The sequence below is a fragment of the Bufo gargarizans genome, chromosome 8, assembly GCF_014858855.1.
Source record: "Bufo gargarizans isolate SCDJY-AF-19 chromosome 8, ASM1485885v1, whole genome shotgun sequence".
Taxonomy (NCBI): domain Eukaryota; kingdom Metazoa; phylum Chordata; class Amphibia; order Anura; family Bufonidae; genus Bufo; species Bufo gargarizans.
The window spans coordinates 186,585,133-186,721,055 of record NC_058087.1 but is presented as its reverse complement, the minus strand read 5'-3'; the positions used below and the strand labels follow the sequence as shown (position 1 = coordinate 186,721,055).

Genomic DNA, 135,923 nt, shown 5'->3' with positions numbered 1-135,923 from the left:
CCACACAGTAGGCTTAGATACAGCAGCTCAGCAGACAGGATCACACACAATAGGCTTAGATACAGCAGCTCAGCAGACAGTATCCTACATAGTAGGCTTAGATACAGCAGCTCAGCAGACAGTATCCTACATAGTAGGCTTAGATACAGCAGCTCAGCAGACAGTATCCTACATAGTAGGCTTAGATACAGCAGCTCAGCAGACAGTATCCTACATAGTAGGCTTAGATACAGCAGCTCAGCAGACAGGATCCCACATAGTAGGCTTAGATACAGCAGCTCAGCAGACAGTATCCCACATAGTAGGCTTAGATACAGCAGCTCAGCAGACAGTATCCCACACAGTAGGCTTAGATACAACAGCTCAGCAGACAGGATCCCACACAGTAGGCTTAGATACAGCAGCTCAGCAGACAGTGTCCCACACAGTAGGCTTAGATACAGCAGCTCAGCAGACAGGATAACACATAGTAGGCTTAGATACAGCAGCTCAGCAGACAGTATCCTACATAGTAGGCTTAGATACAGCAGCTCTGCAGACAGTATCCTACATAGTAGGCTTAGATACAGCAGCTCAGCAGACAGGATCCCACATAGTAGGCTTAGATACAGCAGCTCAGCAGACAGTATCCCACATAGTAGGCTTAGATACAGCAGCTCAGCAGACAGGATCCCACATAGTAGGCTTAGATACAGCAGCTCAGCAGACAGGATCCCACACAGTAGGCTTAGATACAGCAGCTCAGCAGACAGGATCCCACACAGTAGGCTTAGATACAGCAGCTCAGCAGACAGGATCACACACAATAGGCTTAGATACAGCAGCTCAGCAGACCGTATACCACACAGTAGGCTTAGATACAGCAGCTCAGCAGACAGGATCACACACAATAGGCTTAGATACAGCAGCTCAGCAGACAGTATCCTACATAGTAGGCTTAGATACAGCAGCTCAGCAGACAGTATCCTACATAGTAGGCTTAGATACAGCAGCTCAGCAGACAGTATCCTACATAGTAGGCTTAGATACAGCAGCTCAGCAGACAGGATCCCACATAGTAGGCTTAGATACAGCAGCTCAGCAGACAGTATCCCACATAGTAGGCTTAGATACAGCAGCTCAGCAGACAGTATCCCACACAGTAGGCTTAGATACAGCAGCTCAGCAGACAGGATCCCACACAGTAGGCTTAGATACAGCAGCTCAGCAGACAGTGTCCCACACAGTAGGCTTAGATACAGCAGCTCAGCAGACAGGATAACACATAGTAGGCTTAGATACAGCAGCTCAGCAGACAGTATCCTACATAGTAGGCTTAGATACAGCAGCTCTGCAGACAGTATCCTACATAGTAGGCTTAGATACAGCAGCTCAGCAGACAGGATCCCACATAGTAGGCTTAGATACAGCAGCTCAGCAGACAGGATCCCACATAGTAGGCTTAGATACAGCAGCTCAGCAGACAGGATAACACATAGTAGGCTTAGATACAGCAGCTCAGCAGACAGGATCCCACATAGTAGGCTTAGATACAGCAGCTCAGCAGACAGGATCCCACACAGTAGGCTTAGATACAGCAGCTCAGCAGACAGGATCCCACATAGTAGGCTTAGATACAGCAGCTCAGCAGACAGGATCCCACATAGTAGGCTTAGATACAGCAGCTCAGCAGACAGGATCCCACACAGTAGGCTTAGATACAGCAGCTCAGCAGACAGGATCCCACATAGTAGGCTTAGATACAGCAGCTCAGCAGACAGGATCCCACATAGTAGGCTTAGGAGCACATCCTTATTTTCCTGTCACCTCCATGCGTTCAGTTTCATGTCTCCAGTCACACCCAGAGCTGCACAATTCCTACAGGCTGAACTCCCATGATGCATGGCTCGCTGGAAATATTTCTTTATATGTCAAAATATAGAAGGCAAAAATAAATAAATAAAAGTCATTATCGCGATTGTGGAAAGTTTCTGGCACCTGACCGAGTCTCTGGAACAATTCTCTCACTGTTTTCAGCTTTTGCTGAGAAAAAAACAAAAAACATGATAAGATCTGAACTGGGTCAAATCAGAAAAGCATGTGATCTAAAAGCATCTGAACGAAGCGTAAAAAACCCCAACCCCCCCCCCCCCCCAATACTGGATCTACTGGTGACCTGGACAGATCTCCTCCACTGTGTGCCACCGATGACAATGCCTGTACTCTGCTGCCACCTGCTGGACAAAACATAGAATACAACCTGCCCTTAAAATGGCCCTGTGACCTAAATAAAAGGGGAGTTTTTTTTATTGCAATGAAAGTTTGGGGAGCTCCTCTGACTCCCTAATAATAATAATAATAATATATATTTTTTTTTTAGTAAATGCTTTCTTTGACACCTTGCACATTACTAGTGACAGCGCCACACAGAGGCGTGTATTGATGCCTACAAATCATGGCTCTGCCCTGTCACATGCAGCCCTGTCCTCACTGCCATCACGATGAGCAGCCAGGTTACTGCCTCCCATAGGATCAGCGCATCTCTCTCCTGAAATACTATGTGCTGCTGTGAAACAAGGTGCATGGTCTTTCGTTGCTGAAGAAAAGGATACATCTGCCCCAGAGGAAGAATTTGTTTTTACGTACGCGCCATACACGCCAAATGATTCATGCCGTATTTTGTACACAGCTACCTGCCCTGTTTCAGCTGCCTTCAGTAACATAAACGTGAGATACCGGCACGTCATCCGCCCACGAACATCTCCTATAATAGATCTCGTGCTGGAAATGCGTATCAGAAACCGTCCAAAGTCGTGTTACACGCAAAGTACAAGTGCGGCGTGTGGAAGATACGAGAAATAAACTTCACCACCTGGTGGTGAAATGTACAAAAGCATCTTATATCCAGGTGTGGATGTGATCATGGATTGCATGAAAAGAGGGTGGAATGGCTGATCACAGGGAGCAAGACTGTTGGAGCAGCAGCTGCTGTGCGCCGCTGTTCTCCTGCTTACCGCCGCGGTTCTGGGCGCCGTGTTCAGCGGTGATCTGCGGCCGGTGCTTCCCATTTCACCGCTGCAGTCTGGGGCTCTGTCTGTGTAGGTGCTGTTGTTCTGGGATCCGCTCCACAGTTTCCTCTCAGCCCCGGCCTCAGCATGCTTGCTGTCTGTTTCCTGCAGCATTTCCTTAAGGCTAGGTCTACACAACGACATTTTGTCGCACCAATGTCACGCGACAATTTTTATAATGATAGTCTATGGTGTTGCGAAAGATCCATTCGAGATGGATTTTTCTGCGACTGTCGCGTTGCAGTCCCAGCATGTCGCATTGCGACACCATAGACTATCATTATAAAAATTGTCGCGCTACATTGGTGCGACAAATGTTGCAGTGTAGTTGTGCCCTTTCTGTCGCGCGATGCAGGTCGTCGTGTAGACCGTCCTAGCCTAAGGGCCGGCAGTGTTACTCCCTGGGCTTTGTGGCTTAGGTCATGTGACCTCGCTGACCAATCCTAGCCCTCCTGCGCATATATAAGTGGCTCAGCCCCTTCCCAGATGCCTCAGTGTCAAGGTCCTTGTGTCCTGCTTCCCGGCTGATCCCTGCCTGCTTGCCTTGACTCTTCTGTTGCTGATCCGGATTGCCTGACCTGCACCTGTGCCGCCTGCCCTGACCTATTACCCGTCTGACTTCGCTCCTGCCTCATCCTTCGGTCCTGCACTGTTGCTCCTGGTAACGACCCGCCTGCTGACAACGCCTGTACTTCCGGATCCGCCTGGACCAGCTGCCTCGTGTGCCTATCCTCCTCAAGAGGTAGCGACCTGGTGTTCCCCTCGGTAAAGTCTATCCCCACCAGCAGGGGTACTGTGAAGAATTGAGGGGTTCACTTAGACAATGCCCTTAGAGGAGGTGGCACAGTGCGTTCTTCACACCCGCTGATTTGTGACAACTGTATTCTCCTGTCCTACAGTCGTCCTCTCCCCTGAAATGGCTGATAACAGGGGGCAATAGACTATATTCTCCTGTCCTACAGTCATCCTCTCCCCTGAAATGGCCGATAACAGGGGGCAATAGACTGTATTCTCCTGTCCTACAGTCATCCTCTCCCCTGAAATGGCTGATAACAGGGAGCAATAGACTGTGTTCAACTGAATAACCAATAGAGGGAAGAAAGACTGAAGGATTAGTTTACTTTTAAAATAATTGTACCCAATTTTCTCTTTTATTGCGGTCGTTCTCTTCGAGGGATCAGAGGTTTGTTTTTCTGATATATGGCCCTAAATCTAGAAATTTCCTTCCAGCAGAATAAGATTTTGCCCATCAGTCACCACTAGGGGGAGCTCACTGCATAGAGATTTATACAGCTCCTACTGAAGTCAATACCAGCTCAATCTTTGTGGCACTCCCTCTAGTGGTGGCTGCAGGCAGCCAGAATTTCATCAGTCTACTGTATGTGGGAGGTTGTTGAAGTTGGCTTTTTTTAGGCTCTGTTCACATCTGCATTGGAGGCTCTGTCCCAGCCGGGACTAAAACAGAATGCAGGGCAGGGCAGGGCATCCCACTCCGTGACCCAAATTCATTTAACCCTTTGTTACTTGAAATTGGCAAAACGCGTTACTTTTGATGCCAGTTTTTATGCCCACGTTGAGCCCGAACTCAATCGATATATGACATCCGTACCTTTGAGTGAGCAATGTTGGATCGGTGCGCCAAAGTTATTTAACCCTTTAAAAACACCAATTTATTTAAGTACAAAGCGATTGCCCGCTGTGATGCCAGCTTTTATTCCCAGAACCGCTTTGGACCAGGTTAGAGCTGACTGAATTTGATATGTGACTTTCCTATCTGTGTCCCTGCAATGTTAGACGAGAGGCATCAAGTCGTTTAACCCATTAAATCACCCTCTTGGATGCCAATTGTGATTGCCATTTTGGTGCCAGTTATTTCTGTTTTCAGGTGGTTTAAACTGTATTCGCGTTCAGGGCGTGTCACGGCAATGTCATTTACTACTAACACAAGTTCTTCTCAAAAAAATGATATAAAAAAAAAAAGATGCGAATAAAAAACTGCAACAGGTAACAATGCAAATGTGTGGTGCAATACTCAATGTGGCCACAAGGTGTCAGAGCCACCGTAGAAGAATATGATGTACAGGAAGAGGCTAATTATACAGGGAGGAAGTTGGCCGCCGGAGGCTGGGATTTGGCGGGGTAATCACTTTTCGAGCGTCCCAGATAATAAACGTGTCCACTGACGGCGCTTGACGTTGTCCCTACAGTCAGCCATTTTGGAGACTATGGAGAACTGCCTCACCCAGCTGCATACAGGACTCTTCTCTGCTCTCCTCGTGGGCCGCCCCTTGAAATAGGAGCCCCCTCATTGACCCTCGGACTTCCCACCTTGCACCCTTTCCCGTTAGTACAATATATTTGGTGGGTTGTCAGTGACAAGTGGTGGGTGACCCCTGGGGCCCCTAAATTGCACTCTATTACCGGGGCCCCTGATAGCAGCATGTCACCCCAGGAATGAAGATTGGGGTGCACCCTGGAATGTCTTTCTTTTAGGGTTGTCATGCTTTTCTATGAAGGACACCACCCGGGCGGTATTTACAGCGACATTCCTGCTCAGATCTCGGTGATAATGTTTAACAGCGTCCGGCTTTTTATCTACCCAAGGACTCTTTAGTCCTTTCCTAAAAGAATGCCTGGCTGTCGCCTCGCCCTCCACACACTCAGACGTGCCCCATGCCCGTCTGCCCCCACCCACATAACGTGGCGAAGAGCTGTAAAAAGCCTATAAATCCTGCAGCAGTGTTCATATAACCTTATTATGGACTAATTATATCGGCGTCTGGGGCGGCCACTAATACAGCCATCAATAAGGGGGGGCGTCACAGTATAAAGGGCGTGCCATTCAGGGGTCTGGGACAGCTGAGTGATGACCCCCTGAGGATGCCCCCCACCTCCGGAGACAATTTAAAGAGACACACGCCACAAAAGTCATCAGAGCAAAGCATTTTAATGTCGCAATGACAAACACATCCGGGAAATTCCTTCCATCCGGAATCTGGTGGTGTCCAACGCTGAGCGGTCCGAAGATTATAAGGTTTAATACACTGTCCAATAATCCAGAATATCCAGTAATCCGCCCCCTCGATAAGGCCTGTGGGTGCCGGATTAAGAGGAATTTGACCAAATTTATATATTTTTTTTAAAATGTTTTTGTTTTTTAACATGTTTTCTGCCACAAAAATCGACTGGTATACAGATAATATGCTTCAGGTAAATACTATTGTTTGATCGGGTATGCTGCCCCGCGTATGCCCGCGTTCCTACACTACAATGCCCATTATTGTGGACAAACATACAAAAAAAAAATCTTATATTTAAAAAAAATAATAATTGTATAAAGCCTTAAAGTAATGCAAATCTCTGTTCCTCAACATGCCTTTGTGCTGTGAGTAGGGCTAATATTTTGTGGGTTTCAGTGGGTTAAATCTGACCAACGTGCTTTTAAATGGGTTGTCCAAGCTTAGGAAAAGATGGCCGCTTTCACCCAGATACAGCGCCGCAGGTGTTGTCTGGGATTGCAGTTTAGCGCCATTCACTGCAATACCACGCCCAACCTGAGGATAGGTGTGGCGCTGTTATTTGGAAGAAAGCAGCCATGTTTTTCTGACCCTGGACAACCCCTTTAAAGTTTTAGGAAGCGCATGAATATTACATTTCTACATTTACTGTACCCACAAGCTAATGTATAAAGACAGCTCTGTGTACAGATGTAGCAGAGCTGAGTTTAGGACCTCTATAATGTGTATGGTATAGTATGATGATGTGATTGTGTCATAGAGCAACATACAGGGGCAGGAAGAAGCCCGTCTTTGTTGCCCACAGCAGCCAATCACAGCACAGCTTTCATTTCCCAAGAGCAGAGTATGAAATGAAAGCTGCGCTGTGATTGGTTGCTATGGGGAACAAAGGCAGTTCTGCTTTCAGTTTCATAAATCCCTTATGTTCGTATCTGTGGGCCCTCAAGAGTCGGGGCCCAGCCTGGGACAACAACCTCTATTGTTCCAATGATTTCTATGGTTCTGTGTGTCCACCTTCACACATGATCTTATTAGCGTCTGTCGTCTTCCCCGCCCTTAGACTAGGATGTCCATGTTCTTAGGTCTCTCTGGAGTCTAGGCTTGGACCGTAAAGAAAACCATCCTGCAGGAATACGCCAAGTCCACAACGTACGCCAAAAAGTTAATGCAGGTCAGGACCGTGATGCCAATTCCATTGTCCCGTGCACTCCCGTTTAAAGCTATCTTGAAAAAATACAGCGGCCATATAACCACCACGGTGAGGTACATCGCCACCGCCAAAATGTTGAAACCAATGAGGACCTTCTCAATATTTACAGGCAACATCGCCAAGAGGCGACCAATGGTGAGCAAAATGATGAGCGCCGTGATGATGAAGCAGATGGAGTAGACCGCCACGGACCACTGGAGCCCAGGATACGGGTAAATTCCCGGAAGAAGGGAGAAGATGATGCAGGCCACGTAGGTCTCAAAGACCTTCAAGAGTCCCGGCACGGTGGACAGAAATCCACTTATCTCCCCAGGTTTTGCACGCGTAAGGCCCACCTCAATGGCATAAGCAAAGAAACACAGGATAGACATGGCAGTGGCGGCCCCGCGACAAGCGCAGTTGTGTCCACTGCACACGCCCTGTAGGAAGACTGAAGGATACATGATGGAGGTGGTGAAGAGCATCAATGAGGCCAACATGGAGAAAGCAGAGGTGAAGTCCTCCCAAGATATGGGGATGGCGTTGTAGAATCCAGTCAACTCCAGAACAACTATTAAGATGGTCATGATGAAGGCCAAGATCCACGTAAACATACTCCAAGCACCATATTGGTTATGGTATGCGTCTACACTGGCCACCAAACTGAATGCCGTGCAGGAAAGAAAGATCTGGAAGAAACGTATGATGATCAGTGGAGATATCAGGTTGCGGAAATTCATCCTGGAGACAGGTGGAGCAATCCGTGGAAATGTAGGATTGATTTGAAGGGATAGTTCTTGGAGGATGTGGTTCTAGGCACAGTCCTTAGAGATGGAGAGTGTGCTTCTAGAGATAGTCCTTGGAGATGGAAGATGTGGTTCCAGGGACAGTCCCTGGAGATGGAAGATGTGGTTCTTGGAAAAGTACTTGGAGATGGAAGATGTGGTAATGGGAAAAGTACTTGGAGATGGAAGATGTGGTTCTGGGAAAACTTGGAGATAGAGGATGTGGTTGTAGAGGCAGTGCTTGGAGATGCTAGATCTAGATTTAAGGAAAGTCCTGGAGGAGGTTGTGGTTGAAGGAACTATAGGTGGAGATGGAGAATGTGGTTCTAAAGATAGTCCTTGGAGATGGAGGTTGTGGCTGAAGGAACTATTGTAGAAGTTGATGTAGAGACAGTCGGTGAAGATGGAGGAGGCAGTTGATTCGTTCAGTAATCCTGCAGAAGCTTCTCCATCGACCGGTGGTACCTAAAGAAATCGTAGACCTGTATCAACTATTCAAAACCAAAACTGAATCCTTAGGAGGGACCCATCACCTACACACAGGACGGGGGAGGGCGCAGTACGTTTTGCTCTCTCTTGTGCCGATAGGACGGTCGTGTATTTTGTGGGTCACTTTGTTGCATGGCATTGTGGGAGATGCACTCAGACTGCAGAGGAGCACGCTCTGGACGGTCACAGCAGAGGGCACTAGTGAGATGCCAGGTACTGCAGGCCTATGCCAGAGCTGCCAGTGGCTTCCTGGTGCCCCACCCTTGCTGCGGTTGACTCACATTTCACGCCCCCTCTGCCGCTCTGCATTTGGCCGGGACACTTTGCATTTTTTTTGGAGTCTTATTTGCCCAGGAGGCCACTTCACTGTAGGTACAGAGATAAGTCTGGTGCCCGCTCCTCACCCTGACATTCTGTCCATTTATTTCTGCAGATATGACCATTGGCGCAATATCTGCTCGTTAACCCTTTCTGAGTTTTTTTTATTTTTATACTATGCAGCTCTTAAAAGGGGAACTCCAACTTTTTAGGCGTTAGAGCCCCGAATATGCCCGGCTCTCCCCTTAGTAACAGCAGCCAATGGGTGACTACTTTGGTTCTCGCTTATTTATGGGGAATGGGGTATTCGGACATGAATAGCAGATTTTATTTCAGTTTTAATGATTTAAAGGGTAGGGGGTCTATAGTTTCTAGACATTTGAATGGGTATCATATCTGACCACCTGTGACCCCTCCAGCTATCCCGGCGGGGTCCCTCCCTCAGCCGAGAGGCCACAGCTAGGAGGAGTTTGAATGGAGTGGTGGTCGAATATGTGCCCTGCAACTCTATTCAGCAAACTTACAGGAGGCTAAAATGGAGGTGTTGCCCATAGTAACCAATCAGATTACAGCTTCTATTTTTCAGAGATCGATTTGAAAATGAAAGCAGCAAGCTGATTGGTTGCCATGAGCAGCTCCCCTCCCCGATCACTGATCTCTAGGGGGATTGATTGGTCACGTCTGCTCTGTATGTATTGACGGGTGTCATGTACCCACCCTAGCAGAGCAGGCATGACCAATCGATCCAGCAGATCACAGGTGAACTTGGACCCCTAGACCTGATGTAACGAAACAAAATGACCACGAGCGGCCGCGAAGGGCCCAGGCTGAGGCGGCTCTCACCTGCGGCACTGGGTGGGTGGCCCCGCGGGTTAATCCTGGGCATTGCTCGCTGGACCTCGCCGCGTGGTTCTGAGACGTTCCCCGGGCGGCGGCCGCGCTGTCTGTGACCGCCCTCTGGAGCTACAGGTGATACTTTGTATTCCAGCATCACACCCAGCTCGCCCCGGACGCTCCCCTCCCCCACGGCACACCAAACCTGAAGAATTCCTCTGATCACATTCCTCCAGTAACTCTCCAGTCACATCCAGAGCTGCAGATACAAATGGTCTACTACTCCACTCACATCCAGAGCTGCAGTCACAAATGGTCTACTACTCCAGTCACATCCACAGCTGCAGTCACAAATGGTCTACTACTCCAGTCACATCCACAGCTGCAGTCACAAGTGGTCTACTACTCCAGGCACAAATTGTCTACTACTCCAGTCACATCCAGAGCTGCAGATACGAATGGTCTACTACTCCAGTCACATCCGGAGCTGCAGTCACAAATGGTCTACTACTCCAGTCACATCCAGAGCTGCAGATACAAATGGTCTACTACTCCAGTCACATCCACAGCTGCAGTCACAAGTGGTCTACTACTCCAGTCACATCCACAGCTGCAGGCACAAATTGTCTACTACTCCAGTCACATCCAGAGCTGCAGTCACAAATGGTCTACTACTCCAGTCACATCCAGAGCTGCAGTCACAAATGGTCTACTACTCCAGTCACATCCAGAGCTGCAGATACAAATGGTCTACTACTCCAGTCACATCCACAGCTGCAGACACAAATGGTCTACTACTCCAGTCACATCCAGAGGTGCAGTCACAAATGGTCTACTACTCCAGTCACATCCAGAGCTGCAGACACAAATGGTCTACTACTCCAGTCACATCCAGAGCTGCAGACACAAATGGTCTACTACTCCAGTCACATCCAGAGCTGCATTCATTCACCTATTGTCTAATACTACAGCCACAAATTGTCTAATACTCCAGTCACATCCGGAGCTGCAGCCACAAGTTGTCTACTACTCCAGTCACATCCACAGCTGCAGTCAGAAATGGTCTACTATGCCAGTCACATCTAGAGCTGCAGCAACAAATTGACTATTACTCCAGTCACATCCACAGCTGCAGTCACAAATTGTCTACTACTCCAGTCACATCCAGAGCTGCAGCAACAAATTGACTATTACTCCAGTCACATCCACAGCTGCAGTCACAAATTGTCTACTACTCCAGTCACATCCAGAGCTGCAGCAACAAATTGTCTACTACTCCAGTCACATCCACAGCTGCAGTCTCAAATTGCCTACTACTCCAGTCACATCCAGAGCTGCAGTCACAAATGGTCTACTACTCCAGTCACATCCAGAGCTGCAGTCACAAATGGTCTACTACTCCAGTCACATCCAGAGCTGCAGACACAAATGGTCTACTACTCCAGTCACATCCAGAGCTGCAGACACAAATGGTCTACTACTCCAGTCACATCCAGAGCTGCATTCATTCACCTATTGTCTAATACTACAGCCACAAATTGTCTAATACTCCAGTCACATCCGGAGCTGCAGCCACAAGTTGTCTACTACTCCAGTCACATCCACAGCTGCAGTCAGAAATGGTCTACTATGCCAGTCACATCTAGAGCTGCAGCAACAAATTGACTATTACTCCAGTCACATCCACAGCTGCAGTCACAAATTGTCTACTACTCCAGTCACATCCAGAGCTGCAGCAACAAATTGTCTACTACTCCAGTCACATCCACAGCTGCAGTCACAAATGGTCTATTGCGCCAGTCACATCCAGAGCTGCAGTCACAAATGGTCTACTACTACTCCAGTCACACCCACAGCTGCAGCCACAAATTGTCCACTACTCCAGTCACATTCAAAGCTGCAGCAACAAATTGTCTACTACTCCAGTCACATGCAGAGCTGCATTCATCATTTGTCTAATACTCCAGTCATAGCCAGAGCTATGTCAGCACAGGGGAGTCTAGATGAGGGTCTGGCGGACCCCCGGGCTCAGGCCGGTCTGCTCCTCGCTTTCAGTTTTCTGCTCCACCTGAGAGGCATTCAAGATAAATGATGAGCAAAACAAACAACTCAACACAGCGGCCGTGGCGGAGCGTCCTGTAACAGGAGGAACTGGATGGACAGATGTTACCAACAGAGACCAAATATACACACATGACAGGATTAGATACACGGCTCAGCAGACAGTATCACACAGGATAGGATTAGATACACAGCTCAGCAGACAGTATCACACAGGATAGGATTAGATACACAGCTCAGCAGACAGTACTACACAGGATAGGATTAGATACACAGCTCAGCAGACTGTATCACACAGGATAGGATTAGATACACAGCTCAGCAGACAGTATCACACATGATAGGATTAGATACACAGCTCAGCAGACAGTATCACACATGATAGGATTAGATACACAGCTCAGCAGACAGTATCACACAGGATAGGATTAGATACACAGCTCATCAGACAGTATCACACAGGATAGGATTAGATACACAGCTCAGCAGACAGTATCACACAGGATAGGATTAGATACACGGCTCAGCAGACAGTACCACACAGGAGAGGATTAGATACACGGCTCCGCAGACAGTATCACACAGGATAGGATTAGATACACAGCTCAGCAGACAGTATCACACAGGATAGGATTAGATACACAGCTCAGCAGGCAGTATCACACAGGAGAGGATTAGATACACAGCTCAGCAGACAGTATCACAGGATAGGATTAGATACACAGCTCAGCAGACAGTATCACACAGGACAGGATTAGATACACGGCTCAGCAGACAGTATCACACAGGATAGGATTAGATACACAGCTCAGCAGACTGTATCACACAGGATAGGATTAGATACACAGCTCCGCAGACAGTATTACACAGGACAGGATTAGATACACAGCTCAGCAGACAGTACCACACAGGAGAGGATTAGATACACAGCTCAGCAGGCAGTATCACACAGGATAGGATTAGATACACAGCTCGGCAGGCAGTATCACACAGGATAGGATTAGATACACGGCTCCGCAGACAGTATCACACAGGACAGGATTAGATACACAGCTCAGCAGACAGTACCACACAGGAGAGGATTAGATACACAGCTCAGCAGGCAGTATCACACAGGATAGGATTAGATACACAGCTCGGCAGGCAGTATCACACAGGATAGGATTAGATACACGGCTCCGCAGACAGTATCACACAGGATAGGATTAGATACACAGCTCAGCAGACAGTATCACACAGGATAGGATTAGATACACAGCTCAGCAGACAGTATCACACAGGATAGGATTAGATACACAGCTCAGCAGACAGTATCACACAGGAGAGGATTAGATACACGGCTCAGCAGACAGTATCACACAGGAGAGGATTAGATACACAGCTCAGCAGACAGTATCACACAGGATAGGATTAGATACACAGCTCAGCAGACAGTATCACACAGGATAGGATTAGATACACGGCTCCGCAGACAGTATCACACAGGACAGGATTAGATACACAGCTCAGCAGACAGTATTACACAGGAGAGGATTAGATACACGGCTCAGCAGACAGTATCACACAGGATAGCATTAGATACACAGCTCAGCAGACAGTATTACACAGGACAGGATTAGATACACAGCTCAGCAGACTGTATCACACAGGAGAGGATTAGATACACAGCTCCGCAGACAGTATTACACAGGACAGGATTAGATACACCGCTCAGCAGACAGTATCACACAGGAGAGGATTAGATACACAGCTCAGCAGACAGTACCACACATGATAGGATTAGATACACCGCTCAGCAGGCAGTATCACACAGGATAGCATTAGATACACAGCTCAGCAGACAGTATTACACAGGATAGGATTAGATACACGGCTCAGCAGACTGTATCACACAGGATAGCATTAGATACACAGCTCAGCAGACTGTATCACACATGATAGGTTTAGATACACAGCTCAGCAGACAGTATTACACAGGACAGGATTAGATACACAGCTCAGCAGACAGTATCACACAGGATTAGATACACGGCTCCGCAGACAGTATTACACAGGACAGGATTAGATACACAGCTCAGCAGACAGTATCACACAGGAGAGGATTAGATACAGCAGTGTATCTGGCCGGGTGCGGTCCGGAGGTATTTTGCGGTACATTCTGGGGATTTCTCGTCACATAATATGAGGGTCGCTTCCTCCATGTCTGTAATACTGGGGGGGAAGGACATTGGGACATTGCACCAGAGGATCAGAGTCGATGATCACTGCGACCCGGAACATTCTGGAAACCATCGAGGGGGTCTCTCTTCAGGAAGACGTGTATAATGGGCTCCCCGCTTAATACCCCTACTGCCCCAGTACAGGTAATGAAACTATTTGGACATTCATGTGTTAATGAGCCAGTGTTGTAAATAGAGCAGTAACGAGGTCTGTCCGCAGCTAGCCTACTTGCTGATGGTTTCCATATATATATATTTTTTGCAGGCAGTGATATGCAGGTGCCTTCGGACAATAGGCCCGTAACTCATTATTGTCCGGGACCCACCCCTTACCCTGCGTGTATCACCAAGGACGAGCTCAGCTCTGCTACATCATCCTCCAGTTACTAAAACTGCGTGGGTTTTCTTTTTTGCAGCATTTTCACGTTACGGTTAAGATGGCGGCCATCCGTCGTGTCCCCTCCCCCGCGATCTCCATGATTTCTGACCACTCCGCTATCCTATGAGATGAACGTACCGCCAGGGTCCTGTGCGGTCAGCTGACCATAGTCACGGCCGGTTCAATCCCTGACTGTTTTCTATATCTCTGCTTGCTGTCAATGAAGGAGAATATTCTTCTTTATACCTGGGGGACCCAATCCTGACCTAGTGCTTCTCACAGCTGAGGGTTTGTCACAGGTGAAGTCGGTCTAGAAAATCCTCTGTCAGGCTATAAGGCCTCATGCACACAAACACATTTGTTTTCCGTGTCCGTTCCGTTTTTTTCTTTGTGGCCCGTACTCAGAACCATTCACTTCAATGAGTCTGCAAAAAAAAAAAAAAGAAAAAATACGGAAATGACTCCGTGTGCATTCCGTATCCGTATGTCCTGCAAAAAAATTGATGTCCTATTCTTGTGTTTTGCGGTATTGTTACGATGGATCCGCAAAAAAAAAAAAAAGGATGTCACATAGATGTCATGCGGATTTTTTGCGCACTGAAAAATACATACAGTTGTGTGCATGAGCCTTTAACCTAACCAGGCCTGGTCCTGCCCAAACAACTGAGGGTTTGTTACAATGTGTCAGTGCAGATTAACCCTTGTGAGACACGGCAGCTGAATGTTTTGGCCCCGTTTGTAGTTTTTGGGGCTCATGATGTGCGAGCAGGACTAGGATGTGGCCACGAACCTCCCCTGTCTGGCCGGAGCCTGCTGCACCAGTCCTCCTTACCTTCCTAGTGACTGAATAGAATTCTAAAATGATGGTGAAGACTGACACACAGGCAGAAAACTAGCCGCTGTGAGGCAGGAGGACTGAATCTCGGTCCGTGTACCATCAGCATCACTAACGATCCTGAGCCTGTGCCCCCTCCCCCCAATCGCACCTCCTCAGATGAAGGTGAATTTGGAGAGCTTGCGCAGGTGGAGCGTTCCTCTGAAGCACATGAGTCCTTATCTCATCAGTCGCCTCCTTTATGGCAGCTGCAGGGCGGGGAATGGACCTTTGCACGATGTCGCCGGCATTTATGGAAGCGCCATCCCCACCGCTGGTGAGGTCACCTGACACGGTGCAGGGTGATCAGGCGGCGTGGTACTACAAGTTCCAGCATGTCTTGCTCTCCTTGTGTCATTGGAATGATAGGAGACCTATGTGTATATGGAGAGGGGAGGGAGGGGGCATTAGGTGGAAACGTAGGCCCCATTGATGGCGGCACATAGGCCAGATCACTTGTATGGACTGTTTCTACAATTTTCCTGCACTGGCCCCAGAGCCCTGCTCCTTCCTGGATCATGAATAGAATTCCAGAATGACAGTGAAGACTGACACAGGGAAATGAAAAGGATCAGGTGCAATTCTGTAAGGTAATGGATCTCTACAGGTCGTCTCAGGAAGCCAGGAGCAGCGGCGTGGTGGCGGCACATCGGCTAGAAGTTCCAGCGTCGGGATCGCCCCACCCCGAGCGCTTGCACAATGGCTCTGTGTAATCCTGTTAACTATTCCCCTGCCTGAGCACAGCACCAAAGTGGGATCTGGGAAAGCTGGGTGACAACCAATATGGCCACTGACGTCATGACCCAGCTTGAAACTACAGGTAGTCACCGACCACTCCCAAAAAAAGTTCTGCCCAAAACTTTCTCAACTTCTTCAATAGAGTCATCACAGCTGAGAATGGTGTGGTAGTCACCGCCATCTGGTGGGTGAAACCTGAACTGCACTGAAATAAAGCTCCAATTGCCATGCCTCTGGAGGTAAACAAGATTATATCTATTCACTGACAGCAAACAGAGATGGTGGGGGGGAAACACAAATAAACATTTTTTTCCTCCTTTTTTTACTACACTTTTTCCTTTAAAAAATGCCAGGACGTCGGGGAACGCACTCAGCGTACACCAGAGTGCATGCTCCAAATACCTGTCACATCAAGGAAGGAGGAGCGGAATCACATGTTCACATGAAGAAAGTGTAACACCCATCATAACTGCTCCAACTACAACTCTCATCATAAATCTGACCACACAGGATACTGTTGTATGACCACACGATCAAGTGACTGAAGCGGCTGCACATACAGGGAACCAGGGAGGGAAGCCGATAAATCACTGCAGATATATATTCCTGTACATAGGGGGCAGTATTATAGTAGTTATATTCTTGTACATAGGAGCAGTATTATAGTAGTTATATTCCTGTACATAGGAGGCAGTATTATAGTAGTTATATTCTTGTACATAGGAGCAGTATTATAGTAGTTATATTCTTGTACATAGGAGCAGTATTATAGTAGTTATATTCCTGTACATAGGAGCAGTATTATAGTAGTTATATTCTTGTACATAGGAGCAGTATTATAGTAGTTATATTCTTGTACATAGGAGCAGTATTATAGTAGTTATATTCTTGTATATAGGAGCAGTATTATAGTAGGTATATTCTTGTACATAGGAGCAGTATTATAGTAGTTATATCCCTTTACATAGGAGCAGTATTATAGTAGTTATATTCTTGTACATAGGAGCAGTATTATAGTAGTTATATTCTTGTACATAGGAGGCAGTATTATAGTAGTTATATTCTTGTACATAGGAGCAGTATTATAGTAGTTATATTCCTGTACATAGGAGCAGTATTATAGTAGGTATATTCTTGTACATAGGAGGCAGTATTATAGTAGTTATATTCTTGTACATAGGAGCAGTATTTTAGTAGTTATATTCCTGTACATAGGAGCAGTATTATAGTAGTTATATTCTTGTACATAGGAGGCAGTATTATAGTAGTTATATTCTTGTACATAGGGGGTAGTATTATAGTAGTTATATTCTTGCACATAGGAGGCAGTATTATAGTAGTTATATTCTTGTACATAGGAGGCAGTATTATAGTAGTTATGTTCTTGTACATAGGGGGCAGTATTATAGTAGTTATATTCTTGTACATAGGAGCAGTATTATAGTAGTTATATTCTTGTACATAGGAGCAGTATTATAGTAGTTATATTATTGTACATAGGAGCAGTATTATAGTAGTTATATTCTTGTACATAGGAGCAGTATTATAGTAGTTATATTCTTGTACATAGGAGGCAGTATTATAGTAGTTATATTCTTGTACATAGGAGGCAGTATTATAGTAGTTATATTCTTGTACATAGGAAGCAGTATTATAGTAGTTATATTCTTGTACATAGGAGCAGTATTATAGTAGTTATATCCTTGTACATAGGAGCAGTATTATAGTAGTTATATTCTTGTACATAGGATCAGTATTATAGTAGTTATAATCTTGTACATAGGAGCAGTATTATAGTAGTTATATTCTTGTACATAGGATCAGTATTATAGTAGTTATATCCTTGTACATAGGAGCAGTATTATAGTAGTTATATTCTTGTACATAGGAGCAGTATTATAGTAGTTATAATCTTGTACATAGGAGCAGTATTATAGTAGTTATATTCTTGTACATAGGAGCAGTATTATAGTAGTTATAATCTTGTACATAGGAGCAGTATTATAGTAGTTATATTCTTGTACATAGGAGCGGTATTATAGTAGTTATATTCTTGTACATAGGAGGAGTATTATAGTAGTTATATTCCTGTACATAGGGGGCAGTATTATAGTAGTTATATCCTTGTACATAGGAGCAGTATTATAGTAGTTATATTCTTGTACATAGGAGCAGTATTATAGTAGTTATAATCTTGTACATAGGAGCAGTATTATAGTAGTTATATTCTTGTACATAGGAGCAGTATTATAGTAGTTATAATCTTGTACATAGGAGCAGTATTATAGTAGTTATATTCTTGTACATAGGAGCAGTATTATAGTAGTTATATTCTTGTACATAGGAGCAGTATTATAGTAGTTATATTCTTGTACATAGGAGCAGTATTATAGTAGTTATATTCCTGTACATAGGAGCAGTATTATAGTAGTCATATTCTTGTACATAGAAGCAGTATTATAGCAGTTATATTCTTGTACATAGAAGCAGTATTATAGTAGTTATATTCTTGTACATAGGAGCAGTTATATAGCAGTTATATTCTTGTACATAGGAGGCAGTATTATAGTAGTTATATCCCTGTACATAGGAGCAGTATTATAGTAGTTATATTCTTGTACATAGGAGGCAGTATTATAGTAGTTATATTCTTGTACATAGGAGCAGTATTATAGTAGTTTTACTCTTGTACAGAGTAGTAGTAGTATTATAGTAATTATTGTCTTGTATGTAGGGGTCAGTATATTTCCCAGTCATACATACATTATGGCGAGACGTAATTTCTGGTCTGAACTCATTTTTATTTATGGAGAATCTCAGACTCGGGGAACAGTTATAGAAAATAATAGCTGATAAGATATGGACCCGATTTTGTTTTACATAGAAAACAGACAAGATGAAAGATTCTTATATTGTAAATAAATTGTTAAAAAAAATCTGGAGAAAAAAAACTTCTGTGACATAACATTATATATAAATGTGTATTTCTCTTTCTTTCACTTTACATTCTGGTATCTCTATAGAAGAATCTCTCCACCGTCTCGTTGTCGCTCGGCCCGGGGGGCACCGTACAGACCTCGCCCCCTCCTGGTTGCTGACAGTCTTGGTCCTTTATATAGAAACATATACAAATCATCTTAGGAAAATAGAAATGTCGCAGGTCACGCGCCAGGCCGTCTCCTTAAACTGTATTTTTGGTCGATTCTTCAGTTGTATATTGCTGCTGTTGTCAAGGCTCATTCAATGGGCACAAACTGGTATAATTACGCGTGTACATTCCGCCCACGGGGGACAAATATGCTCGGGACATGGCGGCTTCAGTCAATTATACCCCACTGGTAATGAACTGGTGTACCTGTCATACAAACTGGATGTATTGATGTACCTGTCACACAAACTGGATGTATTGAATGTTTGCCAGAGAGGTGGCGTACCTTGGCATGGGTAGCATTCCTAGACCTAATTTGGGGTGTTGCTTTAATACCCCAGAACCAATAAATTGATATGAAGACATTCAACTTGGCCTTGGTTCCATAAAATGGAGTTTAGAACAGAACTTCAGACACCATCGATGGTCCTCTACTTGGCAAAACACCATTATGGTGTCCACCAGATCTAAAACTTGGATGTTATTTCAAGAATCTTGGGTTATCAGACATCGAGGCACTCATGTGGCAGTCAACCAGTTTGGGTTAGTGGACCTTTCGTACCCACTGGTTTGGACTGACAGATGGTTGACAAGTGGCTTTACGAGTCATTGATGTTGACCATCACCAAGGTGTGGTGTGGCACGGGCAGTGACTGGCATCTCCGGCACAGATGTCAATGAGTTGTGGTGTGCCTGGGAGACGTCCGGCACAGTGTACAAGTGGTTGTGACATAGGTCGGCAGTGTTGGCGTACATCGGAGGTTGACGTGGTGAGTCCACCATTTTATTGGCTGTCTCTGTGGTGAAGTGAGACCGGCGGTGAGCCGATATGTCCTTTAGACAGGCACTATTTTGGAGGCGTTGCCCGTGACTCATAAGCCGGAAGGCTCCTTCAGCTGTGACGGAGTGCCGTTCATCTTCTCGTTCAGCCGGCTGACCCGATAGGACTCGTAGTGGATGTTGTGGGTTATGTCCTTCAGGTCCTGAAGGTTGGATCTATGGGAGAAGGTCAAAACATTACAGCACTCCATCTTATTAACAATCTACCTAAAGGACACCTACTTCTAGGTTAAGATGTGGGCCCAAAGCCCGAGGCTGCACTACTGATACGTATACTCATTCTGACATCAGTTTTCACATATATATTCAGTCTACTTAGGATGTAGTTAGTGATTTTTAATCCACTAAGCTCTACTAGGATGTTGGTCCTGGCTGGGTAGGTTAAAGGGGTTTTCCATTCTAAGTCATCAGCATCTGATTGGTGGGGGTCCGACTCTCAGAACCCGCGACGATCAGCGTTTGAAGAGGCTGCAATGCTGTGGTGAGTGCTCATAGCATACCAAGGACAGTGCCATACATTGTATAGTGGCTGCACTTGGTATTGCAGCCCAGGTCCATTCACTTGAATAAGACTGACCTGCACATAGGCCGTGAGGTAACCGGCTTAGAAAGAGGCTGTGGCACTTATGGGAGCACCGTGGCCTCTCCAAACAGGAGTCGGACCCTCAATTACCTGTCCTGAGGATAGGCCATCCATATCAAATTCCCTTTAACCCTTGACATACCACTCCTATACTATAGAGATGGTGGTGAATACTGTAGCCTCGCTGTCGGCCATGTTTTCTGCTTTTTACCTCTAGGACACTCGGCTCCTGTTTCGTCCACATCATTTTTTAATAAATTCAGAAAAAATAATAAAAAATTTTTTTCCTTTCTTTTTAGCTCACCTGATCAGCAAATCTCTCAGATCGGCGAATTCACAGTGCGAGGTGTTCTCCACTGCAATGAAGAGACAGAAATGTTACCTGTGGGGTGCAGGACGCTCGGGGAGTCCGGCTAGGCATGTATTCACATTCCAGTGCGATCTATAGGACTACAACTTCAAAGGATCTCCCACCTTTACATGACAAATGACCCCCTCCCCCCATAATAAAAGCCCTTTTGTGGGCGTTCCTCCTGACACAGCTGCTCTATGGGGCTCTTCTAAATCCTCCCGGCTGATCCCTCCCCCCCCCCCCCCATGAACAATGGAGGGCGGCCGGGGTCCTGGCCGTAAATGAATGCCGCCCCTCCTCTCATTATTAGAAGTAAGGAATTAATCTGGTAATGAGTTAAAGAAAAAGTTTTCGGGTTTTGACCTTCAGATGACTTTTGTGTTACTCATTCGCACATGTGAAATGGAACAGGGAAGAATTAAAATGTCACTGCGCCAAGTTTAAAGCGCCTCCCCTTATGAGTACCGGCCCTTTAAGATGGCTGTCGACATTCACATTAGGTCAGACTCCCGTGGGTGATGAATGCTTTTGGCTGGAATATCCCTTTAATCAGACATGGTTCCTCTCCGTCTCTGGATTATGAGGATTTCCGGATTATCGGATGCCAGATTACAGGAACGTCCCCATGTCGACTGCTTATGAATGGTAATCTCTATTGGTTTGGCTCTGGGGTTTTATTCAGGGAGATGTCTCCCCCCAGCACTGCGTGCTCATGTCAGGCGGCAGCTGGAAAGCCTCCATCATCGCTTGCTCTCTTCATGACCTGCCTGCACACATCCCCCTGTGATGGAGAACAGATGCAGCAGGCAGCCACCAGAGAGGGGGAGCGGGATGGACTATGGGGGGGGGGGATCAGGCATCGGCAGCCATTAATCCATAGGTGTGAGGAGGAAAGAAGCAGCTTCCATATTGAATGTGCGCTGAGCTACTATCATACTGGTCATACTGGTGATACTGGTGCCTGGAGAACATGATTATTTAACATCAGATTAGCTGTGGAATGAACGGGGAGGAGGAAGATTGACAGGGTGTCTTAGGACGCCTCACCTTCTATGATGCCCCACTTGGTCTTTCGTCCTAGGATCCTCCTGCCGTTGACCTGATGTTCCTCGTCCGTCCCTACCACGGCAAAAGGTATCTTCTCCTGCCAGAGCGAAATGCAGATCCAATTATATTACATAGTAGGCTGGGGTTATGTTACAGTGTATCAGTGCAGATAACCGCTATCAGCCCAGCAGAGAGATTTTCATAGGACTGACTACACTGATACTTTGAAACAAACTCTCAACTATGTAAAAAAAAAAAATTAAAGGATGTTTCTATTTACTGACAGCAAGCAGAGAGTGGCTATGAAGAGCTCTCTCCCTGTTCAGGCTCTGCTATAAGTCACTGTATAGGCATACGCCTGGGTGCACCACCAATGAGGCCAGGTGAGGCAGCACCAGGTTGGGGAAAGAGAGGGGCAGCCGAAGGGCCATGGAAGGGGTAAGGTTTAGGAATTGGCCGTTTCAGTTTTTGCCTCAGGCAGCAGAAAGGCTAGGTGCACCCCTGGGCATAGCCTCCCTTGTATACCGATAAATGGTGTATCCATACCCGTATTTTGCTGTTTAGTAAAGCCTCTGTGGGGTCTTCGTCCAGCTCTGGTTGGGGGTACACACTGATTCCATGGGTCTGCAGGTCCTTCCTTATCTGTAGGAGACATGTAATAGCGTTAAGGGGGCCCCTTCTTCTCACTTATAAGCCGCAGGTCATTGCTGTACAGCCAGGTGGCAGCACAGTTCAATCCACCCTGATGGACCCATACCTCAGGAGATATCTTCTATCCATTAGGCTATATTAGTGGAGGAGAAGACATATAGACTGCAGGTTCCCCACACTGGGCGCATACGGTAAGTATCCGGGTCATTCTGCATCTGACACTTACCCTCTGTTTGAACTCTTCCCTCTCTTCCAATGTGAGTGTGTCCGCTTTCGCAATGATGGGAACTACATTCACGATACGGCCTAGGCGTTTCATGAATTCGAGGTCCAGCGGTCTCAGCCTGAAGATGGGAGCAATGTAATTGAGGGAATGTTCTTAAAGTGATAATATTACCATTCTCAGAAATCAGACTGACTGTACAGTTCTTGATACTGACTGAAACAGAGTACCTGCCATTTATGGGAAACTCTGCAGTCTATAGTTATTACATGTCAAAGGACAAAGTTTTGACTGCAATGGAACCCACACCTGGGGGCGCTGTTGCATTAATGTCTATGTAAAGTAGAGCTTTTTAATGTGCTGGTGAAAAGCGGTACTGCAGGTGAGAAAATCGAGATTATATTTCCCAGTGGGATTGATGACATGGCTGACAATCAGGGATGTACCACGTCCCGTTCTGTGACTTCATGAGGTCCTAGGTACAGCCTGCCCTTCTTTTACTCTATAATATTGCTCACCAGTGGCCTGTGGGGGGGATGAAGTAGATGCAGCTGTGAATACGTGAGTCTGGAATTCTGCGTTTCCGGTTGACCAGGATCTCCTCTCTCAGGTATTTCTCATATTGCTCATGGATGTATTTAATAATTGGTTCCCAGCTAGAACATTATAGGAAATAAAAATACAATGAGATAAATGCACATCTAATACCGGTTAAGATTCAGATCCTGGTTTACAACAATTACACTGAACAAAAATATAAACACAACACTTTCGGTTTTGCTCCCATTTTGCATGAGCTGAACTCAAAGATCTGAAACATTTTCTACAGACACAGAAGACCCATTACTCTCAAATATTGTTCACAAATCTGTCTAAATCCATGTTAGTGAGCGCTTCTCCTTTGCCCAGATAATCCATCCCACCTCACAGTGGTGGCATATCCAGGCGCTGATTAGACAGCATGAATATTGCACAGGTGTGCCTTAGACTGCCCCCAATAAAAGGCCACTCTGAAATGTGCAGTCTGATCACACAGCACAATGCCACAGATGTCGCAACGTTTGAGGGAGCGTGCAATTGGCGTGCTGACTGCAGGAATGTCTACCAGAGCTGTTGCCCGTGCAATGAATGTTCATTTCTCTACCATAAGCCGTCTCCAAAGGCGTTTCAGAGAATTTGGCAGTACATCCAACCGGCCTCACAACCGCAGACCACATGTAACCACACCAGCCTAGGACCTCCACATCCAGCATGTTCACCTCCATGATCGTCTGAGACCAGCCACCCGGCAGCTGCAGCAACAGTCGGTTCGCATAACCAAAGAATTTCTGCACAAACTGTCAGAAACCGTCTCAGGGAAGCTCATCTGCTCGTCGTCCTCATCGGGGTCTGGACCTGACTGCAGTTCGTCGACGTCACCGACCTGAGTGGGAAAATGCTCACATTCGATGGCGTCTGGCACGTTGGAGAGGCGTTCTGTTCACGGATGAGCCCTGGTTTTCACTGTTCAGGGCAGATGGCAGACAGCGTGTGTGGCGTCGTGTGGGTGAGCGGTGTGCTGACGTCAACGTTGTGGATGGAGTGGCCCAAGGTGGCGGTGGGGTTATGCTATGGGCAGGTGTATGTTATGGACAACGAACACAGGGGCATTTTAGTGATGGCATTTTAAATGCACAGAGATACCGTGACGAGATCCTGAGGCCATTGTTGTGCCGTTCATCCACGACCATCGCCTCATGTTGCAGCAGGATAATGCACGGCCCCATATTGCAAGGATCTGTACACAATTCCTGGAGGCTGAAAACATCCCAGTCCTTGCACGGTCAGCATACTCACCGGACATGTCACCCACTGAGCATGTTTGGGATGCTCTGGATCGGCGTATACGACAGCGTGTTTCAGTTCCTGCCAATATTCTGCAACTTCGCAGCTATTGAAGAGGAGTGGACCACCATTCCACAGGCCACAATCAACAACCTGATCAACTCTATACCACGGAGATGTGAGGCAAATGGTGGCCACACCAGATACAGACTGGTTTTCTGACTCTCCCCAGTAAGGCAAAACTGTGCACATTTCAGAGTGGACTTTTATTGTGGGCAGTCTAAGGCACACCTGTGCAATTTTCATGCTGTCTAATCAGCACCTTGATATGTCACACCTGTGAGGTGGGATGAATTATCTCGGCAAAGGAGAAGCGCTCACTAACACAGATTTAGACAGATTTGTGAACAATATTTGAGAGTAATGGGTCTTTTGTGTATGTAGAAAATGTTTCAGATCTTTGAGTTCAGCTCATGCAAAATGGGAGCAAAACCGAAAGTGTTGCGTTTATATTTTTGATCAGTGTAGATGCATCGAGAACCATGTCTCTTAATACCTTATATCTAAAACATAGCTAACAAAGAACAAAAAAGTTCCAGACCTTTGTAGAGACCAGACCATAATAAAGTCCCTTGTTATAAATAGACTAGATCAAGATACAGGGTCAATAGCTTTTAGATAGATCTAGAACCCAAGCATCATCACTGTTACTCAAGGGTTACTCAAGACAGATCTGAGACACAGAATAACCCTTCTAGGTCAATTTACAAGCAATATAACAGTAATCCTAAAGTAAAAAATGATCATGAAGAGTAGAGAACAGGTCCCATGTAGATTTGGAACCCAGACTAATTTGCTCTAGTGCCCTAACTGCCAATCCAGAACATGTGACCTATCTTTTAACATAGTGCTAGAGCAGGTTATAGGAATCTAAGGGTAAACTGTCCTCCTGATGTTGGGGTTTACAACAGTTTTTAGTTTTTTTTAGGTACCTAAAGATTCAAGGATTGTTCTAGAGCTCTGAGTAGACGAAAAAAAAGGTGATGTCTAGAACCCTTGGGATAGTAGTAGTCATGGATTACATAGTTTATGGTTTTGCACTAGTCTCATATTATATTTGACAAAAAAATAGTAGATATAGAACCTATGGTTTGTGTGGGTCTTGATGGATCTAGAACAGAATGCCGTAATGTTAACCTTACAGTAGATGTCTAGAACACAGGCTTTAAGAGTCCTAGATGAATCTAGAACAGGCTCCAGTAACATCAGTCTCAGAGACTATTCTAAAGCTGTAGGTTGAACATTAATCCCAAAGTATATGAACATATTGTTCTAGAGTAGATGGAAAGTTCATCATACAGTACAGTATGTTATCCATGACTAATCTAGAACAAGCTATAATGACATCAGTCTCCCTGCAGCTGTAGGACCCAGGACATGCTGATTCCCGATGTGTTTAGAGTAGACATATCTAGAACAGTCTACAGTATTGTGTTTACCAGTTTTGATTGTTAATCTGATCTCCAAATCCTGGCGTGTCGATCACCGTGAGCCTCATTTCCATCCCTCTCTCCTCGATCACTGCAGGTGGACAAAGTAAAGATGGTCAATAGGATGTCTAATCTCTGAACGCTCAACCCTGTTCTATCACATCTCCATGAGGTTCCAGATCTGTATGTCCAGCACCTGATTAAAGAAGACACCTCACCTTGACTGACGGCTTTCATTTCCAAAGTTTTAGGAATCCCGGCCCCGGGAGCTTTGCGGATCACTTTTGACTTGAACAAAGTATTCACAAGTGTGGATTTGCCCAAACCGCTCTGACCTACAAACAACATGGAGAACATAAAGAGCAGCTCCGCTGATATACGGGACGGGGGGGGGGGGGGGGGGGACGACATTCTCCAAAGTATGCCCTGAAAGTTTTGACCATGATGCTTTGTGACAAAGTTCTACAGGGGTCTTGGGCAAGGAGAGCTTCTATCTCCTCCACTAGTGAGTGAGGGAATGGAAATGCGTTACATGACAGATTCTTCTCCATTCACAGCCAAAGATGGATTCAGAATTCCTAAGAGCAGAGAATTGTGGGAGCTTTGGGGGCAGTCACACAGACAGAGCTGCCAGGGGTGGAGCCAACGCCGCTGTCTGTTTCCATCAGAATTGTGAAAGCAGCCTTGGATGTGAATGGAGAAAAAAAAGCAATAGATGACTAAAATCTGTGGAGAATCAGTAAAGTATTTGAGAAGTTGAACTTTTTCTGTAGATTATAGCAAGTGAAGTCATGGTGGAGTTATCCGAAGACATGGCCCGTTTTATAGAAACTGGGGCCCTGCTTGTCAAAGTAGACGCCTTTACCACTACTTCCTTTTTTCTAGTCATTTCAGACCATAAAATACCACCATATAGTGTCAAAATAAAGCTACATATACATCCAGTATAGTACCGCCATATAGCACCCAAATGATATGCAATATATGAAAAAACGAATATAAAGAGACCACATAATACCATCATATAATGCGAAGACAACCTATATAATACTGCCATATAGTGGACAAATTATATGTGCAGAGGCTGTGGGCTGCTTGCCGGTTAGGCCTTTCGTCAACTGATCGTAGGGAACATGCACCCTCATCATCACTGGGGTACTTAAGGCACCTTCCCCTGTAGGAAGTTGCCTGAGCAACTGGTTCCTGCGAAAGTATGCTGTATTCATTTGTCTGCCTGTGTACCGACCACTGCCTGTTTACTTGACTCTGGCCCTCTACTGCCTTACCTGACCTGTGTCTGACCTCCGCATTGATCCGTTGCTGGCTGCTTTGACCTTGGATTGTTTATCTTGTACTCTGCGCCTTCCCTGACCTCTGGCCTGTCCCTGACTATGGTTCTACAACTGGTCCTGCCCATAGAGTTCCATCATGTTGTGTGAACTGGGGCCTGTCGCTCATTGCATGATGATGTGAAGCTAAGTGCTGATCACCATGATGAACACCACCATAGCATCCAATCCATTACACCTGTTGTCTTTCTAGTCAGTACACACTGGTAAAAAAAAGTGAAAGTTACTGGATGCAGATGGCAGCGTCTCCACTTTCCCTGAGCTGTGCTCTACATAACTGTGTGGCGGTATGTTGTGTAAGCGGTATAGAGATGTGGATAATGATGACTCAAAGGAAAGGAGTTCACACCATCCAGTTTTTGGATTTGTAGTGAAAGGCTGCACTCAATTAAGGTTTGAGTTTATATAGCAGGTCAGTCTCTGGATGATGATGTCATAATGAGGGCAGCGATGTCACACAGCCCATGTAGAAGGTAAGTCTGTGACTGGATGATGATGTCATAACAAGGGCAGTGAGGTCACACAGCCCATGTAGCAGGTAAGTCTGTGACTGGATGATGATGTCATAACGAGGGCAGTGAGGTCACACAGCCCATGTAGAAGGTAAGTCTGTGACTGGATGATGATGTCATAACGAGGGCAGTGAGGTCATACAGCCCATGTAGCAGGATCAGTACAGGATAAGTAATGTGTGTACACAGTGACTCAGTTCATTACTAGAGATAGATGGTGATGTCATAATGAGGGCAGTGAGGTCACACAGCCCATGTAGCAGGTAAGTCTGTGATTGGATGGTGATGTCATAATGAGGGCAGTGAGGTCACACAGCCCATGTAGAAGGTAAGTCTGTGACTGGATGATGATGTCATAACAAGGGCAGCGAGGTCACACAGCCCATGTAGCAGGTAAGTCTGTGACTGGATGATGATGTCATAATGAGGGCAGTGAGGTCACACAGCCCATGTAGAAGGTAAGTCTGTGACTGGATGATGATGTCATAACGAGGGCAGTGAGGTCACACAGCCCATGTAGCAGGTAAGTCTGTGACTGGATGATGATGTCATAATGAGGGCAGTGAGGTCACACAGCCCATGTAGAAGGTAAGTCTGTGACTGGATGATGATGTCATAACGAGGGCAGTGAGGTCACACAGCCCATGTACCAGGTAAGTCTGTGACTGGATGATGATGTCATAACGAGGGCAGTGAGGTCACACAGCCCATGTAGCAGGTAAGTCTGTGACTGGATGATGATGTCATAACGAGGGCAGTGAGGTCACACAGCCCATGTAGCAGGTAAGTCTGTGATTGGATGGTGATGTCATAATGAGGGCAGTGAGGTCACACAATCCACATGGCAGGTCAGAAGAAGTGAAATAAAAAGGGATTCGTGAGGCGCTGCACTGGATACTGAATAATGTATTAAAAATAATAAATTAAAAAAAATATATAAAAAAGATCCAAGGATAAAAACAGACAACACAAACCACTGCATTTCTCAGGTATAACATTCTCAGTTATAAATACTGGTGATCCGGAAATGCGGTCCTAAGTTTTACGTGCTATACCCTGGTATTCATGCCACCAAAATAGTATATATATTATTTGTAATATAAATTATTTAGTATCCAGTGCAACTTCCCACGAATCTCTTTTATTTCATTCTTCACATATAAAGTCTACCACTCCTTTGGATGGTCTGGCGGGAGGGGGCAGCAGCCTGGTCCCCTCTGGTGGTTTTGTCTTCTTCCGGTGTTGTGCCACCGGAAGGAACTGAGTATATGGGTGTGGGCTATTATACATCTGAGGTGTTACACTACGGGGTGCCACATATCGTATTTTCACAGATATGTAGCAGGTCAGTCTGTGAATGGATGGTGATGTCATAATGAGGGCAGCGAGGTCACAGAGTCTATGTAGCAGGTCAGCCTATGAATGGATGATGATGTCATAATAAGGGCAGTGACATCACACCATTTATGTAGCCGGTCAGTGTGTGAATGGATGATTATATTATAATGAGGGCAGTGAGGTCACAGGGTCTATGTAGTAGAATAGTCTGTGGATGGCAGTCAGCGCAGTGATGTCACACAGATGATGCAGCAGGTTAGTCTGTGACTGGATAAGGATCTTATAAGAGCAGTGAGGTCATACAGTCTCTGTAACAGCTTAGCCTTTAGATGATGATGTCATCATTAGAGCAGTGAGGACACACAGTCTCTGTAACAGCTTAGTCATTAGATAATGATGTAATCATTAGAGCAGTGAGGTCACACAGTCTATATTAGCAGGTTAGTCTGTGATTGGATGATGATGTCATCATTAGAGCAGTGAGGGTCACACAGTCCATATAAGCAGGTTAGTCTGTGATTGGATGATGATGTCATCATTAGATCAATGAGGTGACACAGTGTATGCAGCAGGTTAATCAATGGATGATGATGTCATCATTAGAGCAGTGAGGTCACACAGTCTATATTATCAGTTTAGTCTGTGATTGATGATGTCATCATTAGAAGAGTGATACCATTCTAGAACAATCAAATATGCCGTCACCCTAATCTTCACTGATAGTAACATAATGCTCAATGGTTAAATTTTGGAATAAAAAAAATGGTGTCTCTAAGAGAGAAGCAGAACATGAGAAGAGAGGCAGTGAGCGCTCGCCCGTCCTCATGTCTCTACTCACCCACCACCATGATGTTAAACTCAAAGCCGTATTTCATGGCCTTGCGCTTCATCTGGTCCAGCACGGAGTCGATGCCTACGTAGCCGAAGGGCTCCCGGCCCAGATCCTCGCACATCTTAGCGTCTTCTGCTGGTCTGACCAGGCTCGGCTCCTCCATCCTGCTGCTGCCGCTGCTCGTAGGCTCTGATCCGGGGCTGTAATCTGAACGTATAGCAAAGAGGAAGACGCCGTTAGGAGAAAACCATCAGCAGGAAAAGGAGAAATGGTGAAGACGTCTTGGTGTGATTTAACCCCTTACTTATTGCAGCCAAACCAACAGCACAAATGAAAATGAGAACAGAAATCAAAGAACTGAAGGCAGACCCAAACCATTAACCCATCCAGTGCCATGGAGGCCAGATCAATTTTTGGATATTAAGAGGAATTTTTTTAATTTATTTTTTAAATGAAGAGCTTGACTTTCTTTACATATTGTAATTTGTTAGTGATTGAAGAAGCACAAAGGACAATGAGAACAGTTGCACATGATAACACCCATCATCCAAAAATGAATTATCCTGTACTGATCCTGAGTTACATCCTGTATTATACTCCAGAGCTGTGCTCACTATTCTGCTGGTGTAGTCACTGTGTACATACATTACTTATCCTGTACTGATCCTGAGTTACATCCTGTATTATACTCCAGAGCTGCACTCACTATTCTGCTGGTGTAGTCACTGTGTACATACATTACTTATCCTGTACTGATCCTGAGTTACATCCTGTATTATACTCCAGAGCTGCACTCACTATTCTGCTGGTGCAGTCACTGTGTACATACATTACATTACTTATCCTGTACTGATCCTGAGTTACATCCTGTATTATACTCCAGAGCTGCACTCACTATTCTGCTGGTGCAGTCACTGTGTACATACATTACTTATCCTGTACTGATCCTGAGTTACATCCTGTATTATACTCCAGAGCTGCACTCACTATTCTGCAGGTGCAGTCACTGTGTACATACATTACATTACTTATCTTGTACTGATCCTGAGTTACATCCTGTATTATACTCCAGAGCTGCACTCACTATTCTGCAGGTGCAGTCACTGTGTACATACATTACTTATCCTGTACTGATCCTGAGTTACATCCTGTATTATACTCCAGAGCTGCACTCACTATTCTGCTGGTGCAGTCACTGTGTACATACATTACTTATCCTGTACTGATCCTGAGTTACATCCTGTATTATACTCCAGAGCTGCACTCACTATTCTGCTGGTGGAGTCACTGTGTACATACATTACATTACTTATCCTGTACTGATCCCGAGTTACATCCTGTATTATACTCCAGAGCTGCACTCGCTATTCTGCTGGTGGAGTCACTGTGTACATACATTACTTATCCTGTACTGATCCTCAGTTACATCCTGTATGATACTCCAGAGCTGCACTCACTATTCTGCTGGTGCAGTCACTGTGTACATACATTACTTATCCTGTACTGATCCTGAGTTACATCCTGTATTATACTCCAGAGCTGCACTCACTATTCTGCTGGTGGAGTCACTGTGTACATACATTACATTACTTATCCTGTACTGATCCTGAGTTACATCCTGTATTATACTCCAGAGCTGCACTCACTATTCTGCTGGTGGAGTCACTGTGTACATACATTACATTACTTATCCTGTACTGATCCTGAGTTACATCCTGTATTATACTCCAGAGCTGCACTCGCCATTCTGCTGGTGCAGTCGCTGTGTACATACATTACTTATCCTGTACTGATCCTCAGTTACATCCTGTATGATACTCCAGAGCTGCACTCACTATTCTGCATATACATTACATTAAATATCCTGGACTATAAAATGAAGAAGACACCTTATAATCCAGTATACATGGGGTCTTGCTGAGGTTTTTGTCCCTCTTATGTCTGGAGGTAACGAGGGAGTGACAGATAACATCCTGCTGAGTATCAATTCTTCATACCTGTTGCTAATGTCTCAGTCATGAATTTTACATAACACTGTGACACGGCTACAAGACGTCTCGGCTTATAGGGAAAGGTCGCTGTGGAACACAGTCCAACTACTGTCCCTAGAGTCACCCCATAGGTCCACATGGCTGGGGCTCTACGTGGGTTCTACCTGTGCCTCTGAATACAAATGGTCCTGCTGCTGTTCTACAGAGCTGAACATCCTATATGCAGGCACTGGATCCAGATGGAGAAAACTTCACAAACCAATGGATGCCGTTACCTTAAATGACCCCACCATTCCTCAAATTCACCAGTTTGGTGGCCCAGTCCACCCTTTGCAATCTGGACCCTTCTATACTCTGTCTATGGAGTGCACATGGTGGACAATGATGGAAATGTAGTACCAGTGGGCGGATCTTTAGACTTGACTGGTTAAGATGTTGGTCAGTGAGGTAACCAGCTCCCTCTCCTGCGCGTTTCGTCCCCTGCCATGTAAGTCTGCTTCTCTACAGCATGGTCTGGATGTGGTGCACCGCCTCCAGGCGCGCAGCACATTGCACAGTGGTGGATATTATGCGAACTGACGATTTACCGTGCTCAATTAACCCCTTCTGTCCCCCAGTGGATGCTACTGGTGTCCCCCAGAATGCATCCCGTACCAAACACACACACCTACCTCTTTTCTAATCGCTCTGAGAAATAGGGGAGCCCGCCAGACTCCTCTTCAGCAGCATGAAGACCCCAGAATCTCCCGCAGCCGTCTCCCAGGAATTGGAAATATCCAGGATTTTTTTTAAGTTTTGTTCCCGCAGTGGAAGGGGATGCGGGGTGGCTGTACCTTATGGAAGGCAAACCGGTCTCTCTCTGCCTCTCATCCCCTCTCTATAGAAGCCCCCCCACTGGGATGAGACAACAAAGACCCTGCGTTATAGGCACACGTGACTGGAATGGCAAATAATAACCCTTTAAGAGCCAATGAGGTTTGTGAGGCTCAGCAGCAGGTGCCCTCCCCTCACAGGGACCCCACTCGCTGCCACAACTTCCCAATTAACGGCCGGAGAATCAGCTCCAATTATATAAATGGGAAGTAATGGCCTGAGAGCTGCAGACGGTGACGCCACTTCAGACGGGTGTATCTGGATAAAATCTGCAGATATCTACAATGCTACACATATTAACATTGTATCCGTATTGTATCCGTATTGTATCTGTGCTGTATCCGTATTGTATCTGTATTGTATCTGTGCTGTATCCGTATTGTATCTGTATTGTATCTGTGCTGTATCCGTATTGTATCCGCATTGTATCTGTGCTGTATCCGTATTGTATCTGTATTGTATCTGTGCTGTATCCGTATTGTATCTGTATTGTATCTGTGCTGTATCCGTATTGTATCTGTGCTGTATCCGTATTGTATCTGTATTGTATCTGTGCTGTATCCGCATTGTATCTGTGCTGTATCCGTATTGTATCTGTATTGTATCTGTGCTGTATCCGTATTGTATCCGCATTGTATCTGTGCTGTATCCGTATTGTATCTGTATTGTATCTGTGCTGTATCCGTATTGTATCTGTGCTGTATCCGTATTGTATCTGTATTGTATCTGTGCTGTATCCGTATTGTATCTGTGCTGTATCCGTATTGTATCTGTATTGTATCTGTGCTGTATCCGTATTGTATCCGCATTGTATCTGTGCTGTATCCGTATTGTATCTGTATTGACTCCTAGTGTTTCAGTTGCATATTAGCCAGTTACTTTTCTTTTGTACATGAACCCTATGGATTTGTAAAGAGCTGCGGAATATGGTGGTGCTATATAAATTTTATTATTATTTATTATTATTATTGTATGTGTATCATGTCTTTATTATATCCACATTCTATCCAGGGCTGTGCAGTAATCTACATACAGGGACAAGTGTAAGGAAATTCTTCTGTAAATTTCCAAGTCTTTGTGTTTCACTTCCTAATTGTTTTCAAGATCTCTGCTTGCCTTGGGAGAATGGGAAAATTTTTGTTTGTAAGACCTTAGTCTTCTCATAGCTCAGGGTTTGTTACAATGTATCAGCCTTCACAATGAAGAAAAATTTTCTCCCCGTCTATTTCACTTTCCATGGCTTTCATTAGGAATCCGCGCCAAAGTTCAGTTTTCTTACGTGTGGATTTGAAAACGACATTGAGGTAAGAAAAGAATTGACAAGTCGATTCGTGGGCAGCCACACGTGGGTTAGGGTACGTTCACATGGAATTTTTTGTGTACCAAAAAAAAAAAAACTGATGTGGAATCCGCTTTGGATGCAGTATTTATCCCTACCTGTTTTTTTTATCCTGTCTATTTCACTAGGGAGTATGGATGTGAGTTTGACGCGGAGTCAGCACCGTGAATGAACACGCCACTTCTTAGTTCCATGGCTCTCAAAACAGCAAGCGAAAAAAAAAAAAGTTTTTCCGTTTAATTCACGCAGAGATGATTTGCGAGTCTTTTTGGTGCGGTTTTTGGGTGTGAAATCCAAGATGAAAGATCTCTGTGGGAACACACTTTTTTAGCTTGTAAATCCGCGGCAGAAATCAGCTGTCTGAACGCGCCCTAAGAGAGAACATCTCTCTCCCGTCCTGATAGTTTGGTACAATGTATCAGTGCATGTAAAATGTCTAAGATAGAGGCTTGTCTGGATACAACTGTAACAAACCCTCAGCTGTGGGCACAGTGATACCACCCATACATGACCACCCAGCTTTCCCAGATACAGATATCCGGGCTGAATGGACAGAAAAGGACGACATATTGTTACTGGGGGATCCGTTATAGAGGCAATATCCTAAGTGCATGGCAGGGACTGGGCAGTAAGTGACCCCCCACTGTGCCCACTTACCTAGCAGCCCTCGTGGAGCAGGGAGTAGAGGAGCAGGGAAGACAATGAACTTCGCACCCTCTTTATGTCACATGACAGTTATTACCTATATGATATTAGGCGTTAACCCTTGAGCTCCCCCAGTGCTGCTCAGGCCTCCTTGCAGGGAGCGGGCAGGGGGCTCTGTGTGTCTGATCCCTGCCAGCTGTGATTGAAGACGCATTTAAACACACAGTGACGTCCTATCCCGGCAACCCCTGATCATGGAGAATGGAGGCTATTCAGAGACAGCAAAACAAAGGAGCGAGCGGGGTCTGAAGCCGGGGGCCCAAATCCCAGGACAATGGGGGGAATCCTAACAGAAGGCAAACTGGGAAACAGAAGAAAGGGGGCAGCGGGGGAGACTGGGAGATTACAGGGCTGCTGAGCGGATGTATCTAAGCCTATAGTGTGTGATACCACTCATCATGTAGTGTTACCAAGATTCATTATAAAATAATCTCCACTGCTGTATCTAAGCATATCATGGATGATACTGTCTGCTGAGCCATGTATCTAAGCCCATCATACATAATACTGTCTACTAGGTCATGTATCTAAGCCTGTCAAGTGTGATACTGTCTGCTGAGCCATGTATCTAAGCCTATCATACATAATACTGTGCACTAGGTCATGTATCTAAGCCTGTCAAGTGTGATACTGTCTGCTGAGCCATGTATCTAAGCCTATCATACATAATACCGTCTACTAGGTCATGTATCTAAGCCTGTCAAGTGTGATAGTGTCTGCTGAGCCATGTATCTAAGCCTATCATACATAATACCGTCTACTAGGTCATGTATCTAAGCCTATCAAACAAAATACTGTCTACTAGGTCATGTATCTAAGCCTGTCAAGTGTGATACTATCTGCTGAGCCATGTATCTAAGCCTATCATACATAATACCGTCTACTAGGTCATGTATCTAAGCCTGTCAAGTGTGATACTATCTGCTCAGCCATGTATCTAAGCCTATCATACATAATACTGTGCACTAGGTCATGTATCTAAGCCTGTCAAGTGTGATACTGTCTGCTCAGCCATGTATCTAAGCCTATCATACATAATACTGTCTACTAGGTCATGTATCTAAGCCTGTCAAGTGTGATACTGTCTGCTGAGCCATGTATCTAAGCCTATCATACATAATACTGTCTACTAGGTCATGTATCTAAGCCTGTCAAGTGTGATACTGTCTGCTGAGCCATGTATCTAAGCCTATCATGTGTGATACTGTCTGCTGAGCCATGTATCTAATCCTATCCTGTGTGATACTGTCTGCTGAGCCATGTATCTAATCCTATCCTGTGTGATACTGTCTGCTGAGCCATGTATCTAATCCTATCCTGTGTGATACTGTCTGCTGAGCCGTGTATCTATCCCTATCATGTGTGGTACTGTCTCTTGAACTGCTCCTAAGCCTATTGTGTGATACTGTCTGCTGAGCTGTGGATCTAATCCTATCATTTTCAGAAACTACTGTGTGGTACTCCAAGACAATACCATGATACAAGATAGGTTTAGATACATGGCTAAGCAGACAGTATCACACATAACAGGCTTATAGATACATGGTTCAGCAGGCAGTATCACACATGATAGGCTTAGATACACTGGCTCAGCAGACAGTATGAAACACGACAGGCTTAGATACTTGGTTCAACAGACAGTATTACACATGACGGGCTTAGATACATTGGTTCAGCCTGATAGGCTTAGATACATGACCCAGCTGCCTGCTCTGGCTGTGGGATGTCGGTTCTTGCTTTCTCCTTCTTCGCCGCTCTCTCTTTATCTGACTTGTAGCTTTCTGTTTTCCCGCTCGCTGCCGTCGTATCTACAGAACTGCAAATTTCCCAGAAATAGTCGCAGTTTCATCTGCAACCAAGAGGCTCTGCCATGTTCCCTACACCTAGAGCTGCTGTGAGGATGTCAGTGACACTTCATGCGGCGCGGCTGACACCTCCGCTCATCAGCTGCACAAAGGAACATCTGCCTAAAATCAGTCCCGGGGTCCCTCCCAGGTTACTGTGCATCAGTCATAAAAGTAAAGAGAAAAGCTGGATGACAACCACCATGACCACCATTACAGCACCCACAAGGGTTGCCACCCAGCATTCCCTGTCTCTACAGTGACTCAGGAGTCTGGAAAAGCTGGGTGCCGGCATGTGTGGAGGTAGTGGCTGATAACACGGGGCAATAGACTGCAATCCCCTGCCTCAGTCTATCCGGATGATAACAGGGGGCAATAGACTGCAATCCCCTGCCTCAGTCTATCCGGATGATAACAGGGAGTAATAGACTGCAATCCCCTGCCCCAGCCTATCCGGATGATAACAGGGGGCAATAGACTGCAATCCTCTGCCCCAGCCTATCCGGATGATAACAGGAGGCAATAGACTGCAATCCCCTGCCCCAGCCTATCCGGATGATAACAGGGGGCAATAGACTGCAATCCCCTGCCTCAGTCTATCCGGATGATAACACGGGGCAATAGACTGCAATCCCCTGCCCCAGCCTATCCGGATGATAACAGAGAGTAATAGACTGCAATCCCCTGCCCCAGCCTATCCGGATGATAACAGGGGGCAATAGACTGCAATCCCCTGCCCCAGCCTATCCGGATGATAACAGGGGGCAATAGACTGCAATCCCCTGCCCAGCCTATCCGGATGATAACAGGGGGCAATAGACTGCAATCCCCTGCCCCAGCCTATCCGGATGATAACAGGGAGTAATAGACTGCAATCCCCTGCCCAGCCTATCCGGATGATAACAGGGGGCAATAGACTGCAATCCCCTGCCCAACCTATCCGGATGATAACAGGGGGCAATAGACTGCAATCCCCTGCCCCAGCCTATCCGGATGATAACAGGGGGCAATAGACTGCAATCCCCTGCCCAGCCTATCCGGATGATAACAGGGAGTAATAGACTGCAATCCCCTGCCCCAGCCTATCCGGATGATAACAGGAGGCAATAGACTGCAATCCCCTGCCCAGCCTATCCGGATGATAACAGGGGGCAATAGACTGCAATCCCCTGCCCCAGCCTAGCCGGATGATAACAGGGGGCAATAGACTGCAATCCCCTGCCCCAGCCTATCCGGATGATAACAGGGGGCAGTAGACTGCAATCCCCTGCCCAGCCTATCCGGATGATAACAGGGAGTAATAGACTGCAATCCCCTGCCCCAGCCTATCCGGATGATAACAGGAGGCAATAGACTGCAATCCCCTGCCCAGCCTATCCGGATGATAACAGGGGGCAATAGACTGCAATCCCCTGCCCCAGCCTATCCGGATGATAACAGGGGGCAATAGACTGCAATCCCCTGCCCCAGCCTATCCGGATGATAACAGGGGGCAGTAGACTGCAATCCCCTGCCCCAGCCTATCCGGATGATAACAGGGGGCAATAGACTGCAATCCCCTGCCCCAGCTTATCCGGATGATAACAGGAGGCAATAGACTGCAATCCTCTGCCCAGCCTATCCGGATGATAACAGGGGGCAATAGACTGCAATCCCCTGCCCCAGCCTATCCGGATGATAACAGGGGGCAATAGACTGCAATCCCCTGCCCAGCCTATCCGGATGATAACAGGGGGCAATAGACTGCAATCCCCTGCCCCAGCCTATCCGGATGATAACAGGAGGCAATAGACTGCAATCCCCTGCCCAGCCTATCCGGATGATAACAGGGGGCAATAGACTGCAATCCCCTGCCCCAGCCTATCCGGATGATAACAGGGGGCAGTAGACTGCAATCCCCTGCCCAGCCTATCCGGATGATAACAGGAGGCAATAGACTGCAATCCCCTGCCCCAGCCTATCCGGATGATAACAGGGGGCAATAGACTGCAATCCCCTGCCCAGCCTATCCGGATGATAACAGGGGGCAATAGACTGCAATCCCCTGCCCCAGCCTATCCGGATGATAACAGGGGGCAATAGACTGCAATCCCCTGCCCAGCCTATCCGGATGATAACAGGGGGCAGTAGACTGCAATCCCCTGCCCCAGCCTATCCGGATGATAACAGGGAGTAATAGACTGCAATCCCCTGCCCCAGCCTATCCGGATGATAACAGGGGGCAATAGACTGCAATCCCCTGCCCCAGCCTATCCGGATGATAACAGAGGGCAATAGACTGCAATCCCCTGCCCAGCCTATCCGGATGATAACAGGGGGCAATAGACTGCAATCCCCTGCCCCAGCCTATCCGGATGATAACAGGGAGTAATAGACTGCAATCCCCTGCCCCAGCCTATCCGGATGATAACAGGAGGCAATAGACTGCAATCCCCTGCCCCAGCCTATCCGGATGATAACAGGAGGCAATAGACTGCAATCCCCTGCCCCAGCCTATCCGGATGATAACAGAGGGCAATAGACTGCAATCCCCTGCCCAGCCTATCCGGATGATAACAGGGGGCAGTAGACTGCAATCCCCTGCCCAGCCTATCCGGATGATAACAGGGGGCAATAGACTGCAATCCCCTGCCCAGCCTATCCGGATGATAACAGGGGGCAATAGACTGCAATCCCCTGCCCAGCCTATCCGGATGATAACAGGGGGCGATAGACTGCAATCCCCTGCCCCAGCCTATCCGGATGATAACAGGGGGCAATAGATGAGGTCCCTACTCAGAATGTGCTCAGCCCTGCATCTGCCACCTCTGCGGGTGGGCGAGGCACGAGGTGTGAGGCTCATCGTCACCTCTCCTAGGAGCAGATGTCTTCTCTATTTTTGTGTCTTGTGGTCATGTAGAACATCACCGGATCCCATCAATATTCAGACAGCCCCCCAACACCGGCAGGGGGCGTCACAAGGACCTCACAGGGGGTTTACTGGAGATACGGTCTGCCGATCCATGTATCTAATCCTATCATGTGTGATACTGTCTGCTGAGCTGTGTATCTAATCCTGTCATGTGTGATACTGTCTGCTGAGCTGTGTATCTAATCCTGTCATGTGTGATACTGTCTGCTGAGCTGTGTATCTAATCCTGTCATGTGTAATACTGTCTGCTCAGCTGTGTATCTAATCCTGTCATGTGTGATACTGTCTGCTGAGCTGTGTATCTAATCCTATCCTGTGTGATACTGTCTGCTGAGCTGTGTATCTAATCCTGTCATGTGTGATACTGTCTGCTGAGCTGTGTATCTAATCCTCTCCTGTGTGATACTGTCTGCTGAGCTGTGTATCTAATCCTCTCCTGTGTGATACTGTCTGCTGATCTGTGTATCCAATCCTATCATGTGTGATACTGTCTGCTGAGATGTGTATCTAATCCTATCAGTGTGATACTGTCTGCAGAGCTGTGTATCTAATCCTATCATGTGTGATACTGTGTGCTGAGCTGTGTATCTAATCCTCTCCTGTGTGATACTGTCTGCTGATCTGTGTATCCAATCCTATCCTGTGTGATACTGTCTGCTGAGCTGTGTATCTAATCCTATCATGTGTGATACTGTCTGCTGAGCTGTGTATCTAATCCCATCACGCTCTGAATCTTGATTACGCTGCAGGTACTGTAATGTCCAGCAGAGGGAGCTGTTTCCCCATGTTATGCTCATCTACTTCAATGTGTCAGCTGGAAAGAGATACTTAGGGGACACACCCAAATGAAGCGGCTTCTAGTAGTGGGGGCTTCCACTTGGGGGGGAAGGGGAGGCCCAAATTAGTTTTGCAAATTTCTAACAAACTTTATTTTCTCATTCTTCACCATTTTAAACATTACTGTCAGCGAACAGAGACATCCTTGTTTATAGCCAGAAGCTGAACAAACCTAATACTTCTCACAGCTGAGGGTTTGCTACAAATGTATAGTTTCTAGACAGTTTTCTGTGAGCTACACAAGTCAGCAGAACCAATCTATCCCCTGTCCTTATAATTTGTTACAATGTATCAGCGCTGGTGAGATGTCATGTACTTAACTCTTTGCACAGGCTTAATACAATTCTTATAGAAGTATTAGACCAGGAAGAATGTTCCCGTTCACTGACAGCAAGCAGGAGTTTTGTCTATGGTAAGGAACTGATGCACAAGGCATATTAGACGGGGCAGTGTATCCCCAGCTGGGGTGTGCAGTGGTCCCATAAAGAGATGGGGATGCAGCGCCACCTGCTGGAAATGCCGGGTAATGCAGCTTTAGATAAAATCATTTGTGCTGTTGCCCGTAGCAACCAACGCAACGATTTTAAAATGTCAGTGGGCCTATGATGGACATATAGAGGTAAGGCCTAAGGGCAAGGACGGCCAACCTGCGGCCCTCCAGCTCTTGTAAAACTACAACTCCCACCATTCCCTGCTGTAGACTGATATCTATAGGCATGATGGGAGTTGTAGTTTTGCAACAGCTGGGGAGCCGCATGTTGGCCATCCCTGCCTAAGGCCATGCTGCCAAGATGGAGGTGGAAACTGGCGACATTGGCGCAGTCTTTAAATTTGATTATTAATGCCCCAGAACTACATGGCCATTAACAATAGAAAACTGCACCAATTCGCATTAAAATCACACGTCGGCTCGCTTTTTGGACGCAATGCACTCTGTAAAGTTCTGCGGTGGTGCTGTCCTTGGTATGGTCGGCTGGCATCGGGGTCATGCGATCTCCAGCGGCCGCCATGTGTTTAGCTGGGCCCGGCAGCCATGACGCTCAGTGATGAGGACCAGGGCTCCATACATTAAACACTGCGCAGTATTGTTATTTTACTACAATACTCCCTGCGATGCCAGATGGCGGCCATGTTTAAAAGTGTCTGACAGGAAAATATACAGCGAGGGCGCGGGCAGGAGGGGCGAGTGGAGACAAGGCCTCTTTATATCAGACTCTTCTCAGCCTCCGTTCCCACAGGCGTGAGCAAACACAGCTCCTCCATGACAAAGGCCCCGTCCTGTCTGCTGCCGCACTATCCAGACACCTCACCGCCATCGCTGGATAATGCCTCGTCCACAATGTCCTGTGTGAATGGGTGACGCTGAGGTAAACATGGCTGCCCTGAGGTGACCTACATCATGTGTGGACGCAGTGGTGTCAGAAATTGGCGCACACGGGGTTAATTAAATGTGTAAAAAATAAAATAAAATAAAACATGTTAGGAACAAAATATGTACCCCTATAAGTGACTCAACCATAGGTACCCCCATAAGTGCCTCAGCTATGTGTACCCCCATAAGTGCCTCAGCTATGTGTACCCCATAAGTGCATCATCCATCTGTACCCCCATAAGTGCCTCAGCCGCATGTACCCCCATAAGTGCCTCAACCGTAGGTACCCCTATAAGTGCCTCAGCTATAGGTACCCCTATAAGTGCATCATTCGTATGTACCCAATAAGTGCTTTAGCCATATGTACTCCTATAAGTGCCTCAGCTGTGTGTACCCTCATAAGTGCCTCAGCCATAGGTTCCCCCATAAGTGCCTAAGCTGTGTGTACCCCCATAAATGCCTCACCCATATGTACCCCCATAACTGTATCAGCCGCAGGTACACCTATAAATGCCTCAGCTGTGTGTACCCCAATAAGTGCCTCAGCCATAGGTGCCCCTATAAATGTCTCAGCTGTAGGTACCCCCATAAGTGCCCCAGCAGTAGGTACCCCATAAGTGCCTCAGCTGTAGGTACCCCCATAAATGCCTCAGCCTCATGTACCCCCATAAGTGCCTCAGCCGTAGGTTCCCCCATAAGTACCTTACCCGTATGTACCCCCATAACTGCGTCAGTTGCAGGTACCCCCATAAGTGCCTCTTCCATAGTTACGCCCATTACTCAGCTATAAGGACCACATCACTGTATAACCAGGCTGACGGGAAAGCTGGGTGACCCTGTTGGAGCTGTAATGGCGGCTGTATGTGTAGTCACCCTCTGGGAGTAATGACCGCCACTTCTGCTTAGTCACACGGTGAAACCCCCCGAACTGCCGCACAGATCTCTACATTGGCAGATTTTCCATTCAGGAGTCTGGGAAAGCTGGGTGAGTCTCGCATGGAAGGATAAACGGCAGCCATATTGATTGTGCAGAGAAAAGAGACAAGGATGAATTCAAGCTGCGAACCCCGCAGGCGCGGACAAATCCTTGTAAGGTCTCTTTAAGAAGCGCAGCTCCGGAGGCACGGAGACGTGGTGTAGACGACCCGCTCAGACAATCCGCGCCTTCCGCAGGGAATCCTCGCCTTACAGCCATGACATAAGCCAGAAGCTTAGTGACACTTCAGACACCGGGGCGTCCGAGGGCGTCAGAAGAAGGGGAAATGCTCCCATTAACCCCTAATTGTCTGGGCCCGGCCCTGCAGAGATTTTATACAGAGACCCACAGTCTGCACTCCATACAGCGTCCGCCATGATGACGGCAGAATATCTATGCGCCATTTTTGAACAATCAGACGGTCTCAGCAGATGTTGTGGGTTTGCATCCTGGTGCACGCATACGACCGCCTGAACGCCAACAATATATGCTAAAATAAATGGTAGTATGTAGAAAAATGGTGCAAACTTTGTAAATGTGAGGAGAAAAACTGCCAAAAATGGCGACCAGAGCTTTATCAAGATGGCACCGGTGGACAATAATGAGTGCAACGCATTTTGAGTCCTCTCCCTCCTCACCTTTCAGTATGATCACCTTTGTACGTCTTCTTATGGCGGATGTTGAGGAGACTAGACTAAGATGGCCGCCACGTCACAGAGCTGAGTGAATGGAGCAGTTGCTGTAGCAACCAATCAGATTCCAGCTCTCATATTTCAAAGGTGCTGTGGGAAATAAAAGCAGCGACCTGATTGGTTGCCCTCAGATCTCCCTGGGCGCCATCCATGGCGGGTTTAGTAGGATCCCGTCTGATGTGGGGTCCGGTGACCATGATGTCAGGTTCTCGGGTGCAGAAGGACCTGTCCATACGTCCACATTTCCTCACAACCTGATGACGCCATTACCCTGACCTGACAATTAGCAGCTATTACAGGCGGGCAGCTGCCTCCTCGGAATTATTACCCAGATGTCGCCCATCTGTTCTGGCGGCCCATGACCTTGACCCTCGTCTTGTCCCGTCGAGGTCTCTAGAGTTTGGGGTCACTTTAATGTCCGCCCTGAACAGCGTCTGGTGCCTCCGATGGGAGTGGACGGGAAAGTCACCTGGGATGACGCCATTTACAAACAGAGTGATAACGGGCTTAGTCCAGGCCGCTGTCACATACGTGATGTCTACACGGCAGGAGGCCTCAGGACACGGGATGCGGTGCACACGTGTGGCTGAACACACGGTACCTATGGCTGCACGATATTGAAGATAATACCTCATCTTTACCCACAATATCGGACGTCCAACCGCCATGGGAGAGGTTTCCGCTGCATGTGGATACCGAGGGACGTCATCATACCGACTGTCCCGTCCACCATCATCTCATCTCCTACAAATCATCTCCATTAGGCCTCTTGCACACAAACGTTTTTTTTTCCCGTTTCCGTTCCGTTTTTTGCGTTCCGTATACGGAACCATTCATTTCAATGGATCCTCCAAAAAAACGGGAGGTACTCCGTATGCCTCCCGTTTCCGTATTCATGTCCTATTATTGTCCGCATAGCGGACAAGGATAGTACTGTTCTATTAGGGGCCAGCTGTTCCATTCCGCAAAAAACAGAATGCACACAGACGTTATCCGTATTTTTTGCGGATCTGTTTTTTGCGGACCGCAAAGTACCGAAAAAGCCATATGGTCGTGTGAAAGAGGCCTTACACAACACGGCCAGCCTGATTGACGCGTATATCGAAGGCTACTTTCACACTTGCGACAGGCAATCTGCATGCAAACGGACAGCATTTGTAGACGGATCAGTTTCTATTTGTTTTCACATTTTTACCGGTTTGCGAAGGAGGGATCCGGCACTAATACATTTCAATGTAAATCAATGCCGGATCCGGCATTCCGGCAACTGATCCGGAATTTTGGACGGAGATAATACCGTAGCATGCTGCGGTATTTCCTCCGTCCAAAACTCAGTTCAGTGACTGAACTGATGACATCCTGAAGCATCCTGAACGGATTTCTCTCCATTCAGAATGCATGGGGATATAACTGATCAGTTCATTTCCGGTATTGAGCCCCAAGGACAGAACAGTGCCGGAAAAGAAAAACGCTAGTGTGAAAATACCCTAATCCTATCATGAGTGATATTGTCTGCTGAGCTGTGTATCTAATCCTGTCATAAGTGATACTGTCTGCTGAGCTGTGTATCTAATCCTCTCCTGTGTGATACTGTCTGCTGAGCTGTGTATCTAATCCTACGGTGTGATACTGTCTGCTGAGCTGTGTATCTAATCCTCTCCTGTGTGATACTGTCTGCAGAGCTGTGTATCTAATCCTATGGCGTGATACTGTCTGCTGAGCTGTATATCTAATCCTTTCATATGTGATACAGTCTGTTGAGCTGTGTATCTAATCCTAACATATGTGATACTGTCTGCTGAGCTGTGTATCTAATCCTATCCTGTGTGATACTGTCTGCAGAGCTGTGTATCTAATCCTATCCTGTGTGATACTGTCTGCTGAGCTGTGTATCTAATCCTATCCTGTGTGATACTGACTGCTGAGCTGTGTATCTAATCCTATCATGTGTGATACTGTCTGCTGAGCTGTGTATCTAATCCTATCCTGTGTGATACTGTCTGCTGAGCTGTGTATCTAATCCTATCCTGTGTGTTACTGTCTGCTGAGCTGTGTATCTAATCCTCTCCTGTGTGATACTGCCTGCTGAGCTGTGTATCTAATCCTCTCCTGTGTGATACTGTCTGCTGAGCTGTGTATCTAATCCTATCATGTGTGATACTGTCTGCTGAGCTGTGTATCTAATCCTATCATGAGTGATACTGACTGCTGAGCTGTGTATCTAATCCTATCCTGTGTGATACTGTCTGCTGAGCTGTGTATCTAATCCTATCCTGTGTGATACTGTCTGCTGAGCGATGTATCTAATCCTATCCTGTGTGATACTGTCTGCTGAGCCGTGTATCTAATCCTACGGTGTGATACTGCCTGCTGTGCTGTGTATCTAATCCTCTCCTGTGTGATACTGTCTGCTGAGCTGTGTATCTAATCCTATTGTGTGATACTGTCTGATGATTTTACAAGTTTTGGGGATTTTCCTTGAAAAGGGTTAATGACCAGCGGGGAGGACGTTCCATTCTCCACATGGGGGGGTCTGATGTCATCGGAGCGTTCCACTTTGCCTATCATCTGATTTCTGATGGCTCTCTCACCACTTCCAGATGTTCTCCTGACTCACTCTCTTGGCCCTTCTCCCAAAAGCAGTTAAATACGTGAGGGGCTGGAGCCTCCTCCTAATCCCGAATACAGTCCATGGAGCGCACACGATGGTCCACATTATGTCACCTTCCAGGCTCGGTGCAGGTCCCATTTCCAGCACCAGGTGGCAGCATGTCCTCAGGATCTCAGCACACAATGGTTGTCGGGGGTGTCAGGTATTGTGAAAGGAGCTGCTATATGAGGGGTCCACCGTGCACCAAGTGGTTAATGGATTCCTCCGTAGATCCCTCTTCTTCTGGATATGGCATTTTCCATCCTATGCAGGGCCTACCCTATACATCTGCGCAGCACTACTGCTCCCATCATTTCTGGCTTCGGAAAAATTCTCTTAGTCCAAATTTTGATTGCCTGTAACATATGCGCTATAGATATAATCCAGGATCATCCGCCATGTCTGCAGCTTCCTGACAATTTGCAGCGAATGCACTTTCTGACCAAAGCCTGTTTTACAATTTTTTCTTGCTGTCAGTGAATTAAAACCTGGGGGCTTTCAGCTTTGCCCTGCTTACACAGCTGCAGTTTGTTTCAATGTATCTGAGCACGTAAGAGGGCGCTATTTCTACCGCTGCAGGGGGTCAGCGACCTTCGGAGCTCCTGCTGTTGGCGAACTACAACTCCCAGCATGCTCCATTCCTTTCTGTGAGGGTTCTAAGAACAGCTGGAGTGCCGGAGGTTGCTGACCCAGGTGTTTTTAAAGCCATAGCTCGCGGTTTTCACCCCGCCATTGACAGATGTAATACAATACGCTCCGCTTTCATCCACCGGACCGGCTCGCAGCTTCGATCGTTCCCACGGCGGGTGACAGCCCCAGGTGAACGCGCTCGCCTCCTATAGATTTTGTGTCACTCATTAGTTGAGTCGCTGAGGTTTTCCCAGTGAGCGGCTTAATCTTCTATGGATCATGGGTGTGAACGCCCCGTCCGGGCTCCCCGGGGTGCAGATCTCCGCGAGGCCATGCCCCACCTCCAGGGGTAATTAGCTCCATTAGGTGGATGTGACGGTGCTAAGTGACAAATAAAGCCGGGAGATTGGTTTGTAAGACCTGTAAAATCTATTTACTTTAGGAGGGTGAATGATGGGAGAGTTTACTTACAGCAGAATGAGGGGATGATGGGAGTGCTAACTCTGAGGAGAAGCACAGACGTCCCCGGGGACGAGAACCAGCGAAAGAGTGTGAATGCGATGGAAAATACGTAGATGTACGGATGTGTATATACTGCAAACTGGGCCTGGAGGCTGTATCTGCACCGGATGTATCTAAGCCTGTCATCATGTGTGATACTGTCTGATGAGCTGTGTATCTAATCCTATCCTGTGTGATACTGTCTGCTGAGCTGTGTATCTAATCCTATCCTGTGTGATACTGTCTGCTGAGCTGTGTATCTAATCCTATCCTGTGTGATACTGTCTGCTGAGCCGTGTATCTAATCCTATCCTGTGTGATACTGTTTGCAGAGCTGTGTATCTAATCCTATCATGTGTGATACTGTCTGCTGAGCTGTGTATCTAATCCTATCATATGTGATACTGTCTGCTGAGCTGTGTATCTAATCCTATCCTGTGTGATACTGTCTGCAGAGCTGTGTATCTAATCCTATCATATGTGATACTGTCTGCTGAGCTGTGTATCTAATCCTATCCTGTGTGGTACTGTCTGCTGAGCTGTGTATCTAATCCTATCCTGTGTGATACTGCCTGCTGAGCTGTGTATCTAATCCTATCCTGTGTGATACTGTCTGCAGAGCTGTGTATCTAATCCTATCCTGTGTGATACTGCCTGCTGAGCTGTGTATCTAATCCTATCATGAGTGATACTGTCTGCAGAGCGATGTATCTAATCTTATCATGTGTGATACTATCTGCAGAGCTGTGTATCTAATCCTATCCTGTGTGATACTGTCTGCTGAGCTGTGTATCTAATCCTATCCTGTGTGATACTGCCTGCTGAGCTGTGTATCTAATCCTATCATGAGTGATACTGTCTGCAGAGCGATGTATCTAATCTTATCATGTGTGATACTATCTGCAGAGCTGTGTATCTAATCCTATCCTGTGTGATACTGTCTGCTGAGCTGTGTATCTAATCCTATCATGTGTGATACTGTCTGCTGAACTGTGTATCTAATCCTATCCTGTGTGATACTGTCTGCTGAGCTGTGTATCTAATCCTCTCCTGTGTGATACTGTCTGCTGAGCCGTGTATCTAATCCTCTCCTGTGTGATACTGTCCGCTGAGCTGTGTATCTAATCCTATCATGTGTGATACTGTCTGCTGAGCTGTGTATCTAATCCTCTCCTGTGTGATACTGTCTGCTGAGCTGTGTATCTAATCCTATCCTGTGTGATACTGTCTGCAGAGTGATATATCTAATCCTCTCCTGTGTGATACTGCCTGCTGAGCTGTGTATCTAATCCTATCCTGTGTGATACTGTCTGCTGAGCTGTGTATCTAATTCTATGTGATACTGTCTACTTAGACATATATCTAAACCTATAATGTGGTACTACGTACTGTGTATCTAAGGCCTCATGCACACGACCGTTTTTTTTTAAGGTCCGCAAAAACGGGGTCCGTAGGTCCGTGATCCGTGACCGTTTTTTCGTCCGTGGGGCTTCCTTGATTTTTGGAGGATCCACGGACATGAAAAATGAAAAAAAAATCGAAGTCAAATTTGCCATTGAAATGATAGGAAAAAACGGACACGGATCATGGACAAGGATCACGGACGCGGATGACAATCTTGTGTGCATCCGTGTTTTTTCACGGACCCATTGACTTGAATGGGTCCGTGAACCGTTGGCCGTGAAAAAAATAGGACAGGTCATATTTTTTTCACGGCCAGGAAAAACGGATCACGGATGCGGCTGCCAAACGGTGCATTTTCCGATTTTTTCCACTGACCCATTGAAAGTCAATGGGTCCGCAAAAAAAAACGGAAAACGGCACAACGGCCACGGATGCACACAACGGTCGTGTGCGGGAGGCCTAAACCTGTTTTGTGTGATCATTTTAGCTGGGTCCTGTATCTAAGCCTATCATGTGTGGTACAGTCTGTTGAGTTTGTGTATCTAAGCCTATCATGTGTGACAGAATACCGAGCTGGTGTATCATGTTGAGTCTGTCTTCTGAGATCCTGTATCTAAACCTACCACGCGGGATACTTTTGCTCGGCCAATGTAGCTAAACCTATAATGTGTGATACTGTCAGCGAGATGTCGTATCTAAGCCTAAAAGGTACGCTGTGCGCTTATGATGGCAGAGGTGTGATACTGTAAGCTGACCTGTGTATCTAAGCCTACAATACATGATTAAGGCTGCTGAGTTGGTGAATCTAAGCCCATCATGTGTGACACTGTCTACTGAGTCATGTATCTAAGCCTATCATGTTTGATACATGATCTGTGTATTTAAGACTGTGGCGTGTCTGCAGAGAAATTAGGGGTTATTTACTAATGCAAAACTGACAGAATTCGTATTGCAACTTTTTAACGCCTGTGTCGCACTCCACGTTTTTATGCCGACCTCGCCACTTGGGAGCTTGTCCCCCCCTGCATATTCTCTTGCCTTTAGGCCTCATGCACACAACTGTTTTTCGGGTCTGCATCGAGCCGCAGTTTTTGCGGCTTGGGTGCGGACCCATTCACTTCAAAGGGGCTGCAAAAGATGCGGACAGCACTCCGTGTGCTGTCCGCGTCCGTTGCTCCGTTCCAAGGCCCATGCAAAAAAAATATAACATGTCCTATTCTTGTCCGTTTTGCAGACAAGAATAGGCATGTCTACAATGGGCCGCCCATTCCGTTCTGCAAATTGCGGAAAGCACACGGGCGGCTTCCATGCACACAACAGTTGTTTTTCTCTGCGCCCATTCCGTTTTTTTGGGCTGATCGGATGGTTACCCATGCATTTCTATGGAGCTGTTAAAATTGCGGTGTAGTCAACCATTTCTTTTCTGCCCCCGCGTTTCCCGTCCGCAAAAAAAGTATTGCATGTCCTATTCTTGTCCGCAATAAACGTTTTGAGGACCCATTGAAGTCAATGAATCCGCAAAAAAATTTGGATGACCAACGGAAGCCATCCGTATGTCATCTGCATCCGTTCTTTTTTGCGGATGGTTGCTGGGAAACCTTTATAAATAAAATTTCAAGAATTACAGCCTTCAGGTTTTTTTGGCGCCCGGTAACACACACGGTAACACAACCTACAAAATTTGCGGACAAACGGAACGGATGTGGATGTAAAAAAAACAGGAACACGGATCCGCTATTTGCGGACCGCAAAAAACAACTGTCGTGTGCATGTAGCCTTAGGCCTCATGCACACGAATGTATTTTGTTTCCGTGTCGTTCCGTTTTTTTTGCGTATAGGATTCGGACCTATTCATTTCAATAGCACACCGTGTGCTGTCCGCATCAGTATGTCCATTCCGTAGCCCCGCAAAAAAAAATATAACATGTCCTATTCTTGTCCGTTTTAGGCATTGTTACAATGGATCCGCAAAAAACGGATGGCATACGGATGTCATCCGTTTCTTTTTGCGGACCGCAAAACACATACGGTCGTGTGCAGGAGGCCTTAGTGTAAAAGATGGTGAAAATTGACTCCACTTCACCTGTAAAAGGCTGATCTTTGTGAATGACCCCCACTGTGCTTAATCTTATGAGATCCTGTCTGCTGAGCCGCTGTATCTAATCCTCTCATGTGTGATAGTCTGTGAAACCCAATACTACAATCCCCATCATCTGCTTCTGATCCATCCATTTACGCGGTGGCAGACGGCGCTCTGTGTATAAATCTGCGGCTTTGTTACTGTATAAAATATCGCCCTGCGCTGTCAGCGTAAATCTTCCTCCTATAGGGAGAGGACATGATGGATGGCGGTGGAAGCTGCCGCCATGATCCCTGCAGCCAGCTGCTGACGTCTAAACGAGCATCAACCTCAATAAATCGCCCCGAACATCTCCCATCATTCTCTGCGGCCGCCATACGGCCATCTTTATTCCTAATCTTGGGATCGTCCCATACGTAGCATTCCTCCGGGAGGCCGCTCGCATCCCACCGCACGCCGTCTCCTCATTATCTAACCTCATCGCTCGGCGCCCGTCTTTCGCCACGTGACGTGATCGGCTGTCACTCTCACTCTTCCTCCAAGTCGTGCGCTCTCACTTTCCTCTGGCTGTCTCTCATCTGTCTGACCCTGCTTGTACCGCTGTCATCCCCACAAATGGTCTCTTATCCCCCGGGGTGCGAGGGTTAGCGCTCATGGCGGCTGTCAGCGCAGACTTCTAGGTATTTTCAAATTAACAAGTCATTGACTGACATGCTTCTGTCAGCGAGCTCCGCAGAGGAAAATGGATGGACATGTAAAGTGCCTGGAATCCGGCCCGCCATCGCCCTCCGTACTGTAATCATGGAGCCTGCACCTGTTTCTACATGTACGGCTGGAAATACCTAGAGCCGCCAAGCCGCATTCTTCCAAGACCGTGTGCGAGGAGCAGATGAAGTCTGACGGGGTAGAAGTTGGCGACCGGTACCGGGAACATACATGGACACCTAAGAAACCCAGGCGTGATAGAAAAATGGAATAACTTCTGAGGTGCCTCCTTCTAAACATCGCTTAAATCCAAAGTCGCACAATGAAGGACTCAAGGTTTATAGAGTTATAATCCACGACTTCTACTAGGCCCTCACTAGCCAGAACATTGTGATGATGCCTGCGCCTCGCCATCTGTGGTTAAAGACCATGCCAGGGTAGAAAAAAGCATAAAAGGAATAAATTTAATCATTGCTAAATGAGAGAGAGGATAGAATATCCTACCATCAAACAGCCTCCTGGGCTCAGCCTCACTCGCCACTAGGGGGCGCCTCATAGAAAGACAACCACTAGTTCTAATGCTCACCATCCTGCTTAATAAAGATGACATTTACATCATTATAGCAGGAATCAGCTGCTCGCAGGACATTCCTCCTGCACAAAGTGGGGTTTATGTTTAGAAATTGCCCTGAAAAACTAATTATAAAAATAATACCATGTATATCCCATGTATACAAGAGTATAATTACTATAATACTGCTCCTATGTACAAAAATATAACTACTATAATATTTATCCTATATACAAGAATATAACTACTGTAATACTTCTCCTATGTACAAGAATATAACTACTATAATACTGCCTCCTATGTACAAGAATATAACTACTATAATACTGCTCCTATGTACAAGGATATAACTACTATAATACTGCCTCCTATGTACAAGAATATAACTACTATAATACTGCCTCCTATGTACAAGAATATAACTACTATAATACTGCCTCCTATGTACAAGAATATAACTACTATAATACTGCCTCCTATGTACAAGAATATAACTACTATAATACTGCTCCTATGTACAAGGATATAACTACTATAATACTGCTCCTATGTACAAGGATATAACTACTATAATACTGCCTCCTATGTACAAGAATATAACTACTATAATACTGCTCCTATGTACAATAATATAACTGCTATAATACTGCTCATGTGTACAAGAATATAGCTACTATAATACTGCCCCTATGTACAAGAATATAACTACTATAATACTGCTCCTATGTACAAGAATATAACTACTATAATACTGCTCATGTGTACAAGAATATAGCTACTATAATACTGCCCCTATGTACAAGAATATAACTACTATAATACTGCTCCTATGTACAAGAATATAACTACTATAATACTGCTCCTATGTACAAGAATATAACTACTATAATACTGCTCCTATGTACAAGAATATAACTACTATAATACTGCCTCCTATGTACAAGAATATAACTACTATAATACTGCCTCCTATGTACAAGAATATAACTACTATAATACTGCTCCTATGTACAAGGATATAACTACTATAATACTGCTCCTATGTACAAGGATATAACTACTATAATACTGCCTCCTATGTACAAGAATATAACTACTATAATACTGCTCCTATGTACAAGAATATAACTACTATAATACTGCTCATGTGTACAAGAATATAGCTACTATAATACTGCCCCTATGTACAAGAATATAACTACTATAATACTGCTCCTATGTACAAGAATATAACTACTATAATACTGCTCCTATGTACAAGAATATAACTACTACTATAATACTGCCTCCTATGTACAAGAATATAACTACTATAATACTGCCTCCTATGTACAAGACTATAACTACTATAATACTGCCTCCTATGTACAAGAATATAACTACTATAACACTGCCTCCTATGTACAAGAATATAACTACTATAATACTGCTCCTATGTACAAGAATATAACTACTATAATACTGCCTCCTATGTACAAGACTATAACTACTATAATACTGCCTCCTATGTACAAGAATATAACTACTATAACACTGCCTCCTATGTACAAGAATATATCTACTATAATACTGCTCCTATGTACAAGAATATAACTACTATAATACTGCTCCTATGTACAAGAATAGAACTACCATAATAGTGCTCCTAGTATATAACTACTATAATTCTTCCTTCTTTTTCCCCAATTTTTTTGCTCCTTTTTATGTATTGATCGCCTTTAACTTTTTACTTGCTGGTACCATTTAATATTTTTATTCTGGGGAGGAGCAGGAATGACTGGAATGAATCGGTCAGGGGTGACGTTTGCAGAAGCTGTCGTTTTTCTAGCGTGCAGTAGATGTCCCAGAATGCTCTGCAGCAGGGACAATACCTGGGTGCTGTAATTGTGTGACATACAATAAGTGGGGGTTGTTTGTACAGCTGCAGTGGGTGTCAGGTCTTTCTCACTCACAGATAAGTCCTCTGTAATAATAAACATGGGGCTTTGTATAATGACCGCTACGCTCTCACTGATGGATGGGGCCGTCACCAATATATTGATCACCTATTGACACAAACGGGCACAAGTTTCAAGGTGATCCTAAGATCCTGAGATACTATACATGCGCCCAGAGAAGGACTGACACTACATAAAGGGCTTGATAATTTTGATTTGCTACTACCCAAAGGTCACTTAAGTGGTTTGACTCCACTCCTGGGACCATCCCAGCAGCAAGACAGTACACTTATACTAACTGGCGTCTATGGGGGGCCTCATGGGCACTGCCACTGGGTCAGCCAGAGAGATGGGAGCCTGAGGGGTCCAAGGTAGACAACCTCTCTCGTGTCATGGAGATGGAGAATGGGTGGGTTAATACGACAATGGTCCTTAGCTGGTGTGGAGCTGGATTCTTTAGACCTGGCATCTGTGATGCCTACAGGTCTATCCTACCCATTAGATCTGAAAGAACCCAACTACCATGATGCCCTTTGGTGGACATCCCCTTCAACTAGTTCATAGCTTTTGATTCCCAGCTAGATTAGCTGTGTTTATTTTTGATGGCCCTCTGCCCATACCCCTGCTTTTAGTTATATTCAGGTACTATAAGCCTTATGAGCCAACCTAGAAATGCACCAAGAGTCAGTGCCCTACATGGACTGGTCATCTTCATATGGAGACCCTGATGTCCTCACTCCAGCTTCCATAGAACATTTGTCAGCTAGGTGAAGTTTGGAGCACGTAGCTGCCCCCTCTTCTTCTGCTCACTTTTCCCCTTTCCCCTCATAGGCCCAGGAGACAATCTGAAGCAAGAGATGCCGTCCTGTGCCAAGCCAGAAGAGGAGGGGGGCTAGATAGATGAGCAGGAGTAATACCTCACCCTCCCTTCCCCAAAACTGGGAGAGTCGCCAGCAGTTGTTCTCTAAATAAGCAGGTCTGGGCTTGCCCCCCTTTGACTCACCACGACCCCCCCCCCCCCCTCGTTCCTTTCCTTCTTGTCAATTTTTAAAGGAACCTTCCAAGCTCATTTTCAGTACACTTTGGAGGGGTCACTCGAGTTTATTCCTACAGCCAAGATTTTTAGAGGGTACTTGGAACATTTCTGTTGCCCAACAGATACTATAATGTCCCTGGGGTCTACATTCATTGGTTGGTCGGTCATAATTTGAGGTGTTGATGGGCGATGAGGTCACCTCTGAGTGCCGTGACTCACTCCTGTAATTATTTTCTGCTTAACAGTGAAAACCATGTTGCGTGTTATACAATACAAGAGCCAGATACAAGTCTGTATACATCTCCACATGACATTATTACTATTCATAGAGAATGTTGGAGATCTCAAGACCACCCCGAGCTGCACCATTACCATACTATACATAGGTTTCTTACCTTCCAATATGGAATCTGTGACCTGTAATTTTTCTTCCACCAAGTTCTGTGAAACATCTTCTTCCTTACACGACACCATCAAGGGGACTTCTGGCGGTACCTTCAGCTTGGGTTCACTGCAAAGGCAATGATTGAGTGAGGGAACACCATTCCCAGATTCTTCCAATAGCTTCTGCTTTTGCTGGTCATCATGTACATTAGATATGGAGGTCATATGTCCATTTCCTTGTAATCTGCTTGAGGAGGAGGACTTTTCATTGGTGGCTGTTTCTTGTACACTCTTTATAAGATCAGCTACACGACCTGCTGACTTTTCAATGACTGTGTCTTCTCGAACAGACTGACCTTGTAAAATATCATTATCGGATTTATTAAAGGAGTTGGCCCTCTGCATCATGGAACGGAGCCTCTCTGTTGATGAATTTATTTCTGAAGGCTTCACATTATTGACATGGTTTGATTCTTGCCCAAATTCTTCATGTTGGTGTGCTTGCATCAAAATGCCTGAAATGGGTGGAACTTGGTTGATAAAGTTATTGGCGCTTGATGTCCTCCCTCCTGATATGATCTGAGGTTGACTTTTGAAGGACACTTCTGTCTTCTCCTTGGCTGAATGAGAAGATACAGTAGGTATGGAGTGGAGGTTGACTCTTAGTTGTGTCCGTGGCAATGGTCTGTTAAGCTGCTCTGGACCAGAACCATTAGATCTTCCAACAGAGCTTTGCAGAGACAATGGGAACTTCTGAAGAGTGGCTGGTTGGACAGGTCCAAAAACTGGAGAAGGAGAAGGTGAGGAAGTCAAGCTGCAGTTGAGAGGTGTACATTCAGTAGGTGGTGACGAAGATGAAGAAGAGGAAAATGAAGGCTCGCGACTAATCGATGTGGCGTTCCTAGACAGAGGACGTTTGTAATCTGGTGATGGCGAACTCCATCCCTCTGATGGTGGATATCCAGCATCTGGGGAAGGAACCAGGTCAGGAATCTGGTCTTCAGCAATATGTAGATCTAAAGATGGCAAAGAACCATGGTTATTGGAAGGCATTGGCACCAGACGGACTCCGGGGCGCTCAATCTCAGAATGAAATACACTTCCATGGGAGGAAAATTTTTTCAGGACTGGGCTGGGTACATTTGGGACTGTGATACCAGAGCCAACAGATGTCTGAGTAGGACGGAGTGATTGGAAAGGTTTCGTTGGAAGAGTACACTCTAGGCTGGATGAGGAGCTGTGGAGACTTTCACTGTCACTGCCTTGTGCAGAAGACGAAAAGCCACTGGGGTGAAGTCGAGTTTGGAATGAAGAAACACGGGTGAGGCCTGCTGTTCCATTGGCTTTAGCCATTTGCATGGTCCCACGGTTAAAGGACAAGCTGCTGGTGATCCTGGATTTTAGAACAGGACTCTGGGATGGACTACAGCTCGAACTAATGCGGATACGGGACTGATAGAGTGGCTGGTGGGATCCTGTGGATATCTGGCTGTCCCCATTGCTTGTTCGTGTCACAGAAGGTTGACTTGGACTGAAGGGAGACGTAAGCGGAGAAGTTGAGGAAAACACAGGGGTGTCATCAATGTCCTCCATGTCAAAAGATCTTTTCAAAGCTGTAGAGAAAATAAAAGATTGGTTAAGGTACCATCAAAATAATTATAAAAATATGTGGCGCTGTACATATTATCTTGAAATTTACACCTGTTTTTGGTGTAGAAAATGACCTAAATCTACGCCAGCAAGGGAGCTGGCGTAGATTTATTCTTCTTGAGCAGCAGCTGGATAATGCGCTTAGGTTATGTAGAGGCCCGAGCCTCAACATAACATAGGCGTATCAAACAGAAGTGTTTATAACAGGGACCCTAGTGGAGAACCATACTAAGACTATGGGTGTACATGTCTACAGATTACACATGGCAACCAGCAGCATTGTAAATTCAGCTCTAGATATGAAGTAAAAGCTGATAGAAAGTTATTGAACATTTTAGGTTCAGATTTGGGAGGGACAAACCCCACATACAAGTTTGACTTATCCAGATCATCATAGTTGGGTATCTCATATGGTCCCCATCTTATTCCATTTCTAGTTGACTTCACATTAGACATCCTCTAGTGTCCATCACATGGACTTATATTTTTTTTTTATACTTTAGACTAACATCAGCAGAACCTGGATTGGGCATGTTGAATTCACCATGCCCAAGCCACTGTTCTTATTGGATTTCTAAGGTTTCATCTTAGATTCTAGATCAAAATGATGGTCCTACATATACTTTCTATTCTCCTGCTTTTCGATACATTGGCCATTCTTAGTTGCTTGTTTTGGTCAACAGAAGCAATTGATTTGCCCATTGTATTCCAATTCTGAATCAGTTTGTCTTTGTGACTTTCCTCGTGACCTTATTTGGAGAACACCAATGTAGAAACTTCCGGATACAGTACAACACGAACACCTTTGTAGACCATGTCTATGACACAAGATTTATTATCATCAGACAGAAGACTCAAAGAACAGAACAGCAATTATGAAGACAGGAAAAGAAGACCTTCAACTTGGAGAAGAACATCAGGCTCCACATGGACCATACTAAGTCACTCCATATACGGACTTATCATAAATGGGGACAGCAGCCAAAAACCTGACTTAATAACATTGTAACTCTGAACTCCCAGAAAACCCACAATATCCTTTATCCATTAAAGGTAGGAACAATGAGGGTCTGTGTCGGAGGAATGTAGGAAGCCGCCGCACAGCTGTACTGCACACGTCTGTCAGCTCCCCAGTCACAGCCCCTTCACTGAGATGTTGGGTCCTCTGTATAAATAGATTAAACCCCACAGAGCGGGGACAAATTGTGTTCAGGGCTTGTAATGCATCCAGAAAGAAGGGGGGGGGGGGTTAGTTTACTTTAGGACATAGCTCCTGGGTAAAACAAATATGATTAAGGCCTCCTGCACACGACCATAGGTGTCCTGTTGCCGCATTTGCAGATCCGCAATACACTGCCACCGTTCTGTGTGCAGTCCGCATCATGGATGCGGACCCATTCTCTTTAATGGGTCAGCAAATCCGAAGATGCTGAATGGTGTGGTACGGAAGAACGGAACCCTACGGAAGCACTACGGAGTGCTTCCATGGGGTTTCGTCCCGTATTTCCGTATGTCCTATCTTTTTGTGGAATGGCCGGATCGCGGACCCATTAAAGTGAACGGGTCCGCGATCCGCTGCGGGGATCGCGGCTGCCCCACGGTCGGTGTTCGTTGCATTGCGGGCCGCAGCACAGCCACGGGGCGCACATGTTTGTGTGCAGGAGGCCTAAGAGAGAAGAGATAGATAGATAAAGTTTCTTCATATACTTTGGTCTCCAATTCCTCTGAATCTTCAAGATTTCTGCTTGCTGTAATTGAATGAGAAGACTGATTATACTGTATTTAGAGAATGGAAACTCTTTATGACTTAATCCTTCTCAGAGCTGAGGGTTTGTTACAATGCATCTGGGCATTGAGTATAATGCACACTGTGTATCTCAGGGCGGTGAGGGTGGATTGATGGCCGTATGAAGGATTCATGATGGGAGGCGACAGCAAGCGCCTCCTGGTGCTGCCTCTCCGTGGGTCACTATCTGATGCCATATATTTTACTAAACATTGCCCTCCCTGCCCCCCAGCAGATGATGGAAGAGGTCACATACAAACACGTGAGCACGCGGAGCCCCATCATCTTCACTGCTCACGTGCTCACCAGTGCAGTGTGTCCATAGGATGTACAATCTCTGCCATCTCACCTGACTCCTCTGTGCTGCTGTGGGACTCTGTGATCTCCCACTTATCCCCATTCTTTTCTTCACTTCATGACACTGTCTCTGGCCTCCCACAGGATTAGCACACCTCTCCTGACATACTCTGCGCTGCTGAAGACTCAGTTTCTTCCACTATGTAACTGTCAACCCTCAACTCCAACATAAAACTCCCCCCCCCCCCAAAAAAAATCAATATACCGCTCTCCTGAAATACTATGTGCTGCTGTCAATGCATTATACAGCAATAATGCACTGCACCAAAAAGATGCTGAAGGTGAAATATCTGTAGACCAGGCATGCTTAACCTGCGGCCCTCCAGCTGTTGCAAAACTAAAACTCCCATAATTCCCTGACAGCCTACAGCTATCATCCTACAGAAGGGCATCGTGGAAGTTGTAGTTTGACAACAGCTGGAGGGCCGCAGGTTGAGCATCCCTGCTGTAGACGACACAAGGATATGTGATATACACAGATAACTTATTGCAGCTTATATGGGGGGCACTGTTGCATTGATGTCTATGGAAAGTACTGGTGTGGCAGTGGTGATAGGTGGTACTGCAAGAAAAGTTTCATGCCAGTTAAAAACTTTAAAAACTTGAGGTAGCACATGACGCCAGCAGGATCAAATCCCACCATGTCCATAACTACTACAGCTGCCTGAGAAGTGAGCATTTATCTTCGGCAGATTAATACCCCGATTAATGCCCTGGACACCCAATAACTCGCCCTCCATGGCCATTATAGATGCATATTTGTTGGTATGAACGTCAATGTTTAAAGGAAATCTCTGTAACTCTAGATGGCGGAACAGATGCCCAGAAGAAAATAAACTTTATCACAGACTTCCATTTGCCTCCAGACATAAAAGGAACAAAAAAGAAAAGAGGAACTAAACAATTACATCAATTGTGCCCAAAAATGTCTACCCCTAGGGCACTCAGACATATGGCTGCCAGGTCCCACCACCTCCAAAGTTAGACCGCCATTCTATGGAGTGAACATTAGGAACGTGCGTGTAATTAACCACTTCGTCTCTCAATAGTTGGGAAGAAGAAAAAAAAATCACCAATATACCGAACTGAACTCCCATACACCACGTTGTTTCCTTATGTATCAGTTATCTAGACTCTTCGCTCACCAAAAGGTTCACCAAGTAGGACCTCAGAGGGGATCTCAAAAAGTATTTTTGAAATCTCTCTGAATGATAGTTGTATCACAAGGTTTTGGGTATCTTATGGGTTGCCAATGGTGATGCCATCTCGTCCTGACATGGTCAGTGTGGTGGAACGCTCAACATGGGTTTATCTGAGGTGCTCAAAATTCCCATTAAAGTCCTAAAACAAAGAAGCTTCCTATGAACCTGACCTAAAGGCTGGCCATGGACTGTAATAAATATATATTATGATGGCCTCCTCCTCCACGAACATTGTCCCCCAATAAATTCAACCCATTCGGGCTTAGGCCGTACATGGCCCCAGGAGCAGGACATATGGTCTTCTCCTCATCCACCATGGTTAATGACACAAGAGAGGAGCAGAGGTCCCAGAATGACCCTTTTAGCCCCACTTATGGCTTGTGAGGAAGTGAATTAAGGCCGTCTGGGCAGGATCACTTTCTAGCAAGGAGAAACTCCAGAGCTGACATTCGACTTATCCTCTACTTCCTGAGAGGAGATGGTGGTGGAGGCTCCAGACGAGACCTCCTGTCAGTGGGGAGCCATGCTTTACATTACACTCAGCGGGCGAGGATGATGGGTGATCATCCCTGATCATCTGTCGAATTTCAAATAACAGGAAGTGGAGCTGCTGGAATTCAGGAAAAAAAGGAAGAGGACCCGACGCGTTTTGGTTCCATTATGAACTGACAGGAAACGGATCAGACAGATGGAAAATGGACACAGCTCACATTGGTTATAGAGCACAATGTAGGAAAAATGTATAGGGTTGCCTTGGACGCTCAGCTCGTCTCAATCACTAGGCCCACATTCTACGAAACCATCTTCCAGGTAGATGAAGGTGAACCCTGGGATAATCATTAGGATCCTGTCACCATGGCCCTGGTTGTCATATGGGATCTCAGAGAAGTTCATGGTCACATCAAAGGTCCTGAGATGATTCCTATCACTTGTAGTAATGATGATAAGCGGCGCGGCGTTCTTCTGATGTGGAGCGGCTTTAATATGAGGTTTATAATTTGTCATTACGTAGTAAGACAAGCAGACGTTACATTCCCACGGCTGCCGGGGGATGTGTGTGGTTCTTTAAGAATGTATTGCACAGGAAAATCTTAGATACACAGGTTCCTCAGACAGTATCACACATCATAGGTTTAGATACAGCATCTCAACAGACATGATCACTCAGGATAGTCTTAGATACACTGGCTCAGAAGATAGTAAGTTTAGATATACAGATTCCACAGGTACAGTACCATACAGATATTGTGGCTGAGATAAACAGCTCAGTAGACAGTATTACACATCAAGGGCTTAGATACACTAGATGCCTGGCAGACAGGGCAGTATCACACATGATAGGCTTAGACACACAGTCTCTGCAGCATAGTATCACACATGAAAACTAAGATACATTGGCTCATCAGACAGAATCACACATGACATGCTTAGATACACAGCTCAGTAAACAGTATCACACATGACATGCTTAGATACACAGCTCAGTAAACAGTATCACACATGACAGGCTTAGATACACAGCTCAGTAAACAGTATCACACATGACAGGCTTAGATACACAGCTCAGTAAACAGTATCACACATGACAGGTTTAGATACATGGCTCAGCAGACAGTATCATACATGATAGGATTAGATGCAGGGGCTAAGCAGACAGTATCACAGGATAGGCTTAGATACACTGGCTCAGCAGGCAGTATCAAACAACATAGACTTAGATACAGGGACTCTGTGGTCCAGTGCTGTGTTATCTTAGCCTTTCTGTATCTATAGCTCCACTTTGATGTCTGGAGGATCACAGGCCAGGCTGGTGGGATGGTTGGAGTTTTCTGTCCTTTTGCTGGCTGTGACCTCCTCCTCCTCCTCTTCACCATCTGTTCCCTGCCTTCAATCAGATCTTATCAGAGGTTTCTCAGAAGGGGTTTATTTCCCAGCTAATTGTTTATCTGGAGACTTTGCCCCTGAGACCCCCAGAGAATAGGAGGAACAGCATTGTTACATTGTAGCAGAAGCTGGATACATATGGCCGATAGAAACATTTAAAGGGGACCTGCCGCTCAGACAAGATCTTCATCGGAGAATCAAATCCCATGGCTGAAGGGTCCGCCGCTGGGAATCCCCTTAATTTACTAATAGTTACACCGCATATACTCAGATGAGGAAGTCCGAAGACCTTTTATCACAGTGCTGACCATGTCCAACACCATGAATTCGGGTACAGAGCTTCATATACATAGAGTCTGTCTGTCTGCAGCCTGCTGCCACCACTAGGGGGAGCTCATCACATAATGTTTTATAATTCAGTTTAAAGAAGCACTCCAGCATTTTTTTGGTATTCTTTTTTTCTCCTCTGATATGATTCCCCTAATGCAAATTACATTTCCAATAATACACACAACCCATCCAGACAGTATAGAGAGATGGTTTTTGTCAGGGGAGATCAGGGTGAGGCTGCATAAACAGGCAGCTTGAGTAGGGGGAGGGCAGTGTGAAGCCACATCTCATGGGAATACATTGGACATTCTGCACACAGCACTCACTCACATATAGTAGAGACAGATACTGTGAGCCAGGGGAGAGCAGTGTAAAATGGCATGTCATGGAAATACACTGGACATTCTGCACACAGCACTCACATATAGTAGAGACAGGCAGTGTAAGCCAGGAACAGCAGCAGGGGCGTAACTACCATAACGGCAGACCATGCGACTGCTTTGGGGCCCAGTCTTAGTTGGAATTATCTCATCTTCTACTGAAAGTAAAAACTTGGTCAGGACTCTACGCTCTAAAGGAACAACTTTTAGCAAATGAGGCAGTGGAAAAATGGCCCAAGGGTCATTGAAAAGGATTTAGGCAGAAACCCTTCTATCCTGTGTGGGGGGCCTGGTTTTATCCCTGCTATGGGGCCCTTACTTTACTACGTACACCACTGGACAGCAGTATGAATTACACTGAACATTCTGCACACAGCACTAACATATAGTAGAAACTGGCAGTGTGAGTCAGGGGAGAACAGTATTAAGCCAGATCTTATTGGAATACACTGGACATTCTGCACACAGCACTCACATATAGTATAACAAGTAGTAGTACTCTATTCACGGAGGGACATATATAGGAACAAGGAGGGTGAAGATTAGTGGGGAAGGGAAGAATATGAGAGCTCCCAGAAGAGATTTAATAGGTTATGATGTAATCCTGTAATACCCAGGAAATCAGCTACACAGGAGAGACTGACAACCTTTGTACATAAGAGAGCAAGATCTGAGCTGGTAGTCAGAGATCACATGACACAGCTGCCCATAAATAAGGAGTTTGAAAATGTAAGGATGCAGCTGAGCTGGAATTATGATTAATTAGTATTATATGTTAGAAATAAAATCACAGACTGTTTTTTTTAATGTATACAACATACAGTAAGCCCCTGAGCTCCCTCTAGTGGTGGCTAGTGGTGGTTAATTCTTTAATTAGCAGGTTATTGTCCAAATGAATACAGCTACATCTACAAAATCTATTTAGTGAAGCATTATCCAGGCAATATTAGTCCACAGAACTTCTATTCATAGCACCTCACAACACAGACAGAAGTTTGTGCTCCAGAGCTGCTCTCCCTACAGGAAGTTGTAATCACAGTTAACTATTTGAGACTACGGAGAACTGTCTTTTGTCACCCAATCACCAATAAATATAGTAAGGGTGGGAAGACAGTATAGGGCCCCAATGTATAAACTGTATACAGGCCCCTTACTCTCCACGATAGAGCCCCCCTCCCACTATAGGTCTCTACATCTACCAGTAATTGTGGAGCCATGATATTCATGGTATGCTCAGCCCCTGACACGCAAACAGACAGTAGGTCTAATTGAAGGTGACTGGGCCCCTGTCTCACTGTACGTTACAAAGATGATATGTCCGCCCCCACCCTTCTCTGCTGTCTTCCCCCTTCCAGTCTAGTGTACGTTACCTCCATGGCCATGGCCTTGTGCTTTCTATGTCTACTCAGACACAAGAGGCAGCCAGTCCTGTACTGAGGTATTGACATCCACATGGCAGCCCACATGCCCTAATGACAGATAATGTCTATGATTTTATAAAAATACCTTCTTGAGTAACAAGATCTCCATCTCCTAGTATTATTTATTGCTCCCACCTGTGGTTTCTGCTGCGGCGCATTTTCCTCGAGTCTAAAAATAAGACTTTTATTATTCATGAAAGAAAATGTTCTTAAAAAAAGGAGCACTAACAAGTTTGGGGCTTGTGAGGACATCTGGGTGGCCTGAAATATCCCCGCCGGGGGCTCAGCGCTGCCGCGAAGCGGACAGCATAAAATATAAATGAAACTTTCTGCATTCTCCAGCCCAGGCCGAATTCCCTGCCCCCAAAGTGCCAACACCTTTGGGGGTGGAGTGGCCACTTACTAATAATTTCCAGGTCTTAAAGTTAAAAATCTGATTAATATAGCAGTGTGAGACTTATTAATCAGATTTTTTGGAAAAATACATTAGTATAGGGACAAGTCCTCACCCCTTCACTTGACCTGAGTCATCCGAGACAGGCTGGTTGTGCTGTCAGAGAGCTGACTCGGCAGTAGACATACCACGCTGTCCCTCATCTTACTCTGCGGTATTAGGCCTCATGCACACGGCCGTGCTGTTTTTTGCGGTCCACAAACCGCGGATCCGCAAAAAAAACAGAAGCCGCCCGTGTTGCCTTCCGCAATTTGCGGAACGGAACGGGCGCCGGCAATATAAATGCCTATTCTTGTCCGCAAAGCGCGGACAAGAATAGGACATGTTATATTTTTTTAGCGGGGCTGCGGAACGGAGTGCTGTCCGCATCTTTTGTGGCCCCATTGAAGTGAACGGGTCCGCATCCGAGCCGCCAAAACGGAGGCTCGGATGCGGACCCAAACAACGGTCGTGTACATGAGGCTTTAATAAGATTTTTTTTTAGGAGAAATGGAAGAAATGATCATGAGGACTCATTCAGTTAGGTCCATATATGTTAGGACACTAAAACATATTCAAGTCATAGTTATATAATGGACATAAAGTCCAGACTTTTAGCTTTCATTTGAGGGTATCCACATTAAAATTGGATGAAGGATTTAGGAGTTTCAGCTCCTTTACATGTGGCACCCTGTTTTTAAAGGGACCAAAAGTAATTGGACAATTGACTCCAAGGCTGTGTTCATGGGAAGGTGTGGGCAATTCCTTCATCATTTCATTCTCAATTAAGCACATAAAAGGCCTGGAGTTGATTTGAGGTGCGGTGCTTGCATTTTGAAGATTTTGCTGAGAAGTAAACATGAGGTCAAAGGAGCTCTCCATGCAGGTGAAACAAGCCGTTCTTCATCTGTGAAAACAGAAAAAAACCTAGACTATTAGGAATGGAAAAATCTACAGTTTGGTACATCCTGAGGAAGAAAGCCCTGGTGACCTCAACAATGCAAAAAGACCTGGACGCCCCCGGAAGACAACAGTGGAGGATGATCTCAGAATAATTACCATGGTGAAGACAAGCCCCTTCACAACAGCCGACCAAGTGAGCAACACTCTCCGGGATATAGGCGTATCAATATCCAAATCTACCATAGAGAGAAGACTGTAGAAGGCTTCACTGCACGGTGCAGCCACTCATCAGCCTCAAGAATAAGAAGGCTAGATAGATTGGACTTTGCTAAAAAAAAACATCTGGAAGCACACTTCTGGAAGCACATTCTTTATACAGATGAAACCAAGATCAACCTCTACCAGAATGATGGAAAGAAAGAAGTATGGTGAAGGCTCGGTACAACTCATGATCCACAGCATACCACATCATCTGTAGAACACGGCGGAGGCAGGGTGATGCTTGGGCATGCATGGCTGCCAGTGGCCCCGGGGCCCTAGTGTTTATTGATGATGTGACGCAGGACAGAAGCAGCCGGATGAATCCTGGGGTTTTCAGAGACAGACTGCGCTCAAATCCAGCCAAACTGATTGGTCTGGGTTCCAAAATACAGATGGACAATGACCCAAAACATAAAGCCAAAGCGATCCAGGAGTCTATTAAAGCAAAGAAGTGGAATATTCCTGAATGGCCGAGTCTCCGGATCTGAACCCAATAGAGCATTTCACTTGTTAAAGACTAAACTTCAGACAGAAAAGCCACAAACAAACAGCAACTGAAAACCGCGGCAGTAAATGCCGAGCATTAAAAGGAGGCAACACAGCGTCTGGTGATGTCCATGAGGTCAAGACTTCAGGCAGTCATTGCCAACAAGGGGGGTTCAAATAAGTATTAGAAATTAGCATTTCATTTACAATTATTTCATTTGTCCGATTACTTTTGAACCCCTGAAGTGAAGGGATTGAGTTTAAAAAATGCTTTGGTTCCTCACATTTTTATGCAATCATTTTGTTCGACCGACTGAATTAAAGCTGAAAGTCTGAACTTCACCTTTTGTTCAAAATCCACTGTGGTGATGTACAGGACAAAGGTTGGAAACATGTTGTCTCTGTCCAAATACATATGGACCTAACTGTATAATCACTACTATGGATAGTTCTGAGAGGCTGGCTCAGGGTCCGGGGCTGAGGCCGGGCGACATGTCCACACAAGCCCACTCACACCAGGTTCTTAGGAAACAAAATGATCACCTGGAATTCCAAAGAGCAGCTCCTTATAATCACCTCGGAAGGTGTGGGAGGAGAAAAGGGTCAGAGGTGATCTGAACTCGGATGAGGCGAAAGGTGCTGTGAAGATATGGGTGACACTGGCTGGATTTAGTCATAGTTTGAAGGGTCGGTCCATGTAAGATATAATAATACCAATAACAAGGCCTCAGCAGGAAGTATCACACGTAATAGAATTAGATCGTATTGGTCATGACAGGCTTAGACACTCTGTTCAGTGGACATCACACATGATAGAATTAGGTACACTAGTTCAGCAGACTGTATCACACATGACAGGCTTAGATACAGCAGCTCAGCAGATGGTATCACACTCTGGTCAGTGCTGTGGCTATAAATATGACGGAGGGACAGATGAGAACCCAGCAGTGATTGACGAGCGATGAGGAGACGCTTATCTCTAGTAGGAGACATGTTATCCACATTCATCACTGGCCCATACCTACATGGACACACAAGCTCTGACAGGTTTCAAGAAAATTAGGTTTTGTAGAACCACAAGTCTCAGCATTCAGAGCCGTATGTCGCAGCACTCAAGCCAAGCTCCTGGGGAAGATAAATTATCAAAATGGCTCCATTTCATAATAATGACAGATTGGGGAGGTCTGGGACTATGAGGACCACAGCTGCAGGACTCTGACCCGTATAACCTCCCAGCCACTTCATAAATAACTCAGTGGTCATCTCTGACAAGCCGCTGCAAATGAATTGGGGACGTGAGCCGTAAAGGGAAAATGCTAAAAGTTATTGCATTTCAATTATGACTTCTCACCGCCGTTAATTATAGCTCAGAGGTGGAAGTTCAAACATGAAAGTAGCCACAAGAGGGGGAGGCGAGAGATGGTAGACCCTGTCCGGGAAGTGCGGCAAACAGGATGCTATGAAAACCTTCCTAGATACCGCAGGTTGTTGCCAGTGGTACATTCCAACTTTAGTGTGTGTAGGGGGGTCCATCAACAGTCTAAGGCCCCTTTCACACGGGCGAGATTTCCGCGCGGGTGCAATGCACTGAATCCGGACCCATTCACTTCTATGGGGCTGTGCACATGAGCGGTGATTTTCACGCATCACTTGTGCGTTGCGTGAAAATCGCAGCATGCTCCTCTTTGTGAGTGAATAGGGCTGCATGAAAATTGCAAGCATCCGCAAGCAAGTACGGATGCGGTGCGATTTTCACGCACGGTTGCTAGGAGACGATTGGGATGGAGACCCGATTATTATTATTTTCCCTTATAACATGGTTATAAAGGAAAATAATAGCATTCTTGATACAGAATGCTTAGTACAATAGCGCTGGAGGGGTTAAAATAAATAAATAATTTAACTCACCTTAATCCACTTGTTTGCGCAGCCGGCATCTCTTCTGTCTTCATCTTTGCTGTGTGCAGGAAAAGGACCTGTGGTGACGTGACTACGCTTATCACATGGTCCGTCACGTGATCCATCACCATGGTAAAATATCATGTGATGGGCCATGTGATGAGCGCAGTGACGTCATCAAAGGTCCTATTCCTTAAAGAAAAAGACAGAAGAGAAGCCGGGCTGTGCGAGCAAGTGGATTAAGGTGAGTTAAATTTTTATTTAATTTTTTTAACCCCTCCAGCACTATTGTACTATGCATTCTGTATTAAGAATGCTATTATTTTCCCTTATAACCATGTTATAAGGGAAAACAATACAATCTACACAACCCCGATCCCAAACCCAACTTCTGTGAATAAGTTCGGGTTTGGGTACCAAACATGGCAATTTTTCTCACGCACGTGCAAAACGTTTTGCACTCGCGCAGAAAAATTGCGCATTTTCCCGCAACGCACCACATCTTATCCGGGCCAAAAACATGACGCCCGTGTGAAAGAGGCCTAATGCCTATGGGACCAGGTAGACCGAAAAGTGCATTATTGTTGACATTTAATGTGTATGGGCCCTTTAAAATTATAATAATTCCCAACTTTTTTTAAAACTAATATAACATGACAGCATAGTAGCCCCATCCTCTTTTAGTTCACTGCTAAAACTACCTTGAGCCAGATGTGGTTGTAGTAATCAGATTTCTCTAAAATGCTTTGAGATGGAGACCCAGCTTTATAAATGACTAAAAACAGGATCAGTGGTGAAAACATCAGTCATGTTCTAGGCATGGGTGACATATATCATCTCACTCGACACTAGTAATCAGATTTTTCTAAAAATACATTGACATTGAGAACACCTATAAGCTTTCAAGTGAATAACCAACGGATTGTTTCTAAAAACTTCAGTTATTTTCCAGGCAGGAGTAACATATATCATCTCAGGTGGCAATAGTAATCAGATTTTTTTTTTTAAATACAGTGAGATGTTGGACTTGAGCAGGATCAATGCTGAAAACCTCAGTTACTTCAAAGGTGTGGGTGACATCTTAGGTGGTATTAGTGATCAGATTTTTCTGGAAAAAATATGGAGAACTCCCAAGGTTTATAATTACTTAAAACAGGCAAATTTCTGAAAATCTTAGTTGCACAGGTGACATTTTTAATCCCAAGGGGCACTAGTAATCAGATTTTTCTAAAAAATAAAAAATAAATAGATGTATATGGAAAACTCTTAAAGCTTTTTTTAAGAACAGAGTCATTACTAAAAACCTCACTAATTTTCCTGACGAAGATGACATATCTCATCTCAGACTGCACTAGTAATCAGATTTTTATGAAGATACAGTAAGAGGGAGAACCCCACAAAACTTTCAAATGACTAAAAACAGGATAATTTCTCTCTCTCCTTTGACAGGCGTGGATGACATTTTTTCCAAGGATAAAAATGTTAAGATATCTCATTTCAAAGGCATCTGTTTCTTAGAGGCCATTCCTATGGCAGCAAGACAGTTTAGCAGAATTATGGCTGAGGATTTCCGAGGTTCTGCATGTTCCCTGTCTATATATTGTCTATACTTGCATAACTGTTAATCCAATACATACCTTTAAGCGACTTCAAAAGAGATACTCAATGTGCACATGGCTGAGCGCACACCTTGTGTTGACAGGAGGTGAAGGGTACTCTGTAGGTGAGTCCAGTGTTTACCAATTACATTGTCATAAAGTTTATATAAATCATGGAAATAAGGCATTGTTCTCCTTTGATGAGGCCATTGTGAGGGGGGTAAATGTGATAGCGGTGGGGGGCAGATTAGATAGTGGAGGTTATGCACTTCAGGGAAAGAGATGGAGGCTATGAGATAAGGATAAGATTGTAAGATAGAGACTGTCAGTCAGCTGCTCTGCCCTAGAGTGGTACAAAGTGACGATCATCAATCAGTCAAGCAAAACCTAGCAGATATGGTCCAAACATGGACGTTCTTTAAGAGGACATCTTCAATATGGGAGCACTCCTGAAAATTATATTGTCTGAAACCTCAGTTTTCAGTGGAATCAGCTTATCATCTAATGTGCATGGCCTCCCAACTGCCCCAATGGCGCATGTTGAGATGGGGCAGTTGAATTTCAACATGCCCGATCCTTTTGTTCTTGAAGTGATAAGCTGCCACCACAGATGTCTGTCATCAGCTATCTTGCCACTTCCGGAGAGATAGCTGTTGGATAAATAAGCATTCAGCCAACAGGGATCTCATGTGTATGTCCAACCTAAGGCTTGGTTGAAGTCCTGCCAAGCCACCTTGACCATTTCTTTACCCTCAGTTCAATAGGAGATGAGCAACGTAATCAGACTAGTTGCTAGAGACTTGCAGTCTGACACTTGCAGTCTGACAAGGACTGTGGTTGTAAGGCAATGTACCTATAGCAACCAGACCATCATATATAATTATGGATTGTGTCTGTTCTGCAAGCAAAGATTTGGGAAAAGCTTGGCAACAATTACCATGTCATTCTTCATTTCAACTTGCATTATTAATCAGATTTTTCTAGAAAATTTTAAAATTGGTTTAATTCTAGGGAAACTACAAGGCAAGTCTCCATCAACACATTGTTCCCTATGGCCATCCTCGAGAGGTGTAACTCTGCAGAAATTGGCAGTTGCACCCAAGACTTGGTGCCTTATGGGGCCCAGTGGCCTAATTAGTCGTGACCTCTCTGCCCCAGCAGAAAATATGGCTCAACACCTCAGAAAGATGTCAGCTGAATGCTTGTTCTGCTGGCAGCTATTCCTCTGGATTCCACCCTCTCATACACATGTTCAGCCAAGTCGAGTATGCATGTGTTCTCAATCTTGATGGCTACACAGTCCTATTGTTGAAATTCGAAGTTTTTCCTGTAATTGTTCATGTAATGTCTGTGTATGGAGCCTCACAAGGTTTGTTGTTGCAGTGTAATATGCAGAATCTGATGGGAACAAGAATCCTACAGGTTGATTAACAGTAGCTTTGTCTGTCCTCCAGCTCTATAGAAATTAAATTTGGAGGTTATGAGTTCTCTGATGACTATGTGTAGTCTAAGGCTAACCACATGCAAGTTGAATCTACGCTCCAGTCCACTGAGAAATGGACCAAGCACCTACAAGATAAGGGAAGCACTAGACACTTTCTACCATGCCGAAAAATCTCCATAAGATGCCACATAGACAGTGGACCATCAATGACCTTTCAAGGACTTTGACCAACAATTTTCAAGTCCATTTTCCATTGATCAAAGGTCCATCTCTTGGGGTCTACTGGTTGTCCTTGTGGAGATCCAGCTGGTGTAGAGAAAGCTCATATGTCCCATGTCACCTTAAGATCTTCCTTATGACAGTGGCCAAACTTAGCTTAGAGCAGCTATTGTGGGGTTAACACTAAGAAGAACATGAAGTTTCACATGGAACATCAGAGATCAGAGAACGCAGATTACAGAACAGATGATAAACTCAAAAGAAAACCAATTATAGCTCCAGCTGAGATATAGGCTTCATCCCATGACTTCTCTGAGACTGCTTCATGAAAAGCCTGAGAGACGCGCCTTTAGTCCCGGAGAGACAGCCAGAAGATGTTATCGGACAGTCATTCCAGTTTTGCAGTGGGGTAGAGAGAGTCAGGAGGAATACAATCCCTCTGTTTAACATGGGAAGCCAACCATGGAGAGTCCGCAGCTAAAGTCTCTCGATAACATCTTCTTCCCATTCTGTCCCAACAATGGTTACCAGGGACCTTCATGAGAGGAACCTGGAGGCGAGTGGAATAATGAAAAGACAGAAGGGAAAGTGGGTCAATGAGAGGACAAGAAGTAAAAGTCACTCTGGAGGTAGCTTTGTTTTATACATCTGCCTGGAAATTTGAGGTCACTCGAGCCGGTGTCAAGTCCTCCAATCAGCCAAAGTGTCACAAGCCTCTAACCCTACACCACAATCCTACACCGTGATCAAGAAGAACACACACATTCCATACCTGCCAACATATGAAGCCTCATGTGTGGGACATAATACATTTCAACTGCAGATCCACCCATAGACCTCCTAAAATGTCCACTTTGGGGCACACTTTCATAAACAACACCCCCTTTTAGAAAGTGGTGACATTATCTCAATAGGAGGCACCCAATCAAGCCTGTATACCAAAGTAAATGTATCTAAATGGAAGTTACTATGGTCATACATACACAAGGAGAAAGAGCACCGAGCATTGGTTGGTCCTTTTACCATTACTTCTTGTTGGTGAGAACATACGCAGGACTACCTACTAGAGAGGGACTATGTTTTTGGCAAAGAGGTACGAAATTGGCCAAAGTGTCATGGTAAAGGAAAAGTACAAGTTACAATAGTAGAGGACTCATTTGCTATGGAGTTAATCACTTCTATCTAGTCCACCGGTAGTCACTCCAAGAGTCATGCAGTCGATAGGCAGCCATAAGAAGTACAGTCTATAAAGTATACTAAAGAAGGAAACCAGACTAGTTGAGTTGTCCAGAAAGATTCTGGTTCTGGACTATGTGAGATGACACCTTGGATGATAAGCACAGTCTAGGAAGAACTCCTGTCCAAATATATTCAGTCATTGTCAAAATATAATTCACTTCACGTCTTCTCATTTGCTTATTTGACACAAGAACTTGGCTTTTCTCAGCATCTGATCAAGATTTGGGCAGAGGAACCTAAAATTTCTGGAACAAATAAGTGATTTCTCGCACATTAAACATCTGAAGGTCTAAAGCCTGAGGCTTGTCTCCTGGGGGATTCCGATGATAACATGGTTTTCGCCAGGTACTGTGATGTCATGGAGACTTTGCATGGATTCAGATCACTATACATGTCAATATCAAGAATATGTGTGAACATTGATGTGGATGGGGATTTGAATCATGACAGAACTTTAGACCATCTTACTGTAGGTAGGTGACTCTGAGGTAATACAAATTTATTGCTGGCTTATTAATTCAAGGGTGGGACATGGAAAGGGACTGCTGCACGTTTTACACACCCCAATGCTGTCAGTGACATCCCTCAAATCTGATTCCTTCTCTGGTTTGAATGTCAACAGGTTAAGTCAATGGCACCAGTCCCAAATCCCTCTTAATCCTGCCCCAGAGCGTTAGCTTTCACAAGTCAGCGACCCCTTCGGAAGAGAGCTCAGTCCTGGCCTGCAACTCCCATGATCCTCAGCGAAAGACACCACTTCAAATATACTAAGCATGCCTACTCAGGAGGGCGTCCCCCATTCTTATAGTTCCTTTTAGGTGTGGATAATCTGGAACTGACAGCAAGATAAAGGCCAGGATATAGATGACTGCGGAATGAGTGGCGCGCGCCAATCTGAGCCATCTCGGCTGAATGTTTGGAGAGGAATTTCTGGAGATCTTTGAGACATCCCAACCAAGCTGATCCAAGATGGGCAACCAGTTAGCTAAATAAGCATTGAATTGGGGCACCACAAGGAGACTTCTATGTTGTTGATGGACCCAATTGCTGTATGGGATTCTTCACCCTGGATGTGAACCTCAAGGGAACCACCGTCCCATTAAACATTTCTGACCATCCAAGCATTGAGTGACCCATGAGCCCTGCCATATTTAAAGTTGTTGGTTTTGTAATGGGACCCCATAGATACTAGTAAAGCCACACACTTACCATATGTTGTATGCAGGCTACACTCACTCATATAACAATCAGTGCCATTTGTGTGCACTGCGCCAAATGTATCTCATGTAGACACTGAGATTTCGGCACTTTCTAAAAGACTCTTGGGCTTAGTTCCAGCAGTGAAGGGGTTACAGTAGAAAGTAATTATGAAGGAAGCTGAACATTCTTCTCTGCAGTTTTCCCCTGTCCAGCATCAGATTACACCTGGATATTTACCTGTATCTCCCCCTCCCTTCCCCCAACCACCCTCTGCCACACTCTCTGAGCAGGCACCATTGCTGCAGACTGAAAACTATGAAATGCGGGTTGGGGCCCAATTTATCGATCCCCGGTCCCAAGGTCCAATTAAGGTGCCTACATTCAACCACGCCATAAAGCTGTTGCAAAAACACCCACATGCCCCGAACGCCTCAGCCCTGTTTTCAGCAACACAGGATATGTCAGGGACAGAAGGGCTGTGGGTTCCATCAGAATCGATCGAAAGGTCTCATTTCGGTGGCCAGCTGTTTCTCCTACGTGGCAAAGGGCCCTTTGAGCAAGTGAAAGTCTTGGGTGACTTTTTTGCTGTTTTTGAGTTGCACTAGACTTTTTACCTTTAAGATAAAAGGTCCAACAAATCCAAATAGTTTAGAAATTTGCATATTTTTTGGTTATGCGATAATCAAGCTTTATTGAGATAAATCTGGTCACCTGAGATGAAGCGTGATGTGGTCTCACATCTATAAATAATGGGGGAGGGGGTTAGGAGATTTGTCATCACACTATTAATGGTCCTCCTAATCTCCTCATACATTAAAAGTCTTGTAAAGTCACCGAATTACAAGAGATTAGCAGCAGCTTCACCGCACATTGCAATTGTACGCATCGGATGACCCTAATTACAATGTAACGCACGACCTGTCTCCGGAACGGATCACACACATGAGAGCCATGTTTAGATCATGTTCTTTCATATGTGATGTTGTCTTCACGGTAGTGGAAGAGTCTGAGGTTTCTCTATAATCCTGTAACGTGTTTTGTCTCCACATTCTTATCTCTAGTCTAATACATCCCACTCCTCACGTGTTCACCAAGAAGTGCGATGGTTTATATTGTCCATGTTATTACAGAGTCAACTTTCACAGGCTAACACATCCATAATAATGCTCATTCGGGACGGTGGCAGCATAGGTAATATCACCGTGTATGGCCATCATCGTGGTTTACATGGACGCTCTTATGCCTATCCTTGTGTAACTGATTGTAAACCTGAATTTCTAAAAATCTGATTACTAATGCCGGCTGAAAGAGATGGAATAACTGCTGTCAAACTGCTTCTACTCTTCTCTCCAGACTCTGAGCTGATCCGCTGGGTTGTTAGGCAGCATTTTCCCAACAACCAGTCTAAAGACAGCAGACAGATCCCACCAAACATAACTGGAGGGATCTCCCCCTAGAAAAATCTAATGTCTATGGCCAAACATCTGTGGCACAGTATAGGACATACTCCTTAGCATGGCTGTAATTGGTGACGGTAACGATAGAATTGTTTTCCATAGTGGTCACCAGCTGATGTAGCAACTCAAAGAGCAGCTGCCATTTTCAGCAGATGTCCAGACATGTTGGGCTGATGACATCACTGGAGAGATCTTGTGATGTGCTCTTTACTTGGCTTATTTTTAGAACTTGTTTAAGTACACGATTTATTACCTGAAAGTCCCATGGCAGGATTTATGAGATAATAAACCTCCCTGCATAAACAGATCATCAGTCACTTACAAAATCTGATTAATAAAGCTGAGTGAGAAAGATAAAAGTCTGGTTTGTTTACCCAAACCACCCTGATTTTGGCCCTTAGTGCCAATTTTAGCTTGAACTTGCTGGTTGCTAGGTATATGCTGAGATGCTACCTGACAACGCTATTGGAAAGGCTGTTATTGCTAGGCAGAGCAACTAAACTGTGAAGGAACTGTTCACCTTGAAGATGTTTAATCACCATGGTGACAGCAGAGAAGGGGAAGAGCAGCTGGTGGGGGTCACATCATGCCGTTGCTCATCTCAGCCTGCAGTATTAATCAGATTTTTAAAAAAATGACATGGATAACCATTTAAAGTCATTTTATCTCACCTTGATCAAGGCTAGATTGTGGCCCAGGAAAGGTAACAATTCTAGGGCCCTTCTCGATGGGTATGATGGGTCGTCTCTTGTCTGGCACACACAACTATAGACAGTATGTGTCCCCTTGTACCGCTGGCCCTGACATCTTGAAGTATTGTGGAAGCTCAGGATGTCAACAGTCTTTGATCTATTTGTAGAGGCTCCTTGTACTGTCTTGTGACTATTTTTCTCTCCAAGATCAACAAAAAGAAGGAAAATCACAGACTCCATCTTGTTAACAAACTGAGATGGCGTGCTGAAGTATTCTGGGTAAGGGGCTCCAGCAGGAATCCATGTACTGAAAATGGTACATCCCACCATCAATAAAGGCGTAAAACAAAATTCATATTCATTACTTTATGTCATCTATTTATCTGCCAGGGAATGACCGGGGACCAAAATGTTCCATCCATGTCACAGGCGGTATGAGGATAGCTAAAGCAGGACTCGTGTGAGAGTGACATGCGTGGAATGAAATATTGGGGAATGGAGATATTGGGAAGTGGAGTAGCCCTTTAAATGTAGTAATACCATTAAATTAAAAGGTATACGATAATCTACATGACCATAAGAAATGCTTGGTTAATAGATGGCACACCTATAGATCATACCTAATAGATCATTGTTAATTACAGTATAATTAGTGTCTAAATGTCTTGTCAAACCTTCCAAAGGCTCATATGGCTATAGATGAATATAAGGAAAAAGCAGTGTACACTGCCACACATGGTAGAGAGACACCTAGGTGACAGAACTAGCACTACTAAACCTTGAATATCAATGCTTGGCCTTATGAAGTGTGGAGGGCAGGCCATAGATCCACCCCTGGGGTGGGCTTCTAATTAAGGTAATTCTAATAATCCCCAATTCATTATCCACTTGAAACCGCGTCATTTAGTTTACAGTAGTCATTACAGGTTCTGAATAAAACATTGTACTTCTCATTGAGGGGGGAGGGACAACGAATTACAAGAGATTGCTCTCGCTTCTCTGGCCAATGCCTGGAGGCCATCTTTCCTGACTGGCCCTTCACGACCCTGGCTTATCATCAGTGAATTGTATGGAGATAGAGGACGCCTCATATTTCTACAGGACAGTAGCTACCAACCTGTAACTCTCTAGCAGCTGCAAAACTCCCAGCATGCCCTCACAGCCTCAGGCCAACAACTGAGGCTTAGGGTTGCCCAAAGGGTCTTCAAACCCGACTATAGACATCTAAAGTACAAGGATTAGGTCTGGACCATCTATAGGATCTATACACATGTTGCGTAGAAGCGAGGCTCTACCCAGGCAGCATTGCCTGCAAGTCTCTCTGTTTTAGCTGGTTCTCCACAAGAAGAACCATTACCCTCCAATACAAGAATGAAGACTCACAAAGAACTCACAATGGTCCAGAATTTTATACTAACATGATAATTGGAAAGTTCTTCCTCAAGTTGTATCGTAATCCCTTCATATTATTGGTCTTAATGGGAGTATCCGATAACTGGTCAAACTGAACCGATATAGAGCGAGGAGAATGTCAATGACTGAGGAAGATTCTTTCAATTCATATAGGATCTGTACCGTAAAGGATTTTGGTAGCAAGAAGAGAGTTGTGTAAAGAAGTTTGGATATGTGGACTACCAGAAGACCTTACACCTATTTATACCTATACTGTGTCAGAGGTCTTAGAGGAGCCCTGTAGGAAAAGCCAAAATTGGGCACTGTTTGTAGTCGATCCAAGCCTTCACAAAGCAGAACTTTTAACCAGGCCTCCATAATTTTGCTCCCTCCCCCCAATTTGCTGTTATTTTAGTGCACCCACTGCAGGTTCCTTCTGTTCCCCACATTGGCCATCAGGGGGAGATTTGGGACACTTCCATACTCATTATGGATCAGGTCCTGGTGGTTTGGCCCGCTTTCATCTAATGTCTATCAAGTGGCAGGCTAAAAGTGGGCAACCATAAGGTAGCTACTACCGTGTGAACCTGTGTGACCCCGTTACTATAAAGTTAGAGGTAATTACTGGTTTGGGATATGGGAAAATCACTTGGAAGATCGCCTTTTGTTATGATGGTAACGGCACAATGTTGGGAATGAAGTTGTTAAATCATGTTGCTTTTGCCAACATTCCTCATATGAATTGAGCATGAAAAAGTAGGGAGGGAAAAGTCCCATCCTCCACCCTAATCAATTCAGTATTATCACTGCCATAAAACAGGTCCTAATAGGTAGGAGGCAAGTAAGATCTTGTGCTGGAGGGAACGTGTGCCCAACGATTCCCCTCACTCAGCAGCATGTCACCTCCAAGGAATGTTCACCCCCTTGTAGACAGATCCACGTCCTCTCAGGAGGATGAGGGTTTTCTTCTTCTCCTTATTTGGGTTGTTTCTTTTTAGGGTGCACGCTATGGTAAAATGTTGGATAAGCGGAAGACTTGGGTCATCAGAAGGTTCTCCAGCTCATCTCTGGTCTCTGAACATACCCTGCATGTTTGGACTATTAGATTTCCTCTTAATTTGGCACTTGGACTAAATATTCTGATGCTAAATTATCAGGAATGCTGAAATAATGTAGAATGCGTTCAGCATGGTGGTATTAACAAAGCCCAGGAAGGCCTGGTTGTGGACATCATCTCCTGGAGTAGGGATCCTGAATAGTGTTCCGAAGAGATAACAGCCGGAGATCTGGACTTGAGACAGGGAATGGCAGTGGTCCAAATGAAATGGAAGATAATAGAGAATAGGGTAGAATTCCTGGGCAGAACATATAGGAAGAGAAGGGTAGGGAAACTGGACAGTCAAAGAAAGACAGGGAACCTAAACAGGCAAGAAGAGAAAGGCAGGGATCTGAGCCATGTAGTAAAAGAAGAGGGATAGGGGGCATGTAGGAAGAGGATAGGTATTCAGGACAGTTAGAAAGTGGACAGGGATCTTGCACATGTAGACAGAGAAGGATAATGATTCTAGGCCAACAGCAGGGACCTAGGACAGGTAGAAAGAAAAGGGCAGGAATCCCGGACAGGTAAGAAAACAAGGACAGAGATTCTAGACTAATATAGAAGAGCAGGGACCCTGGACAGGTAGGAAGAGAAGGGCAGGGAGGAAAAGAAGAACAGATTTTCTAGACCGATAGAGAAGGGAAGGGTTCCTGGACAGTTGGGAAGAGAATAGAGAAGGGCAGGGATTTGAGGACTGGTAGGAAGAGAAGGGCAGGTATTCTAGACAGATTGGGAAAGGCAGGGATCCCGGACAGGTAAGAAAACAAGGACAGGAATTCTGGACTGATAGAAAAGGGCATGGTTTTAGGACAGTTAGAAGAGAAGGGCAGGGATCGTGGACAGGGAGGAAGAGAAGGGCAGGGATCTGGGATAGGTAGGAAGGGAAAAAGATAGAGAAGGGCAGGGATCCTAGGCAGGCAAAGAGAGAAGGTGAGGGGTCCAGGACATGTAGGCAGAGAAGGTTATGGACCCTGAAGATTTGCGGATGAAGGCAGGGGCAGACCAGTATATTATTATTATTATTATTTATTATTTAAGCGCCATTCATTTCATAGCGCTGTACATATGATAAGCGGTGCACATACATAACAGACAATTGTACTAATCATAAACAAGATGAGTTACAAACTGGTACAGAAGGAGAGAGGTATAATATATATGTTTATAGAGTGACAGGTGCAGGGGCGCAGGCTTAACCGCTTGTTGCCTGCAGCGCTCCCCTGTTTCAGACTGTCCCTTGGCTCTCCGCACTGACAGGTTTTGCCTGCAGCCAGTAAGACGAGAGCGACTTCGCAAAACTGTTAAGGAAATTAAACAATGTAAAAAAAATTGACACTGTAACTGTTTTAGTAACTGACAATCAGAGGAGCCGAGAGAAAAAAAAAAATCTGACGATTTCTCTTTAAACTGTTTCCCTTAGGAAATGACATCATCCCGTATAGAGAATCCTAGAAGACGGATGACCCCAAATATGACAAGACCCAGCAGTGGGAAGGCATTGTACTGCGCTCACCGGACTTCCTGTCCTGAAATCCCACTAAACAAATACAGGAGTCTGTCACTTTAAGGCCTCATGCACACGACCGTTGTTGTGTTCCGTTCCGCAAAATGGGGTTCCTTTGTTCCGTGATCCGTTTCCAATTTTGTTTCCGTGTGTCTTCCTTTATTTTTGGAGGACCACCAGACATAAAGGAATGTAAAAAAAAGTCTAAGACAGGTTTGCCATGCAAATGATGCGGACGACAATCTTGTGTGCCTCCGTGTTTTTTAGCGGTCCCATTGACTTGAATGGGTCAGCGAACCGTTTTCCACGGAAATAATAGGACAGGTTATATTTTTTTGACGGACTGGAACCACGGATCACGGACGCGGATGGCAAACGGTGCACTATCCGCATTTTCAACCGCTCCATAGAAATGAATGGGTCCGCACCTGAAACACTAAAATCGGCAGAACAGACGCAGAAGCAAACAACGGTCGTGTGCATGAGGCCTAAGACAGGGATCTCCTGTGGCTCGCAGCAATGGAAAACTACAACTCTCGACATGCATACAACTAAAGCATTATAAGCCCACATTTACTTTCCAAAAAAGGAAACAATAACGAAAGGTGACAAATTTGCACTAAAACTTGTGCTCGCCAAATTTGAAAAGTGATTAAAAAAAAAGGGATTTGGTATTCAAGGAGACAATTTTTGGTCAAATTTATTAAGAAAATTATAGATTTGATTTTCTGACAGTCCCGAATGTATTAATGGGGGTGCTATTGCATTGGTGTCTATGGGATTATTTGCCATGACAATGGTGAAAATAGGTACTGCACGTCACCAAATTAAATTCACGTTTCCAATGGATTTAATGGATATACCCCTAAAATATCTACACCACCTCTATGGTGAGATGGACAAAATACAATACATTATAATAATTTACATCTTTCATGAAAAATTCTACCCCCCCCCCTTTAAGTATCGTATTTCAACCATATATTTACGATTTTTATTTATTTTTTGTCCCCCCCCCCTCCAAACGAATCAGTCACCGGTGGATCTACGCAAAAGGTGGAAATATAAAGTTCTGTAAACAGCGACGAGAAAGAAAAGATATTTGATGTATGAAAGTGCTGAGGGACATTATAAACCCTCGCTACATCAAACACAAGCCACGTATTGTCCGGCTGGGATGAAAAGGCTCCCACGCTTTTGTCCGAACCGCGCCCCTGGCAAAGATCGCCACCTTTCATCTTTGCCCTCTGTTAAAATGAATAATTAGAAATCCTGTCCCTACAGGGAAAACGCGTCAGCTCATTATCCTCATATATAGGAGGACGCAGAGAGGCTGAAGCAACAAAACAAGGCTCAGGATTATCCCCTGTACGGGCGAGGAGATTATAGATATTATACGTGATGACTATAGGCCGCCATAGGAGAAAATACAGGCCGAGTTATGACTGCTGCTCATAGCAACCAATCACAGTGCAGCTTTCAACCATAAAGAGCTGAAAACTAAATGATAGCTGTGTTGTGATTGGTTGCTATGGGCAGCACAATTTTAGACAGTTTCATAAGTCTGCCTCTTTCTTGCTTGCTCATAGCAACCAATGACAGCACAGCTTTCATTTTCTAAGACCTGAATACGAAATAGAATCTGTGTCGTGATTGGTTTTCAGTTTAGACAGTTTCCAGTAGCAACTAATCACAGCACAGCTTTCACTTTCTAAAAGCTGAACACAAAACGAAAATTGTGTTGTGATTGGTTTTCTTTAATGAGTTTCATAAGTCTGCCCATGTCTTGGTTGCCAGTAGCAACCATTCACAGTACAGCTCTCATTTTCTTACGATTGGCTGCTATGCGGAACACAGCTTCCCTTTGAGACAGCTTCATAAGTCTGTCCATGCCCAGAGCAGCCAATCACAACCCAGCTTTCTATTCTTATAGGGCTCTTGAAAAAATGAAAGCTGTGCTATGATTGGCTACAAGTAAAGGGGCAGATTCATGAAACTGCCTAAAGGAAAATCTCCTTGTTGCCCACAGCAACCAATCACAGCACAGCTCTCATTTTTCAAGAGAAGAATAAGAAATGAAAGCTGCACTGTGATTGGTAGCTATGGGCAGTTTTTCTTTTAAAATTTGCTCTGCCATATTGTACCCTACACTTCCCATACAAGTAAGCCGCCATCTTGAATATAGAATAAACATTTCATATGTACATTTTGTCAGCAATGAGAGAGAAATAAAAGTTTGGGGTCCCCCACAGTCAAACAAGGGCCCCTCTCTTGGTCTATTAGGTTGTACCTTTTCTGCCTCTTCCTTCGAGAAGTATAACCATTGACCATTTCCCTTTCTGTTTTTGGCATACTCTTGAATTTTCAGAGAAAATCCTGTCAAATTGGGGATTTTTTTTAAAACCCGCCCATACATGGGAGTTCCTGGGCAGGGCTGGGGTATGAATTTATGTTTTAGGAGTCCTGGCATAATGGGGCCCCAGTCCAAGTTATGCAATAGGGCCCAGAAGTGTAGCTAGGCTCTCAATCACCTTTGCCGTAGATTCCGTTTATTTCCCACCTCTAAATTTGGAAACAACCCCAAAACGGTCACTCTTGGACATCGTTTGCATAAGCCCTGCCTCTTTTTATGTATAGGGGACTGTCCCTCTAAAATTGGCCCAGGTCAGAGTTATAAGGGGTGCAGAGGTAGCAGTTGCACCCAGGCCCGGTGTTTTAGGGGCCATCGGATCCGCTGACCCAGGGCTCTGTGTTTTCAGGGCTCCCTTCCACCAGGCCCTCAGATATACACCTCATGGGGCCCCATGGTTCCTTGGTTAATTATTAGCCTCGTCCCATTATTGGGAAGATCATTGATACTATTCCTTCTGATCCCTGCCGGCTCTGCTACATTGCAGGGGGCCCCTGATGTTACGTAATTTTGTTGTCAAAACATTTCTGGAGTGTTTGCAGTAAAAATGGAAGATACATTCTCCGGGGTAAGAGAGATTGATGAGAGTGTTTACTGCAGGAATGGACGTGTGCGCAGCCGGATGACTGACAGTTCTTATTAGTATTGGGGGGGGATACATCTGGAATCTAATCTGATCCTGATCATGCGCTGGTCTACAGTAACTCCCCCAATAACATTCCCATAAATCTCCGGTGTACGTATGGGGCACTGTCATATAGCAGTATGTGGGCACTGTGATGTGGGCATCATGGCGGGTACAGTTATGGAGCTACTCTGGATGCCATTTTATGGGTACCATAGCCGGTATTATGGGCACTATGGCAGGCATTTTTATAGCGTTACTGATATATTTGCCATTAATATATAGGCACAGATGTCGCTCTTGGTATGGTCACTGCTATATCTGGCGCTATTATTTTGGCGCCATGTCTGGTACTATTAAAAGGCAGCGTAATCTGAGGATTAGGTGGAAACATTCAGGACGGTATTATTTGGGCACTTGATGGCAATATTACTGAGGGTACAATATAGAAATATTATTAGTGCACTGTGGGAGGCATTATATTTTTCCAGGTACTATCATATAGACGGCACATTGGGTGAACGTTGTGGAGGCCGGGAGCGAATCGTACCCTGGCATGGCACAGGTGCTACCGACGCCAAGGATTGCGGGACCTACTTCCATCAGGGTCTCAGCCAGCAGCTATATTACTGGCTCCAACCTCCCCCCTTTCTTCTCCTCCTCCGCCTCCTCCTCCACTTCCACCTCTGAATTATCATCTTGCAGCAGCAGTCAGTCATCAGTCAGTAGCTGGAAGCAGTGTAGCACTACAGTGGGGAAGCGGCAACAGGCAAACAGCACACCATCGCAGAGCTGTGGCAGGGGATGAGGGACCAGACTGAGCTGTGGCTCTCAACACTCAACCTACAACCAGGCATGGTTGTGTCTGATAATGGCCGTAACTTGGTGGTGGCTTTGGAGCTCGGCAAGCTCTTGGTTCAGCGGTTTCTCAAAACCTACCCCAATTTGCCTGAGCTACCGGTGAAGGTGTGCCGCGAGTGTGCCCATTTCCGCAAGTCATCGACAGCTTCCCCTGGTCTGGCAATGCAGTGGAACTCCACTTTCCATATGTTGGCCAGGCTTTGCGAGAAGCAGAGGGCAGTAGTGGAGTACCAGCTGCAACATGGTCGTCGCCTTTCCAGTCAGCGTCCGCTATTCACAAGCGAAAAGTGGGTATGGATGTCTGGCCTCTGTGAGGTTTTACGCAACTTTGAGGAATCAACACAGATGGTGAGCGGCGATAACGCTATTATCAGCGTAACCATCCCACTTCTGTGTCTACTGAAACATTCGCTGCTCACAATTAAGGCGAACGCTTTGCATGTGGAAGAGGTGGAAATGGGGGAAGACATTACACAGGTTAATGATAGCCAGACCACCCTCAGTTCGCCTTCTCAGCGCAAATTGGATGATAAGGAGGAGGAGCAGGAGACGGTTGCCTACGCTACAGAGGGTAGTACCCATGGAAGTTTTATTCCATCTGGGCAGCGTGGATGGGTAGAAGAGAAGGAAGAGGAGATTGAGAGTGAACATCTTTTGTCTGTTGGGACTCTGGCACACATGGCTGACTTTATGTTAGGCTGCCTTTCCCGTGACCCTCGCGTTGTACGCATTTTGGCCAACACCGATTACTGGGTGTTCACCCTTCTCGACCCCCGCTACAAAGAGAACTTCTCATCTCTCATTCTGTGGTGGAGAGGATGAGCAAAATGGTGCAATACCAGAATACCTTGTGGAAAAATTGCTCCAAAAATTTCCAACTGACAACGCTGGCTGCAGAGTACGTAGTTCCTTGGGCAACTGAGGAGGGGAGACGAGGGGAACACACAGCAGTTCCAACAGAGGCAGGGCAACACTCTCCAAGGCCAGTTTTATGACAGCCGCCAGCACCTTCACCCTGATGTGCAGCCTAGTGTCACAAGGAGGCAAAATTTTTAGAAGATGGTGAAGGAGTACATAGAAGACAGTGTCAGCATCCTCAGTGATCCCTCAGTGCCTTACAACTATTGGGTGTTCAAGCTGGACACGTGGCACGAACTGGCGCTCTACGCCTTGGAGGTGCTGGCCCGCCCTGCCACCAGTGTTTTGTCAGAGCGGGTATTTAGTTCTGCTGGGGGCATAATAACTGATAAACGCATCCGCCTGTCAACTGAAAATGCTGACCGGTTGACTCTTATAAAAATGAACAAGGCCTGGATTGACCATGACTTCTCGACATAAAGACACTCTAAATGTGGCTTTTATGGTGTATTGAATACACTGAGGGTCACCAGCAGGCCCTCACCCCTAATGTTTTAGATGGTCAGATCAGCAGCAGGCCCTCACCCCTAATGTTTTAGATGGTCAGATCAGCAGCAGGCCCTCACCCCTAATGTTTTAGAGGGTCAGCTCAGCAGCAGACCCTCACCCCTAATGTTTTAGAGGGTCAGATCAGCAGCAGGCCCTCACCCCTAATGTTTTAGAGGGTCAGCTCAGCAGCAGACCCTCACCCCTAATGTTTTAGAGGGTCAGCTCAGCAGGCCCTTGCTCCAAAAGATTTTGAGGGTCAATAGCAGGCCAACAATCATAATTTTTCAGGGCTGTGTATGATGCCCTCCTTTATGTGTAACAAAGGGTGTTTTGGAGTTCCAGTTCCTTGTAATTTTTGGCAGCCCTTTCCCTTAGTGCATAGACTTTATGAGTGTAGGAGTCCCACTACCCGAACAATTGTACCACAATGTGAATGAGGCCCTCCTTTATGTGATATAGAGGTTGTATCGGATGCCTCTTCCTTGTAATTTTAAGTAAATATACAGGAAAGAATGTTTAAATTTTTCCTCTAAAATCGATTTTATCTTCGGCTTGGTGCGTATTATTGTCAGTCTGTGTCGTACTACTTGGACAACATCGTTCCCAGCAGCGACCTGGGAGTCCAAGATGCATCCAGACATCCCCCCATGCTGTTCCCGAACCATTTCAGTTTCCATCAATTTCTGACCTTTTCCTATGAACCAGACGCCCTCCCCTCTTCAGAGCAGGGGCTGCCTGGTTAAATGCTCGGGTTCTCCCATTGACTTCCATTGTGCTCGGGTGCTCGGTACAGCACCCGAGCATCCCGAGGTGTTCGACCCGAGCACTTTGGTGCTCGACCAACACTAATTATTATATGTTCACTTTGGCAGACATCTTATAGGCACTATTGCACTATTATATCATATTTTGGCTGGCACTGTTATCCAGCAATGTATGGCGCTATTAGTTGTTATTAGTTGCTATTATTATGGTCTTATTATTTGAGCACTGTATGGCACTTTTATTTGAACACTGTACAGAACTATTATTGGTGCCCTGTGATATTATAATGGCAGATTATGGGGCACATTTATTAGGACCGGCGTTTTAGACGCTGCTCATAATAGCCCCTATGTCTGGCGGTGGATCCGCTAGAGTTATCCGCCGGCCTCTTCATAACTTTGGCGGAGCCTCCACCAGTTCTAAACGTAAGACAGCTTCCTAGCAGGTTGGTAATGTGATACAGCAGTGATTATAATAGCTATTTGGAAACTGTATAGCTTTATTATTTAATGGGGCTCCGTATAGGAGTATTAATTGTGCACTCTAGCAGATTGGGCATGTTGGGAGTTGTAGTTTTGGAGGGCCGCAGGTTGGGCATCCCTGTTTTATATGATGGCTGGCACGGTGATCCAGCTATGTGTTATTCTTTGAGCACTGTATGGCAGTATTATTTTAGCCATTATACAGCGCAGCTCCCCGGATAAAGCAGGGGTCTCCTTTCTGCATGCTCATCCTGCAGAAGACAGGTATACTAGAGCTCATTCCTATGGACACGACAATTGACTCCAGATGTCTCACATCATTATTTGGGACCCTTCCCCAGGCCCACGGCTCAGACAATTCCTAAACTGCAACATCCCTCATCCTGTATCCATGACATTCCCCAGAAAACCAGACACCAAGAGGATGACCCCCATACGTCCAGGAAACAACTGTGTCACCCTGTCACCGCCTGCTTGACAACTTGCAGAGCGGTAACCAGGACAGGGGCACGGTTTGGCGGCTTTCATGTTTGTGTTTGCAAATGGTGTTTCAAGTGGAGAAACCTTCAAGCAGTTGTCGCCTTCTGCCATTAAAATCTTCCAACCCTTGTGCTTATCAAAGAGACGACGCGGGGGAGGGGAGGGTGTGCAAACTTTAGACAAACAGTGACAACAGACAAAAGAGGCAGACGGTGAAATCTCCCCATTTCTGTGCACATGGCGTGTTAGGACACAGCCGAGCACATGCATGTGGTGGGGGGTCCTTCATGTCAAACAGCCCCCTGAGGGGTAGGAGGCCACTTTCCATTTTTTTTGCATCCGTTCTTTGCGGTTTTCCATTAAGACCCCCCCCCCACCCCCGCAAAAAGGAAATGTAACAATTTCAATGTAAACATTGCTACAATGAAACGAAATGGGAGCGTTCTAAATTCTACTGACGCGTTTCAGTCACAAAATGATATTCCGCTTGTCACACAATGGCACCGACCGTTCTGATATGGCAAATCCATGGCCGTCCTTTAGGTGGCGTCACGTGCAGGCGGTCAGTGGTCATACTGTTGCATCTCTGTGGGCATTGGTACTATGGTATAGGCATTGTAATGCCACCCGATCGCGGACGCTACATTCTTGTGTGGGCAGCCATTTACCACAGTCTGTTTGCTTACACAAATTAGATCAAAGGCGATAATGAGCACAAGATTACGGACGGAGATGATTATCGCGCCAGACGTTTGCGTAAACCGGAACACGATTCCTTGATGAAAGGAGCGGTGATTGCCTTCATTGACATATAGATTATGTTAAATGGTGTTTTTCCGAAATTTTGACATTGATGATTTTTCCTCAGGACAGGTCATCAATATCAGATCGGCGGAGGTCCGACACCCGGGGACCGCTACCGATCATCTGTTTGAGGAGGCCACGGCGCCGCAGTGGGCGTTTATCAAGCACAGCGCCGTCCATTGCATAGTGGCTGTGCTTAGCATTGCAGTTGAGCCCCATTCACATGAACGCGACCGATGACGTCACTGACCAAGGAAGAGGCCGCGGCGCTAATCAGTGCACTGTGGTGCCTTCAAACAGCTGGTCGGCGGGTGCGCGGTGAGTTGGACCTCCGCTGATCCGATACTGATGAGCTATCCTGAGGACAGGTAATCAGTTTTAAGCCCTCGGACAGCCCCTCTAAATAGAATCCTTTCTCCTAGCTCTAGATTTAATTTTCAAGTTCTCTGCTTGCTGTCAGTGAATGGAAACCCGCAGCTGCTCGGCTTGCTGCAGCTCATCAGCGTGGGGCCTGGGGAGGCGTTTGTGCAGATGCACGGTGTGCGAGCAGGGCTAGGTCTTTATTGTTTGACTGTTTCAATTCACATATAGCAAACAGAGATCTTGCTGTGTTGCCATGCTGATATGATCGATCAGGAACCGGAGGGACGCTCAGAGGGAACCCCGGCCACGGATCAGCATGTGAGAGGATAAATGCTATCAAGTCCCATATTGCAGCCCATCAGGTATGATTTTTCGCAATCGTGAAATAATCTCGAATACGAATATTCGCGAATATGTGACCAATATTCTACCACATATTCGCAAAATATCGCTAATTCGAATATGGGACCTGCCGCTCATCACTACCAGGGTCAAGCTGTCAATGGGGTAGACAGGAGGCGCACTGTGGTCCTGCTGTCCAAGGGCCCATATACACACTGCAGCCAGAGCATGCTGAGAGTTGTAGTTTTAACACCGCTGGAGAATCACAGGCTGCAGGTCACTCAGTCAGGATCAGGACCAACATATTTTTTTTGTTTCTGTGAGGATTATCACTCTCATCATTTCTATTATCATCCCATAGTTAAATATTGGTGGAAAGTAAAGTAGGACAGTGCAGCGGACAAGGGGTTAATAACAGAGAGGGCCGGAGAGATGCAGATTAAAGGGGTTTCCTCTGAGACACTTTTATGTGGGGGCCACCACAGATCACCAGGGGCCAGAAAGCTCTCTGAGTGGAAAAGAAAACTCCTTTAACTATTTAAGATAACGGTAGGCGGAAATTCGGCAGACATGAGAGATCTACCGGTGGAACTACAAGTCTCATCATGCCCTGTCACCTGTGTAGGGTGAGACAGCAGCGACATGACAAATGCCAAGAATTCACAGTAATAGAAGTGCGGAGCCCCTGGGGAAACCCTATTTGTAGCGTCATACTGACAATACTGTAAGCTGGTGTAGTACAGCTGAGTTTGTCAGATACTGGAGAGATCAGCTTGTCACATGCAGCAGAGCTCAGTTTGCGCGATGCTGCAGAGCTAGATGTGTCATATTTAAGACGGTCATATGCAGTAGGGCGATGATTGTCGGACACAACAGCACTTTATTTATCAGATGCAGCAGAGCTCAGTTTGTCAGATACATTAGAGATCAGTAAGATATAGCAGAGCTCAGTTTGTCAGATACATTAGAGATCAGTAAAATATAGCAGAGCTCAGTTTGTCATAACTAAGGCCATCATATACAGAAGGGCTATGATTATTGGACACAACAGCACTTCATTTGTCAGATGCAGCAGAGCTCAGTTTGCCTGATAACACATTTGCCAGAGCTTAATATTTCAGATGCAGCAGAGCTACGTTTGTCAGACACAAAAAAAATTAGGTTTACAGGACGCAACTGAGCAAAGAAGCCATCAAACCGAACTGGTTTAAATACAGCAGAGCTAAGTTTGTCAGATAGAGCAGAGCCAAACATGATCCTTTGATGCCACAAAGCCTGAGTTTGTCAGATGCAGCAGAGCTATGTGTGTTATTTGCTACAACTCATGCTGCTTCCGCAATATGTGATTTTCCATAGGACGGCAGGTCACACGTCTACGTTCTATCAGCCGCACGACAAATTTAGCTCTGCTACATCTGCTCAGAGACATATATGTTCAGAGTTAGAGTATGTCCATGCAGAACTTCTCTATTGACTTCAATGGGGAATCTGCATATTAAACTATACAGCGTCTCTTTTTTCCGCTCGCGGTTTTAAAAACCGCACAATGGAAAAAAGAAGCGTCCTGTCCGAATGAAAATCCACGCCAAATCAGCATCGAAAAACCATGTTAAAAACGCGTCAGGAAAAAAAGCGCTGAATAGAAAATAGTCCATGTGAACATTACCCTTACAGTCGCCCAGTTAATCCTTACCTTCAAAGTCGGAGAGGATCCCCTCCAAGTGGTCGTTGACCGAGAGGTGAGACATCCTCTGGGTAGGAATAAGCCCCCTTTACAGTGAGACTCAAACGCTGGGGCCAAATGAGGCGACGTCCCACATGTGCCGGGTCCAGATGTGAGGGCGGTGGGGGGAGCGGATGGTACCCCCCTGTGTAATGCTGCTCCCCTACTACTGCCGAGCCCTGCACTGAGCCCTCTGCTCTGGAGGCTCTGGAGGTAGAGCCAGCAATCCCCTCCTACAGATGATGAGGATCAGTTACACCCCCCCCCCCCCCCTCACATACCTTGTAGGAATCCCCATTCTCTCTCTGCAGCTTATTTGATCAGCACATCTGGAAGTTGGGAGGGGGAGAGGGGGGGGGGTCCAGCCAAATCCTGGGTCTCCTTGTTTAACTCTTCTCCTGCTGAGTGACATAAATGCAAAAACTTGACCATTGGCCCCCCGGTTTAATCTCTGCGGATTGTAAGCTCCTGGGATCAAGAACAACCTAAACCAAGTCCCAAGTCTTACAGAAACACCACCAAAAAAAAAACCCCAAGTCTGTGTTTATATTCTGCACCATTTTCAAGATCTCTGCTTGCTGCCTGCGAATGGGAACAGCCTTCTTGATATTCGGAGGTTAAAAGGGGTATTCTGGGATTTTTATATCCTCAGGATAGGTCATCAAGATGAGATTGGTGGGGGTCAAGCTCCCAGCACCTCCGCCGACCGGCTGTTCGAGAAAGCCTTGGCGCAGGTGACCGAGCACAGCGCCGTCCATTTGACGTGGCCCTGCTTGGTATTGCAGCTCAGCCCATTCACTTGACGTGACATTGCAGCACCGCGGCCTCCGCAGGCAGCCGATTGGTTGGGGGTCCCGGGAGTCAGACCCTAGCATATCCGATATTGATGACGAATCCCAGAAAACCCCTTGAAATACCATGACAGACCTAATACGTCTCACAGCTGTGGGGTAGATACAATTGTATCCGGTCTAGACAATCCTCTGGATACGTTTTACGATACATTGTATCAAGAAGGAGAGAGAGATTTGTGCTGCTGATGTGTTTCGCCCCCCGAGGCCTGAACAGATTGGATACAATTGTACGCGGCCCCCAATGCACGGGCAACATCCATGCGGCGGCCGGGACGGAGCGATAGACCCTTTCAGCTTGAATGAGTCTGTGGTCCGTCCGCACTGTAAAAAAAATAGAACATGTTCTATCTTTTTGCGGACAGAATCCGTAGTGCTTCCGTGGGGTTCCCTGCCTCTGTTCCGCACCGCAGATTACGGACCCATTCAAGTGGCAATACGGGCCGTGTGCATGAGGCCTAAGGGATATGAACAAGCCCCATGGGGAGCGGATGACTGTAGGACAGGAGGATACACTGTATTGCGCCCTGTTATCAGCCATGTCAGGCCGGGGAGAGGATGACCGTAGTGTTCTTCAATGGGGTGAGTTATGGGGTGTCACTACTTTATACCAATACCAGTCCCTCTCCCCTATATATACTCCGCTGTACATTATATCATAAGATCCTACATAAGATCCTACAAAGGTCAGGTAACGGTGAGCGGCGCGGCGAGGGTGGGCGGTGGCGGCGGGCGCTCACCCTCGTTCCCATGTAGGGTATATTTAAGGATAATTTCAGGTTCTGCTCTTGGCTCAGATGAGAAAGTTATAAAGTAAAGATCAAAGGAAATTTACGAGAAGATCGCTGTCTGCACCGCAACGCTCATCAGCGCCGAGTCAGCTACATGGGCGAGCGGGGTGACGAGAACAGACATGGCGGGAAGAAAACGGTTGCTGGGAATATATGGAGTGATACAAGAGATGTCACCACATGGGCGGAGACCTGACAACCCCAGGATGACATCACAACTAATGACCTGCCAGGAGAGTAGCCAATCAGGTTACGGCATTGGCGAGACGGCAGCGTGCCCTGACCTAATACTCCTCACAGCTGAGGGTTTGTTGCAATGTACCCTTTCCAAACACTCCTCTGAGCTATACAGCCTGCAGTCCAGACTGACACGTTTTTACCTGCGCCGATACACTGTAACAAACGATCAGGACGCGGTTGCGTCGCTGATGTGTTTATCTCACTGCATAGATTGCGTACAATTGTATCAGGTCGCGGTGAAGGTTTTAGGGAATTTTCTCATTCACTAACAGCAAGCAGGGATCTTGACACACAAAGTATATTAGAGAGTTTTGTTTATATAAAACTGGGTGAACTCTTTAATAATACCGCCAAACAATACCCATATAATACCTTCATACCGTGTCAGAAGCAATACTGTCATACAAAGCGAAGACCTGCAGGCTGATATTGTGGACTGGGGAAAGACCCTATAATATGGAGGCCATGGGGCAAATGCTGCAATCTACCCCTCCTAATCCCTCCCTGCCCCCGTCCCGCTGATCACTGATGGCATGGCCTGCTGGGCGATAAGGATCTGGCCCATTTGCTGCCAGGGGAGGCAGTCATGATAAAGCCCAGGGTTATGACATATGATATGAGGCGCCTTCCCCCAGCTGTGTCCTGTGTGTCCCGGGGAGGGGGCAGGGGAGGACAGACATTGGCACAGAGGTGTGAATGAGGCATGGGGAGGACAGGGAGGGGGCGCTACATCTGTTAGCACCACCATGCTAATGCTGAGGAGGGAGGGGGGTCTGCGGTGTATATATAACTGCAGGGCTGAGATACACGGTCAAAGTCACACACAACAAGGAGGACGGGGAGGTTTAGGCCCCATTCACACGTCCGCAATTTCGTTCCCGAAAAAAATAGAACATGTCCTATTCTTGTCTGCAGTTGCGGACAAGAACAGGCATATTCTATTAGTGCCGGCGGTGTGCGGTCCGCAAAACCCATACGGATGTGTGAATGGACCCTTATAAGGGAATCCATGATGAGAAAAGTAGTGCTCTGACTGTATCGTGCATGATAAGCTTAGATACACTGGCTCAGCACACAGTACCACACATGGTAAGATTAGATACACAGCTCAGCACACAGTACCGCACATTATAAGATTAGATACACAGCTCAGCGGACAGTACCGCACATAATAGGATTAGATACACTGGCTCAGCAGACAGTATCACACAGGAGAGGATTAGATACACAGCTCAGCACACAGTACCGCACATTATAAGATTAGATACACAGCTCAGCACACAGTACCGCACATAATAGGATTAGATACACTGGCTCAGCAGACAGTACCGCACATAATAGGATTAGATACACTGGCTCAGTAGACAGTATCACACATAATAAGCTTAGATACACTGGCTCAGCAGACAGTATCACACAGGATAGGATTAGATACACAGCTCAGCATACAGTATCACACATGATAGGATTAGATACACAGCTCAGCAGACAGTATCACACAGGATAGGATTAGATACACAGCTCAGCAGACAGTATCACACAGGATAGGATTAGATACACAGCTCAGCAGACTGTATCACACATGATAGGATTAGATACACAGCTCAGCAGACAGTATCACACAGGATAGGATTAGATACACAGCTCAGCAGACAGTATCACACAGGATAGGATTAGATACACAGCTCAGCAGACAGTATCACACAGGATAGGATTAGATACACAGCTCAGCAGACAGTATCACACAGGATAGGATTAGATACACAGCTCAGCAGACAGTATCACACAGGATAGGATTAGATACACAGCTCAGCAGACAGTATCACACAGGATAGGATTAGATACACAGCTCAGCAGGCAGTATCACACAGGATAGGATTAGATACACAGCTCAGCAGACAGTATCACACAGGATAGGATTAGATACACAGCTCAGCAGACAGTATCACACAGGAGAGGATTAGATACACAGCTCAGCAGGCAGTATCACACAGGATAGGATTAGATACACAGCTCAGCAGACAGTATCACACAGGATAGAATTAGATACACAGCTCCGCAGACAGTATCACACAGGATAGGATTAGATACACAGCTCAGCAGACAGTATCACTCATAATAAGCTTAGATACACGGCTCAGCATAAAGTACCGCACATGATAGGATTAGATACACAGCTCCGCAGACAGTATCACACATAATAGGATTAGATACATAGCTCAGCAGACAGTATCACACATAATAGGATTAGATACACAGCTCAGCAGACAGTATCACACATAATAGGATTAGATACATAGCTAAGCAGACAGTATCACACATGATAGGATTAGATACACAGCTCAGCAGACAGTATCACACATAATAGGATTAGATACACAGCTCAGCAGACAGTATCACACATAATAGGATTAGATACATAGCTAAGCAGACAGTATCACACATGATAGGATTAGATACACAGCTCAGCAGACTGTATCACACAGGATAGGATTAGATACACAGCTCAGCAGACTGTATCACACAGGATAGGATTAGATACACAGCTCAGCAGACAGTATCACACAGGATAGGATTAGATACACAGCTCAGCAGACTGTATCACACAGGATAGGATTAGATACACAGCTCAGCAGACTGTATCACACAGGATAGGATTAGATACACAGCTCAGCACACAGTACCGCACATGATAAGCTTAGATACACTGGCTCAGCAGACAGTACCGCACATTATAAGATTAGATACACAGCTCAGCATAAAGTACCACACATTATAAGCTTAGATACACTGGCTCAGCAGACAGTATCACACATGATAGGATTAGATACACTGGCTCAGCAGACAGTACCACGCATTATAAGATTAGATACACTGGCTCAGCAGACAGTACCGCACATTATAAGATTAGATACACTGGCTCAGCAGACAGTACCACACATGGTAAGCTTAGATACACTGGCTCAGCAGACAGTACCGCACATTATAAGATTAGATACACAGCTCAGCATAAAGTACCACACATTATAAGATTAGATACACTGGCTCAGCATACAGTACCGCACATTATAAGATTAGATACACTGGCTCAGCATACAGTACCGCACATTATAAGATTAGATACACTGGCTCAGCATACAGTACCGCACATTATAAGATTAGATACACTGGCTCAGCATACAGTACCGCACATTATAAGATTAGATACACAGCTCAGCATAAAGTACCACACATTATAAGCTTAGATACACTGGCTCAGCAGACAGTACCGCACATTATAAGATTAGATACACTGGCTCAGCAGACAGTACCGCACATTATAAGATTAGATACACTGGCTCAGCAGACAGTACCGCACATTATAAGATTAGATACACAGCTCAGCAGACAGTACCGCACATTATAAGATTAGATACACTGGCTCAGCAGACAGTACCGCACATTATAAGATTAGATACACTGGCTCAGCAGACAGTACCGCACATTATAAGATTAGATACACTGGCTCAGCAGGCAGTACCACACATGGTAAGCTTAGATACACTGGCTCAGCAGACAGTACCACACATGGTAAGCTTAGATACACTGGCTCAGCACACAGTGTTATGCATGATAAGCTTAGATACACTGGCTCAGCAGACAGTACCGCACATTATAAGATTAGATACACTGGCTCAGCAGACAGTACCGCACATTATAAGATTAGATACACTGGCTCAGCAGGCAGTACCACACATGGTAAGCTTAGATACACTGGCTCAGCATACAGTACCGCACATTATAAGCTTAGATACACTGGCTCAGCACACAGTATTACGCATGATAAGCTTAGATACACTGGCTCAGTAGACAGTACCGCACATTATAAGATTAGATACACAGCTCAGCAGCACCCGCCCCCTCACTGTATCCGCCACAGATATTTGTGGCTATGATTGTGGATTTGCGGTATCGGGAACAGGTGCTCAGTACAATCGCGGCTTTGTCTGCACGGTCCAGGATTCAGATATAATTATAGGCAGGAGGGCGGCTGCTCTACAAATTGGCTGTGTAATAAAACTATATCAGGCTAATTCTCTGCCCAGGACACCCTGAGACGTCGAATAGTTAAAGGGCCACTAACCCATTAACAGCCGTACGTTTCACAGGACATGCATACCCTCAGATATTCTACTCTTCCAGTATGTCAGCACAGTATATGGCACTACATGGTGGAATTATGGAAATAAAGCTTGATATCATATTTTTTGTCTCCTGGAATATGAAATAAAATCAATGATCAAATGATTTCATTTATGCAAAGAATAATAAAATAATTGTAATAACTGAAATCTGAAAAATATACTTTATATAGTGGAAATCATATAGTTACACAGTGCCATCTAGTGGTAAATATCTAGTACTGAAAGAGACAAAGTTCATGCTTTTGACATTGTGCGATATCACATAATCTAAAGTATCATGCACATGGCCATATTACATATTTATGCTGTATGGACCCGTGAGAGAGACAGTATGCATCACAAATTGTATCACTATATGCAGTTCTGAGAAAAAGTATGTGAACCCTTTGGAATGATGTGGATTTCTGCACAAATTGGTTATAAAATGAGATCTGATCTTCATCTAAGTCACAACAATAGACAATCACAGTCTGCTTAACTAATAACACACAAAGAGTTAAATGTTACCATGTCTTTATTGAACACACCATGTAAACATTCACAGTGCAGGTGGAAAAAGTATGTGAACCCTTAGATTTAATAACTGGTTGAACCTCCTTTGGCAGAAATAACTTCAACCAAACGTTTCCTGTAGTTGCAGATCAGACGGGCACAACGGTCAGGAGTAATTCTTGACCATTCCTCTTTACAGAACTGTTTCAGTTCAGCAATATTCTTGGGGTGTCTGGTGTGAATCGCTTTCTTGAGGTCCTGCCACAGCATCTCAATCGGGTGGAGGTCAGGACTCTGACTGGGCCACTCCAGAAGGCGTATTTTCTTCTGTTTAAGCCATTCTATTGTTGATTTACTTCTATGCTTTGGGTCGTTGTCCTGTTGCAGCACCCATCTTCTGTTGAGCTCCAGCTGGTGGACAGATGGCCTTATGTTCTCCTGCAAAATGTCTTGATAAACTTTAGAATTCATTTTTCCTTTGATGATAGCAATCCGTCCAGGCCCTGACGCAGCAAAGCAGCCCCAAACCATGATGCCCCCACCACCATACTTCACAGTTGGGATGAGGTTTTGAGGTTGGTGTGCTGTGCCTCTTTTTCTCCACACATCGTGTTGTGTGTTTCTTCCAAACAACTCAACTTTGGTTTCATCTGTCCACAGAATATTTTGCCAGTACTGCTGTGGAACATCCAGGTGCTCTTGTGCAAACTGTAAATGTGCAGCAATGTTTTTTTTGGACAGCAGTGGCTTCCTCTGTGGTATCCTCCCATGAAATCCATTCTTGTTTAGTGTTTTACGTATCGTAGATTTGCTAACAGGGATGTTAGCATATGCCAGAGACTTCTGTAAGTCTTTAGCTGACACTCTAGGATTCTTCTTCACCTCATTGAGCAGTCTGCGCTGTGCTCTTGCAGTCATCTTTACAGGACGGCCATTCCTAGGGAGAGTAGCAGCAGCGCTGAACTTCTCCATTTATAGACAATTTGTCTTACCGTGGACTGAAGAACAGCAAGGCTTTTGGAGATACTTTTATAACCCTTTCCAGCTTTATGCAAGTCAACAATTCTTAATCGTAGGTCTTCTGAGAGCTCTTTTGTGCGAGGCATCATTCACATCAGGCAATGCTTCTTGTGAAAAGCAAACCCAGAACTGGTGTGTGTTTTATAGGGCAGGGCAGCTGTAACCAACACCTCCAATCTCATCTCATTGATTGGACTCCAGTTAACTGACACCTCACTCCAATTAGCTCTTGGAGATGTCATTAGTCTAGGGGTTCACATACTTTTTCCACCTGCACTGTGAATGTTTACATGGTGTGTTCAATAAAAACATGGTAACATTTAATTCTTTGTGTGTTATTAGGTTAAGCCGACTGTGATTGTCTATTGTTGTGACTTAGATGAAGATCAGATCACATTGTATGACCAATTTGTGCAGAAATCCAGATCATTCCAAAGGGTTCACATACTTTCTCTTGCAACTGTAACTACTATAATACTGCATCTATGTACAAGAATATAACTACTATAATACTGCCTCCAATATACAAGAATATAACTACTATAATACTGCTCCTATGTACAAGAATATAACTACTATAATACTGCTCCTATGTACAAGAATTTAACTACTATAATACTGCCTCCTATGTACAAGAATATAACTACTATAATACTGCTCCTATGTACAAGAATATAACTACTATAATACTGCTCCTATGTACAAGAATATAACTACTATAATACTGCTCCTATGTACAAGAATATAACTACTATAATACTGCTCCTATGTACAGGAATATAACTACTATAATACTGCCTCCTATGTACAAGAATATAACTACTATAATACTGCCTCCTATGTACAAGAATATAACTACTATAATACTGCTCCTATGTACAAGAATATAACTACTATAATACTGCTCCTATGTACAGGAATATAACTACTATAATACTGCTCCTATGTACAGGAATATAACTACTATAATACTGCTCCTATGCACAAGAATATAACTACTATAATACTGCCTCCTATGTACAAGAATATAACTACTATAATACTGCCTCCTATGTACAAGAATATAACTACTATAATACTGCTCCTATGTACAAGAATATAACTACTATAATACTGCTCCTATGTACAAGAATATAACTACTATAATACTGCTCCTATGTACAAGAACATAACTACTATAATACTGCTCCTATGTACAAGAATATAACTGCTATAATACTGCTCCTATGTAAAAGAATATAACTACTATAATACTGCTCCTATGTACAAGAATATAACTACTATAATACTGCTCCCATATACAAGAACATAACTACTATAATACTGCTCCTATGTACAAGAATATAACTACTATAATACTGCTCCTATATACAAGAACATAACTACTATAATACTGCTCCTATGTACAAGAATATAACTACTATAATACTGCTCCTATATACAAGAACATAACTACTATAATACTGCTCCTATGTACAAGAATATAACTACTATAATACTGCTCCTATATACAAGAACATAACTACTATAATACTGCTCCTATGTACAAGAATATAACTACTATAATACTGCCCCTATGTACAAGAACATAACTACTATAATACTGCTCCTATGTACAAGAATATAACTGCTATAATACTGCTCCTATATACAAGAACATAACTACTATAATACTGCTCCTATGTACAAGAATATAACTACTATACTACTGCCTCCTATGTAAAAGAATATAACTACTATAATACTGCTCCTATGTACAGGAATATAACTGCTATAATACTGCTCCTATATACAAGAACATAACTACTATAATACTGCTCCTATGTACAAGAATATAACTACTATAATACTGCCCTCTATGTACAAGAATATAACTACTATAATACTGCTCCTATGTACAAGAACATAACTACTATAATACTGCCTCCTATGTACAAGAATATAACTACTATAATACTGCTCCTATGTACAAGAATATAACTACTATAATACTGCTCCTATGTACAAGAATATAACTGCTATAATACTGCTCCTATGTACAAGAATATAACTACTATAATACTGCTCCTATGTACAAGAATATAACTACTGTAATACTGCTTATATGTACAAGAATATAACTACTATAATACTGCCTCCTATGTACAAGAATATAACTACTATAATACTGCTCCTATGTACAAGAATATAACTGCTATAATACTGCTCCTATGTACAAGAATATAACTACTATAATACTGCTCCTATGTACAAGAATATAACTACTATAATACTGCTCCTATGTACAAGAATATAACTACTATAATACTGCCTCCTATGTACAAGAATATAACTACTATAATACTGCCCCTATGTACAAGAATATAACTACTATAATACTGCCTCCTATGTACAAGAATATAACTACTGTAATACTGCTCCTATGTACAAGAATATAACTACTATAATACTGCTCCTATGTACAAGAATATAACTACTATAATACTGCTCCTATGTACAAGAATATAACTACTATAATACTGCTCCTATGTACAAGAATATAACTACTATAATACTGCCCCTATGTACAAGAATATAACTACTATAATACTGCCTCCTATATACAAGAATATAACTACTAAAATACTGCCCCTATGTACAATAATATAACTACTATATTACTGCCTCCTATGTACAAGAATATAACTACTATAATACTGCCTCCTATATACAAGAATATAACTACTATAATACTGCCCCTATGTACAATAATATAACTGCTATAATACTGCTCCTATGTACAAGAATATAACTACTATAATACTGCTCCTATGTACAAGAATATAACTACTATAATACTGCTCCTATGTACAAGAATATAACTACTATAATACTGCTCCTATGTACAAGAATATAACTACTATAATACTGCTCCTATGTACAAGAATATAACTACTATAATACTGCTCCTATGTACAAGAATATAACTGCTATAATACTGCTCCTATGTACAGGAATATAACTACTATAATACTGCTCCTATGTACAGGAATATAACTGCTATAATACTGCTCCTATGTACAGGAATATAACGACATACCGTACATGGCTCCCCTCCTGTTCCTGTGTTTCTAACATTCCAGGACCCAGTTACTAGAAGTTCACTTCTGATATAATATATTCTGGTGGTTACAGCAGAGTTCATGTGAGAACACTCACCCCCATCATCCTCTGTGGTGGGGAGCTTACGGTGATAATTTAGACGTCTCTCTGGTGATGGCGGTAATGATAGGTTTTATGTAATGTGATTTATTCTTGTATTTTGCTGTAGATGATAACCAGGTTGACGTCGCGGTGTGTCTACAGGCCGGATGCTGAGCCATGCAGGGTCCCGGACCCTCTACATACATGGGAGCTGTGCGGCGGGGTGTGTCCGGACATTAATCACAAGCCGCAGGTTATTATTTCCTGGTAGGTGATACATGTGTATATTGCAGCAGGGGTTGATTTGGGGCCACGGCGGTTTTATGTGGAGCCTCATCTTCTGCCAAATGTACAGAAGCTACAACCAGATTAATATCTGCCAGGAACTCCCTGCCCTGCCTCACAGACATGGCAGCCAAGAGCCCCATCCACACATCAATCATCCTCCTGGCACAGGAAGCCTGAGGTTACACTGAAACGAACACCGCAGCGAGGTTCAAATACCACAAGTCATAATATTAGGGACATTCGGCGGTCATAAGGAACCACTGCATTCACTTGGAGAAGAGAGGATACAAAGCCTTAGGATCGAGCACAGATTCCATTTCCTTTGCTCACTGTCACCCCCTGCTGAGCAATGTACTGCATGACCTGCCAAGGAGGAGTGGGGGAGGGGACGTGACAACCGCTTGAAGTATATTTCTGGCTTAGAAATGACAGATTAAAAGCAACGTTTTTTTTGCCACAATTCCTGAAGAATCAGATAAAGTTGTGTGGGATGATTGTGCGATGTCTCCTGTTCACCGCCACTTGTGACAGACTGAGAGGGACAGAGAACCCAACCGTAGGACGGCAAACAGGGTCTACACAAGCCATCAGAAGGATGGACTACGAGCTAGACATCCGGCTACAGATGGTCCATTGACCTTCCACCACCACTCTCAAAGGCTATTGCAATATGACGGGGTTTGGTGGCTCCATCGAGGTGTCACCATGTGTTGCTGCTCTCCGGAAGGGATGGTTAAGTGAGTGGCACCCCAATGGGAAATAAGTCCAGAGAGTCGGGGTCGGCAGTAAACCAGTGAGCTTCTTTACTGGAGGAACTCAGGTGCAAAACAATAAAGGCAGTGCACTGAGCTAGCTTCTCCAGTCTCCTCCTAGGTAGGGCTAAGGAAGGGCCTGAGCTAGCTGTCCCTCTCTCTCAAGGCTGGTACCCTGGCCAAAGTCCTGGTGGCCCAGAGTCTGTGGCTCTCTGATCAAAGGGCTGAGGACCCAGGGTCTTCATCTGGTCACTCATGCAGTCTGGCAGAGTCTCCTACTAAACACTGGTCTCTCTCTGCAGTAGGATGGCCATAGGTTCGGTTTTAGTCTGGCTCTCTGACCCCCTGTCCTCCGTCAGACACCGGCCTGGACAGACGCAGGAACATCCTTTTTAACAGCTCACACTCAGACAGCAGCACTGTGCTGTCTGAGCTTGAGATGCAGTGAGAAAGTCACCCTCCCGCTCCCCGCAGCTGACTCGAAGTTCTGCATTGAATTTTTTCAATCTTCGTCGGCAGTTGGGGGGGGGGGGGGGGGGGGTATTGTCTGAGTGACCCTAATCTGCAGACAACTAGGGGATCTGACTCCTCTTATTACATACAGTTTTTAATTGAACTAGAACTTTCTAGTGGGAGGGGTAGAGTGGAGAAGCACAGCCTAACAGAAACAGTGTTGCCATTTCCTGTTTCATAGAGCTTAAGTGCAAGTCTGTGGGAATGACTCAGCAGCAAACATAAACAAGTCTTCAGATGTAAACAGCAGAGCTAAACCAGACAGTCAGAAGGGCAGTGTGTCTGTTTTTCCCTATAAAACTATGCATAGTCACTTAAAGTAACCAAGGAGGATTTCTAACTTCTAAGTGCATAGATACAGGGCCGGACTGGCCTGCCGGGATACCGGGAAATTTCCCCGTAGGCCGGCAGGCCTGAGTGCCGCAAGGCCGCGGCCCTGGTGGCAAGTGGGGGCGGCCAGCGGCAGGGCACATAAGGGGAACTACTCCTTAGGACGGCGAAACAGATGTCTATGCTGTGGGCACTCCTTTATCAGGGGGAGAAGTCTCACACAACGGCCGAGGACACGCTCCCGGTGCCGGCCCTGCACTCTGTATGACCCCTCTGCAGGCATCTCCTCTGTCCTCCGGGGGGAGCCTCTCACCCAGTACACGGCTATTGTGCGGCTGCCGCGTCTTCTTCTCACACAACAGCGGAGCTCCATTCTCTGGGTCTGCGGCAGGGGAGGGAGAGGTGTGTCCCTCCTGTTCCTCTGAAAGGCTGCTGGCCTAGTGCTGGCAGCCTATCAGAGGCTGGTGCAGGCGGTGCGATGACGTCATCGCGCCGCCTGAGCCGTATAGCGAGGGACACAGGCCGGAAGAGGCCTGCATCGCATAGCTGGAGGTAAGTATAAGTGTTTTTTTTTGTATATAGGTACAATACTGGATCATGATGATGGGGGGGGGGGGGGGGGGGGCTACTGGCACATGATAAAGGGGGTACTGGCACATAACGGGGGCTACTGGCACATAAAGATGACTACTGGCACATAATGGGGGGGCTAGTGGCACATGATAAGGGGGGCTAATGGCACATGATAAGGGGGGCTAGTGGCACATGATAAGGGGGGCAAATGGCACATGATAAGGGGGGGCTAGTGGCACATGATAAGGGGGGCTAATGGCACATGATAAAGGGGGGGCTAGTGGCACATGATAAGGGGGGGCTAGTGGCACATGATAAGGGGGGCTACTGGCACATGATAAGAGGGGCTACTGGCACATGATAATGGGGGCTACTGGCACATAAGGGGGACTACTGGCACATGATAAGGGGGGGCTACTGGCACATAAGGGGGACTACTGGCACATGATAAGGGGGGGCTACTGGCACATAAGGGGGACTACTGGCACATAAGGGGGGCTACTGGCACATAAGGGGGGCTACTGGCACATAAGGGGTGGCTACTGGCACATAAGGGGTGGCTACTGGCACATAAGGACGACTACTGTCACATGATAAGGGGCGGCTACTGGCACATGATAAGGGGGGCAAATGGCACATGATAAGGGGGCTACTGGCACATGATAAGGGGGGCTAGTGGCACATGATAAGGGGGGGCTAGTGGCACATGATAAGGGGGGCTACTGGCACATGATAAGAGGGGGCTACTGGCACATGATAAGAGGGGGCTACTGGCACATGATAATGGGGGCTACTGGCACATGATAAGGGGGGCTACTGGCACATGATAAGGGGGGCTACTGGCACATGATAAGGGGTGGCTACTGGCACATAAGGGGGACTACTGGCACATAAGGGGGGCTACTGGCACATAAGGGGTGGCTACTGGCACATAAGGACGACTACTGGCACATGATAAGGGGCGGCTACTGGCACATAAGGGAAACTACTGGCACATAAGGGGAACTACTGGCACATAAGGGGTGGCTACTGGCACATAAGGGGTGGCTACTGGCACATAAGGATGACTGCTGGCACATAAGGGGGGCTACTGGCACATAAGGGGTGGCTACTGGCACATAATAAGGGGGGCTACTGGCACATGTGGGGGCACTCTGGCTGCTGGCACATGATGGTGGGGGGGCTCTTATTACTGGCACATGATTGGGGGGCATCTTACTGGCAAATGATTGGGGGCATCTATGGGGGCACATCTTACTGGCACATGATTGGGGGCATCTATGGGGGCACATCTTACTGGCACATGATTGGGGGCATCTATTGGGGCACTTATTACTGGCAGATAATTGGGTGGCACTATAGGGGCATCTACTGAGGTTAAAAAGAAGGTATTTTATATTGGCACATTATGGGAACATTAGCTCAACTGGGGGCATTACAAGGGGGTATGTTTTGCACATTATAAGGAGAATTATTACTACTGGGGGGCATAATGGTGGGCTTTATTACACCCCCCCATGGTATGACCCCCTAGTAGCAGCACCGGCCTCTCCCTGCTCTGCTATCCCTCTGCCCCTTCTCCAAATACTTATTATGAAATCTTTCTCATTAGGATAAAACACAACATCAGCTCCGCCGAGCCCCCGGCCAAAGTGTGGAAGTGGCGTCCGAGACCCCCAAGGGCCAAGTAACTGTAAGTTTTCATGTGAAATATGTTTGCTTGTAGTTGATCTTTATTATCAATTTTACATTGCAGATTTTTTATTTTTTTTGCAGCATATGGGTGAGATTTTATAAATATTTTTATTATTTGGTTGAAAGGCTCATGGGGGGGGGGGGGGGGGGATTGTAACAGGACTGCCGTAGAATATCTAAAATAGCTGCTCAAGTAAAATGCTCCATGCAACAATCATTAAATAGGTGGCCAACAAAAAAGGGCAGGTCAAAGGGCGTGGTCAAACACTGTCTGAACTTTCTCATTGGCTGCTTTTTATCCCCTGTCCGGCCCTGCATAGATAGAAAGTCCCAAAGTCTCTCAGTATTAGGGTACTTGCACACTTGCGTTAAACTTTTCCGGTATTGAGTTCCGTCCTAGGGGCTAAGTACTGGAACAAAAACCGCATCAGTTTGTCCTAATGCATTCTGAATGGACATCAATCCGTTCAGGATGCATCAAGATGTCTTCAGTTTAGTCACTGCACGGTTTTTAGACTGAGAAAATGCCGCACATGCTGCGGTATTTTCTCCATCCAAAATTCCGGAACACTTGCCGGAATGCCGGAACCGGCATTATTTTCCATTGAAATGCATTAATGCCAGATCCGGCCCCAAGTGTTCCAGAAAAAACTGATCCGGTTTTGCGGTCTGCACCTGCACAGACCTTTAAAAATGTGAAAAAGATAAATACCGGATGACAATTGGAGAGACAGATCCGGTATTGCAATGCATTTGTGAGACGGATCCATATCCGGATCCGTCTACAAATGGTATCCATTTGCATACAGATTGCCGGTTCCGGCGACAGAACTGCCTTCCGGAATCCAACAACGCACGTTGAAAGTAGCCTTAGCTGACTATGGAGAAGACTTCACAAGGAAAAGTCACACTGATCCTACTCCCGGGTTATGGGGTGAGGTGGCATAATGGACAAAAGCCGGACCCCTCTAGGCCTCATTTCAGGTACTAACAGCTCGGCGTTACATTGATTTGGTCGGGGAACCAGTGGTATGGCCATTTCTCCAAAGTGTTCCAGAAGCTGTTTATCAACAGGACAACGCCAGGTCACATGTTGCTCGTGGTACTGTGAGCAGCCTGCGCAGCCTAAACATGTTACCATGGCCTCCAGCCTCTCCGGACTTGGTCATTGGTCAGCAATTGCAAAGGGAGCTACCAGCAGCGATCTTGATGATCTGCGTGCCCAAGTGCAATCAGTGCAGCAGAACATTCCTCAGACCTCACTGATAGCAGCCAAGGCCTGGATGTGAGGGCATGTCTGTGTGTGACGCTCATACTCCAGTGCCCCCTAAAGGACAGGGGTAGTAGTGATTATATTTTTCCTGTATACCCCCATTTTGTTACCCCTTTATATTTATGAATGTTGTCTCCCATATACTGATATAATGGTGGACAGGACTGTCTATGGACATTAGATTGTGAGCTCTTGTGGTTACGGAGTATATATATATATATATATATATATGAATATAACATTTCCCAATTATAATAGAAATTATAACCAGCCCCCTCTTATGAACTCCTGTAGCACAATGCACAGAAAAACAACAGGTTACTAAGTGGAAACTGTCAGTAAGCTGACCTTGACTGATCATCTTCTTATTAAATGTCGCTTTGTAAACTCTTACCTCATTACCACCATATTGATCCCTTTAAACCAGTTAAGGTTGTCCCATTTAGAAGATCCATCAACAGCAGGTGTTTTATGGTCTTTAAATGATAACAGCTTGAAAAACAACATATTGGCCAGTAAGTGGTTCTACACCATAAGAAAAAACCTGCGCCAAGCGTCTGCGAAGTGCATGGGGTGCAACTTTTTATATTCACTTCTGATTCTGGGGATCTGTAATGGAAAATATAGAAATACTGACACCTAGTGGTAAAACGGGGATCAGCTCCTCAATACATTATAAATTGAAACTGACTCTTTTGGCCACTGGGTGGCAGTGTTTAATTTCCTTTCATTATCATTGAAGAGATCCAGCAGGTATTTGGAAACTAATTTTTCAGGCGATGCTCCATGGGGAAAAGTATGTAAATGATCTCATATTTCCAATATAAACCACAGACAGCACATCTACCAGAGTCTCCTCTTTCTGCTCCACTTCTTAGTGCCATGGGCTGTTTACTTCTTGATGTTCCCTTCTTTTGCCTCCTGTAGAAGCAGATGCTGCTGCAGCAGGACCTGTCTAGTGCTCACCCCCTGGACTACACACCATGCAGGCTATACTGGTAGCATTGTCCAGTGCTTTTATAAGATAAGCCCCTCCACAATGTGTTTACTGGCTGTAGGAGATAACATGTGGCCCCAGGTGCGTAATACATAACATTATATTAGGTAATAATTCATTTGGCCACTAGGTGGCAGATAAGCATGAAAATTACATACAACTGCTGATATAAGTGTGAGCTAAGCAGTCTAAATACAGTCTACCTGCACTGATACATTGTATCAAACTATCAGGACAGGAGAGATGTGTGCTAGATACAACTGCACCAAACCCTCAGTCCCACTTAGTAAGGACAGGTTTTTTTTGTTTTTTTTTTGTAAAGAGAAATGTTGCTATTCACTGACAGTAAGCAAACGTCTTGGAATTTGTGAAGAATAGAAGCGAGAAGTGTATTCGAAAGTTACCAAATGCTTTATTATACAATGATCTGTATAGGCGTCAAACTGGCCTGGCCCTTTAAGATGGTTTGTGTGTCTGCACACCAGGGGTTTGTCACCCTGCCTCCTTTATGTACTAGCTCTGCTACATTTCTGGATGTCAGTGAGTTGCTCTCATCTCTGATACCCCTGACAGTTCTTGTCTCAGCTGGTGCCCCCACTGACAGCTCTTCTGTAGACTGGAGCTGAGAGAGTAACAGTTCAGTGTGTGGAGCGCTGACAGTCACAGGGACATGAGCGAGATATACAAGACACAGTGTGTAAGAGCACCATGATACAGGACACAGTGTGTAAGAGCTCCACGATACAGGACACAGTAGGTAAGAGCTCCACGATACAGGACACAGTGTGTAAGAGCACCATGATACAGGACACAGTGTGTAAGAGCTCCACGATACAGGACACAGTAGGTAAGAGCTCCACGATACAGGACACAGTGTGTAAGAGCACCACGATACAGGACACAGTGTGTAAGAGCTCCACGATACAGGACACAGTGTCTAAGAGCTCCACGATACAGGTCACAGTGTGTAAGAGCTCCACGATACAGGACACAGTGTGTAAGAGCACCATGATACAGGACACAGTGTGTAAGAGCTCCACGATACAGGACACAGTAGGTAAGAGCTCCACGATACAGGACACAGTGTGTAAGAGCACCGTGATACAGGACACAGTGTGTAAGAGATCCACAATACAGGACAAAGTATGTAAGAGATCCACGATACAGGACACAGTGTGTAAGAGCTCCATGATACAGGACACAGTGTGTAAGAGCTCCACGATACAGGACACAGTATGTAAGAGATCCATGATACAGGACACAGTGTGTAAGAGCTCCATGATACAGGACACAGTGTGTAAGAGCTCCACGATACAGGACACAGTGTGTAAGAGATCCACGATACAGGACACAGTGTGTAAGAGATCCACGATACAGGACACAGTGTGTAAGAGCTCCACGATACAGGACACAGTGTGTAAGAGCTCCATGATACAGGACACAGTGTGTAAGAGCTACATGATACAGGACACAGTATGTAAGAGATCCATGATACAGGACACAGTAGGTAAGAGATCCATGATACAGGACACAGTGTGTAAGAGCACAATGATACAGGACACAGTGTGTAAGAGATCCACAATACAGGACAAAGTATGTAAGAGATCCACGATACAGGACACAGTGTGTAAGAGCTCCATGATACAGGACACAGTGTGTAAGAGCTCCACGATACAGGACACAGTATGTAAGAGATCCATGATACAGGACACAGTGTGTAAGAGCTCCATGATACAGGACACAGTGTGTAAGAGCTCCACGATACAGGACACAGTGTGTAAGAGATCCACGATACAGGACACAGTGTGTAAGAGATCCACGATACAGGACACAGTGTGTAAGAGCTCCACGATACAGGACACAGTGTGTAAGAGCTCCATGATACAGGACACAGTGTGTAAGAGCTACATGATACAGGACACAGTATGTAAGAGATCCATGATACAGGACACAGTAGGTAAGAGATCCATGATACAGGACACAGTGTGTAAGAGCACAATGATACAGGACACAGTGTGTAAGAGCTCCATGATACAGGACACAGTGTGTAAGAGCACCATGATACAGGACACAGTGTGTAAGAGCACCATGATACAGGACACAGTGTGTAAGAGCACCATGATACAGGACACAGTGTGTAAGAGCTCCATGATACAGGACACAGTGTGTAAGAGCTCCATGATACAGGACACAGTGTGTAAGAGCTCCATGATACAGGACACAGTGTGTAAGAGCTCCATGATACAGGACACAGTGTGTAAGAGCACCATGATACAGGACACAGTGTGTAAGAGATCCATGATACAGGACACAGTATGTAAGAGATCCACGATACAGGACACTGTGTAAGAGCTCCACGATACAGGACACAGTGTGTAAGAGATCCACGATACAGGATACAGTAGGTAAGAGATCCATGATACAGGACACAGTGTGTAAGAGCTCCACGATACAGGACACAGTAGGTAAGAGATCCACGATACAGAACACAGTAGGTAAGAGATCCACGATACAGAACACAGTAGGTAAGAGATCCACGATACAGGACACAGTAGGTAAGAGATCCATGAGACAGGACACAGTGTGTAAGAGATCCATGGGACAGGACACAGTGTGTAAGAGATCCATGATACTGGACACAGTGTGTAAGAGATCCACGATACAGGACACAGTGTGTAAGAGATCCACTATATAGGACATACTATGCAAGAGCTCCACTATATAGGACATACTATGCAAGGGCTCCATGATACAAGATACAGTATTTAAGAGATCCACCATACAAGATACAGTATGTAAGAGCTCCACGATACAGGACTCAGTATATAAGAGTTCCACCATACAGATCCACGATACAGGACTCACTATATTCACTATTAATAGAACATAAATTCCCAGGTTTAGTTTTGTTGACTGCTGCAGCTTCAGCTGGCAGCCAGCAGGTGGCAGTGCAGTAACACTTTTCTGCCATAATTTACACCTTTCTGCTTCTATTTACAGAATCTCGTTGTCTGTGCAGATGACAATAGGAAAGGGTGTTTCTAGTGGAACAGGACGGGGCTTAAAATGTTATGTGACTTTTGATTTGTACTTTGGGAAGTATGCCTTGACGATATACTGCTTTCATTAACCAAGTAAGGGTCCATATTATTTGGCCCCTCCCCTTTTGATGCTTCTCCCTCAGTCTATGTGCTGCATTTTCTGGATCATCTTTTTGTACCTGGAGGTTTAGTTTATTCTGTAGTGTAATCAGCTCTGGGTGGGTAGACTTCTTGCTGGACTCGTGCTCATATGCCATAGCCAATCTGAACAAGCAGAGCTGCAGTGTAAAGCATAGAGAGAGGATAATGATGAGGCAGGAGACTCCAAACAGACAGTGCAGCTAAGGCCTTGTTCACACGTCAGTTATTTGATCAGTGATTTCCATCAGAGATTTTGAGCCAAAACCAGGAGTGGAGACTACACAGACATAAGGTATAATGAAAGATCTGCACCTGATATTGTCTCTCACAATAACTGATGGAAATAACTGACCAAATAACTGAGGTGTGAACAAGGCCTAAGCTGTTGTCACTGATCATAGTAGTGTCCTGATGGAGCAGAGCTGAAGTGTAAAGTATGGAGACGGAGCAGCAGTCTGAGCCTGTGATGAGACAGGAGGTGGATTACATGCTACCTCAGTCTCAGTTCATGTCACTGATCATAGTTTTGCCCTAATGGAGCCGACTGGCAGTGTAAAGCATGGAGCAGAGCAGCAGTCTGAGCTTCTGACGGATTTCAGACCACCTCTAATCCAGCTACAGTCTGATCACAGTTTTACGCTAATGGTTCAGAGCTGCACTGTAAAGCATGGGGCAGAGCAGCATTCTGAGCCTGTGATGAGACAGGAGGTGGATTACATGCTACCTCAGTCTCAGTTCATGTCACTGATCATAGTTTTGCCCTAATGGAGCCGACTGGCAGTGTAAAGCATGGAGCAGAGCAGCAGTCTGAGCTTCTGACGGATTTAAGACCACCTCTAATCCAGCTACAGTCTGATCACAGTTTTACGCTAATGGTTCAGAGCTGCACTGTAAAGCATGGGGCAGAGCAGCATTCTGAGCCTCTGATGAGACAGGAGATGGATCTCAGATTCAGCTAGAGTCACTGATAATAGTTTTGCCCTAATGGAGCAGAGCTGCAGTGTAAATCATGGGTACAGAGTCACTGATCATAGTTTCTGTAACTCCTTTTTCTAGACCCCTCCATGGCTCCTTCTTCTTTTCTAGCAGGCAGGTATTCCTAACACCATCACTTATCGTATCGAGCGAGTACTAGGCACGCGGAGCAGAGGGGCTGATAAATAACATCTTGGTGACGTCACGCTTCAAGTTCAAAAATCATTTATTTCTGCCGTCGATTCTCCAATAGACGCTAAATAGACATCTGAGGCGGGAGGTTCACAGGTTCAGCATTGATTCCCTGGCTGATCTGGTAAATTAAATGAAGATCTCCTGGTCGAAAAAGCAATTAGCTGTTATCTAGAGGGGGGGGGGGGGGGGGGGCTCCACTACGGACTGTAGCTATTGAAAACACCTCTAAAAAGTGGCTGCTTTCATGATTTCAATAGAACCCTTCATAATCAAGAGTGGTGAAATGCAGCAGGTAATGTTCTAGATATGTCTATGAGTTACATCATCACCATCATTGAGTTCTTCTAAGGCCATATAACATGTTCATGATTACAAATAAGAAATTTACTTACCAAGAACTGAGGTTCTGGGTCATCTTATTTTCATCAGCGGTCAATGAGATTCTGGGTCTATGAGCGCTAATGATGATCTCCTGATTATCGTCAGCAGTGATTGATGCTCACAACTTCCAAGGTTGGCAGAACTTGAGGTTATGGATCTGGATGTCTTGTTTAGCAGTTATTAAGTCTTTGTGTCCATCTACATGTCTTGATTAGTAGGCAATAAGGTTCTGGGTGTAGAAGTTGAGATTCTTGATGTCCATGTCCAGATTACCTGGATCACTGCTGAACAAGACCTAGATTGCTGCTGAGTGTAGAGGTTGAGATTCTTGATGTCGATGTGCAGATTACCGGTGAATACGATTTTAATTTCCAGAATCTGGTCAGCAGTAGTTGGAAGTTTGGATTCCTGTATTCTAGATCAGCAGTGATTAAGGTTCTGGAATGTGTATCATGATTTGAAACTATTTGGATTCTCGATGTCCTGTTCCTGACCAATCAGGCAGTGATGAGGTTCTATTTAACCAGATCTGGATCAGCAGTAATTGAGATTGTAGGCTTTCAAATCCTAGACAGGAGGAACTGAGGTTGTAAGTGTCTAGATCCATGTTGGGAGTAATTATATTCTAGATATTCATGTTCAGATCAGTGATTTTTGAAGTTCTGCCTCCTCTCCAGATGGTAGATTAAAATGGTTAATTATCTAAGGCTACTTTCACACTAGCGGCAGCCTTCTCCGGCAGGCTGTTCCTACATGTCGTAGTTTTATTACGGCTGTCTCTCGGCATGTTTGCCGTGCTGTGGCCGGACCTCCGGCCCACCCCCATTATAGTGAATGGGGCCAGAGAGGACTTCTGGGGGCACGGTGCACTAGCGGCAGCACGAATCCGGCAGACTGTTCAGCCACTGGAACAGCCTGCCGCTAGTGTGGAAGTAGCCTAAGTTTATTAAAATATTAAAACATTGGTCCTAATCAGAAGTGATATGGGTTTCTAGGTCTTGTACAGCAAAGATCTAGGTATCTTGATCTTGTTCGACAGGGATCTAGAGCTCTATGTCTTGATCAGCAGGCACCTTGATATCTAGATCTTGATCAGCAGGGATCTAAGTCTCCAGTTCTTGTTCAGCAGTGATCTAGGTCTCCAGTTCTTGTTCAGCAGTGATCTAGGTCTCTAGGTTTTGTTCAGCAGTGACCCAGATCTCTATGAACCTGTTAGGTTCTACATCTCCAGGTTCATGTGAGGTTGTTAGGCCTCTTTCACACGGGCGTCATATTTTTGGCCCGAATAAGAGGCGGGTGCGTTGCGGGAAAATGCGCGATTTTTCTGCGCAAGTGCAAAACATTGTCATGCGTTGCACTCGCGTGAGAAAAATCGCGCATGTTTGGTACCCAAACCCGAACTTCTTCATAGAAGTTCGGGCTTGGGATTGATGTTCTGAAGATTGTATTATTTTCCCTATTATTTTTCTGAATACAGAATGCATAGTAAAACAGCGCTAGAGGGGTTAAAAAATAAATAAAAAAATTTAACTCACCTTAGTCCACTTGATCGCGAAGCCGGCATCTCCTTGTGTCTCCTCTGCGCTGAACAGGACCTGGGGTGAGCTGCTGCATTAAATAGAGGTTAAGGACCTGTGATGACATCACTCCGGTCATCACATGGTATGTCACATGATCTTTTACCATGGTGATTCACCATGGTAAAAGACCATGTGATGACCGGAGTGACGTCATCACAGGTCCTTAACCTCTATTTAATGCAGCAGCTCACCCCAGGTCCTGTTCATCAGCAGCGGAGACACAAGGAGATGCCAGCTTCGCGATCAAGTGGACTAAGGTGAGTTAATTTTTTTTTTAAAATTTTTTAACCCCTCTAGCGCTGTTTTACTATGCATTCTGTATTCAGAATGCTATTATTTTCCCTTTTAACCATGTTATAAGGGAAAATAATAATGATCGGGTCTCCATCCCGATCGTCTCCTAGCAACCGTGCGTGCAAATCGCACCGCATCCGTACTTGCTTAGTCCACTTGATCGCGAAGCCGGCATCTCCTTGTGTCTCCTCTGCGCTGAACAGGACCTGGGGTGAGCTGCTGCATTAAATAGAGGTTAAGGACCTGTGATGACATCACTCCGGTCATCACATGGTATGTCACATGATCTTTTACCATGGTGATTCACCATGGTAAAAGACCATGTGATGACCGGAGTGACGTCATCACAGGTCCTTAACCTCTATTTAATGCAGCAGCTCACCCCAGGTCCTGTTCATCAGCAGCGGAGACACAAGGAGATGCCAGCTTCGCGATCAAGTGGACTAAGGTGAGTTAAATTTTTTTTAAAAATTTTTTAACCCCTCTAGCGCTGTTTTACTATGCATTCTGTATTCAGAATGCTATTATTTTCCCTTTTAACCATGTTATAAGGGAAAATAATAATGATCGGGTCTCCATCCCGATCGTCTCCTAGCAACCGTGCGTGCAAATCGCACCGCATCCGTACTTGCTTGCGGATGCCATCCGATTTTCACGCACCCCATTCACTTCTATAGGGCCTGCGTCACGTCAAAATCGGACAATATAGAGCATGCTGCGATTTCCACTGAACGCACAAGTGATGCGTTAAAAACAACGCTCATGTGCACAGCCCCATAGAAATGAATGGGTCAGGATTTAGTGCGGGTGCCATACGTTCGCCGCACGGATCGCACCCGCACGGAAAACTCGCCCGTGTGAAAGGGGCCTTAATCTTCATGTTCTGTTTAGTGCTCATGGATTCTTTCTGTTTTTAGTAACTGATTAGAAGTTCTAGATCCTTGTATCTTCCAGTCCACCACCAGCAGGTTCTAAAAGTCTCCTGTTCCTTCTTAGGATATCTTTGATGCCTCCAGGTCCTGTGTTTGCTAACAGCTTTGTCTAACGCTTTCACACTCTGTTCCCATCGTTTCCTACCCACCGGTGCCCCTCTCTTCTGCATTCTGTGCCATCTCATGAAGGAAGTAATGCCATGTTTAGTAATTTCTCATATCTATGCTAATTACACCTGAGACTTCTCTCTCATCAGCCCATCAATATCTGTATCACCCGTGTACGCAGCATCACACGAAGAGCCATGGCAACCAGTGCCCACAGGTGGCACATATCACCAGCCTATGCATAGGTAAGTGGTCGTGAGCAGCACTTCTTGTCCATAGAAGACACTATGGAAAACCAGTTAAAGGAACACCAACCCTACAGTCTCTCCTGATATACATACAACTAAGGCCTAGTTCACACGAACGTATGGCTTTTATAGTTTTTTGCGGTCCGTTTTTCACGGATCCGTTGTTCCGTTTTTGAGTTCCTTTGTGTTTCCGTTTCCGTTCCGTTGTTCCGTTCCGTTTTTCCGTATGCCATGTACAGTTTACAGTAATTACATAGGAAAAATTGGGCTGGCCATAACATTTTCAATAGATGGTTCAGAAAAAACGGAACGGAAACGGAAGACATACGGATGCATTTCCGTATGTGTTCCGTTTTTTTTGCGGATCCATTGACTTGAATGGAGCCACGACCCGTGATTTACGGTCAAATATAGGACAAGCTCTATCTTTCAACGGAACGGAAAAACGGAAAAACGGAAACGGAAGGCATACGGAACACATTCCGTTTTTTTTGCGGAACCATTGAAATGAATGGTTCCGTATACGGACCGTATACGGAACACAAAAAAACGGCCCGTACACCCGCAAAAAAAACGTTCGTGTGAACTAGGCCTAAATCTATTGCCCCCTGTTATCAGCCATTTCAGGGGAGAGGATGACTGTAGGAGAATACAATAGAACCTTCCTTGTCCCCACTACTATATACTGTATTTCCAGTGCTGAGACCTCTTCATATGTGACTGATATCAGCCGCTCCTCTTATAACGCTCCAGAGCTGATATAACCTCCAGAGATATGAATAAATTCCACTAATCATTTTGTGTATATAACTGCTGTGGTAACAATGTGTCCCCATGGTTACAGACTACAAACAAGCCCTGCGTGGTCTGATCCAGTAGTCGTGTTTTACTCCACTCATTCTGCCCTATCTTCTACATTATAAGGCCTCTTTCACACTACCGTTTTTTTTTTTTTGTTTTGAGGACCGTTTTTTGCGTTCCGTATACGGAACCATTCATTTGAATGGTTCCGCAAAAAAAAAAAAAACAGAATGTACTCCGTATGCATTCTGTTTCCGTATTTCCCTTGCGTTGAAAGATAGAACATGTCCTATTATTGCCCGCAAATCACCTTCCGTGGCTCCATTCAAGTCAATGGGTCTGCAAAAAAAACGGAACACATACGGAAATGCATCCGTATGTCTTCCGTAACCGTTCCGTTTTTGCGGAACCATCTATTGAAAATGTTATACCCAGCCCAATTTTTTCTATGTAAGTACTCTATACTGTATATGCCATACGGAAAAACAGAACATAAACGGAAACTGAACAGCGGATCTGTTAAAAACAAACCGCAAACCACTGAAATAGCCATACGGTCGTGTGAAAGAGGCCTAAAGCAGAGTGGGTGGAGGGAGTGAAGCAGAACACAGCTACAGGATCCGACTACACAGGGAATGTTTGTAGTCTGTAACCATGGAGACACAGCTCTGCATAGGAACTGTATACACAAAACAATAGTTGTATCATTTTTCTTATTTTGAATGCCACAGAGCCATAAAAACATGGTTGTAAAAGTATACACACCCTCCAGAGAGAAGTGTCAGGGGTTAGTGATGAGCAGCAGGGGTCATATTTAAATTTGCGATATTTTGAGAATATTCATCGAATATTCGTGAATTCGAATATCCGTTATATTCTATATTCTTTTTTATTTTTTTTACTCGAAAATCGGCAAGGGAATGATTGCGAAATATGCGAATATAACGCGATCAATACAGGTGTGGGTCAAAAACTAATATATGGCACTATAGACTACAGTGCTATATATTCGTTTTTTTTTTAGAATATTCAGTATTTTTTTCCATCTGAAGTTATGATTCCTCCCTGCTTAAGTTGTTTGTTGGCCAAGAAGCTGGGACGAATCATGACTTCAGATGGAAAAAAATGCAGAATATTCGAAAAACAAATATATAGCACTATATTTGAAATATTCACGAATTCTCGCGATATTCGAGATAAAAAAATAGCTTTTCGAATATTCGCGTTCAACACTATCAGGTTTACGAGGACATTATAGAAGTATAGAAATGAAATATATATATATATATATAGAGGTGAGTCAGGTAACCAGAAGCATCAGTAAAGCTCCGATGTCTTGCTTGTGTCATAGTTTGTTACAATGTATCAGTGCAGGTATAATTTATCCAGACTGCTGATCTCCCTAGAGGTTCGTATACAGTTGTAACACACCCTTGGCTGTGAGAAGTATTAGGTCTGCACCAAATCTAGTCACTGGACTATTCTCATTTACTGACAGCAAGCAAAGATCTTGAACAATGTACAAGTAGGGGGCAGAGCTTCTCAGTATACACTGATTGACATCAGACTGGACCTTTAACTTCCTGACGTTTTACTTTATAGATGTGGTAATGGGATAATCAGTTATCAGCATGCCCATCGCCGTGTCTTCTCCTTGTGTCAGTGTGACGGTGCACCCCCCCCCAATACTCGCACTGTGAGGGGCTGTGCTTGCATGCCTGGCAGGCAGAGGAGGAGCAGTCACATCTATTACAAGGTAATCCAGGCTGGCAGCGAGAGTACAACACAGAGGTGATCATATACAACGCACTGCATCCTGGAGAGAGCAGACCTGATGCCATGGAGGCTGAGGTGCCAACCTCTATAGAATGTGCATAACCCCTGGCACATCCAGCATCAGTGGATGGGTAAGTGCACACAACTGCTAACCTCTATGTACAATGCAAGGTCACCCCCAGCAAGACTCTACCTGGAGCAGGGGGTCATAGACTTTTCTTTGGTCGCTAAGCTCAAAGTCACCTCCATGACAGAGCTGCCACCACCTCGCTGCTCCCATGTGCTCCTCTGACTCCCAGGGATCCTCTCAACTTTCTTGAGGTCGGATAATCTCAGAATCTGGTAAGAGGAATAACGGGTGTGAAGAGATGAAATATCTATAGGACTAGGTAAGAGGAGACTGGAGGCTCCAAACATAAAACTGCAGCATATACACTAACTTGTTAGCTCTGCAGGACAGGGACTTCTCATTAGCATTGCACTGATACCCAGAATAAGATTGTAAATTGTAATGTCTGTATTTTCTACATGATTGTAATTATATGTGGGGCAGCGGTGGAAGGAAATGAGTCAGACAAAAGTATGACTACTATAATACCGCTCCTATGTACAAGAATATAACTGCTATAATACTGCTCCTATGTACAAGAATATAACTACTATAATACTGCCTCCTATGTACAAGAATATAACTACTATAATACTGCTCCTATGTACAAGAATATAACTACTATAATACTGCTCCTATGTACAAGAATATAACTACTATAATACTGCTCCTATGTACAAGAATATAACTACTATAATACTGCTCCTATGTACAAGAATATAACTACTATAATACTGCCTCCTATGTACAGGAATATATCTACTATAATACTGCTCCTATGTACATGAATATAACTACTATAATACTGCTCCTATGTACAAGAATATAACTACTATAATACTGCTCCTATGTACAAGAATATAATTACTATAATACTGCTCCTATGTACAGGAATATATCTACTATAATACTGCCTCCTATGTACAAGAATATAACTACTATAATACTGCTCCTATGTACAGGAATATAACTACTATAATACTGTCTCCTATGTACAAGAATATAACTACTATAATACTGCTCCTATGTACAAGAATATAACTACTATAATACTGCCTCCTATGTACAAGAATATAACTACTATAATACTGCTCCTATGTACAAGAATATAACTACTATAATACTGCCTCCTATGTACAAGAATATAACTACTATAATACTGCCTCCTATGTACAAGAATATAACTACTATAATACTGCTCCTATATACAAGAATATAACTACTATAATACTGCCTCCTATGTACAAGAATATAACTACTATAATACTGCTCCTATGTACAAGAATATAACTGCTATAATACTGCCTCCTATGTACAGGAATATAACTACTATAATACTGCCTCCTATGTACAAGAATATAACTACTATAATACTGCTCCTATGTACAAGAATATAATTACTATAATACTGCTCCTATGTACAAGAATATAACTACTATAATACTGCCCCTATGTACAAGAATATAACTACTATAATACTGCTCCTATGTACAGGAATATAACTACTATAATACATCCTCCTATGTACAGGAATATAACTACTATAATACTGCTCCTATGTACAAGAATATAACTACTATAATACTGCCTCCTGTGTACAGGAATGGAATAGTAGGCAGCGGAGTCTGGATTCGCTGTGTATTATATGCAGGAACAGTTGGTGTTTATAATGACCTGTCAGTTCACACGTTATAAAGGTAGCGCGGAGCAGTCATGTAGATCAGCTCTGCATCTCCGGAGATCACTTGTGGGTCAGTGTGTCTGTAAGTCGTCCTCTCTCACCCCTCGTGCTATAATGAATGTAATTGATGAGTTGGCAGAGGAGGCAGGCGCCAGGCGCTGGCACATTAGTACGTGTGAAGTTCAGGCTGTAGTTTACATGGTGAGGATTTGGCGACTCTGCTGCTCATTATCGCCGCCCCAGGGGCTGGAATTGATGGTAATGGTTAAAATGTAGGATTGGTGATGTCCTGGAGAGCGGGGGACATGTGACATCATCTCTGACTGCTGCATAGATTTAAAAAAGGACATGTCTCACATACGGGGAATGATCTAGCCTTGCATCATGAAAGCTCCTGCACTTTCTAATATACTTTGTGTATCTCTGCTTGCTGCCAGTGAATGAAAATATCTTATTACCCTCAAGGCCGAAAATCTAAACAAACCTTGTTCTTTTTCACAGCTGGGGGTTTGTTACAGTTGCATCCAGTCTAGATAATCCTTTGTGGGCTAAACAGACTGGATACATGTTACCTGCACTGATACATTGTAACAAACCATCAGAGCAGGAGAGAGATGTGTGCCACGGATGTGTTTAGCTCGCACAGGATTGTCTACACTGGATACAATTGTAACAAACCCTCAGCTGTGAGAATGATTAGGGCTGGTCAGGTTTTCTGCCTCTGGATCTAAACAATGCATGTTTCCGTTCACTGACAGCAAGCAGTGATCTAGCAACGGTAAAGAATTCAGACACAAAGCAGCAAATTACAGCTCCTAACTGGACAAGATGCTTTGTTGTGCTGTGATACTTATAAATCTGAACCTGTACTCTAGTTACCTCCAGAGCTGCATTCACAATTCTATTGGCTTTTTGTAACCACAGAGCAATGCATTGTGGGGCACAGATGAGGACAACATTTAGATCCAAGCTGTCAGGTCACAACAACTGGCTACATAGTGTGGTTAAATGTTGGTCTAGCAAGCCCAAGTGTAAATACAGCTTTGGATGTGAGCGGAGTAGAAGACAGAATAGAATTCAAGCTCAGGGCCATAAAATAAATTCAAGGAACATATTCACTGAGCGTTTTAAGCCTCGGAATTTGTGATAAGTGAATACATTTATAGATAATTGGTGCTTAACAGCTGTCACCAGCATCATGGCAGCCGTCGGCTCACGGGGACGTCCGCTTCTTCCTTCCAGGAAAGGAAAAAAAAACACAAACACAATAGAGAAAACAGGAAACTAACATTTGAATTGCAAATCTGGCAGAAACCATTAGAGCGAACGTAAAATCTTCTGAACATCAAGCTCTAAAAAAATGATATAGTTCTGTCTGCAGCCACCACTAGGGGGAGCTATACTGCAGCTGGGAATCTGTCTGTGCTGAGCTCCCCCTAGTGGTGATTTCAGTCACATATAACACCGGTCTCTGATCTCACAGGCTTCTACTGTTTTGAAAGAATTTTAATATTAATGATGTCATTTCCAGATCAGTGACGTCATTGGTTTGTAGTGGGGCTGAATTCCCAGTTATGTCACTGGTTCTTGTAAAGCGACAGACGTTACTGGCTCTTGTGACCTAATAGGCTGCATTTGCTATGATGTCATGGGAGTCTGTGGATTAGTTGACTGCTTTTCTAATGATGTCACTTGCTGACATAATAGTATTTTTGCCCGTGATGTCACTGGCTTCTGTGACTGAATAGGGTGCAATCACGGTGATCTTGTATGTTAACAGGCTGTGCCCTGTGCGATGTTATTGGCTTTTCTAAATTGATTGGCTCCATTCTCTGTGATGTCACTGGCTCCTGCTCCTTAATTGGCTGCATTCTCTGTGATGTCACTGGCTCCTGCTCCTTAATTGGCTGCATTCTCTGTGATGTCACTCAGTCCTGTGACTAAATTAGCTGTGTTCTCTGTTCTACTGAGATTTCATTGGCTGCATTCTCTGTGATGTCACTGGCTCCTGCTCCTTAATTGGCTGCATTCTCTGTGATGTCACTGGCTCCTGCTCCTTAATTGGCTGCATTCTCTGTGATGTCACTGGCTCCTGCTCCTTAATTGGCTGCATTTTCTGTGATGTCACTCAGTCCTGTGACTAAATTAGCTGTGTTCTCTGTTCTACTGAGATTTCATTGGCTGCATTCTCTGTGATGTCACTGGCTCCTGCTTCTTAATTGGCTGCATTCTTTATGATGTCACCGGCTGCCATCATTTATTTGTTTGTATTCTCTGTGATGTCACCGGCTCCAGTGACTTCATTGGTTGGGTCCTCTGTTATGCCACTGGTTCCTGTGACTTATTGGGCTGCATTTTCTGTGATGTCACTGGCTCCTGCTCTTTAATTGGCTGCATTCTCTGTGATGTCACTGGCTCCTGCTTCTTTATTGGCTGCACCCTCGGTGATGTCACCGCCTGCCGTCATTTATTTGGTTGTATTCTCTGTTATGTCACCGACTCCCGTCACTTAATTGGCTGTGATGTTTACAGTTGTCTCTTTTGCACTGATAGGTTGCAGTCTCTGTGATGTCACCGACTCCTGTCACTTAATTGGCAGAGTCTGTGATGTCACTACTCCCTGCTCCTTAATTCCTTGCATTCTCGGTGATGTCATTAATTATATACAGTCTTAAAGAGGAATTACCCATTTCTTGTATTCTTCTATTTTCTAAATCTGGGTCACCGTGGGCGCCAACCTCACCCTGTTCTCCTTTACCCAAGGCCTCTCCCCTCCCGGGAAAGCTTGCTGACAACTCCTGTAGGAGCTGTCATGGCGGTCATATTGGTTGTCACCCAACTTTTCCAGAAAACCAAGAAATGTGCTGAATCCTAATGATTTCCTTATCTCCGCTCCGCTCCACAGCTGGAGACCAGATTAACGGAGTAAATGTGTCAGTGTTCCTGCGGCGGCAGCGCGCGCGGCGTACGATAAAGATGATACAATAAGCGTGAGATCCTGAATAGAAATGAAGGTATTTCTCAATCCCCGCGGTCGCCCTCCGGCTGCGACGCTTATTCCTCTTCTCTGTAATATCTATGATGGCCTCAAGTCAGGAGCGTAGAAGGAGCGGGAGAGACACTAGGTTTATATAAAGATCTCCTGCAGAACTGGGGCGTCCAGAATTGGGAGGCCATAGAGAGTCATGTAAATCCGGATTATTGCAGCCTGTAGGGGGCGCCCTACACTTTATAGGTAGAACATGACACCATCTATTATCACTAACTCAAAGCTGTGCAAGGAAACACATGATTGAGGGACGCCAGGGCTTCCAGCTCTGCTGCACCCTATGGAGAGGCTTAAAGGGATAGTAGTCGCATACATTTTCTTTGCTCGCTTATATTCAGCATTGAGAAATCTGTACAATCTTCATCATTTTTTCTTATCCTGCGGCACAATTTATGAAAAAAAAAAACCTGTGTTTTATATAGACTTATACCTACTGATGCTTCAGTCCACGCTCACATCATAGACAATAGTTGCACTCTGACTAAGCTATTGCAAATCTATTTGATTGACAAGCAGGGTCCTGAAAGGGATTTAAAGGAACACTCCGGATAAAGCTCATATACTGGGTTATGCCTAGTGCAGGGCCTGAGAGGCGAAACCTCATACAGAGATTCCATCTTTAGTGTTCCTTTAAAAAACAAGAGGATAGTATGATATATTTTTTATTGGGGGTCAGAGCTGTATTTGTGCCATAAAGAGCCCCAGTTCCCCTGCATAGGCATAGAGTTACACAATAAACTTCATTCTGCCTGGAGCCACCACTAGGGGGAGTTCACAAATGTATTATGCAGTTCCATAAGTTGTATACATCTATATGCAGTGTGCTCCCCCTAGTGGTGGCTGCTGGAAGGCAGAATTTTATCAGACTTTATGGCAGTGTTATACCGCTTGGGAAGAAGGGGAATCTCTGCAATCGTTTTCTGACTTGCACTTAAACCAAAACATGTGAATCAAGAAATTAGGGTCCGTTTTTTAAACTTTATTGATTAAATAATCTGTTTAATGTAACATTAAAAAAAAAATCACAATCTCCTCTCTACTCTATTAAGCCACTAAAATCTCCGAGCTGCAGTATATTGATCTTACAGCGGCATATCCTATAATAAAGCGATCGAATGCGGCAATCACCATCCCCGGCGCTAATTACGAGGCAGCTATGAAAAAGTATAATTCCCTGCATTACAGAAAGCTGAGGGTGGAAGTTACATCACTGTGAAGGCTAATTTAAAAAAAATGTCTTACTAAAATCCCATGCAGTGCTGCAAATGCCAAATTTTCAGTGACCGAACAGAATGCCAGAATGGCAGTGAATGCTGACACACAGGCAGAATATTAAGAAAGAGAGAAGACAGGAAGAGAATGTAACTGCTGTATACCACTATACCATTCACAGTCCATAGAAAGAAGGGTGACAACCACTATGGGAATTGTCATGGCTGTATGGAATACCAGAAGTTGTCATACAAGAGCTTATATTATATTTCAATTCCATCTGTATTTATTTGCAGCTCCTCCAGTAGGGTCCATGTCAGACCACGAGGACTTTGCGGCCCTAGTCGGCACCTGGAATTCATCTGACTTCAGCCTTTTTAACCCAGCCAGCGTGGTGGTCCCAGTAATCTTCTCACTCATCTTCCTGCTGGGCACGGTGGGCAACAGTCTCGTCCTTGCTGTTCTTTTAAGAAGTGGACAGAGGACTCACAACACCACCAACCTCTTCATCCTCAACCTCAGCGTGGCAGATGTCTCCTTCATCATCTTCTGCGTGCCCTTCCAGGCCACCATCTACACCCTGGAAAACTGGGTCTTCGGAGCTTTCATGTGCAAAGCTGTCCACTTCTTCATCTACCTAACCATGTATGCCAGCAGCTTCACCCTGGCAGCAGTCTCCGTTGACAGGTATGTCTATGGGTCCATTAGAGGGGCACCAGTTTGTGGAGGTTTTACTGAAATCCAAGAAGCCTGGAAGTTGTCTTGAAAAATCTGAATGTCTTAGTGGCATGAATCTGATCAGCATGTATCATGATATGCAAAAATGACTGTACAATGTAATCAATGTATTAGGCTAGTCACGATGTCCTGCCGAGCACGCCAAGTAGTCAAGAAGAGCCTTAGAAGGATCCTTAAGAAATCAGTGTAGTTAGGATCTGTGCATGGGGGTAGCTTGAATGTCCTGTCAGGGGGAAGAGGAATCAAACATGTTGAATTCAATCATCCTCGACCCTTTGTTCTTCCAGAAGATATCACCACATGAGGCTTCGTGTGACAGCTTTTCTCATAATAACTGTCTTGTGTATCATGCATAAAGCCAAGAATGCTAACTTATCTTATTCATTCCTCCACAGATACTTAGCCATTCGTTATCCTCTACGCTCCAGAGAACTGAGGACTCCGTGCAATGCAGTTGCAACCCTGGCTATTATATGGGGTCTCTCGGTGGTCTTTGCCGGACCGTATCTCAGCTACTATGACCTAATGGATTTTGAGACCAGTCACATTTGCATGCCAGGGTGGAAGGAAAGGACTAGGAAAATTATGGATACTGGCACCTTCATAGTAGGATACGTCATCCCTGTGCTCATAGTCAGTCTATCTTACACCAGGACCATTAAATATCTGTGGACTGCAGTTGATCCTCTGGAAGACATGTCGGAGTCTAAGAAAGCTAAAAGAAAAGTGACTAAGATGATCATCATTGTCACCGTCCTCTTCTGCCTGTGCTGGCTCCCTCACCATGTGGTGGTCATGTGTTATCTCTATGGTGATTTTCCATTTAATCAAGCCACCTATGCCTTCCGACTGCTGTCTCATTGCATGGCCTACGCCAACTCTTGCCTCAACCCCATCGTCTATGCTTTAGTATCGAAACACTTCCGTAAAGGTTTCCAGAAGGTCTTCAGCTGCCTCTTGAGGAAGAAGGGTCGGAATAAAGTTCATGTGGTGAACGCGGCCCATGCCGAGCCTGGTTTTGATGTAGCATCGACGGAAGTGTCCCACGTCAATGAAGACCATGGAAAGAGGAACGTGAGACAGGCAGGTGGAAACCACTCTGATTCCTCCAGACCACTGGCCACACCGTGAAGCGTATTTAAAGAACAAAGTCAAAAAGAAGAAAAATTAACAAACATGGCCCACCATATTCTGGAAGGGGGCAAAAAGACCAACTTTGGCATACGATTGGTGGAAAATAAAGGAACATCTTCATTGTTGAATTCAGACTTAATGCTGCTCGAAGATGATGTAAAGTTTCTGGGACATTATCTAGAAGCCATTGGTGGCACCAGCCTCACTGATAATCAAATGGCCACCATATTTTGGAAGTTGACTAGTATAAGTTTTGGAGTTTGGTTCCTTGTATCCACCAGAGGAGATGCTAAGGGCCCATAATTCAAAGCTACAAAACAAGTACTGTGCACATCCTTGTGACTCAAAGCATACTGGGAAGTGATTGGGGATGTCTTCTCTTGAACTTTTTGGGCCCACAGATGGATCTTTTAGTACTCTTATAGGTCAGTTGAGGCTATAGATGTTCTTGACCTACTCTTGTAGCTTTTATGAAGTTTCTAGACTTCATGGACATCATGGACCTCAGCCTAAAGATTGAAGTGAAATCCTCATAGCAGTGAGAATTAGAGTGGAACCAATTAGATCACGTTCTACAAGATCTTCAATAACTGATTTGTAAGATCTTTTGATGGCCCAAAATAGGGTTTTATGAAGACATTGGGGGTGGCAATGATTCCATAATCAGGTTATGTACTAATCTCTAAGAATCTCTAACTGTAAGAGGTGACAATGAGTTTTTAGGCAAACTACTCCAAGTGACTGTGTAGGCCAAAAGTTCACAGAAGATGTGATCACAGGTGACCTCTACACTAAAAAACTTTATTGTACAAAGTAATGTTTTTGCATTGCATCTAAGGAACCTGTTGCTATGGCAATGTCCATCTCTTTAATATCTCAGGGTGGAGGAGGACGTTTTTAACCTTCCCCGGGGGGCAATTTTATGGATGTGACTGTAATACATGTACAGTCCAGTCCTTGAAAAGGGCAAAGGCTGGAAACACGGGGGCCGAGCAGAGAGTGGACACTGAGATCTGAGTACAAGAGACTGCGGACCTATGCCCTTGAGAATTACAGTGACAGAAACCTTAAATGTCAGTGTGTACTGTACAATGCCTCATGTATCCAAAGAGGAAAGTCTGAGGACGGTCACCCCGAATCTCCAGCCTGTACTTATATATAGTGACTGCATATATGTAACATGTCCATGTAATGTGCAAAATAAATATACAGAATTATCAGGACGCAATGTGTGGGATATTTATATGGGAAATGTTTACTACACAAATACAGTCATGAGAGCGGTGTAATATTAGTATTAGGCAGCATAGGGAGGTATTATAGCAGTTCTATTCTTGTATGTCGGGGCAGTATTTCAGTAATTATATTCTTGTACATAGGAGCAGTATTATAGTAGTTATATTCTTGTACATAGGAGCAGTATTATAGTAGTTATATTCTTGTACATAGGAGCAGTATTATAGTAGTTATATTCCTGTACATAAGAGCAGTATTATAGTAGTTATATTCTTGTACATAGGAGCAGTATTATAGTAGTTATATTCTTGTACATAGGAGCAGTATTATAGTAGTTATATTCTTGTACATAGGAGCAGTATTATAGTAGTTATATTCCTGTACATAAGAGCAGTATTATAGTAGTTATATTCTTGTACATAGGAGCAGTATTATAGTAGTTATATTCTTGTACATAGGAGCAGTATTATAGTAGTTATATTCTTGTACATAGGAGCAGTATTATAGTAGTTATATTCTTGTACATAGGAGGCAGTATTATAGTAGTTATATTCCTGTACATAGGAGCAGTATTATAGTAGTTATATTATTGTACATAGGAGGCAGTATTATAGTAGTTATATTCTTGTACATAGGAGCAGTATTATAGTAGTTATATTCTTGTACATAGGAGCAGTATTATAGTAGTTATATTCTTGTACATAGGAACAGTATTATAGTAGTTATATTCTTGTACATAGGAGGCAGTATTATATTAGTTATATTCTTGTACATAGGAGCAGTATTATAGTAGTTATATTCTTGTACATAGGAGGCAGTATTATAGTAGTTATATTCTTGTACATAGGAGCAGTATTATAGTAGGTATATTGTTGTAAATATAAGCAGTATTATAGTAGTTATATTCTGGTACATAGGAGCAGTATTATAGTAGGTATATTGTTGTAAATATAAGCAGTATTATAGTAGTTATATTCTTGTACATAGGAGCAGTATTATAGTAGTTATATTCTTGTACATAGGGGCGGTATTATAATAGTTATATTCTTGTACATAGGAGCAGTATTATAGTAGGTATATTGTTGTAAATATAAGCAGTATTATAATAGTTATATTCTTGTACATAGGAGCAGTATTATAGTAGTTGTATTCTTGTACATAGGGGCAGTATTATAGTAGTTATATTCTTGTACATAGGAGCAGTATTATAGTAGTTATATTCTTGTACATAGGAGGCAGTATTATAGTAGTTATATTCTTGTACATAGGGGCGGTATTATAATAGTTATATTCTTGTACATAGGAGCAGTATTATAGTAGGTATATTGTTGTAAATATAAGCAGTATTATAATAGTTATATTCTTGTACATAGGAGCAGTATTATAGTAGTTATATTCTTGTACATAGGAGGCAGTATTATAGTAATTATATTCTCATACATAGGGGGCAGTATTATAGTAGTTATATTCTTGTACATAGGAGCAGTATTATAGTAGTTATATTCTTGTACATAGGAGGCAGTATTATAGTAGTTATATTCTTGTACATAGGAGCAGTATTATAGTAGTTATATTCTTGTACATAGGAGGCAGTATTATAGTAATTATATTCTCATACATAGGGGGCAGTATTATAGTAGTTATATTCTTGTACATAGGAGCAGTATTATAGTAGTTATATTCTTGTACATAGGAGGCAGTATTATAGTAGTTATATTCTTGTACATAGGAGCAGTATTATAGTAGTTATATTCTTGTACATAGGAGCAGTATTATAGTAGTTATATTCTTGTACATAGGAGGCAGTATTATAGTAGTTATATTCTTGTACATAGGAGCAGTATTATAGTAGTTATATTCTTGTACATAGGAGCAGTATTATAGTAGTTATATTCTTGTACATAGGGGCAGTATTATAGTAGTTATATTCTTGTACATAGGAGCAGTATTATAGTAGTTATATTCTGGTACATAGGAGCAGTATTATAGTAGTTATATTCTGGTACATAGGAGGCAGTATTATAGTAGTTATATTGTTGTAAATATAAGCAGTATTATAGTAGTAGTACTTCGGTGAACTGACTTGCAAAGTAACAATCCCTTTTATAAGGCAGGAATGTTCTCTGAGCCGTTGTCTTTTGAGGCCTGCTCCTCTGTCCTATGGCACAGATAATGCTTTGACTACAGTTTCACTTTTATGAGCTTCAATTTATTTTGTGAGCTGTTTAATGCACGAATCTGTGCAATTTGGTTTCTATATCTGACTCTTTACAGAACCCAACATTTTTCAAAGAATCGTTATCAATATAAAGGCATTCGTTTCGTCACATGCATTTGATTGCATTCAGTACATACATTTACCATAATGGCAGATATTTTGTCGGCTCGCCCATTATTCCATCATTGCTGCAGCAGTTTACTGTACAAAGAACTCTCCTTAGCCGTCGGTTTTCCCGAGGGAGAATTCTGAACTTCAGTTACTTTGTCACAAAGGATCAGTTAGATGTAGCTGATTTACTCGTCAGCTGCTGGATCCTTCTGGGACTTCCTGCTGGGAGAGATGGAAAGGGATCTACCGTACTTTCTTCACATTCATAGAGACCACTTACAAGGGGTTAAACTGAAGTACTGACTCTTCTGCCAGGGACCGTCAGTGTTTCCCATACACATTAGGTAGTGGTTTTTTATCTTCACATTCTCCCTTATGAGGCATCTGGACGGTTCTTGCCTCATCTACTAAGTGTCAAGAATTATAGGAATCAATCCAGAACAGGTTTGCATAATGGTGTTTACAGAGCTACAAATTAACCTAAGCAAAAAGGGGGAGCTCTCATTAGTCACCTGGCAGGATACGGTATACACGGGTAATGTAATTACATATGTAACCTGTAATAGTAATTATGCTACTCAACAACTGTCTAATTAATCAGTTAACCATGTGAGGGAGAGAGGAAGCAGCTGTGAAGGCGTCATGAAACTCATCAGGACCTCCGCACATCCAGGGTAATCGGTCACAGGAGCCTCCGGCCGCTCTTCAGGACGCTGGCAGCATATGGATAAATATTAGGGCTCAAGAACACGACCGTAGTTTCTGCCTGTATCCGATCCGCATTTCGGATCGGATGTGGACCCATTCATTCAACCTTTCCGCGGCTTGCAAAAAAATAGAACAAGTCGTATTCTTGTTTGAGGACAATTCTACATAAGTTACAAACCTAAATGGCGGCATGCGGTTGGCCGGATCACTGTTTTGCGGATCCACAATTTGCAGACCACCAAACACTTATGGCTGTGAGCATGTCCAACCCCCAGTGTGCAGTGGTGTATACAGTGTAATGACTGATCCCTGGTGTGCAGTGGTGTATACAGCGGTGAGTATATACAGTGTAATGATTGATCCCTGGTGTACAGTGGTGTATACAGCGGTGAGTATATACAGTGTAATGACTGATCCCTGGTCTACAGTGGTGTATACAGCGGTGAGTATATACAGTGGTGTATACAGAGGTGAGTATACAGTGTAATGACTGATCCCTGGTGTGCAGTGGTGTATACAGCGGTGAGTATATACAGTGTAATGACTGATCCCTGGTGTGCAGTGGTGTATACAGCGGTGAATATACAGTGTAATGACTGATCCCTGGTGTACAGTGGTGTATACAGCGGTGAGTATACAGTGTAATGACTGATCCCTGGTGTACAGTGGTGTATACAGCGGTGAGTATACAGTGTAATGACTGATCCCTGGTGTGCAGTGGTGTATACAACGGTGAGTATACAGTGTAATGACTGATCCCTGGTGTGCAGTGGTGTATACAGAGGCGAGTATATACAGTGTAATGACTGATCCCTGGTGTACAGTGGTGTATACAGTGTAATGACTGATCCCTGGTGTGCAGTGGTGTATACAGAGGCGAGTATATACAGTGTAATGACTGATCCCTGGTGTGCAGTGGTGTATACAGCGGTGAGTATACAGTGTAATGACTGATCCCTGGTGTGCAGTGGTGTATACAACGGTGAGTATACAGTGTAATGACTGATCCCTGGTGTACAGTGGTGTATACAGCGGTGAGTATACAGTGTAATGACTGATCCCTGGTGTACAGTGGTGTATACAGCGGTGAGTATACAGTGTAATGACTGATCCCTGGTGTGCAGTGGTGTATACAGCGGTGAGTATATACAGTGTAATGACTGATCCCTGGTGTGCAGTGGTGTATACAGCGGTGAGTATACAGTGTAATGACTGATCCCTGGTGTGCAGTGGTGTATACAGCGGGGAGTATATACAGTGTAATGACTGATCCCTGGTGTGCAGTGGTGTATACAGCGGGGAGTATACAGTGTAATGACTGATCCCTGGTGTGCAGTGGTGTATACAGCGGGGAGTATATACAGTGTAATGACTGATCCCTGGTGTGCAGTGGTGTATACAGCGGTGAGTATATACAGTGTAATGACTGATCACTGGTGTACAGTGGTGTATACAGCGGTGAGTATATACAGTGTAATGACTGATCCCTGGTGTGCAGTGGTGTATACAGCGGTGAGTATATACAGTGTAATGACTGATCCCTGGTGTGCAGTGGTGTATACAGCGGGGAGTATACAGTGTAATGACTGATCCCTGGTGTGCAGTGGTCTATACAGCGGTGAGTATATACAGTGTAATGACTGATCCCTGGTGTACAGTGGTGTATACAGCGGTGAGTATATACAGTGTAATGACTGATCCCTGGTGTGCAGTGGTGTATACAGCGGGGAGTATACAGTGTAATGACTGATCCCTGGTGTGCAGTGGTCTATACAGCGGTGAGTATATACAGTGTAATGACTGATCCCTGGTGTACAGTGGTGTATACAGCGGTGAGTATACAGTGTAATGACTGATCCCTGGTGTGCAGTGGTGTATACAGCGGTGAGTATATACAGTGTACTGATTGATCCCTGGTGTGCAGTGGTGTATACAGCGGTGAGTATATATAGTGTAATGATTGATCCCTGGTGTACAGTGGTGTATACAGCGGTGAGTATACAGTGTAATGACTGATCCCTGGTGTGCAGTGGTGTATACAGCGGTGAGTATACAGTGTAATGACTGATCCCTGGTGTGCAGTGGTGTATACAGCGGTGAGTATACAGTGTAATGACTGATCCCTGGTGTGCAGTGGTGTATACAGCGGTGAGTATACAGTGTAATGACTGATCCCTGGTGTGCAGTGGTGTATACAGCGGTGAGTATACAGTGTAATGACTGATCCCTGGTGTGCAGTGGTGTATACAGCGGTGAGTATATACAGTGTAATGACTGATCCCTGGTGTGCAGTGGTGTATACAGCGGGGAGTATACAGTGTAATGACTGATCCCTGGTGTGCAGTGGTCTATACAGCGGTGAGTATATACAGTGTAATGACTGATCCCTGGTGTACAGTGGTGTATACAGCGGTGAGTATACAGTGTAATGACTGATCCCTGGTGTGCAGTGGTGTATACAGCGGTGAGTATACAGTGTAATGACTGATCCCTGGTGTGCAGTGGTGTATACAGCGGTGAGTATATACAGTGTACTGATTGATCCCTGGTGTGCAGTGGTGTATACAGCGGTGAGTATATATAGTGTAATGATTGATCCCTGGTGTACAGTGGTGTATACAGCGGTGAGTATACAGTGTAATGACTGATCCCTGGTGTGCAGTGGTATATACAGCGGTGAGTATACAGTGTAATGACTGATCCCTGGTGTACAGTGGTGTATACAGCGGGGAGTATACAGTGTAATGACTGATCCCTGGTGTGCAGTGGTGTATACAGCGGTGAGTATATACAGTGTAATGATTGATCTCTGGTGTACAGTGGTGTATACAGCGGGGAGTATACAGTGTAATGACTGATCCCTGGTGTACAGTGGTGTATACAGCGGTGAGTATACAGTGTAATGACTGATCCCTGGTGTGCAGTGGTGTATACAGCGGTGAGTATATACAGTGTACTGATTGATCCCTGGTGTGCAGTGGTGTATACAGCGGTGAGTATACAGTGTAATGACTGATCCCTGGTGTACAGTGGTGTATACAGTGGTGAGTATACAGTGTAATGACTGATCCCTGGTGTGCAGTGGTGTATACAGCGGTGAGTATACAGTGTAATGACTGATCCCTGGTGTGCAGTGGTGTATACAGCGGTGAGTATATACAGTGTACTGATTGATCCCTGGTGTGCAGTGGTGTATACAGCGGTGAGTATACAGTGTAATGACTGATCCCTGGTGTACAGTGGTGTATACAGTGGTGAGTATACAGTGTAATGACTGATCCCTGGTGTGCAGTGGTGTATACAGCGGTGAGTATATACAGTGTACTGATTGATCCCTGGTGTGCAGTGGTGTATACAGCGGTGAGTATACAGTGTAATGACTGATCCCTGGTGTACAGTGGTGTATACAGTGGTGAGTATACAGTGTAATGACTGATCCCTGGTGTGCAGTGGTGTATACAGCGGTGAGTATACAGTGTAATGACTGATCCCTGGTGTGCAGTGGTGTATACAGCGGTGAGTATATACAGTGTACTGATTGATCCCTGGTGTGCAGTGGTGTATACAGCGGTGAGTATATATAGTGTAATGATTGATCCCTGGTGTACAGTGGTGTATACAGCGGTGAGTATACAGTGTAATGACTGATCCCTGGTGTGCAGTGGTATATACAGCGGTGAGTATACAGTGTAATGACTGATCCCTGGTGTACAGTGGTGTATACAGCGGGGAGTATACAGTGTAATGACTGATCCCTGGTGTGCAGTGGTGTATACAGCGGTGAGTATACAGTGTAATGACTGATCCCTGGTGTGCAGTGGTGTATACAGCGGTGAGTATACAGTGTAATGACTGATCCCTGGTGTGCAGTGGTGTATACAGCGGTGAGTATACAGTGTAATGACTGATCCCTGGTGTACAGTGGTGTATACAGTGGTGAGTATACAGTGTAATGACTGATCCCTGGTGTGCAGTGGTGTATACAGCGGTGAGTATACAGTGTAATGACTGATCCCTGGTGTGCAGTGGTGTATACAGCGGTGAGTATATACAGTGTACTGATTGATCCCTGGTGTGCAGTGGTGTATACAGCGGTGAGTATATATAGTGTAATGATTGATCCCTGGTGTACAGTGGTGTATACAGCGGTGAGTATACAGTGTAATGACTGATCCCTGGTGTGCAGTGGTATATACAGCGGTGAGTATACAGTGTAATGACTGATCCCTGGTGTACAGTGGTGTATACAGCGGGGAGTATACAGTGTAATGACTGATCCCTGGTGTGCAGTGGTGTATACAGCGGTGAGTATATACAGTGTAATGATTGATCTCTGGTGTACAGTGGTGTATACAGCGGGGAGTATACAGTGTAATGACTGATCCCTGGTGTACAGTGGTGTATACAGCGGTGAGTATACAGTGTAATGACTGATCCCTGGTGTTCAGTGGTGTATACAGCGGTGAGTATACAGTGTAATGACTGATCCCTGGTGTGCAGTGGTGTATACAGCGGTGAGTATACAGTGTAATGACTGATCCCTGGTGTACAGTGGTGTATACAGCGGTGAGTATACAGTGTAATGACTGATCCCTGGTGTACAGTGGTGTATACAGTGGTGAGTATATACAGTGTAATGACTGATCCCTGGTGTGCAGTGGTGTATACAGCGGTGAGTATACAGTGTAATGACTGATCCCTGGTGTACAGTGGTGTATACAGTGGTGAGTATATACAGTGTAATGACTGATCCCTGGTGTACAGTGGTGTATACAGCGGTGAGTATACAGTGTAATGACTGATCCCTGGTGTGCAGTGGTGTATACAGCGGTGAGTATACAGTGTAATGACTGATCCCTGGTGTGCAGTGGTGTATACAGCGGTGAGTATACAGTGTAATGACTGATCCCTGGTGTACAGTGGTGTATACAGTGGTGAGTATATACAGTGTAATGACTGATCCCTGGTGTGCAGTGGTGTATACAGCGGTGAGTATACAGTGTAATGACTGATCCCTGGTGTGCAGTGGTGTATACAGCGGTGAGTATACAGTGTAATGACTGATCCCTGGTGTGCAGTGGTGTATACAGCGGTGAGTATACAGTGTACTGATTGATCCCTGGTGTGCAGTGGTGTATACAGCGGGGAGTATACAGTGTAATGACTGATCCCTGGTGTGCAGTGGTGTATACAGCGGTGAGTATACAGTGTAATGACTGATCCCTGGTGTGCAGTGGTGTATACAGCGGTGAGTATACAGTGTAATGACTGATCCCTGGTGTGCAGTGGTGTATACAGCGGTGAGTATACAGTGTACTGATTGATCCCTGGTGTGCAGTGGTGTATACAGTGATGATGAACCTTTTACAGGCCGAGTGCCGAAACTGTAACGTAAAGC

General features: G+C 44.8%; 3 protein-coding genes across 3 annotated transcripts; 1 reads left to right on the top strand and 2 right to left on the bottom strand.

Annotated features, from left to right (window-relative positions):
- Positions 1 to 5,983: 5,983 nt before the first annotated feature.
- LOC122944963 (myeloid-associated differentiation marker-like) lies at positions 5,984 to 10,236 on the bottom strand. The gene is made up of 2 exons (XM_044303728.1): positions 9,689 to 10,236; positions 5,984 to 8,503 (listed from the first exon to the last, which is right to left on the bottom strand). The coding sequence occupies exon 2, from the start codon at positions 7,991 to 7,993 to the stop codon at positions 7,160 to 7,162; it is 834 nt and encodes a 277-aa protein (XP_044159663.1). The 5' UTR covers positions 7,994 to 8,503; positions 9,689 to 10,236; the 3' UTR covers positions 5,984 to 7,159.
- An 8,479-nt stretch (positions 10,237 to 18,715) lies between these two features.
- On the bottom strand, positions 18,716 to 90,884 carry SEPTIN12 (septin 12). Its single transcript, XM_044303783.1, has 11 exons — positions 90,646 to 90,884; positions 55,589 to 57,190; positions 30,146 to 30,346; positions 26,327 to 26,443; positions 26,118 to 26,199; positions 23,313 to 23,450; positions 22,798 to 22,915; positions 22,467 to 22,562; positions 21,921 to 22,017; positions 20,826 to 20,877; positions 18,716 to 20,094 (listed from the first exon to the last, which is right to left on the bottom strand). The coding sequence occupies exons 1-11, from the start codon at positions 90,698 to 90,700 to the stop codon at positions 19,971 to 19,973; spliced, it is 2,682 nt and encodes an 893-aa protein (XP_044159718.1). The 5' UTR covers positions 90,701 to 90,884; the 3' UTR covers positions 18,716 to 19,970.
- Positions 90,885 to 118,355: 27,471 nt separating this feature from the next.
- LOC122945644 (galanin receptor 2b-like) lies at positions 118,356 to 127,369 on the top strand. Its single transcript, XM_044304773.1, has 3 exons — positions 118,356 to 118,460; positions 124,677 to 125,067; positions 125,514 to 127,369. Exons 1-3 carry the CDS (start codon positions 118,457 to 118,459, stop codon positions 126,247 to 126,249), a joined length of 1,131 nt encoding a protein of 376 aa, XP_044160708.1. The 5' UTR covers positions 118,356 to 118,456; the 3' UTR covers positions 126,250 to 127,369.
- The last annotated feature ends 8,554 nt before the right edge of the window (positions 127,370 to 135,923 follow it).

Excerpts from the sequence above, each read along its gene's own strand:
- LOC122944963 (XM_044303728.1), bottom strand. The coding sequence starts at position 7,993 with ATGAATTTCCGCAACCTGATATCTCCACTGATCATCATACGTTTCTTC.
- SEPTIN12 (XM_044303783.1), bottom strand. The coding sequence starts at position 90,700 with ATGTCTCACCTCTCGGTCAACGACCACTTGGAGGGGATCCTCTCCGAC. Across the intron at positions 23,451-26,117 it reads CAGATTAACAATCAAAACTG|CTGGGAACCAATTATTAAAT; the intron begins GTAAACACAATA and ends ATAATGTTCTAG. Across the intron at positions 20,095-20,825 it reads CTGAGAGATTTGCTGATCAG|ATCCAACCTTCAGGACCTGA; the intron begins GTGAGCTAAAAA and ends CTTCTCCCATAG.
- LOC122945644 (XM_044304773.1), top strand. Across the intron at positions 125,068-125,513 it reads GCAGCAGTCTCCGTTGACAG|ATACTTAGCCATTCGTTATC; the intron begins GTATGTCTATGG and ends ATTCCTCCACAG.